At 63.8% G+C, this 121,896-nt stretch overlaps 3 protein-coding genes across 11 annotated transcripts; 1 reads left to right on the forward strand and 2 right to left on the reverse strand.

The window, feature by feature from the left end:
* Positions 1-46,151: 46,151 nt before the first annotated feature.
* Positions 46,152-113,315, forward strand: CACNA1H (calcium voltage-gated channel subunit alpha1 H). 8 transcript variants are annotated; one of them, XM_019012670.4, is made up of 35 exons: positions 46,152-46,441; positions 46,691-47,006; positions 86,896-87,008; positions 87,425-87,558; positions 87,919-88,016; positions 90,608-90,767; positions 91,795-92,110; positions 92,254-92,346; positions 93,201-93,990; positions 95,565-96,007; positions 96,536-96,687; positions 97,572-97,757; positions 98,472-98,589; positions 98,746-98,901; positions 99,241-99,331; positions 99,480-99,688; positions 100,500-100,880; positions 101,503-101,603; positions 101,838-101,961; positions 102,051-102,119; positions 102,255-102,439; positions 102,643-102,769; positions 102,956-103,081; positions 103,191-103,280; positions 103,421-103,613; positions 103,986-104,003; positions 105,255-105,406; positions 106,448-106,557; positions 106,718-106,851; positions 106,999-107,069; positions 108,409-108,487; positions 109,401-109,522; positions 109,691-110,135; positions 110,514-110,641; positions 111,525-113,315. In XM_019012670.4, exons 2-35 carry the CDS (start codon positions 46,709-46,711, stop codon positions 112,536-112,538), a joined length of 7,026 nt encoding a protein of 2,341 aa, XP_018868215.4. In that variant the 5' UTR covers positions 46,152-46,441; positions 46,691-46,708; the 3' UTR covers positions 112,539-113,315. The 8 variants fall into 8 exon arrangements, with proteins under 8 accessions (XP_018868215.4, XP_055220849.2, XP_055220846.2 ...); XM_019012669.4 differs by having other exon boundaries at positions 46,153-46,441; positions 110,481-110,641; XM_055364874.2 differs by lacking the exon at positions 103,986-104,003 and having other exon boundaries at positions 103,421-103,646; positions 106,999-107,073; positions 108,467-108,487; positions 110,481-110,641.
* Positions 113,316-113,330: 15 nt separating this feature from the next.
* On the reverse strand, positions 113,331-116,725 carry TPSG1 (tryptase gamma 1). Its single transcript, XM_055366629.2, has 5 exons — positions 116,680-116,725; positions 114,872-115,043; positions 114,190-114,455; positions 113,739-113,884; positions 113,331-113,639 (listed from the first exon to the last, which is right to left on the reverse strand). The coding sequence occupies exons 1-5, from the start codon at positions 116,723-116,725 to the stop codon at positions 113,331-113,333; spliced, it is 939 nt and encodes a 312-aa protein (XP_055222604.2).
* A 3,088-nt stretch (positions 116,726-119,813) lies between these two features.
* On the reverse strand, positions 119,814-121,655 carry LOC101143084 (tryptase beta-2). 2 transcript variants are annotated; one of them, XM_055364877.1, is made up of 6 exons: positions 121,633-121,649; positions 121,362-121,422; positions 121,037-121,208; positions 120,662-120,927; positions 120,371-120,534; positions 119,814-120,285 (listed from the first exon to the last, which is right to left on the reverse strand). In XM_055364877.1, the coding sequence occupies exons 2-6, from the start codon at positions 121,420-121,422 to the stop codon at positions 120,121-120,123; spliced, it is 828 nt and encodes a 275-aa protein (XP_055220852.1). In that variant the 5' UTR covers positions 121,633-121,649; the 3' UTR covers positions 119,814-120,120. The 2 variants fall into 2 exon arrangements, with proteins under 2 accessions (XP_055220852.1, XP_030858709.2); XM_031002849.2 differs by having other exon boundaries at positions 121,362-121,655.
* Positions 121,656-121,896: the final 241 nt, after the last annotated feature.

Genomic DNA, 121,896 nt, shown 5'->3' on the forward strand with positions numbered 1-121,896 from the left:
GGGAGGGCAGGGCCGAGGCCACCCGGGCAGTCGCCAGCCCAGGAGGCGGGACAGTTGTGTGACTAGCATCCCTGTGACAGGGACGGTTGGGGCTGGGCTGGCGGACGAGCTGGAGGCCACAGAAGACACCTTGGACATGGGGTGGCCCCTGGGAGGGCCCTGAACCCCATCCTGATTTGCGGGGCAGTGACCCTGGCCCAGCCTGGGGCCTCAGGCTCCTCCCTGGAAATGGTGTGGCTGCCCTGGGCCTTCCCACACAGGGCTGGTGCAGTGGTCACCCTGGAATGGCTGTGACCCACACCGCATCGCCTCCCCCAGGACCCACGACAGGCAGCATGAATAGGGCGGGCCCGGTGAGAAGCCCCTCCTGCTGGGTCCAGCCTAGCCCACCTCAGTGGCCTGAGGCCCCTTCCTCAGAGTGGCCAGTGGGGAGGTGGGCGCCCATCACTTCTGTGCAGCCTCACCCCTCCAGCCACCGCCAAGCACACCCAAAGCAGCCTAGATGAGCCAAGGTCACCGGGACGCCATGAGGGAAGGGAGAGCAGAGACTCAGACCATCTGGCTTCCTCCGACCCCCGGCCACACCCCCTCGCTCGCTCCCGCCTGGAATGACAGCTCGAGGAGCCCTCCTGGCCTCAGAGCAGATGCCCTTGCCGGCTCAACAGGTGGCCTGGTCCTGCGCTTTCTCCCGGGGCCAACGGAACATTTTAATGACGGGGATTTGAGGCACCTCAGGTAGCCCTGAGGCTTCCCCCGGGGGTGAGTAGGGGCCGGTCACAGCGGAGCAAGAGGACTGGGTGCACAGGGTGGCAGTGCCCTGGGCGGGAGGGCTAGGGGGAAGATGAGGGAGCCCAGCACATGGACAAGAGGCTGAGAGGGCAGGCTCTGGGAGGAGCCTCCGGAGGACTTCTTGGAGGAAGAGTCGGCCAGGCTGAGCCTCCATGAACACGCCCCCCCCGAGGCTGTGGGAGGGGGTGAGGGACCGTAGAGGCGGCGTCTCCCTGGCGGCCCCAGACAGCTGAAACTCACCTTCCCTTGGGAAGTGTGGGGCCCCACAGAGACAGGGACACAGGGGCATGGACGAGGAGGTGAGGATGTGACTGCGGTCAGGCGGGCAGGCAGTGAGGCTGCAGCTCGAAGTCCTGGCCTGCTGCCGAGGTGGGCACCGAGCCCAGTTCTCTGCGCTTGGCAAACTGGGTGGAGGGCGGGGCGGCCGACAGAGGCTGAGGGCTCACTCCTGCTCAGCTCTCATCCTGTCCTCCCAGGCAGTGGGCAGAGCTGGGGACCCACGACCACGGACGCTTTTCCGTCTACCCTTGGCCTAGGGAGGCAAGGCTCTGACACTGCATGTGTGACTCAGTTTACCTGCCTGAAGGCCGGGGGCTGGGGGGCGGTGCAGGCAGCTGTGTGCCTCTCCAGGACTCAGGGCCCCTCTGCTGGCCTTCAACAGCAGTTGGCATCCTGGCCCAGCACCCAAGACGCCCCCACCCACCATGGCCTGGAGCTGCTAAGTGGAGTCTCTGAGGTCCATGGTATGGGCGGGGTCCAGACCCCAGCCTCTGAGGCTGCATGCAGGGCCCAGAGCTGTCACAGACTGTGCCCTGAGCTGTCCGCTGCAGAATGGAGACCAGGACAGTTCCTCCCTCCTGGGTGTTTGCGGGTGAAGCAGGAAGGTGTGCAGTTTCCTCCAGGGAACGTCCTGGGCGTGCTTGGTGGAGGGAAAGGAGGCTGGGCACGCAGGGCCGGGTAGGGTGACGGTCCCACAGCCTCCCCATCCGAGGTTCCCCCGGGCCATGCTGGCTCCCTACCTGGGGAAGTCCCAGGCTGCGGGGACCAGCCCGACGCCGTCCCATTCACCTTCACCACCCACCCGGAACCGGCCTTCCAGATACGGCCGAGTTAAACCACGTTCAGAGGGAGCCATAAAACTCCAGGGTGAGATGAGATCACACGCTGATCCTGACTGCAGATCCCGACTGCAGCAGGAAGATAAATGTCCGAATGTTGAAGGGATTGGAGGAATCGTTGGAAGCAAGATGGATGGTCTCATAGATATGGAAGTGACTTCACGAAGAAACTTCTGCCTGGTGGAACAGAGTGGAACAGAGAGGAAAGGGCAGGGGAACAGGGGCAGGGGGCTGAGGCCCAGGCAGGTTCGGCTGCAGCCCACGCCCACCCGCCAGCGCGCAGGGAAGCTCGACTTTCCTACCTCAGCTGTGCCAGCTGCCTGTGGTGCCTGGGCCTTCCATCCACAAGTCAGTGACAGTGAGGGCATGGCCTGGGAGTGAAGGTAGACACAGAACAGTGCCCGACAGGCGGCAGGTGCCTGAGAAGCATTTGTTATCATCATCACTATCATCACTGTTATTTTGTTTTTTGGTTTTGTTTTTTTCTGAGATGGAGTCTTGTGCTGTCGCCCAGGCTGGAGTGTAGTGGTGTGATCTCAGCTCACTTCAATCTCCGCCTCCTGGGTTCAAACAATTCTCCTGCCTCGGCCTCCTGAGTAGCTGGGACTATAGGCACCCACCATCATGCCCGGCTAATTTTTGTATTTTTAGTAGAGACAGGGTTTCACCGTGTTGGCCAGGCTAGTCTCGATCTCCGGATCTCATGATCCACCCGTTCAGCCTCCCAGAATGCTGGGATTCCAGGTGTGAGCCCCCGCTCACGGCCACCACTGTTTTTATTGTGGTGTAAATCATGTAACAGAAACTTCACCGTTTTAACTGCTGTAAAGCGTGCAGTGTGGTGGCGTCTGGCACATTCGTAGCACTGTGCAGCCATCGCTGCCATCTGGTTCCAGAATCTTTCGTTGTCATCCCCAAAAGGAAGCCCTCAGCCCATGCGTGGTTACTCCCATCTCCCCAGATGCTGGGAACCGCAATGCACTGTTCTGAGCACAGTGTGGAAACGGAGTCTCAAGCATGTGGTCCTCTGTGTCCCGCTCCGCCCTGATGTGGTGACTTGAGGCGGGTCCCCTCTCCTGGCTGAGTTGTGTTTGCACTGTGGAGACTGTGAGCTGTGCTCTGGTAATCATGTCTGTGCACGTTTTTGTCTGAACACCCGTTTTCAACCCATTTGGGTATATCATCATTATTTTTTTGAGACAGGGTCTCACTCTGTGGCCCAGGCTGGAGCACACTGGTGCAATGGCGGCTCACTGCAGCCTCAAACTCATAGTCTCAGGAGAGTCTTCCATCTCAGCCTCCCAAGTAGCTGGAACTACAGGTGCCTGCCACCGCGCTCAGCTAATTTTTATATATTTTGCAGAGACAGGGTTGCCCAGGCTGGTCTCAGACTTCTGAGCTCAAGAGATCCACCCACCTTGGCCTCCCAAAGTTCTGGGATTACACTCGTGAGCCACTACACTGGGCCAATTATTTTTAAAATCCTGCTAAAACCCACCTGAAAAGCCTCAAAGACCGTGACTTTCAAAACACGGAAATGGACCCCTGGCAACGTGAGGGGCAAGCTCCGCCTTCCTGGTGTCTTTTTTTTTTTTTTTTTTGAGACGGAGTCTTGCTCTGTCACCCAGTCTGGAGTGCAGTGACATGATCTCAGCTCACTTCAGCCTCCACCTCCCAGGTTCAAGCAATTCTCTGTTTCAGTCTCCTGAGTAGCTGAGATTACAGGCACCCACCACCACACCTGGCTAATTCTTTTGTATTTTTAGTAGAGACGGGGTTTCACCATCTTGGCCAGGTTGATCTTGGACTCCTGACCTCATGATCCACCCACCTTGGCCTCACAAAGTGCTGGGATGACAGGCGTGAGCCACCGTGCCCGGCCGGTCCTGCTTTCCAGAAAAAAACTGTAGTGCGCGCTCCAGAGACGTAACCTGTTCCCACACCTGAGTGGGCAACTCTAGCCTTTGAACACAGCCCCGGGAAATGACTGCAAACGAGGGGGAAGCTTTTTAAATACAAGGAAAAAGGCATTTGTACCAAGCTACATCGCAGTGAAATTATCATTGGAAAACAGTGGAAAGAGGCCGGGTGTCCCTCAACGGGTCAGGCGCAGTCCCAGGGAGGTCTAGACCCCAAGAGCAGAGAGGCCTACGGGAGACACGGCTTGTGCCAGGAGGTGGGGTACGCGGCCACCAGGCACTCTAATTACACAGCGATGGGCTGAAGGCTGTGCATCCCGCAGGGAGTGAGCCCTCTGACTCTGGAGGAGTTCAAGCAGCTGCTTGTCAGGATGCAGTGACAGGAGGGACACTGTTGCAGCCGATGCCCGAGACAGCCAGAGGCTGCCGGCATCCAGCAGCAGAGAGGCCGGGCCTGGAGTGGACCCCCAGAAGCTGGCCAGAGGCCTGGCAGTCGGGAAAGGCTCGGTCGTCCTGGGGAGGGAGCAGCACCAGTGGAGGCCCCGCCTGGGTCTTCATCAGAGACACCCCAAGCTGGTGGGGGATTCCTGGGACAGTGTCACCCCCGGCAGGCCCCAGGTGCCCACCACCCACCCGGCCACAGTGGGAGCAGCTCGGGTCAGGGAGGCCGGGCTGAATGCAAACCACTGCTGAGGAGACAAACGCGGCGCCACGAGCAGGTCAGGAGAGAACTCCCTCCCACGGGCCGTCCGGGGACCCCGGCGTCAGCCAGCAGGCCCTGAGCCACAGACGAGGCTGTCCCGGGTGTGAAAGAGGGTCTGTGCCTCCGGGTGGAGGCCGGCCCCATGCTGTGGACTGAGCTGCATCCCTCAAATGCATCTGTTGCAGCCCTAACGCCAGTGTGAGGGGACGTGGAGCTGGGGCCTCAGGGGTGATGAGGTCAGGAGGGAGGAGACGCAAACAGAATTGGCCGGACCTTGATCTTAGACCTGCAGCCTCTAGAACCTGCAGAGAACGCTGGAGCTGCCCAGGGTGTGATTCTTGTTACATCTCCCCGAGCTGGCTGAGACATACGGCTCCACTCCACCGGCCTGTGCCTAGAGACCCCGGGGTACAGGAGGAGGATGCCGCAGAGGTGCGTGTTGATGAATGGGTCGCACCAGGGCGGAGCCTCCTAGAAGGGCAGGGACGCACCATCCTTGGGGAGTGGCCTGGAGAGGCCTCCGGAAGGAGGTCCAGGGTGGCTGAGCCTCAGCCATCACCCCGTGCTGTCCAGCCCTGCAAGCACATGCTGTGCCTTGGACCTGCCTTCTGATGGGGCCTGGGGCGCCCGTGGGGTCCCAGTCCCTGTGCGAGCATCTCACTTTCCCTTCCATGGTGCTGCTGGTGGCTGGGAGACCATATGTCCCAGCCATAGTGGCAGATGCTCTCCAGGCCGGCTAGGGGACACCGGCCCTCATGGCAGGTGAGGGGGCAGTGCACTGTTTTGGGGGCTCTGAAGCCCGGCCTGGCCGACTTGAAGTGTCCAGGGCCCACCACCTCCCTCCTGGTTGAGGAGTTTCTGGGAGAATGGTCAAATCCCCAATGTATCAACTCAGCTTTATCTCCAAAACCTACCACTTCCCAGAGAACAAAATTAAAGAAGATTTCGCAGAGATTTGTCATCTGCCGGAGCAGGACCAGGGACAGGCTGATGTGGTGGAGGTGGTGGACACGCTCTCAGCCCCACTCCATCCCGGAGGCTCAGAGCCCACAGCAAGGACAACTCCTAGGTGAGCGGGTGCCAGGCAAGCAGCCCACACGCCGGGAGTCCCCAGGCTCTGAGATGTGCCCCTTCCCTCAGCACACAGATGAGGAAGCTGAAGCTCCAGGAGGCCAGGTCATTTCCTCCCTGAGCCCCAGCAGCCAGCGGGTCTGCAATGTGGCCTCAAACCCAGACACCCCCGTGGGGGCTCACAGCTGTCCGAGGGCTGGCCACTCTCCCAGGAGCTGTGGCCGCGTCGTCCGGGGACTCAGCCCCAGGACAAGGTGGAGGCAGCCCAGGGGGTCAACGCTCACAAACCCCCACCCCCCCCGAGAAGATCCAGTGCCCGAGGCTGGAATAACCTCAGCCCCACCCACTACCCTCACCCCACTCACCAGCCTCACCCCCACTCACCACCCTCACCCCACTCACCACTCACCCACACTCACCACCCTTACCCCACTCCATCAGCCTCACCCCCACTCACCACCCTCACCCCCACTCACCAGCCTCACCCCCACTCACCACCCTCACCCCACTCACCACCCTCACCCCACTCACCAGTCTCACCCCCACTCACCACCCTCACCCCACTCACCAGTCTCACCCCCACTCACCACCCTCACCCCACTCACCACCCTCACCCCACTCACCACCCTCACCCCACTCACCACCCTCACCCCCACTCCACCACCCTACCCTCACCCCCACTCACCACCCTCACCCCACTCACCACCCTCACCCCACTCACCAGCCTCACCCCCACTCACCACCCTCACCCCACTCACCAGCCTCACCCCCACTCACCACCCTCACCCACTCACCACCCTCACCCCACTCACCACCCTCACCCCACTCACCACCCTCACCCCACTCACCACCCTCACCCCCACTCCACCACCCTCACCCCACTTACCACCCTCACCCCCACTCACCACCCTCACCCCCACTCACCAGCCTCACCCCCACTCACCAGCCTCACCCCCACTCACCAGCCTCACCCCATTCACCACCCTCACCCCCACTCACCACCCTCACCCCACTCACCACCCTCACCCCACTCACCACCCTCACCCCACTCACCACCCTCACCCCCACTCCACCACCCTACCCTCACCCCCACTCACCACCCTCACCCCACTCACCACCCTCACCCCCACTCCACCACCCTACCCTCACCCCCACTCACCACCCTCACCCCCACTCACCACCCTCACCCCACTCACCAGCCTCACCCCCACTCACCAGCCTCACCCCCACTCACCACCCTCACCCCACTCACCACCCTCACCCCCACTCACCAGCCTCACCCCCACTCACCACCCTCACTCCCACTCACCACCCTCACCCCCACTCACCACCCTCACCCCCACTCACCAGCCTCATCCCCACTCACCAGCCTCACCCCTACTCACCAGCCTCACCCCCACTCCACCAGCCTCAGCCCCACTCATCAGCCTCACCCCACTCACCACCCTCACCCCACTCACCAGCCTCATCACCACTCACCAGCCTCACCCCTACTCACCAGCCTCACCCCCACTCCACCAGCCTCAGCCCCACTCATCAGCCTCACCCCCACTCAACCAGCCCTCCGGACACGGGGCTCCCAGCACCCCTTCCCCTGGGGGGCGGAAGCCCAAAGTGAGCATCAGTGGCCAGTAGCCCCTGGCCGGCAAGGGGAGCCCTGTCCCGCAGGCCAGGCGAAGGCAGGATCCTGTCCCCGGAGGGGAGCACTGACCTCCCTGATGAGCCTCCTCCAAGTTCAGTCCTGCATCCTCCGCCCGCCTGGATTCCTGTGATACTGATTTATGTACGTTACTCACATTTTCACACACAGCTCCCCCAAACTCTCCCTGCGGAAGACGCATCCTCGGTGAATCGTGGGGACCCCACCCTGCCGCCCTGCTGGGCCTGTTTTCTCTGCCCAGGCCTGAGCCACTGGGGGCAGGGGTGGGGGCTGCTTCCTGGGGTCTGCCCACACCCCGGCTTTACCAGATGTGGATGGCCCCCAGGGGATCCTGGGTGGGCCGTGGCGGCCCGTGGGTCTGTGTCCACCTCTGGTCCACCTCCGCTCCACACCCGGGGCCTCAGGCCAGCCACCCACGACGCATGGGATGTGATTTCTGGTGGGAACAGAGACAGGCAGGTCCCAGCACCGCTGTCCTGCCCACCCCACACCCTGTCATCGGGCAGAGCCAATGGCGCAGCCTCCAGGATCCCAGGATGGGGTGCCCATCGCCCTGTCTCTCTTGCTGGCAGAGCCGAGGGCGCAATCGGGGAGAAGCAGGGATGCCACCCCCTGTGGAGCCCCACAGAGGCCCTGGGTACAGGGTGGGCTTCTGTCGGCCTCCGTCTCCGTCTCACTTGCTCCAAGCAGCATGACCTCAGGGGGCCTCAGGTGCACCCTGAAGGCCAGAGTCCTGGGGTCTGCTGAGGGGGCACCAGGCCCTGGAGTGCTGGAGGGTGAGGCTGGGCGGCCTCCTTCCCCGGCCCCTCCTGGCTGGCCTCTGGGTGTGGCCACATTCCCTGATCTCTGTTCTCTGGCACTCCCTGGTGTGTGGGTGGCCGGGGCACCTGTGGGCTCTGTCGGTGAAGGCATCAGGGAGGGGCCGCCTTGGAGCTCTAGTGCATCTGGGGTTAAGAGGCTCTAGTCTGGCTTCTGAAGATGCTCCGGGCAAGCGGAGCCCATCAGCTGCTGCCATGAGATAAGGCCTGGGGAGTGGTTTGCAGAGCAGGTGCCGAGGACCAAGAGAGTGCGTGTTCTCCCCACCCAACCGTCACACCCCCACCCGCCCTGCACCCCCCAGTCCTGCCCCCTGGGAGGCCACTGGTCAAGGGCGCAGAGCTGCCCTGGAGCCCGTACCTGGGTGAGCCCTGCCCCCTGCACACGGTGTGTGACTGCTAACAGATGCTGCCCTCTGTGCCTGGACCTCAAGCTTGGAGCCCCATGCCACATCTCAGACTGTGGGCAGCGCCGAGCCTCTGTGGCTTCTGTCCTGCTGCCAGCCTCTCGTTCTAGGGCCGCCTGAGGCTTGCTCAGCAGAACCATGGAGGAGACCCACACTCCCCCACAGGCTGGTGGTGGGGTCGGGGCCCCTGGGGGACCTGGGATGAGGAGTCCTTCTCTTGGGGTGTTGGGGGGCCTGACACCCACCAGAGCTGGGCTATACCAAGGCATATGGCTGGGCAAGAGGGTGAGAGGCCAAGGCCAGAGGACGGTTTGAGCCCAGGACTTTGAGACCTGCCTGGGCAACTTAGGGAGACCCCATCTCTACAGAAAATTTCTAAAATTAAAAACTTTAGCCTGACGTGGTGGTGCACGCCCAGGGTCCCAGCTACTCCGGAGGCTGAGGCGGGAGGATGGCTTGAGCCCGGGAGGCCAAGGCTGCAGTGAGCCGAGATTGCGCCACTGCACTCCAGCCTGGGCCACAGAGCGAGATTCTGTCTCAAAAAAAAAAAAAAAAAAAAAAAAAATGGAAGAACTGTCGTCCATGTGCAGTGTGACCAGGCAGGGGGTCCCTACGCCCCAAACACACCCCCACACGGGGTCCCCTCAATCACCTTCCGGTGGCTTCCCAAGCCCCAGGGAGCCCCCCACACCATGTCCTACTCCCTACAGCAGTGACTGCCAACTGGGGTGACTCTGCCCCCACAAGGGACATGTGGGGGTGTCTGCAGAGGATCTCAGCTGTCATGACGCGGGGGCGGGGGAAGAGGCACTCCTGGTACCTGATGGGTAGAAGTCAGGGATGCGGCTTAGCTGCCTGCCGCAGGGCCCAGGACAGCCCCACCACGGGGGTGAGCAGCCGGAATCCCGGCAGTGCCCAGGTGGGGAGGCCGCTCTGGGGACAGCCCCCTTTCCTGCTGGAGGTTGTGAGGAAACCGTGGGAAAGGGGCGTGTGCTCCCTGGAACTGGAGCACTCCCTGGGCTCAGCAGGCCCGAGGGCACCTCCAGTGCATCGGAGGGACGCCAGGTCTGCGGGCGGCAGGCGGATAGCCTGGCCAGGCCCTCACGTGCCCACCGCCAGCACCAGCCTGGAAATGGACCTGGAGGGGCCGGGCTCCACCCAGCACTTAGACCAAAGAGCCCTGAAAATAGACGCAGAGAAAATCAGCCGCGGCTCCCAGGACCCAGAGGTCCTCCTGGGAGCAGGACGTGGCCTGGAGCCACTTAGCTGATGGAATGGGGCTTTCAGAGCTGTGCTGTGGTCTCCACCTCTCCACCGAGGAAGCAAACAGTCTGGGGTGAGGGGGGTAGCAAGGTCACCGTGCCTGGCCCCTTCCCCGCCCCCCTCTGCTCCCCCGGCCTCCCCCGTTCGCTCCCCCCGCCTACCCTCCCCAACTCAGGGTCCTCAACCCCCAGGACGCCCCCCCACAACCTCCAGCCCATGATCTGTGGTCCAGGGGGCCCTCCCCACCCTCACCTTCCTTTCCACAGGGGCGGCCTTGCCCTGGAGCCCTCACACCCTCCCCTCTCCCCTGCCTGGGTGCTGGATCACCCCTCACCCTGCCCCCACAGGCCCAGGACGGCTGAGGCCCTGCCCCCACCCCTGCCGAGGTGGGTCCCCCCAGCCTCCCACAGCTCCATGTGGTCACCATCGACCCCACAGACGAAATTGAAGCTGGAGTACGGGGAAGGGCCCCCCCAGCTGCGGAGCCTCCACCTGCAGGAGCTGCCAGGAGGGAGGGGCGGGGACGAGAGCCCAGGCCGAGCCCCCGCCTTCCCCCGAGGCCCTGTCTGACCCTGCAGACAGAGTCAGTGTCCAATTCCTGCTTCCCTGGACAGATGCTTCTGGAAGGTTCCCTCAAGGAGGACAGCTGCCCCCTGTGCCTGGTGTCCCTGACTCTGAGCCGGGACCGGGAGGGAGCCCCTCCCCTCCCTGAATGCTGGGGATGTCCCTGTCACGGGGTCTGCTGGAGGCTGTGGACTTCCCGAGGCCTCGTCTTCACCAGCCTGAGCCAGGGAGTTGGTCGGACGGGAGAGGGACAGAGGGGAAAGCAGGGAGGGATGCCAGGGAGGAGCCTCCCAGTGTGGCTTCTGGGGACCCGGGCGGACCCCCACTCCCCACCGCAGGACAGGGAGGCGGTGCCACCTGGCCCTGGACCACCGAGGCCAAGGTCTCACAGGAAGCTCAGCCTCCAGCCCCTGCAGATCCGCACGGCAGCCGCAGACATCCTGAGGACGACGCGTCCTGGGGTCCCAGCTGCACGAGGCTCAGGACGGAGCTGGGGGTGTCGGCGACAATATTTCCCTCGCTCGTACATTCTTTGGTAATAAAAACACAAGCGGAACACAGTCTGATGACTCCTTTTGGGAATCAGGTCAGATTGTTCCCAAGGCCAAGAGCAAGGGAGGAAGGGAGCCCGGGGCCGCTCAGACGACCTGGCAGGAGGAGCCCCGGACATGGCTGGACACCGCGGCCACACAGGGAAGCAGGGGCTGGGTGGGGTCTTCCAGCTGGGAGAGGGGCCAGGTGCAAAGGCACGGAAGGGTGTCCCCGAGACCCCGGGGGCTGGGGCTACAGGGTCAGGAGGGCCTCCGGCCAGGGCTGTAGACCCGGCTGCGCCCACCTTCAGCCACCCCCACCGCCTGCACCCCCCCAGGCTCCCCCACCTGTGCCCAGACCTCCAGAGCTGGCCAGGCCACGTGCCTGGCTCCACAGGCCCATGTGGGTCCATTGGGAAGGGGCCAGGAGGGGTCAGACGGGCTCCTGCCCACCTGTGGGGGTTCAGGTGGTGCCCCCACCTCCTGGGGTCCCAGGGGAGGCCTGGGAAGGCGTGGCTGGCTGGGGGGCCTGGAGCCTAACCGGAGGAGGAGGAGGAAAGATGAAGGCTCCACTCCTATCCCAGCCTGGCCTTGTTTCCCATCCGTAAGAGTCAGCTATCTCCAGCTGCTGTGCCGGCCCCTGTGTCAGATCCTCTGACGTGGGCTCAGGTGTGAACGCAGCCCCTGTGCGTGGATGCCTCTCCCGGCACGAGTCCTGGTGAGCCTCCACCTCCCCCAGGCTGGGTGGGGAAAAGGACCGAGAAGGCTTCCAGACACTGGGGCCCGGAGCAGAGCCTCCAGGGAGGCACAGGGAGCCCCAGTCTTGGGTCCTGAGCCCTCTGGAGGCCAAAAGGGCAGTGAGCAGGCGAGAGGGGCGCTCTCAGCCCTGGCCCCAGGGTCCCCAGGCCCCTCTGCCCAGCCTGGCACCTTCGCCAGCCCTGCCTGCTGAGCGTGGAGCAGCCTCCGCGGAAGGTGAGCTCTGCCCGGGTCCTGGAGGTGCGGCCTCTGCTCCATCGCGGCCTGGGGCCCAGGAGGCCAGGAAGGAGAGCGAGTGGGCGCTGGCAGACAGTGGGCAGGGCCAGGGCCTGCGGACAGGCTCCAGCACCAGCCCTGTGAGCAGCTGCCCAGCCTCTTGGCCTGTGAGCCCCGAGCAGGTGTGAAGACGGAGTTGAGGTGGGGACCCCCACCCGTCACAGACAGCAACGACAGTGATTGCAGCCAATTCTCTGAAACCGCTGGGCCCTCGAGAGTGTCTCTGGGTGCTGCTGACCCGATGCCTGGCTGGCGTTGGCCCTCAAGGGGGTCTCTGGGTGCCGCTGACCAGGTGCCTGGCTGGCGTTGGCCCTCTCGGGCCCTCGAGAGGTGCAGGGAGGGTTCTTGGAATTGGGGCCCTCTTTCCTGGGGGAGAGATGCAGGCGTGGCCTCCCCAGTAGCCACCGGGGGAAGGTGAGGTCTCCCCATGGCCCTGCGGGCCCAGCAAGGCCAGAGTCGGGCCCCTCCCTCGAGGCCCCGGCGCGGCTCTGTGTGGATGTTAGTGAGGGATCGCCCCTTGCCCGCAGCCCACACAATGAGCCTGAGATGATGCGGCCGATACGGCCAGCAGGGTGGGAGCAGGCCCCTCCCACGGCGGTAACGCACTTCACCTTATTATAAATCTTGGTTTCCTTCACAAAAGAGGAAAGGGCACTCTGGGACCCCGCCTTGGCAAGGGACAGGCGTCTTGGTCTAGCAGACAGCACTTACTCCGGGTGGACAGGAAATTCTTTCCCAGTAGGGCCACGGCTGGGCTCTGAGCCTACCCCCAGGGACCAGCCACACACCCCCAATCCCCACTCAGAATCCTGTCTCCCTCCTCCCATCTCTCTGGCATCTTCAGGCCCACCCAGGACCCCCCGCCCAATGCATTCCACGGCTGCCCCAGCTCCCCGATGCCCCCCTGCTGCCCCCAGCTCCATCTTGTGCACCGAGCAGCCCCCCAAGGCACAGCTGAGCTTGCTCCTGACCAAGCGGAGGGTCCTCCAAGGCTCGGGGCGAGTGGCTGAGGGTCCCCCGCTGCAGCAGGCCTGGGGCCCTCCTCCAGGGCACGTCTTGATCACGGCCAGAGTCCCAGAAGTGCCACCACTCAGCCCTGGCGTGGGCATGAGGCACGTCAGGTCTGGAGGAGCTGCCTGCACACCCTGGCCTGGAGAGGCCCGGCCACCTGAGGCCACCAGACCCCGGACAAAGGCCCTGACGCCACCCACTTCCCCAAGGGCCGGCAGGAGTCATAGGAAGGCAGCAGGGGCTGCAGGCCCATCTCATCGGAAGCGGGTGGGTTCCCTTGAGATAACAGCATTTGCATTTATTTCACATTTGCCATAAGCTGCCAGCCACCTGCTCTAAGGATTTCCCGGATAATCATTGCTCAGGGCAACAGATTAGCTTCCTGGGGCTGTCCTGACCGCATGCCACAAACCTGGCGGCCAGAACAACAAACTGTCCTCCCAGGCGCTGGAGGCCGAGTCCGATCTGGGCATCGGCAGGGTGCGGCTTCCTCCAGAGGCTCCAGGGAGGATCCTTCCGGCCTCTGCCGGCCCCGGGGCCCCCAGTTCCCAGGCTTGTGGCTGTTTCGGGTGCTGGGGCCCGGAGGGGCTCAGGTGTGGCGTGTCCGGCCGGGGGCTGCGGCCGGTGCGGTGCAAGGCTGTCGTGGGAGACCGGGTCGGGTGGAGCTGGGGCCACAAGATTTGATTTCCGTGCTGTGGGAGACGCACAGGTGGGGCCGGGTGCCCCGGGGGCCTGACTCTGTTTGCCCGGTTAATAGACCTGAGGACGCAGGGGTCCCCACCCACCGCAGGCCCTGGCCAGAGAGGGACACAAATGGCCACGGTGTACTCTGGGAATGTGGCCTGTTTCTATGACGACGAGGCCCTCCTGATCTCAGCGGAGAAATGCTCGCCAGGCTGGGGGTGGGGGCCGAGCCGGACCCCCACTGCCAAGCAAGGGTCGGGGCTCCCACAGGGCCGCATCCCTCCCGCCGGTGTCCGGGGCTGCCTGGGGTTCCTCGAGCTGGGGGGCCTGCCATGCAGCCCCGTCTCCCGCGGGTCCCCTCGCCCCGACATCCTCTCAACATGTCCCGCAGGCGCGGGGTCCTCTCAGGGGAAACCGGCTCCCCCGGCTCCCGGGTCTCAGTTCCGACATCACCTGCACCTCAGCCTCCCGGCTTGTGGGCTGGAATTCTCCATCTTGTCCTAAATGTTTCCCCTGAAACTCCCTCCCATGCACAACAGGGAGGCCTAGAAGCTATGGCCCTTTCCCTGGAGCCCCGAGCCCGGCCGGGGAAGGTGTCGACTCAGTGGCAGAGTGGAGGTGAGGGCGTGTTTCAGGGGCAACACCCCTCCACGCACCCGTAGCGGCCAAGCCCACCTCCGGGGGTTCCCGGGTCCCAGAGTGGACACGAGTGCCCAGGGGGCTGGGCGCAAGCCAGGGAGCGTCTGTCGGCCCCTCCCCAACCCGGGGACCAAGCATGCCTTTCCGAGGGCCAGATTCACACATCCCCCGGCCCGGGGGGTGACTTCTCCGTGCCCCGGGGTTCTTAACAAAGCGCCCGGTGTCCTGCCTGAACTCTGGTCTGCGGGGTCGGTGATAAATTGATATTTTTAAACTCTTTAATGGTGTGCGAGTGACATAATGGGGCTCACCATCCCATAATTGTCCCGGATCAATAGGGAGCATTCAGCTTCAGCCAGGCTGCCCCTCGGGGCCCCCGCCTATCGCCAGCTCCGTCTGGATACCCCGGACGGCACCGGAGACTCAGAGGCCAGGAAAATCATTTCTGGGAGGACACAGTTGCTGGAGTCGAGAGAGGCCCAGGGAGGGTTTGGCTGGGCCTGGGTCCCCGAGGGGCTGGGGGCTGAGGGCCATAGCCCCGGGCAGGATGCATGTCCTCGTCTGGCAGCCGGGGTCACCCCAAGGTCCAGGCTGAGGCAGGTTCCCGTGCAGCCCCGGGGGTCCCGCCCAGAGGCCCTGGCGAGAAAGCACTCTGTGTGTGAGGGGCACAGGGATGCTGGGGCCTGGGTGGCCAGCCAGCCCCTCGCCGAGCCCTCTCGGGTTCCTGGGCCTGTCCCCAGCTCTCCTGGTGATGTCAAAGGCCTGAGTCATGCATGAGAGGCAGCCTGGAGCGAGAGGGGACTCCGTCCGCAGCCTCTGCTTCAGCCAAACATTGAAACAATCGCTCCTGAGGGTGACGTGTGAACACGCTCAGGCAGACAAGACATTGTTTGGGCCCCGATTATCTTCAAGAGAGAGAAACGGTACTCTGTGGGGCTGCTCTGACTGGACGGACATGAGAAGAGGTCCTGATGCCGGGCCGATGTACCCCACGCGCAGGCGTGAGGCGAGGACGTCCCAAAGCCAGGGGCCACTGTGTGCTCCTCCCTGCCCGCCTAGAGACACAGGTGCATCTTGTGACCTGTCCACCAGCCAAGCCAGGGGCCTCCGTGTGCTCCTCCCTGCCCGCCTAGAGACACAGGTGCGTCTTGTGACCTGCCCACTGGCCAGCTGTTTCCCACAGTTCCAGGGTGGGCAGGGCCGTGTCTCAGCTCAGAAGGAAAAGTCCCAAATTCTCTGCCCCAAGGGGCAAAAGTCCTGGGCCCAGCTCTGCGGTACGGTGTGAGGGAGGGCAGGGGGCAGGGGGCAGGGACCCCAGAGACCAGGGGAGTTTCTGCAGGGGGTTCCCCGGGAGGATTCCCAGAGAGGCACCAGGGTGGGTGCTGGGCGACGGGGAAGGCCGCCTCCGTGACGTGGACATTGGGGAATGGAGGGAGAGCGTGTGGGGGGAAGTCCCAGCCCTCTTCTTCGGGGTCTGAGATGGGGGAGGACTCGTCTCCACACGCCGCTGGACCCCCCCTGCTTGCCCTCTCCATACCTGGACAGGCCCAGTCCCTGGGAGCTTGCAGCCTCCTTCAGGAATCAACTCCTGATCCCTTCACTCAAGGACCATCTATGGCTCCCCACTGCCCATAAGAAAAATGTGCCCTCCCCTTAGCTGGCACCCAAGCCCTTCGATGACCTGCAACAGCTCTGTCCCTGCTGAGGCCTCAGGGCTGCTGTCGCCCCGTCCCGCCTGATCAGTCTCCCCCCAGGCCTGAACAAGCATATCAGCCCTGGTCCTACCTCCGTACCCACCCAGAGCCCCTACCCAGCCTCCCCTGGCGCCCTCCCACACTCCTCAGCAGCGCAGCCCTGTCCTCTGAAGGCCCCTGGAGAGGCTGAGGTCCTGGGGTCTCCCCCATCAGTAGAGGGGGCCAGGCCAAGCAGGCTGGGAGGGGCCTGGGGATAGGGGCTCAGCTCCCGCTGCCACAGGGCTGGGGGGCTGAGCCTGCGGGAGCCCCGTCCCTGGTTGCAGGTCAGCCAGTTGGGATGGGGGCCCAGGTCCCAGGCTGTGGGGCTGGCTCAGGGCCCTCCCTCTGCAGTCACCCCGCCCCCCAGTTCTGAGCAGCCCCTGGCACCTGGGGCCGACCTACAGGTGTGTTTTGTACATAGAATCTGACCCACAGGTTGTTTGTTGGATAAGGGGAAAATCCCGGAATCCAGGAGGCCCTCGCGCCTTCACCTCCGGCCTCCCGTGTGCAGTTGAGGGTCTCCTCTGCCTGCAGGTCCAGCGGCTGCAACTGGGCAGCCCCTCCTCCTGGGAGTGGTGGGGACTGGCATTTGTGGTCTTCGGAAGCCCCTGGACCCTCTGCAGGAGCCTTGGCTTTGGGCTTCTGGGGTTCCCGGGTGCCCGGATTCCTGGCTGCCCTGTGCCTCCAGGACCCCAGGAGGGAGAGATGGCCTGACCCAGGCCTGGCCCCAGTGGGGAACCCAGCAGTGCCAGAGGGCGGGGGCAGGAGGTGCCCTGTGGGGCTGTCCTTTGAGCTGTGCCAGGCCTCTGGGCACTGCACACCTGGGAAAGCCCCTCTGTTGCCCCCAGGACAGACCCTTGTACAAAGCTGGGACTTCCCTCCAGGGACCCCTCCCTACCCAGCCAAGGGAGCCTCCTCCGACTGCCTGCGCTGCCCCTGGGACCCCAGCGTCCAAGGTGGGTCAGGCTGGACTGTGGGGCTGGGGGAGGCCGGGCAGCTCTTCTGATCGGCTCCTGGGCCAGCGCTGAGTTCAAGTTTAAGTTGCTGGAGCAGGCACTGCAGGCCTGGGGAAGGGGCTCGGCTCTGTTCTGTGGGTGAACCCTGGGCCCAAAGCTGTGAAGTTTAGATTTAACAGCAGGAGGTGAGGGTGGTGGCAGGAGGAGCCCTGGCCATCTGGCGGATGGAAGGACAGGAGGCCACGGGGGCTCCAGGCACAGCTGTCCCTGCGTCGGCGGGTGGAGGGGCAAGGTGCAGAGGTCCCCATCCCTGGACGTAGAAACCAGGGCCAAGGGGTCACCATGCACCGACACCGTTCAAGCCCACCCCACCCCATAATCCTCTCCGCCCCCCAGAATTTCCTGCCTCTCCCTGAAGCTCCCAGGCCAAGGGGAGAGAAGGGGGAGGCTGGGTCCAGTGTGGCCTGGGCCGGGCCCCCATTGGGCTGGACAGGAGAACACAGTAGAGGGGTCTTGGTGCCAGTGCCCCTCCGCCCTGCTGGCCACCCCAGCTGGTACCTGAGCAGGGGACCCCCCCAGGCCCAGGAGGCCCTGGTTGGCACAAGGATTCGGAAGCACAGGCAGCGGCCCAGGTGGGCAACCAAAGCCCAGGCCACCTGGGGACCCGGGGGCTTCCCCTCGGGGCGGGCAGGTCGGGGCACGGGCCACTGGGCCACAGCTGTTTAGAGCGGGTTGGGCCCCCCGTTGCCAGAGAAGACTGAGGCTCAGCATTGCCTGCAGGGTGGGGGGCTGGGGTCCCTTGAGGTGGTCCCATGGAAGGATGGGGCCACAGCCAGAAGCCCCCACCCACATGGAGGTCTCTCCTCCACCCAGGCCCTGACCCTTCTGGGGGGTCTGCAGGACTGACGTGCAGGGAGCACCCCACTCCTAGCCTGAATTGGCAGGAGGTCTGAGTTCAGGAGAAAATAGACCACGGAAGGTGCCGGAAGACCCTGCCCCCCACCCAGCAGGGTCCTGAGTGGGCCCAGCTGGGCACTCCAGCTCCCCTGGCCAGGTGTGGGGCTCGGCCCTCAGGGAGTGCACCACGCGGGACCCCTGGCCAGCAGGATTGACATCCTGGGGCTCCCATGCCTGGCTGGAGGCCCCCACTGCCCTCACCACAGGAAGCCCTGGGACAGTGTCCCAGGACAGTGGGGACCTCCTGGGTGGGGCCGCCTCTGACACCCTGATGTTCCTCTCTGGGAGCCCGTGGGGCCCCCATCCTCTGGCCTGCAAGGCCTCTGGGCTGTGGTCACCCCGGACTGTCGGAGCACCGCCAGGCCACCCAGGATGACCACTGCACTTTTGGGGAAGCTGAGGCCTATGGAGATGGGGCTAAACCCTGGTAACCCCCCAACCCTGCTCTGCACAGCGGCCCATGGAGACCTGGCCTTGCCCGAAGTGGCCCAGGAGGGGCTGCACCCAGCACGGCCTCTCCTCACTGTGGCCCAGGCAGAGGGGACAGGCAGCTCCTGCTGTCCTTTTGGGTCCAGCAGGAAGGTCCCCCGCCACCCCCTGAGCCTGGAGTTCCACCATCGAAGCTGCTTGGCCTCTCAGCTCTAAGCCACAGCAGCCGCTGGGAGAACTGTCAGCCCCTCCCGGGAGCAGGACTGGGAGTGGGAGCCTGGAGCTCCCAGGCCACCCCTTCCTCCAGGGCCGGCAGGCCACGCCTCCCTCTCCCAGCCATCCAGTGTTAACACCGCCGCGCCTTAGCAAGCGGCAAGACATAAATATTGGAACCTGGGTTCCTCCGCCCTACGGAGATAGTGATGCCGGATGCGCGAGGCAGTTGCCTGGCAACCCTGCTGCCAGCACCCACGCAGGCCCAGCCCTGCCTCCACTCAGCACCTCCTGCTCGGGGCTCCAGCTGGCCAGGCTGTGAGGGGACTGGGTGCAGACCCCCTCTGGAGATGGGCCAGGCCGACTCCCTGTCCCCTGGGGTGGGCTTCGGCCCATAGGCCCCAGTGGTGGAGCAGAAGGGGGCCCTGGCCGAATCCCCCTGGATGGGTGGGGTGTCTGCCAGCCGACTGTCCTATCCACAGCGGCCCATTGCCCTGGGGCGCCTGCCCCCAAAAGACAAAGAGAAAGCCAGAGAGTCCCCACCAAGAGCACCCTGGCCCCACTCCAGCCTGAGTGACCTCTGGAGCTCCGGCCTCTTTGCCATCCTCGGATGAGGCACTGAGGCACAGAGGCTGGGCCAGCCCGTGGCCAGGTGGCGGGTTGGCCCCATCAGGGGCAGGACCGGCTGATTTGAGAAGTGGAAACCCAGTTTTAGACCGGAGGGTGATGTTGCCCGTCCCTGTGTGATGTGTGATCCGAGGCAGACCTGGGCTGGGGGAGGCTCCCAGTGAGAGATCAGTGACGTTGCAGCAGAGGCTGAGGGGCCCTCGGGCTCCAGCTCCCCGGTGCTGGAACTGACTCCATGGTCACCTGCTGAAGGAGGCCCAGGTGCTGAGAGCCACCTACAATCATATGGCCCGGCCAGAGCTGGAACTGAGAGGCCCCTGCCCCTCTCCCCACCGCCTGCTGTCCTGAGGGGGCTCTGGGGACCGAGGAGCCCTCTCCCCACCCAGGACTCACCCACCTGGAGTCCCTTTGCTGTTTCATCTCTGCAGAGGCCTCTGCAGCCCCACAGCCCCACTTGCTCACCCTCCCAGAGGGGCTCAGGGCCCTCCCCCCCGCCCTCCTCCACCCTCCCCCACCACCCTCCCCCCTCCCCTTCAGGGCCCCGGGCCCCTCCGCAGCCAGTCTGGATGGTGGAGACACTGTGGGGACAGAGTAGGCAGAAAGCCCTGCAGGAGAGAGCTGGGGACGTAAATCTGGTGACAGACCCCAGGGACCGGTTCAGGGCAGGGAAGGAGGCGGCCAGGCATTGGGGGTGGGGCCGTCCTGAGCCAGGTAGGGGAGGCCCTGGGGAAGGTGCCCGAAGGTCCCCGAGGAGGGGGAATGGGCTGCACGGGGAGGGGATGGCGAGGGCAAAGGCACAGGGCAGCCTGAGCTCCCTGTGCAGGGTGTGGCCTGAGGCCAGTGCAGACAGGGCCACCCCATCTTCAGGAGGAGGGGGACATGAAGGGTCCAGGGCTGCTCCAGCTTTCTTGGGACAGGCCCCCAGCAAGCTCAGCAGGCTCGGGGAAGGGCCGTTCCTCAGCTCTGCTTCCCACAGATAAAGCTGGACAGAGACCCCGCGCCACCCAGCTCCAGGGACAGAGCCCAGCTCCAGGCCCAACCGAAGCTCCAGGGCCCGGCAGAAGCCCCACCACACCAGGGCCTCCCCTCCCTTAACTTCCACAGCCCTGGGCGCTCTCCTGTAGCCCCCACTGCAGTCCGAGGCCCTCTGCTGTCGTCCCACCTCCAGCCCCCACTGCAGTCCAAGGCCCCCTGCTGTCGTCCCACCTGGACGGGGCACAGAGTCCAGCGTTTCCCTCCTCCTCCCAAAGCGAGCGAAGTGGCCTTCTCAGCCCCGAGAGCCCTGTGTCCCCTGATCGAGGAGGCGCCCGGCCCTGTCCTCCTGAGACCCTGTGGCCCTGTCTGTAGGGTGGGGGGTGAGGGCCTGTGCTGGGCCCAGGCAGTGGTTGGTTCTCAGATCCTGAGCCTCTGTGCCCTCTACTGAGGTGGGGACACACCACCCTCCCGTGTGGATGGAGCTGGGGCGGGGTCTGACGTCCACTGCATCCAGGCTTAGCCCCGGAATCTCAGGTGTCCACTGCCACCCTGAGCAGAGGCAGCTGGGGGCTGTGGGGATCACCCTGATGGACCCTCGTTCCCTACTGCAGGGGCCAGCTGCCCTCCCAGGACCCCCTCGTTTTGCCCAGGAGGTTGGCAGGGGCAGTGGCTCAGCCCAGGGTCGGGAGACAGCCTGCAGAGCCCCTCGATGCCCAGGACTCTTCCTGAGGCCAGCCTGGGACAGATGCCCCTGAGGGACCCTGCACAGCAGGCATGACCCTCCAGAAGCCCCTCCCTCCAGCCTGGAGAAGGCACAGGTGGATGTGGGGGTCCGGGCAGTTCTGCAATTAGGGTGGTGTGTCTCCATATGGGTCTTGCTGATTAGGAGGAAGCCACATCTTCCAGTCTCGGGTGGGCAGCAGCACCAGGCCCTCCCTGGTGACAAAAGGACCCATGATAGGCTTTGCAGATTTGACACTTGCCTGGGGACCCCTCCATCTTATTTGAGAAAGTGCTGTGGGCTTTGCCGGGAACCCCCCCGCTGTCCTGCACCTCTTTGGCGGAACATCTGAGCATCCAGCATGAGAACCTCACCAGGACCCTTGGAGTTGCCGCTTACTAGAGCAGCACAGTTCTCCCAGTCCAGGAAGGCTTCCTGGAAGAGGAGGCGCTGAGCTGAGCAGGGTGGGGAGTGACAGCTGGGGGTCCTGGGGCTGGAGGGGGTGTTCATTCCTGGGCTACACCGCACACTCTGAGCACCTACTGAATGCGGGAACGGCTGGGCAGGGTGCAGGGAATGCTCCGGAATGGCCCCATTCAGGTGGGGGGAGGGACCAGACAAGACAATAGAGGAGGTGTTGATAAGGACTTGGGAGAGCGCAGGCAGGAAGACAATGGGATGAGAGGGGCCCCAGGCGGCCCCCGTGTCCCCAGGACACCCCCATCCCCACTGCTATCCATGGGAGCCATCAGTGTCGCCGGGCTCTGGGTCCTGGGGGGCCCCTGCCGAGGTGCGTGGCTCTCCGTCCACGTGTTCTAGCCTCACCTGTGGTGACCAGGCCCCACGTCCCAGCCTCGCCGTAGCCTGGGCATCAGTTTCTTGCTGGTCCTGACTGTGAGGATGGGGGGTGGGGACACGGCTCTGGAAACACCCTCCAAGTAGGCCGCTGTGTCCCTCCCTGGTCTCCCATAGGGCCCCTCCTGAGAGCCTGGGGTCCTTGGGCAGACCCCAGGGACCCAGGCTGACCCCTAGAACCGGCCCTTTCCAAGGTCCTCCAGGGCCTCTGGGTCTGAGCCTGCATTTCTTCACCCATAACACAGGCAGTGGGGGCCACGCCCTGACTTCTGGGGTCCTCCACGCAGCAGCAGCAGATGAGATGCCCTGGCCTGGCTCATCGGGGGACGGGCACAGTGGATGTGGGAGGACGGGACAGTTACCCGGCCCAGGGATCCTGCACAGACGCCTCCCGGCCCAAGTGGATGTGTGTTGGAAACGGAGGTGATATTTGCCTTTCAAGGCAGCAGCCCCGGAAGCCGAATGTTTTACTTTGGGATCAGGCTGCCCAGGACGCACCATGCCAAGTCCACCTCCAGCCTGTTTGCGGGGCGGGGGTGAGGACTGAACCCCACAGTCCTGATGCCTTGGTGTGCCTGCCCCGAGGAGGCCGGGCAGGACTGGGGACATGTCGCTCATTAGCAGGGTAGTGCCCGGAGCCTTCCCCAAACCTCCTGTGCCCGCATGGTGAGCCCCTGGGCACTGAGGGCCCTAGCCAGTGACCACTGGGGTGGGGTCTAAATATCCCAGCTCCCTCCTGAACAGACACGTGGGGAGGCCCGTGCCCACCGCTCTGGGGCCTCCTCTGTGGCCCTCGCACCCAGCCTGGCCGCCCTCCACCCGGGGCCTGCCCCTGCTGTGGGGTTTTCCTGGGAAGGCTGTACTGAGTCAGGATCTGCTTCCGGGAGGATCTGTTTCCGGGAGGATCTGCTTCCAGGAGGATCTGCTTCCGGGAGGATCTGCTTCCAGGAGGATCTGCTTCCGGGAGGATCTGCTTCCGGGAGGATCTGCTTCCGGGAGACCGGCGGATACACCCAGGGACTCTCAGCCTTCCTGCACTTCAGACTCCGCTCCCTCTGCTTGCCCCAGCTCCGTGCGGGCTGCCGCCCCTGCTGGTAAGTGCACGGCGACTGTTTGCAGCCCCCCACCCCAGGCTCCAGCTGGGTCCACAAGGCGGGTAGCGTGCTTTACCCTCAGGTGAACCCCGGGGGCCTCGTGCCTCGCTGCTGGGGCGTCTGCGCCATCGTGCGGGCTGAAGACGGTGTGCGTGGAGGGCTCCCAGCTGGTGTGTGTCTCCTTGCTGGGTTCTGCCTCGCCCACCATGCCCCGGGGCCCCTGCGGCCGCTGCGGAGAGGGCAGACCCCAGCAGCTAGCCCAGGGCCCGGCACCCGTGAGCGCACATTACGTGCCGGTGGACTGGGAGCCTCACTCCAATGCACCTGGGGTCCCTGTCTCATCCTGCCCCCGCCTTCCTCCAGGCTGCACGCCCTGCCCAACTCTGCTTGCACCCCTGGGAAAGGGCTGGCCCCGCCCCCAACTCCCCGCGAGCTCGCCTCTGCCTCAGGGGACAGCTTTGCCCATTCCCTGCGGCACTGGATGGTGTTTCCCGGGGGCCAGAGGCACAGCTCATTTATATGAACAAATGGATGGAGGGCCCTCAGGGACCCCTGCCCCTGTCCTCCAGGCCCCTAGCCGCCCGAGGTGCCTCAGGGCCTGCAGTGGCCACAGCCGTCCCTCCTGGGCTGTGCACCCTCCCAAGGGACAACCCATGTGGAGGCTGGGGACACCTTCACTTTGTGAGAGCTGGGGCCAGACCAGGCTCCTCAGAGACCCCCAGAGGCTGCCCAGGAGGCTGGGGGAGAAAGACCAAGGGTGTGGTCTGGGGTCCATCTGGCGAGGGCCGGGGAAGGCTATGGCTGAGGGGCCAGAAGGTCCCCGGGGCAAGCACTGCCTCAGGCCCCTGCATCCCTCTCCTCTGAGGTCTGAGTGATGGGTGGCCCCACTCCCAGGTCACACTGCAATGACCTTTGACCCCCAGTTTATCCATCACCCCGATAATGCTGCCCCCCCAGGCCACCAGCACCAAGGAGGCTTTCCTGGGCCCACCTGTGGATGTGTCCCCCAGCCCCACACCGGGCAGGCCCTGGGGAAGACAGCAGATGGGGACGGCAGAGGGGGCCCGGTGCACGTCAGCTCCTTCCCAAAGTGCCTGGCCCCTCTCTTGCTGTCTGCACCTAAATCATCCTCCAAGCTGGGTGAGGCTCCCCTGGGTAGGCCGGGGGGCAGATGCAGTGGGGGGGGGGGTGCAGTGGAGGGGGGCCAGGAGTTCAGTGGGGGTGGGGGGGCCAGGGGTGCAGTGTGGGTGGGGGAAGCCAGGGGCCAGATGCAGTGGGGGGGGCCGGGGGTGCAGTGGGGGTGGGGAAAGCCAGGGGCCAGATGCAGCGGGGGTGGGGTGGGCAGGGCACAGTGGGGGTGGGAGTCCCGGGGGCCAGATGTAGTGTGGGGGTGGGGGTGGACCGGGGGCGCAATGTGGGTGGGGGTCAGGGGATGAGCTGCCCTTGTGCCCGCCCCTGGTCCACCACACCCAGCAACACCCCCTTCCTGGCATGGGGCTGTTCCTGGCTCCAGAGACTTCAGTATCAATCCCAAGACCGAGACTGCTGTCCGGGCCGCCTGCCCGCTGCCTTGTGGGAACCTGGGGCCAGGTCCCTGTCATGTTCCCAGAGCCCGGCTCCAAGGAAGCTCTGAGGCCTGGGCAGCCTGGACAAATGTGCCCCTCGGGTCTTCCCCAGGCCTGGGCCTGTCTGAGCTAGGGGCTGCAGAGAAGCCTTCCTGGGGGTGAGGTACCCATGGGGCAGCCCACCCGGCCTGCAGCCCCCAGACCAGGCTGCAGCATGGAGATCCCCAGACTCCCACCCACGACCCCGAGCCCATTCCTGGCTTCTGCTGACTGGCCGCCAGCCCGTCCCTGGCCTCTCCTGCCCTTGCGCTGGCCGGTCCCTGGCCTCTCCTGCCTGTGCGCCTGCCCTTGGCGTGCTTCCCCTTGGGCAGGAGCGACACGCCACCTTCCAGTGCAGAAATCCAGGTGTCTCCGGGCGCTGGGTCCCCACCTTCCTTCCAGGCCTAGGGACGGTGTCCCACACAAAAGAAGACACATGTCCCACGTGAGGGTCCGAGTGCTAGGACCCCCCTGTGCACACCTGCACAGGCTTCGGGGCCTCCCTTGGCCCTGCTGGGGCCCATGAGCAGGGCTGTGGCTGCCGGTCGGGAAAGTTCTGTGCTCAGCCCGTGACTGGAAGCTCGGGCGACGTGTTGGGTTCCTGGGGCTCCGGTGACACAGTGCCGCCCCCGGGGGGTGTCAAACAGCAGAAGCATCCTCTCTCCCAGTGCTGGAGGCCAGAAGTCCAGCGTCGGGTGTGGGCAGGGCCGCATGCCCTCCGGAGGCCGCAGGGGAGGTTCCTTCCTGCCTCTTCCAGCCCCGGAGGGCTCCTGGCGTCCTGGGCTCTGATCTCTGCTCTGACTTCTGAGGACGCCAGTGTCGGAGCGAAGGCCCACGTGGACGGTCCCACCTGGAGGTCCTTGACTAGGCCGCGTCTGCAAAGATCCTTTTCCCAAGAATGTCGCCTCCACAGGCTCCAGCTGCAGGCTGTGCTCACATTCTGTGGGGTCCACCGCCCACCCCTCCGAAGGTGACAGATCAGGACTGCTTTGCAAGAGAAGGCACAGCCCACAGAGAGAACAGCCCACGGCCCGCATGCTGCTGCTGTGCCCCTCCCCAGGCTCCCCCACACCACCAGGACAAAACCCCCCAGCACTGGGATCACCTCGTGTCCCCTCCTGCTCCCCGTGGGGCAGAACCGCGGGGTCTGGGGCCAGCTGCTTAATTCCAGAGCAGCTCCCTCCTCTGATCAAACAGGGGTGTGAGATCAAACAATTCATTAGGAACCCGTCCTGGGGGAGCGTCTGCTGCTGGGAACTGACTCAGCCAGCGAGGGGCGGAGGCCAGGCTGGGGCCGGGAGACGCAGAGGGGACTCGGTGGGGATTTGGTGGGGGGCGTTGGGGCTTAGTGGGGCCGCGTGGGAGCCACTTGGTCTGCATGTGGGGGCTAGGAGGGGGCGCTTGGGGGCACGTGGGATGCCATGTGGGGGCTGCATGTGATCCGCCTGGGATCTGCGTGGGGTCCCCATGGGGTCTGTGGGCCCACGTGCTCAGCCACGCCTGCAGGACCACAGCACCCACTGCCCCCTGTGCACGGCCACACGAGGTTAACACCTTCTAGCACATTCTGAGGCTCACCTCCTGTTGGCCCACAGCCGGGACAGACGCTGTGTCCACCACTAGCTCTACCCTCCCAGTGGGACGAGCGTCTGCCCAGGAAGGCCCTCAGGGAACCCCGCCTGGTGGGTCCAACTGAGCCCCTGAAGCCCCAAGGGCAACGGCCGCCCCTCCAGGCTTGGCTCGGAGCAGGCCCAGGCAGGCTGGGCCAGGGGTGCTGCCGGGAGACGGACCAGCGCGGAGGCCTCGGCGGCCTGGACAGGGACTCGGGCTGGCCTCTGGGCGCTGGGGGAGCTGACCGTTCCACTCTTGCTTACAAAACACAAGAAGGTCCGAGTAACAGGCTTGACACTGCCCGGGTCCCCTCTGCATCCCCCTTCCCAGGCCTGCGTCCACCCCCAGGTGAAGGGAGTGAGGGCCAGTCCAGTCCAGCAGAGAGGAGACCCCGTCCTGCACCTCCCAGGCCACAGGCCCCCACCTCTGCTGTCCCTGCGGCCCTGGACGGCGGCTGTGCTGCCAGGACACCAAACCAGAGGCGTGGTCCCCTGGGAGGCTTGCGGCTTCCCCCAGCCCTGCGGGCCTGCTAGAGCGAAACCGCGTTGTCCAAACGCACCTTACCTGCTGGGTGTTCCCTGGGGGTGGGACGGGAAGACCCTCAACCGCAGGGCCTCGCTCCTTCCCAGGCTCTGCCCAGCTTCCCTCTGTCTGTCCTCCGGCAGGAAGGCCTCCAGAGATAACCAAGGCGTGGACACGCCAGGCACCCAGGTCTCAGACACGGTTCCCGTGTCTCACAGCCGTGGCCACCCTCTGCACAGGAACAATGACTACACCCCTGTCACAGGTGAGGAGACCAAGGCTCAGGAGGTAAGGACACCTGCCCAGGTCACACAGCCAGGAAGGCCATCGTGCCTCAGACCCAGATCAGCTCTGAGCGGCCCAGAGAGGCCAGGGCCAGGGGTGCCTGGTCCCCGCGACGGTGGGGCTGCCGGAGCGTCCGTGAGGCTCGGGATCCCGCTGTCTTGAGGTTTCTTCCTCCCTGCCCTGTTTCTCCTCCGGCCCTGGTCACGCCCTGAGGGCCAGCCCAGGGCCTCCAGACACAGGAGGCCTCAGGAAGCGCTGGGTCCACCTGGAAGGCAGCCACGGGCCGGGCCTGCGTGTGGGTTCTGTCTCCCGTTCCTGGGGCCGGCAAGACATCACGAGGCCTGCTCACCTCTTACTTCCTCCAGGCTGATACTCTGCAGAGCCGACTCACCCCAGCCCTGGGGGCTCTGTGCCAGAAGCCACCCCACAGGGAGACCCAGAGCAAACACCCCAGGGGCCCCATGGTCACGAGGGCCCGCCTGCCAGGCAGTTGGAGTGGGGATGCAGGACACCAGGACTGCAGGGCCCCTGAGGGGTTCCTGACACCACACAGCCCACCATGGCAGAGCCGGCCAGGCCACGCTGGGAGGGACTTGGCTGAGAGCACGGGGCATCCTAGGCCCGGGACGGGTGCTGCCTCCCCTCAGTGCATGGGCAGAAGCCCTGCTGGGCGGGGTCTTCAGGGATCATGGAGGGCAGGGGGACCAGGCACCTGCCCCACCCTACCCCACCCCGCTCTGCGTCCCTCTAGGAGTCCGCTCAGGAACACCTTTGGGGAAGGTGGGTGGGGCGGTGGCTGCCATCTGGAAATTCTGGGAGAGCCCCCACAACCCTCTCCGGGGGCCAAAGATGCACCATTCCCAGGTGTGTGAGGGAGGATGAGAAGGGGCTGGTGGCTCATCTTCTTGGGAGAGCACAGTGAGGGATGGTGTCTCTGAGGAGCTGACTAAGGTCTGGACCCTCCCCAGAAGGAAGCCCCAGCCTCTCCTGCCATCTCGGCTCCAAATTCAGGGGCCACACCCTCCCAATCCATCCGTGGACTCTGACCGAGAACTTTGGGTGAGCCAGCCCCGCTGCCACCTGCACACAGAGACAGAGAATGAAGTCCTCCCCTCAAGCCCGCCCCTCTGAAGGGAGGCTGGGGAGCACCTGCTGTATGCCTGGTAGGCAGGGCCCGGGTGCCCCACACTGGCATCCCTCCTCCCAATTTCAGGGCCCGTCCCCGCCGCCTCCCTGGCCGCCGTGCTCCATCAACTCCTTCTGTTTAAATATTTAATCCAGTTAAATATTAAACCTCTTCCAAGTCCCAATTACACCGATCGATTCTCCACCACAGATGTTGGGGCCAAGCTGGCACTCTGCCTCCCCGCCTGACGTCGGGGCAGCCTGGGGGATTGGGGTGGGGGGGTGCCTGGAGGCGGGGGCTCCTGGCGTGGACCCATCGCAGCTCCGCCCCCCATCCTTTACCTGTGAGACCCCCGCCCGGCACGGCTGCCCCGCACACAGACGGCTGGGCAGGGCAGGTGAGCCGGGGTCCCAGCCCTAGGTCCCCTCTAGGTCCCAAGGACTCCATTGACTAGAAACACGACAGAACCGTTCTCCGCAGCTCACTCCACGGTCTGCCCTGCACCCGGGGCCTGGGATCACCCGAATTATTCGCAGGGTTCCTGTTTTCGTAGTCAGGGCCGGAGCTGGATGAAACCTTCCCTGCGGTGAGGCTGGGCCACAGAGGGGGGCCCTGAGAGCCAAGACCTATTTCTGTTCAAAATTGGTTTTTTTCTCTTCTTTTTCTTTTTTCCTTTTTTTTTTTTTTTTGAGCCAGGGTCTCACTGTGTCATCCAGGCTGGAGTGCAGTGGCGTAATCACAGCTCACTGAAGCCTCCACCTCCTGGGTTCAATTAATCCTCCCACCTCAGCCACCCAAGGAGCTGGGCCCACAGGTGCAGGCCACCATGCCTGGCTAATATTATTATTATTATTGAGATGGGATCTTGCTTTTTTGCCCAGGCTGGTCTCGAACTCCTGGCTTCAAACACTCCTCCTGCCTCCACCTGCTGAGGTGCTGGGATGACAGGTGTCAGCCCCTGCGTCTGGCCTCTAAGATCTTTTAAATATATTGAAAAGTATGGAAAACAACAGTACTAACCGTGCACCCCCTCCAAGGTCTAGGCCCCCATGGTGGGGCTTCAGGGGTGTTTAAATTCCCAGGAGCAGAAACCCTGGACTTCACCTGCCTTTCGCCGGCTGCCCTTCTCACCCTTCACGTGAGGGAGCCCCCAACGGGTGCATAAATGTGCGCATTTGTAGACGTGCAGCAGCTTATTGTTAAGTTGTACTGAGGTAAGGCATGTGTAGCACATGATTTACAAACAGTCATAAAATATGGGATAGGGCTCTGTCATAAATCCCACATGGCTGATGGGTTCTGACGGGCGCCTTGGCTGGCTTCGGCCCGACTCTTACGTTGCAGCCAGCCTGAGACTCCACAGAGCGAGGCTGTTCCCCACCTGCCGATTCTTGCCCCGATAAGTGTGTCATCCATAAATCTGATCTGTGATCCACTGTTCAACTCTTTCTCACCCTGGTACAAGTGCTATTTGTGAAACGGAAGCTTCTTTCAGCTTCAACACTAATTGTAAGTGTATATGATTTAATTTTTAGTTGTAGCTGTTTAACAAGCAGCTCACTCATTTCTTAGGTATTTAACCACTGGCTCTTATGAACTGGTACATGTCGGCCCCACACATGGCTGAGTCACCTGTGCAGACACCTGCTGGCCTGGCTCTCCCACGTCCGTGCACTGCGACCCTTCTGCTGGGGGTGTGGGGATGCCTGCCCAGCGTTAGTTCTGCCTCCTCCTCTCCTTGTCTGTTCCCCTGGTGTTTTCATGACTTTGGCTTGGCGGTAAGCCTTGAAATCTGCCCTTGTTATTCTTTCTTGAAATTGAAATTGGTGGCTGGGTGCGGTGGCTCACGCCTGTCATCCCAGCACTCTGGGAGGCCGAGGCGGGCGGATCACAAGGTCAGGAGATGAGACCATCCTGGCTAACATGGTGAAACCCCGTCTCTACTAAAAAAAAATACAAAAAAAAATTAGCCAGGCGTGGTGGCTCACGCCCGTCATCCCAGCACTCCGGGAAGGCCCAGGCGGGCGGATCACGAGGTCAGGAGATTGAGACCATCCTGGCTAACACGGTGAAACCCTGTCTCTACTAAAAAAAATACAAAAAAAAATAGCTGGGCGCGGTGGCAGGCGCCTGCAGTCCCAGCTACTCGGGAGGCTGAGGGAGGAGAATGGCATGAACCCGGGAGGCGGAGCTTGCAGCGGGCCGAGATCGCGCCACTGCACTCCAGCCTGGGCGACACAGCGAGACTCCGTTTCAAAAAAACAAGTGTGATGTATGGGCCAGGCACGGTGGCTCACGCCTATAATCCCAGCACTTTGGGAGGCTGAGGCGGGCAGGATCACCTGAGGTCAGGAGTTCAAGGCCAGCCTAATCAACATGGTGAAGCCCCATCTCTACTAAAAATACAAAATATTAGCTGGGCATGGTGGCGGGTGCCTGTAATCCCAGCTACTTGGGAGGCTGAGGCAGGAGCATTGCTTGAACCCGGGAGGCGGAGGTTGCAGTGAGCCAAGATGGTGCCATTGCACTCCAGCCTGGGGGACAAGAGCAAAACTCCTTCTCAAAATAAAATTAAATAAATAAAGTGTGATGCATGTACATGCCTGTGAAACCACCACGCCACCAAGAGTGAAAACGTCCATTGCACTGAAAGCTGGAGCCCCTCGCTCCCCACCCCACCCCCAGGAAGCGGCCCCCCTGCTCTCCATCACGGTGGGTGAATCCGAGGCCCCAGGATGGCATGTGAGCGGGATCAGCCGCGTGCGCTGTTTTCCTCAGGCTTCTCCCACCCAGCACAATGGCCTTGACATTCACCGCACTTCCGCGTCCGCAGCTCACTCGTCCCTGGTGCGGTTGAGTCATCTCTCATGGTCTGAACGTCCGCGGTGGTTTAGCTGTTCTCCTGTCGGTGGGCCATTTCCAGCTCGGGGCTACTGTAAGTCAAGCTGCCACGAGCACTGACGTAGGGAACAGCGTGTGACACATGCTTCCATTTCTCCAGGGTCAACACCTACCCGTAGAGAGATGGGATCATGCACCTGATACACATTTTTTTTTTTTTAGACAGAGTTTTGCTCTGTCACCCAGGCTGGAGTGCAGTGGCGCGATCTCGGCTCTCTGCAACCTCCGCCTCCTGGGTTCAAGCAATTCACCCGCCTCAGCCTCCCCAGCAGCTGGGATTACAGGCACGCGTCCCCACACCTGATTTATTTTTGTATTTTTAGTAGAGACGGGGTTTCACCGTGTTAGCCAGGCTGGTCTCGAATTCCTGACCTCAGGTGATCCACTCGCCTCGGCCTACCAAAGTGCTGGGATTACAGGCGTGAGCCACCGCGTCTGGCCAGTGGGAGCATATTTAACACTTTAAGGAATCCCAGCACTTTGGGAGGCCAAGGCAGGTGGATCACGAGGTCAGGGGTTCGAGAATAACCTGACCAACATGGTGAAAACCCATCTCTACTAAAAATACAAAAATTAGTCAGGTGTGGTGGCGGGCGCCTATAGTCCCAGCTACTGGGGAGGCTGAGGCCGGAGAATCGTTTGAACCTGGGAGGCGGAGGTTGCAGTGAGCCGAGATCGCACCACTGCACTCCAGCCTGGGCAACAGAGCAAGACTCCATCTCAAAAACAAAAACACAGCTGGGCGCGGTGGCTCACGCCTGTAATCCCAGCACTTTGGGAGGCCGAGGCAGGCAGATCATGAGGTCAGGAGATCGAGACCATCCTGGCTAACACGGTGAAACCCCATCTCTACTAAAAATACAAAAAAATTAGCTGGGCGTGGCGGCAGGCACCTGTAGTCCCACCTACTCGGAAGGCTGAGGCAGGAGAATGGCATGAACCTGGGAGGCGGAGCTTGCAGTGAGCCGACATCGCGCCACTGCACTCCAGCCTGGGCGACAGAGCAAGACTCCATCTCAAAAACAAAAACAAAAACAAAAAAACCACTTTAAGGAACTGCCGAACTGCTTTCCAAAGTGGTTGCACCATTTCACATTCCCAGCAGCCATGCCAAGAGCTCTGCTTCCCACGTCCTCACCAACGTGTGGTGCTACCGTCCCACCTTTGAGCCCCTCCGACAGGCAGGAAGGGTCGTTGAGTTGTGGTTTCCCTGCGTTCTCCCCTCGTGACCTGTGACGTGCAGTTTTGCTCCTGTGCTTATTTGCCATCTGTAAATCTTAGGTGGCATATTTATTTCAGTCTTCTGACCATTTTCAAATTGTGTTGTTGTCTTTTTAATATTAATTTTAAAGGGCCAGGTGCAGTGGCTCACGCCTGGAATCCCAGCACTTTGGGAGGCAGAGGCAAGAGGATCACTTGAGTCCAGGAGGTGGAGGCTGCTGGGAGCAGAGGTTGAACCGCTGCACTCCAGCCTGGGCAACAGTGGGAGACCTTGTCTCAAATAAAAATTTTTTTTTAATTTCAGCAGTTTTTGGTACATTCTGAGTACAAGCGCTTTGCCATGGATCTGCACTGTGAATATTAACTCCCAATACGTGGCTTGCGTTTTGATTTTTTTTTTTTTTTTGAGAGGAGTCTCGCTTTGTCACCCAGGCTGGAGTGCAGTGGCGTGATCTCGGCTCACTGCACCCTCCGCCTCCCGGGTTCAAGCGATTCTTCTGCCTCAGCCTCCCGAGTAGCTGGGATTACAGGTGTGCACCACCACACCCAGCTAATTTTCGTATTTCTAGTAGAGACGGAGTTTCGCCATGTTGGCCAGGCTGGTCTTGAACTCCTGACCTTAAATGAATCTTCCCACCTCAGCCTCCCGAAGTGCTGGGATTCCAGGCCTGACCCACCGCGCCTGGCTTGATTTTGTGGGGTTTTTTTGTTTGTTTGTTGTTGTTGTTTTGAGAGAGTCTCGTGTTTTTTTGTTTGTTTGTTGTTGTTGTTGTTGTTTTGAGAGAGTCTCGTGTTTTTTTGTTTGTTTGAGAGAGTCTCATTCTATCACCCAGGCTGGAGTGCAGTGGCATGATGGCAGCTCACCACAACCTCCACCTCCCAGGTTCAAGCGATTCTCATGACTGAGCCTCACGAATAGCTGGGATTACAGCGTCGGCCACCACGTCCGGCTAATTTTTGTATTTTTAGTAGAGACGGGGTTTCGCCATGTTGGCCAGGCTGGTCTCGAACTCCTGACCTCAGGTGATCCACCTGCGTTGGCCTCCCAAAGTGCTGGGATTACAGGTGTGAGCCACCGCGCTCAGCCTGTGTTTTAAGAAATACTTGTCTACACCAAGATCACACGGATATTCCCCTCTAATTTCCTACGGAAGCTTTGCTGGTTTTCCTCTGGTGGGCAGTTGAAGAGCGTGTGTGTGGCGTGAGGCAGGGGTGGCAGCTCATTCTGGGTTATTCCGGTTTCCCCAGCAGTGATTGCCGAGAAGCCTCCTCCTTCAGTGTCTGTAAGGCAGCTTTTCTTGCTCTCTGCTTTCAAGATTTTCTCTTTATTTTTAGATTTCAGAGGTTTGACTGAGTTGAGCCTGGGAGTGGTTTTCTCCATATCGATCCCGGTTTGGGGTGGTTGAGCCTTTTGAATCCATAAATGCTGACTTTCCCGCACATTTGGGAAATCCAGGGCCTTGCTCTGAATTGCTTTTTCTGTCCTATTCTTGCTCCTCAGACTCTGAGGTTCCACCCACATGTGCATTAAACCACTTGAACCTCACAAATGTCTCTGAAACCCTATTCCCCTCCGGCCACTCTCCCACTCCAGGGCTGTCTACTGTCCCTCATGGCCTGACCACTGAGACTCAAATCCATTGCTCAAGGCTCTCGCGCACGCCAGAGTGCGAGGCCGAGACCCCCAGGGACGGCTGCCCTCAGACAGCCCGGCGCCTCCTTCTCCTGGCGGCACTCAGGCCTCCCACCTGCACGCCGCCCACGCCAGCTCCTACCTTCGCCAAATGCTGTTCACTCGCAGCCCCCACCTCAAGAGCCGCCCCCCGACCCCTGGGCATCCGGCCTGAACGTCCGGGGTCTCCCCATCCCAGGCTCACCTAGCCTGGCTCTTGTCTCTGGTTACTGACATCTCACTGGGTCTGAGAGCAGGGGCTGCTTCTCACTTCTCGAGCCTGACACTCAGGTCCCGGCCAGCATGTCCTGGGCTCGCGTGGGATGCTGGACCTCCCGGGAAGGTGCATCCTCCTTCCTGGCATCCCCAGAGTGGGTGACTCCAGAGTCCTCTTTACAATCCAGCCTCAGCCCACCCAGATACGGCGGGCTCTGATGGCCAGTGGGGGTGAGGACAGCCAGGACCCTTGGACCTGTGGGCAGGGGCTGGACCGGGCTCTCCACCGCCTTGGCCCCTGTGCCGCCCTGGCCCCTCCTGCGGCCTGTTGGGCCGATCAAGGGGGCCAACAGACCCTGCCCCACTGGCCCAAGCCTGCAGATGCTCAGGGACCCTCCCAGGTGTCACCCAGTACACCTGCCCAAGAACAAGAGGTGCCGCTGTTGATCTGCAAGCCGCTCCACGTCCCCGAGCAGCCCGATGGAGGGGGGCCCTTTCTGCTGTCCTTATCTCAGTAATAAAGCCACAGAAGAGGCTATAAATCCAGGAAAATTAAAGCTTCAGCATCTCCCGGGCAGAAATCTGTGTCGCCTGCAGCTGCTCTCTGACCAGGGGAGGGGCAGGAGCTGGAGGAAGGTCAAGGGAGGCAGGGTGGGCGGAGGGGGGGCTCCTGGAGAGGCCATCCTGTCATCGTCCCCAGGGCCTCCACACTGACCCCTGGGACTGGCCAGGGGTCCACCCCCACCCATCATCCACAAGGCCTGTCCAGCAAGCATTGCCTGTTCCCCAAGTGCCCAGCCTGTGCCTGGGATGGGGGCTCAGGACCCAAATGGAGGGCCAAGGGGTTGAACCTCCAGCACAGGCCCAAGGCTCAGCCCTGGGCTGGGCCCCCGGCTGCACCCAGCACAGGCCCAGGTGTGCAGGTGCCCCCATACCCTCCTGAGACCCTGGCAGTGGGCAGGCTCATCCCAGAGGAAGCTCCACTTCAAGGTCTTCCTTCAAGTGAGCCCTGTACTCACCGTGGCCACTGCAGCTGGACCCTTGGCAGAGCCCACCCGTCCCTGCTGCCCCTGAGTCCTCACGCTCTGAAAGCATCCCCTGCAGGCCTGAACCCCCTGGTTCCACCAGCCCATCCCTCTGAGCTAAGGCTGTGCCTCCCTGGGGCTGGGCGGGGCTGTACGGGGCTGGGGGCAGCCTGCGGGCTGCTGAGATCTGCAGCCTTACTTTCCAACCCCAGCCCTGCGCCACGGCACTCACACTCCCAGATGACCCCGAAAGCACCTGCAGCCCCGTCCCATCCTCTTCCTCCGAACCCCTGCTCTCTGCTGTCGGTGGCAGGAGAGGGCCTGAGAAATTCATTCACGCTGCAACAGCGACGGCTGCTGCAGCGTGGTACACGGCCCCTCCTAGAAGGATGTGGCTTTTGAAAGGAAGAACCTAAGCCTGGGCAACGTATTGAGACCCGTCTCTACAAAAATGGAGAAAATTACCGGGTGTGGCGGGCGCCTGTGGTCCTCAGGAGCTACTCAGGAGGCTGAGGTGGGAGGATCACTTGAGCCCAGGAGATCGAGGCTGCAGTGAACCGTGACTGCACCACTGGACTCCAGCCTGGGTGACAGAACAAGAGCCAGACTTTAAAAAAAGAAAAAGAAGGCCGGGTGCGGTGGCTTACACCTGTAATCCCAGCACTTTGGGAGGCCAAGGTGGGCGGATCGCGAGGTCAGGAGATCGAGATCATCCTGGCTAACACAGTGAAACCCCATCTCTACTAAAAATACAAAAAATTAGCTGGGTGTGGTGGCAGGTGCCTGTCGTCCCAGCTACTCGGGAGGCTGAGGCAGGAGAATGGCGTGAACCCGAGAGGTGGAGCTTGCAGTGAGCTGAGATCATGCCACTGCACTCCAGCCTTGGCAACACAGCAAGACTCCGTCTTAGAAAAAAAAAAAAGAAAGAAAAAGAAAAGAAAGAAGAAGAGCCCAGGTCGGCCACACTTAATACTTAACCTAAAGGAATGACGTATTAATGGTGGGGTGAGGGGAGTCTTCCCAATGCCAGCACAGCATGGCAGGAATCCCACCCTCCAGGCAAGAACGGAACACCCGCCAGCCCTCCAGGGGCCACAAGCTGGTGGCTCCACGGTGGTCTGGGTGTGATTGATTTAGCAAGGACCATCCTGTGTGTTCCGCAGGCAGCTCTGCAGCCCACGAAGATAGAGACCAGATATACAAGGGGTCCCTGCACCCCAGGCGGCGGCCGGCTCACTGAGCGAGGGGTCCTTCCAGCTCCACGACAGATGCTCGCTCCCCTCACTGTCACTGCTGCTGCTAGAACACTTAGATCCGTAAAAAGTTGCTGTTTTCTTTTACCTTCACCTCTGACAACAATTAGAAACTGATTTAGGGCCAGATACAGCAGCTGGCACCTGTAATCCCAGCACTTTGGGAGGCTTAGGTGGGTGGATCACCTGAGGTTAGGAGTTTGAGACCAGCCTGGCCAACATGGTGAAACCCCATCTCTACTAAAAATACAAAAAAAAAAAAAAAAAAAAAGTTATCTGGATGTGGTGGCAGTGCTTGTAATCCCAGCTGCTGGGGAGGCTGAGGCAGGAGAATCGCTGTGAACCTGGGAGGTGGAGGTTGTAGTGAGCCAAGATCGTGCCACTGCACTCCAGCCTGGGTGACAGAGCAAGACTTCATCTCAAAAAAACAAAAACAAAAGCAAAAAACAAGAAATAAAAAAATGAAGCTGATTTACTAGCGCTAGAGGGAAGGAACAACAGCCTCTGTCCTCCCCTTGCTGTCTGATGCCCAAAGGGAATGAGGGGGGAAATTATCAGGGCGCTTGATGCAGCCACGCGGCATGGAGGGGTGAACGCGCTCGTCATCCTAGCTGGAGCAAGGGCTTTGCAGCTGTGCACGTGCGCCAAAGCTCATCGAACTGCACGCTTTACACACGGGCGGCTTGTTGTGTCTCACAACATGGCACTGTTTCAAAGAATGCACGAGAATGGACAGACTCCGTGCAGTGCATCTGCAGGGTGGACTAGTCCTCAGCCCCGAAGAGGAAGTGCTGACCTACACTCCCAGGATGCACCTTGAAGCGCCACGTCCAGAGAAAGAGGCCGGCCTTGCACACATCACAGCCAGGCAGGGAGACAGGAGGCCAGCCTTGCACACATCGCAGCCAGGCGGGGAGATGGGAGGCCAGCCTTGCACACATCGTAGCCAGGCGGGCAGACAGCCAGGCAGGGAGACGGGCGGCCCCCATTTCCCTGGGGTAGAGCAAGGCTGGTTTTGGAGGCCTGCAGGCATCCTCCAGGGCCTGGATGAGAGGAACCACCAGAGTCACTTGGGCTCAGACGCCCCCACCCGGGATGGCCTGGACCTCATCCCACATGGGTGACGGGGGCCAAGGCCGTCAGAGTGTGGCCCAGGCCCCAGCCGGGCCTGGGGTACAGGAAGGGTGACTCACCCAGCGGAGATCCCTGTGCCCTGGAGTCCACTGAGTGAAGCCACTCGGCTGGACCGCCTTGCACCTGCCATCGGTCCGCACACCCCATCCTGCGCCAGCCTCCAGGGCACAATGGCTTCCAGGAGGCGCCAGGGAGGGGAGAGAAAAGACTCGCAACAATGGCCCCGGCCGGTCTGTTCTGCCCTGTCCCGCCCCAGCCTGCCACGAGACCCTGCCGAGTCCCCTCCGAGGCTGCCACTGGCACCCCAAGTGGCCAAGGCCCCCGGAGACCTTTAAGGGCTGGGAACCCCAAGGCTCCCGAGGCTGGGGCTGCAGAGTCTCGGCCCCACGGCCAGTACCAGGGCCCCCACTTCTGGGCCGGAATGGAAGGAACAGGCCTTCTCTTCAAGGCTCCCAGAGTGACCTGTCGTCACCCTCACGCCTGAGGTGCTGCTGTGGCCAGCTCTGGCCCAGGTGGCCTCGTTGTCCCTGTGTGTCCTAGCTGTGGGAAGCGGGAACAGAGAGAAGGTGTCTGTCCTGCCAGCTTCCTGCTGTCCGGTGCCGCCTCCCGGGGAACGAAGGTGCTGATCCGGGGTGCCGGCCATGTGGGGGTGCACAGGCTTGGGCAGGCAGCTGGGCAGGGACGGCCAGAGTGGTGTCTGGCGCTCAGGGCCAGACTACAGCTCTGGTGGGCTGATTGCCTGGTCTCAAGGCAGCACCCTGTTGTCAGCCCTCCCTCCCCGAATGCGGTCAGCTGCCTGCGACATGGCCCGCCCGGCAAGCCCAGGAAGCCGGTATGAAGTGGAATCAGCAGAGCGTTAAACAAGGCACAAATGATTTGCAATAAATTATATAAATGCTGTCGGAGCTGTCGGGTCGCGGCCTCCAGAGCCCGTGAGGTCTCCTCGGGCGGCCCGGGGGCACAGGCGTCCGGCACCCCCATGGCCATCCCCGGGGCAGCTACGCGGCCTTTGTGGATGCCAACCTTTGTCACAGCCAGGAGGGGGCCTCCCTCGGGAGGGGCTGTTCAAATACTGGCAGTTGACGACTTAACTCAGTTAACCGTAAAGATGAAAAACCTCCCGGGTGAGTACAAAAGGAGCAGGAGTCAGAGTGCCTGGCTGCACAGCTGGGGCCCAGCCTCTCTCTGCAGCCACCGCGTGCGGGGCCGGCCCCTCCACTGGCCACCTGGGGATCGTAGCTGGCTCCTGTCCAGTTCTCCCAGGTGACGCAAGCTGCGGTGTGGGGGCCACCCCCCGTGCCCGACCCCGGCCCCTCCGCACAGGCCCCCACTCCGGGTCTGGCTCAGCTGGTTCCGCAGATGTCCCTGGGTGGACTGGCACCTTCTCTGAGGGGCCCCCGGGTGAAATTCCCCCAAAAACACACACTCTAGGCCCACGCGTGGTCATCTGTGGTTCCAAGGGCCTCGTCTGGCTGGGCCGAGAGCTGGGGCACCCGGCACCTGAGGGTTGGAGGGGTGACGGACCCGGGGCTGCCTGCAGACCCACGTTTCAGGGGCTCCTCTTGTGTGGATCTCGTTGGAGCTCCCGGGGCCGGGCCTGGGCTGGGGGAGGGCGAGGTGGGGGGTGTTGAGGGTGGCCTGGTGGACACACCTGGGATCTGGGGGACCTGCTGCATTACCTCTTGAGGACTCCCTAAGACAGGACCCCATGACTCTGCACCAGCTCAGCCCTTCCTGCAAGCAGAGGGGCTCTGCAGAGCTGGGGGCTGGTGAGGGAACCAGGCAGGGGAGAGGGGCACCCATGTCTGCTTTGCGCCTTCCATGGCCCCTTGAAGTCTGTCTGGAAGCACCCGGCCTGGGCTCACCCCATCCCGTCACTTTCCCTCCCAGGTCAAGCCCTCCTCCTTCCCACTCCACAGTGATCCGGGGGATTCAGCAGCTCAGGCAGAGTTGGGTGCTGCCAGGCACATGCCCTGTGCCCACCCCCACACACCCCAGACTCAGCTCCCTGCCCCTCATGCCCTCGGAGGAGGCTTCCCTGACACATTTGGGTCCAGGAGACTGAACCAGACGTGTCCACCCCGGCCTCAAGGCCTTGGCCCAGGCCAGAGGCAGCCCCACCCTTAGGGCCTCCGAGATCCTGCAGACCCCAAGGGACAGGCTGAAGGCTCTGCTCCCCCAGCCCAGCTCCATCCTGGGTTCTGTCTCCTCCCACGAGGCCACACCCTGTGGCTCCGCCCCCACAGGGAGCTGTTAAAAATGGCCTCCCTCTTTCTGAGCCTTTGTCACGTGCGTGCGGGCTCCCATCCTTCATGACTGCTTTCACAGCCTGAGGCGGAGCTCACACACGGACGGACGGCTCACCCACTTATGGGTGAGTTTTCAGTGCACCCAGCGGTGCAGCCGTCTCTGCAGGTCTCGCTCTGTCGCCCAGGCTGGAGTGTGGTGGCACAATCTCCTCTCACTGCAGCCTCGACCCCTCAGAGTCAAGTGATCCTCCCACCTCAGCCTCTCGAGTAGCTGAGATCACAGGCACCACCACCACACCTGGCTAATTTTATTTCTTTTTTTTTTTTTTTTTTTTTTGTAGAGACGGGGTTGGGTCTCAGTATGTTGCCCAGGCTGGTCTCAAATTCTTGGGCTCAAATGATCTTCCTGCCTGGCCCCCATAAAAGCTCGGGTTGCAGCTTTTATGGTGGTGTCAACTGTCACCGCCCTAAAATAAACCCCTTTCTGTGTTAGTCTGTTTCGTGTTGTTGTAAAGGAATGCTTGGGACTGGGTGATTTCTAAAGAAAAGAGGTTGATTTGGCTCACGGTCCTACAGGCTGTATAGGAAGTACAGCGCAGGTATCTGCTTCTGGGGAGGCCTCAGGAAGCTTCCAATCATGGCAGAAGGGAAGGAGAACCCAAAAGTCACATGGATGGAGAGGGTGCCAGGGAGAGGAGGAGGTGCCAGCTCCTGTGTGAACTACTGGAGCAAGAAGGCACTCATCATCACTGGACAGCAGCAAGCCACTCCTGAGGAATCCGCCCCTGGTGCAGACACCTCCCACCAGGCCCACTTCCAACCCTGGAAGTCACGTTTCAACATGAGATTTGGAGGAGGGGCCACACATCCAAACCAAACAAACCCTCTACCGGCTAGCCGTCTCCCCTCCCCCACCCACCCCCAGCCCTTGGCAGCCACCCATCTTTGTTCTATGGATTTACCTGTGCTGAAAATCTCATCTAACGATCCTATGATGTTTGTCATTTTGTGTCTGGCTTATTTCACTTGGTATGATGTCTTCAATGTTCATCCACGTGTGTCAGAATGTCATTTTTTTTTGAGACAGAATTTTGCTCTGTTGCCCAGGCTGGAGTGCAACGGCGTGATCTCTGCTCACTGCAAGCCCCACCTCCCGGGTTCAAGCGATTCTCCTGCCTCAACCTTCTGAGTAGCTGGGACTACAGGCGCCCGCCACCATGCCCGGCTAATTTTTGTATTTTTAGTAGAAACAGAGTTCCTCCATGTTGATCATGTTGATCAGGCCGGTCTCAAACTCCCAACCTCCTGATCTGCCTGCCTCAGCCTCCCAAAGTGCTGGGATTACAAGTGTGAGCCACCGCGCCCGGCTGTGTCATTCCTTTTCATGGCTGAATAATATTCCACCATATGGAGAGGCCGCATTTTATCTGCTTATCTGTGGGATACTTGGGATGTCTACACCCTTGGCTTTTGTGAACGATGCTGCTGTGGACACCCGAGTCCACAGTTCTGTGTGGACACACATTTTCATTCTTCTTGGGCACACCCGGAAGAGAAATTGCCGGGTTGCATGGTAATTCCATATTTAATCATTTGAGGAACCGCCTGTTCATGATCACTTTTTATTTGATGAAGCATTGATTTTCCAGAGGAGGAAATTTAAGGCTCAGAGAGGGTAAGACACATGTCCAAGGCCACACAGCCAGGAAGTGGTGGAGCTGGCATTTGAACCCAGGCCGTGCGTCTGCAGAGCCAGAGAAAGGCCCGGAGCTTCCCTCCCCAGGTCCCCAGGCGGCCTGCGGGCCCCTCCGCAGCCCAGTGATCCTTCAAGCACTCCCAAGCCCAGCCTCCGCCTGCGGCCCCTCCACAGCCTGTCCAGGGCAGGGAAGGGCCACCTCACAGGCCACGGCCTCTTCCGCGCAGTGCCTGGGGGCCGGTCTTGGGAACAGTGGCGTGGTGCCCCTGCCCCTCCCGTCTTCCACACAGACAACTGCGAAGGTGAGAAGGGTGAGCGGCGTCTACACGGCGCTGTCCACCCAGCAGCAATAAAATCGGAGGTTTCCGCACACGGCACCGTCACAGGCTATCACCGTTTAACACGGGAACTCTTAAAATCATTACTGCTGAGTCTAAACCGTCCTGAGCTCACGGCTGAGCCCAGGAAAGGGCTTGGGGTGAGCGCCAGCCGGCAGCCACCAGGCTCCCCATCCCACAGTGTGGGGTCATGCTTCCCGCCCAGCACGGTCTCGAGGGTGGTGGATCCCAAAATTCCTTGGGATGCCAGTGCAGTCCCTTCAGCCACCCAGTCAGCAGGTATTTATTAGCACCTACTGGATGCTGGGCAGGAGCAAAGGACGCTCACCTGCTCCCCACTCCAGGGTCTCGTGTCTCTGACTCCATGGCAGGACAAAGGTGAGAGCCCGCCATGCTTCGGGGCGACCTACCGGGCTCCGTCCTGCCCTAGAGTCTGCGGCTCAATGGGGCCCCACCGAGGCTGCTCCCAGGGAAGAAGCATTCTGGCCAGGCAGGGCCCGGGCCTGTGTCAGTGAGAGGCCCTGTTGCCTGCCCTGGAGGCCGATCCCTGCAGGGACCAGTCTAGGCAGGGACGCCCCTCTTGTCTGCATATTCCCGGGGCCTGGCTTCCTGGCCGCGTGGGCAGCGTCCTTGGTGGCGGTGACCTGGGTCCCCGGCTCACAGGCCACAGGTAGCTGCAGAACCCAGAGCTGGCTGGGAGAAGGGGTCTCACTGGACACCAGGCAGTGACCGCCACGGCTGGCTGTCCAGGTTTTGCCAGGAGAGGACTCTGTCCACCAGCCCTTGGTCCAGTTTCTGGCAGACCAGCACGGGCCCCACTGCTGCAGGGAGCTGAGGACAAGCCAGGGCGTGCCTGTCCCATCGCTGCCATGCCGGGCCCCACTGCCGATGTCCTCCTTCCCCTGGGCAGCGTGGGGGATGCTGAGATCCGTGGGAGACCCCGAGAAGCCCACCCCACCTTCTTGGGTTCTGCCAGATGATGGCTGAGCTAGGAGGTCACTTGTACTCTCTCCCCCCAGCTCTTTGTCAAAGAAAAGCATTGCCCTTAAAAACAACCCCGGCCAAAAAAAGAAAAAAGGAAACAGCGAAAACCAGAAGCAAATTTTCCAGAGACCTGGAGGATTAGAAACAATACATCTGAACGTTCTGGAGTTGAATTAAACCATCTCAATGCCGGTTTCCAACCGTCCTGGGCTTCTCTCTGACGCTCAGCGAAGGGCGCGCATCACGGCGTCACCGCTCTCAGGACGATTTCCCGACTCCTCTCACTGGACCGTCTGCCGTTTATGTCCTTTCTCGGTGGAGGCCCTCACATCGCGTTGAGGTGGTCCCCGCTCCGGCTGCGTGAACGCGGCCTCAGCTGCCTCATCTTCCGGCAGATCGATGTTCAGAGCAGGGAGCATCCATGTTCCAGGCGTGCGGGCACCTGTCCCGCCGGACGTGGAGCGTGCAAGGCAGTGGGCAGCAGCCCAGGGGACACGGAGCCCCCAAGGACAAGGAGGGCACGCCATCCGATGGGCTGGAGTGAACGGAAGGCAGTGGGAGACGGCCTCCCTCCCAGACCTTGAGCTGGAAAATGCCCGCCCAGGTGCTGGAGAGGCTCCAACTGGTCTGCAAATTGTCCGTGGGATGCCTGGCGACTGCACGCTTTCTCAGATTACAGACGCTTTCTTTAAAAAATCATGTCTGTGGGCCGGGCACGGTGACTTACGCCTGTAATCCCCATACTTTCGGAGTCTGAGGCAGGCGGATCACGAGTTGAGGTCAGGAGTTCAAGACCAGCCTGGCCAACATGGCAAAACCCCGTCTCTTCTAAAAATACGAAAATTAGCTGGGCATGGTAATTACATGCCTGTAATCCCAGCTACATGGGAGGCTGAGGCAGGAGAATCGCGTGAACTGACACCAGGAGGCGGAGCTTGCAGTGAGCTGAGATCACGCCACTGCACTCCAGCCTGGGATACAGAGCGAAACTATGTCTCAAAAAAAAAAAAAAAAAAAAAAAAAGTCTGTTATAGAAGTCCGTGGTCCTTTTCCCTTCTGCCAACGTCTGGAGGACAGAGAGTGGCCGGGAGGGCAACAGCTGCTGTGTTTAGAATTCCAAGATGCTTCCCAGGCGCCCTCTGGGTCTTCCCGCTCCCCGGCTCCCTCCGGCCTGCCACAGGGCCTTTGCATGGGCTGCCGTTGCTGCTGGAAAGAACCTCTGCTCCTCTTCCGGCTGCCGGCTTGTCCTCACAGAGGCCCAGCCCTCGTCTATCTGGGCGCCCTCTGGCACTTAGTTTGGAAACTGTTTTCTCCTCCCCATAAGACGGAAGCTGCAGGCATGAGAACCGGGTCTGTCTGGTCACAGCCGAGGCACCTCCACCCTCCAACCGGGCCCCGCGCACTGTCCACCCTCAACTACCATTTGTCCAGCAAGTCAACGACAGCCCCCAGCTAGAATCTGGAGCTTCAGTCTGTGGCTTTGCCTTAGCTTTAATTAATTAATTAATTAATTAACATTATTTTTTTGAGACAGAGTCTTACTCTGTCGCCCAGGCTGGAGTGCAGTGGCGTGATCTCGGCTCACTGCAACCTCTGCCTCCTGGGTTCAAGTGATTCTACTCCCTCAGCATCCTGAGTAGCGGGGATTACAGGCATATGTCACCACGCCTGGCTAATTTTTGTATTTTAGTAGAGATGGGGTTTCACCATGTTGGTCAGGCTGGTCTCGAACTCCTGACCTCAAGTGATCCACACACCTCGGCCTCCCAAAGTGCTGGGATTACAGGCGTGAGCCACTGCACCTGGCCCACCCTAACTTTTAACGAGCAGGGTGTTGATAAAAAGATCAGAGGTTCTGAGTGCCCTCTGGACCGGACTCCGATTCAGCGTTTGTGTCTCCCCACCTGCTCCAGCCTCCCTCCACGGATGTGTACAAAGCACTGGGCTCTCCTAGGTCCTGCTCCTCTGTGGCTGGAACCTTAATTGGACCTTTGAAAGCCTAATTCACCAGCTGTGGCCCTCCATCGCAGAGTAGTTGCATTAAAATAGACTAAATGTTTTCCTTTTCTTGAAAGTTCGCATATACAGGAGGTGGTGCTGCTGAGAGGACCTGTACCCCAGCCGGGCCCCCACACTCCCGCCTTCCAGTTCCTCGGCCCACCCCAGGTGCTGTGTGTCCTTCCGGGCCCCAGCTGGGCAGGGCCTCTTCTTCACCCTGCACGATGTGGCCCACCCAGGGGAGGTCCTGCTTCTCTGCTGCTCACCCGCAGGTGGGAAGCCACAGCCGCCCCACAGCCTCTCCGGGTCTTGGGGTTTCAGGGTGGGCCCTGGAGCAGGGCCTCTTTGTCTGGAGGGAGAAGGGGTCTCTCCCACTACCAGGGGCCCCTTGTTGGCGGGCGTGCTGAGGTGCACACCTGGGAGCTCAAGCTCCCTGGTGCACAAAGCAGTGGTCCCAGAAGCAAAACCACCCTTCCAGCCTGGAGGGGTGCCCTGGGGGGAGTCGGGAGCCTGGGCACCTGCCCCCACCTGCTGGCACCTCGAGGCGCGGCCAGCCCTCCCTGGGACAAGGGCCTGGCCATCCCCAATGTCTGAAGGGTCCACCCCTTCCCGACCAAACCACTTGCTCTGAGGGTCCAGGGGAAGGCCCTTCTGCTGGCCTGGCTGAAGGAGCAGCTGCTGGCAGGGGGAAGGGGCCTGCACTTCTCCTCCGGGGCCCCTCGGTGAGTCTCGGTGAGGCAGCGGGGTTGGAGGGTGCGGGAGCACCAGGCTGCCGTCCCAAGGGTCCCCCACATCCCCACGCGGGAGGGGACCGGAGACGGGGACAAGTTCGCGGAAACTGCCCGTGCGCGTCGGGGAGAGATGCGAGTGCAGGAGCGCCCAGAATCCCACCCACGGACTCCCAGCCGCAAAGCACACCCCCGCCCGCCCCCGCGCCCCATCACACACGCGCGCGGGCACACCCGGGACACACACGCGGCGGGGAAGGGGCACGCAGCCTCTCGCCTTCCACGCCCGCCCGGTCTCCGCCCCTCCGCCGACCCGGGCCCGCGTCGTAGTGGGGGTGGGGGCGGCGGCGGCGCGCGCGGCAGCGCGGAGGGGGAGGGGGAGCCGGAGCGGGAGGGGGAGGGGCGCGGCATCGGCGGCTCGGCCGCCCCCGCAGTTGGGGGCGGGGAAGGACGTAGGTGCTCCCCCTCCCACCCCGCCGGAGCCTCCCGGGAGCGCCCCCTGGTGCACCCCACGCCCGGCATTGTGGGGGAGCACGAAAAGCGGGGCGCCCAGTGCGGGGGCGTGGAGGCGGCGCGGGCGGGGTCCAACTTCCCGGACCCAGGCGGGGGGCGGGGCGCCGGGAGGCGACAGGGAGGGGTCGCTCGAGCGCGCGCGTCTCGGGCCGGGGGCGGATCCTCCCCGTCACCCCCCGCCCGCCCCGCCCCCGGCCCCGCCCCAGCCCCGCTGGCCCCGCCCCGGTCGCGCCGGCCCCGCCCCGCCCCGCCCCCCGCCGCTCAGCCCGAAGTTTCCTGCGCCGCGCGCGGACGGGCTCGAGGCTCGCTCGCCGCCTCACCGGTCCCCGGCCCGCGCCCCGCGCCCCCAGCCCCGGCCTCACCCGTCCGCCCAGCGGCCTCCACGCCGCGCCGAGGCCGCCGCCGTCGCCTCCGCCGGGCGAGCCGGAGCCGGAGTCGAGCCGCGGCCGGCAGCCGGGCGGGCTGGGGACGCGGGGCCGGGGGCGGAGGCGGAGGCGCTGGGGGCCGGGGCCGGGGCCGGGGCCGGGCGCCAAGCGGGGTCCGCGGTGACCGCGCCGCCCGGGCGATGCCCGCGGGGACGCCGCCGGCCAGCAGAGCGAGGTGAGACGCGGCGAGGACGCGCGCCCGGGACCCTCTTCAACTTGCGCGGAGCGGGCCGGGGAGCCCCTCGGGGTGGGGGTGGGGCCGCCGGAGGGAGGGAGGGGGCGGGCGGGGGCGGGGGGCGCGTTTGTCTCTAATAAGAAAAGACAAAGACATCCCGGCGGCCGCGGCTGTTCCCGCAGCTCCGCGCCGCGGGAGGCAGGGCGGGGGCGTCGCCACCGGCCCCGGGTCACCCCCTGTCCTCTGCAGGTGCTGCCGGCCGCCACCATGACCGAGGGCCCACGGGCCGCCGACGAGGTCCGGGTGCCCCTGGGCGCGCCGCCCCCTGGCCCTGCGGCGTTGGTGGGGGCGTCCCCGGAGAGCCCCGGGGCGCCGGGACGCGAGGCGGAGCGGGGGTCCGAGCTCGGCGTGTCACCTTCCGAGAGCCCGGCGGCCGAGCGCGGCGCGGAGCTGGGTGCCGACGAGGAGCAGCGCGTCCCATACCCGGCCTTGGCGGCCACGGTCTTCTTTTGCCTCGGTCAGACCACGCGGCCGCGCAGCTGGTGCCTCCGGCTGGTCTGCAACCCATATCCTTCCCGGCCGGCGCGGGGCGGGGGGCGTGGGGAGGGTGGGGGGCCGGGGCGCGGGACCCCCTCGGCGTGCGCCCCCGCGCGCCCCTGTTGGTGGGACCTGGCGTGGGCCGGGCGCGCGGGGGTGCAGGGCAGGGGCTCGAGGACCGCGCTTTTCCTTCTGAGAGTAGCGGGCTTGGGGGGCCACCGGGCGCCTCCGGACTCCCTTCCCCAGGGCCGGCTCCGGACGGAGAAGGTGGAAGCGAAGCGGCGAGGCCCCCGCGGGCTTGGAGGGGAGAGGAGTCGGGGAGGGAGGGAAGGTCCTAACTCCTCGCGCCCCCAAGGGTGTTGGCCAGGACAGGAATTTCCCCCTTGCCCACCCCTCACTGTCTGAAGGTCCTGCCCGAGACAGGCCCCTCGCGGGGGTGGGGGAGGCCAGAGGAGCTGGAGTCAGGGGCGCAAAGTTTTCAGCCGGCGCCTGGTGGTTCCGAGTGCGTGGGGAGACCCGTGGGGCCTGTGAGCGCTGCCAGGGCCTTTTCCATGGAGAGAGGCGGTGACGTTGGTTGTGAACTCGCTTTTTCTGGCTGAACTTGGTGGCGGGGCTGATTTAAGTCATGCGCAGCTTAAGGGTAGGGGGCAGGGAGGAAATTGGCACTGCCCAGGGGGCGTCTCATCTCCCCAGCCCCTTCCCTGGCTGGAGAGGAAGAGGCAGCCTCTTCTACTCTTGGCGAGAGCGGCACAGATTGCAGAGAAGGTTCCAGAACAGAGTTGGGTCAGGGCCAGGGGCATTTCTGGGATGTACTCGGAGGTCCAGGGGGCCCCCCAGCAGGTGGCCTTGGGGGCGGGTCTCCGCGTGCCCTGAGAAGGGCCTTGCCTGGTGCCTGTGTCAGGGCCGGGTCTCCCCACCGGCCCCTCGGAGCCGGCAGCTGGGGTGGCCAGGCCGTGGCTGCTGCTCCGGGCCTGGGGACGGGTGGAGAGACCCTGCCCGTAGACGTCCCCTGTCGGAGGTGGGGAGACAGGCTGGCAGCAGGAGCGGCCTGTGTACACTTCCCTACCTTGTGTGTTTAATTGTACAAATATTAAACACAAAAGAGGAATCTGTACCAAAAAAGTCATAAAGCCCATGTTTCTCCTTTCCCAAATCCAAACATGGAGTGAGTCAGACTCATCTCTGCTTGTAGAGGAAGAGGAGGCTGCTGTGGTCCCGGGGGCAGCCGGCCCGAGCCAGAGGGCTGCCTAGGAGCCCCACACCCGCTGCCCGGGCGGCCTTGGCGTCTGTAGCCTGAGGGTGGTGTCTGCGGGTAGGTGGGTGTCCCCGGGAGCCGAGGTGCAGGCCCGGCCTTGAAGAGCCGTTGTAGGTTTGTCTCCTCTCTAGAACCGAGGCGGGAGGTGGTCATGCCCCTTCGTTCTGGTAGGAGGTGACTGGGTGTGGGGTTAGTCCAGCGGTGCCAGCAGGCCATGGGGAAGGGGCTGGAAGGGACTGCATGGGTTGGAATGGGAGGCTGGCCCCGAGCCAAGGCCTGCGTTCCTTGTTTCCAAACGTGTGCAGAGCGGAGAAGGGAAAGAGTTGAGCAGGGCCTGGACTCTCTCCTCACAGCCCCGGGCCTGGCTGCCCCATCCCCAAGCAGGGCGTGGACTCTCTTCACGGCTCCGGGCCTGGCTGTCCTGTCCCCTCTCGGCTGAGAGAGTTTTGGAGCCTGGCCCGGGTGTTCTGGGCTGGCTGTGTGTCTCAGGGCTTCTAAGGAGGTTGTTTGCGTTGCTGTGTGCAGGGAAGGTGTTGGCTGGGTGGCCTCATGCAGGTGGGATGAGCCCTCCAGGGGGAGAGGAGGGCTGGGGCCAGCAGCATCACGTGACCCAGGCGCTGTCCCCCGGTGTCCTGAGGAGCTGTCCTTTTGGGCTTTGTGACCTGACAGGAGTATGCTCTGGTAGCCCGAGAGGGACTTGAGTGCTGTCCTGGTCTCGGGGGCTGGATGGTGCTCTCAGCCTGGGAAGAACAGAGCATGCCCCATCCCTGGTGTCCCCAGGGCTCTCTAGGCTGGGAGAGAGTGAGTGGTTGGCCTCCTGCCCTTCGATGGCATCCCTTGCTTGGAGCACTGGCTCTGCCTGCAGCATGGCAGGACCCCCCACCCTCCTCACCGCCAGCGCCTCTGGCACGCTTTGGCTCTCCCAGCTCCAAACCCAGTGATGTGGGGTGTCCCCAGTGCCCTACACTCCAGGAGACATGGGAAGCAGAGCTTAGACCCCAAGCTTGGTTCATTCTTGGCCCCATGGAAATGCCCGTCGGTCAGGTGGAGTGGGCTTGTGGAGGCCCCGGCTGCATGGGGGTGGGTGTGACCACCAGCAGATGCCTGGCCTGTAGCGAGGGTGTGTGTCCTGGCGTCAGAGAGAACCTAAAATAAGCTGGCAGGCCTGGACAGGTGGGGGGATTGGCTGAGCCGGGGAAGCCCGTGTGGGCCATGGCTGAGGCTTTCCAGAGCGCTTCAGATTCCTGGGAGTTGGGAGGGGGAGGCTTTGCAGGAGGCGGCGGGGGCGGTGGGCGACTGGTGTGGCTGGGGTGTGTCCTGTAGCAAGAGGGTGCTTCCTGGGCCTCAGCCTCCCCTCCCTCCGCAGGGCCCCGCATCCCTCCTGAAGAGGGTGAACTCTGAGAGGGAGGGATAATCGGATTTGCTCAGGGAACCCACACTCAGTAAAGTGACTCCATGCTCCCGGGGATTGGCAGAGCCCCAGCTGCTGTCTGCCGGGCCCAGCCTGAGCCGGGGTTCAGTCAGCACAGGAACCTGGGGGAGGGCCCGCGTTTATCCCTGAACCACTCCTGAACCCCGGGGTAGACGCTCAGCACCAGGGAGCACATGCGTGCTGGCTCCGTCTCCAGGGTGACTCCATCCCAGGCAAAGGAGCCTCCAAGGACGCCCTTATCCTTATTGATTGGCTTCTTAAAAATATAATTGTCTTAGAACTTTTGGGGCGAGCGCTGCTTCTCCTCCACAGGTTTATTTATAGAGGAAGGTGGGTGGGATCTGTGTGTTGTCGCCCGGCTGGGTTATGTGCTGCCCGGACTCCCGGGGTTCCTGACTCCGCGTTCGCCTGCGACACAGCTGCCGCCGTCCCGGCACACGGGCGGGGCGGGGCCCCTGGGAATGCTTGGAGGCCAGGAAGGGGGACCCTGCTTCGGTCCCTGCGAGAGAGAGGGGGGCAGGCTGTGGGTGTGTAGGGACCAGAAGGTGACCAAGGGGTGCTTGGGGGCTGGGGGTTGGCAGGACCCCCTGGGAGGCGTCTCCCGGGGCCCAGGCTCCAAACACCCCGTGTCACGGAGCTCTGAGATGGGGAAGGATATATCAAGGTCATCGGGATGCTGAAGGACAGAGCTGGGTGAGCCCATCCTGGCTCTGAGGGCCACGTGCTTGGCAGAGCGCTGCCTGGGTGGGGACGAGCTGCGGGAGCCTGAGACAGCCCTTCATGGCATCTCTGAACACCCGGCGCTGGGGCTGTCACGCTGCTCCGCGGGCATCCCCCGGGAGTGTGAGAGGGCACCCGTCCGGAAAGGGCCAGTCCCGCCTGCGCCCGCCTCCCCGGGCTCCACGTGCCCCGCAGGCCCCTCGTGGGCAGGACAGGGCTGGTCGTCCCCTACTGACCTTGCATCGTGGGACCCTCTTGAACGCTTTGTCTTAGCAGCGTCCGGACATCCGAACTGGTCTCAGGGGGCTGCCTCAGTGGTGGGAAGTCACAGGCCCAGGAGGGCCCAAAGCTGTCCCTTGACCCCTGGGCCTGAACTCCAAGCTGGGGGTCACTCGGGAGGGTGGGGCTTGGCAGAGGCTCCGTTGCAGACTGGACGTCCCTTCTGCCTGGGTGGACCAGGGTGTGAACTCGGCCGTTGCGCCCGACCCACGGCCTGGCTTCTCTCAGCCGGGCTAGGGCGCGTGTCTCCCGGAGACCCTGGGCTGCCCGTGCCTTGGCCGTGGCGCCCTTGCCCGTGTTCTGACAGGAAGGAGAGTTGCAGGGATGGGTCCGTTAGTCTCTGAAGCCACCGACTGGCATTGCAGTGTTCCTGGGACAGGTGTGGGTTCCCACTGAGCCCTACGGCCTACCCACGAGAGGGCTGGATGTGTCCCTGCCCCTGCCTCCTGGGCCAGTATAGGGTGGGAGAGGCTGCCTCCCCACCCCCACAGCTGATCCTGCAAGGAAGCAGAGACACAGATGGGGCTGAGACGGGAGCGTTGCAGGGCTCAGGGGGAGGGGCCTTCCCACTCACCAAGAGCTGGGGGAGCCATGGGGGCAGCTCATCCTTCCTGGGGCGATGGGAAGAGGCCCCCGGGGGTGATGGCAGGGTAGGGGGTCCGCCGAGCGCCTGGGGGCAGCTCATCCTTCCCGGGGTGATGGGAAGAGAGGCCCCCGGGGATGACGGCAGGGTAGGGGTCTGCCGAGCGCCTGTCGTAGTCATTTCCTCCCCTTCATGGAAGCGTCAGGGCCACACGCCCCGTGGGACGTCATCTTGTTCCCGCCAGGAAGTGGACGTGACGCCAGCAGGCTGAGCTCACCCTCCGGGTCGGGGCTACCCCGATGGACTCGGGACTCAGGCCCCGCTGGGGAGGAGGGAGGAGATGGAGCCCAGAGCAGGCCGGGCCCTGGCAGGGACTGTGCGCCTCCCAGACCCGCTTCTGCGGCTGGGGCTGGCGGGCGTGTGACCTTGGTGCTCTTGGGAACGCGTTTGCCGAGGGAGCTCTAGTTCCACAACCGCTCCTGCCCTGCCGCACCCCCGGCCCCGCAGGGCCCCCGCTCAGCCCGCACCCCCGGCCCCGCAGGGCCCCCCCGCTCAGCCTGCACTGCTGGGACCGGGCAGGGGTCTCGGGTTTCACTGTCCGTCTGTCGCCCGGATCCTTCATCGCTGGAATCGTCCTTGGCACTGACTGACCTCAGGGCCCCTGTTCGCCTGCCTGAGGCACTTCAGTGTGGAGGGAGTCCCTGAGCGCGGCCTTCAGCTCCTGGTGGGGGGACTTGGGGAGCCGTGCAGAGTGGGGAGAGCCTCTGAACGCCTTGGCAGACGTCTTCATGGCCAGTTCCCCGCAGAGTGCCCGGGTGTCCATATCCCGGGTTAGAACCAGGCTGGCCTGAGCCCTGTGACCGAGGCACGGTTGGGGCCCCTCGGACGGTGGGGTGGGCTGGACAGGGGCAGATGCCATGAGCCCGGTGGGCACAGGAGCCTGTGCGGGAGGAGGCGTTCGGACTGAGACCTGGATGGGGTGTGCCGAGGGAAGAACGTCCAGGCAGGGGGACAGTGCAGGCCCTGAGGTGGGGGGATGTCTGTATAGCAGATGAGAGGGAGGGTGAGGGGCAGGGTGGGCCGTGGGGAGGAGGTCTGGGCGTGTGGCGGTGGCACACCGGCGTGATGACCCAGTTCCCGAGCCTGCCCTCGGAGCTTGAGGGCTATGAGGAGGCAGGGTGCAGGTGGGGACAGCAGGTGGTGGGCTGGCCTGGGGGCCCAGGGCTCAGCTTGCCTGCAACTGGCGTCACAACTGCTCCTTAGGGAGGGGAGGCCTGGGGGGCCGGGCTTAGCAGGAAGTGGATGAGAGAGACGGGGCTGGAAGGGCAGGTGAGGGCCGCACAGGGACAGAGGCTGGGAGTGGGGAGCACTGGTGTCCCACACACTCAGGCCCAGAGGGCATGGCTGCTGCCAGCCCCTGAAGGAAGCTCTTGGACTCGTGGGCAACACGCTCCAAGCACCCGATCTTCATTCTTGCTGGGGCCAGCTGCGGGCACCCTCCCTGGCCTGGTGGAACGCTCAGGGGTGGTTCTGCATACTCCCCTCACCTCCCCCAAGGGCTGAGAGCCGAGGGCGATGCGGCCCCACCAGGCCCGGCTCCTGGAGCTGCAGAAGAGACGTCCCGTTCCGGGGTCAGGACAGGAGGAATGCGGGGGAGGGGCCAGCCTGTCAAACACTCCGGGGATGGATCCACAGCAGCTCTGCTGGCTGAGTCCAAGCCACGGTCGTACAGTCAAGGTCAGGCGAGGAACGCGTTACCTTTGTTTATGCAGATGTCGGCCAGGCCGTCCGTCCAGCCGCCTGTGCCGAGCCCACTGTGGGAAGGGCGGGGACTGTCCCTGCCTGTCCTCGTCAGTGGGCATTCCCCTCCCTGGCACGGAAGAGGAGTCTCTCCTCTCCTCAGTGGTTCATGTTGGCGTAACTTGGAACAACTCTAAGTCGCGCAGGCCCAGGTTGAATTTCCAGGGTGGAGATTAAAGAGCGGCCACTCACCCTGGGCAGATACAAGGGGTGAAGTCAGCCGGTCGCACCCTGAGCGGTGATGTACGGCCGCCTCGGTCAGAGATGGTGGGGGCGGGGCTCGGGGAAGGAGCTCTGCTGGCTCTCAGCCCCTGCCCGGCTCAGGAGAGCTGGCAGCAGGTCTGGGCACCGTCCCCAGAGCACTGTGCCCGCCGAGGATGACAGATGGGGACCGAGTAGCAGCTTGCCGTGGTGCAGGGGGTGTGCCGCCACGTGGCCGCTGGTGTCCCTGGCTTCCACGCACACTCCTTGCGGGGCGGAGGTGGGCCCGGGCTGACGGGAGAAGCGGGCCGTTGGCGGGGCCGTGAGAGCCCCCGGGTCTGATGAGCCGGACGGTTGATGAATGTGCTCCACGAGGCCTCCTTTGTCCTCTTGCTGCCGCCGGGTCGTTTGCCGGTAGCGGGAGCTGTGGGCAGAGAGAACCTTGGGTGGGTGTGGCCGCCGCCTGCGTTCGGAGGCCCCATGCAGCGTCAACCCGGGACGCCAGAGCGCCCCATCCTCGGGTGCGCGGCTGGCGAGGACCGAGGCGTCAGCCCAGTGCAGCTCCCCCAAGTCTCGGTGCAGCCCTGGGCTCTTTGCCCAAGTTGAGAGCAGGGCTGGCAGGGAGAGGACCCGGAGGCCCCCACGCTGCCTCGGGGTGAAGAGGCCCCTCTGACTCCCAAGGGGTGTAGACCTGACACAGTTGCACCCCCAGCCCTGCTTTGATATCTGCAGAACTGGCTCCTGCAGAAAAGGCCTTGGGTGAGACCTCAGCCTCTGCTGGCCCTGCTGGACTCGTCTGACCCTGGGCTGCTGGTGGTGTGGGTGCTTCTGCCGTTGGCGACTGATGGGAGCGAAGCTGTTCCTTTGTGGATGGACCGTTAGGTGACACGGGATGTTGGCATTAATGAACGCTGTCACTGAGCCGGTGGTAGAGGTGGGGGCAAGCCCTCGCCTCTGTTGACCGCCAGGCCGCCCTGTGTTCTCACCCCTTCTCCCCTCCCCAGCTATCTGCACCTGGGCAGAGCCCCCTGGCCAGAGGTGGTTGTCTCTGGGCCCCTCACTGGCCTGAGGACTGAGGTGGGGATACCTTGAGGCCTTTTTTTGGGCATGGTGGTCTTTAGTAGCCCCAGATGTTAAAGACTCAGCCTCAACTGGGTGGAGTCTCCTGGGATTCTGGGGTCTCCCTGGCCACAGGAGGGGGGCTAGCGACCCCTGCCAGCCTGGGCAGTGCCTCCATGTGGGCCTCAGTTTCCCTGTCACACCACTTTGGTCTGTCATCTTGGTCACTGATGGAGTGAGGCTCCCAGCAGGCGGGTGAGAGAAGGGGCCAGATACGGTCCCGGGAGATAGGCTGTCAGCCCCGTCCAGTCGGTGGGTGGCCAGTGCGGCGGCTGATGGGGGACAGACCGCTGGCCAGGCCCCACGCCAGCCCTGTCCCCATCTGTGAGCAGCACCCGGACCTCCCGGGTCCCCTTGCCGCAGCCTGCCTGTGGGGTGGGTCCGTGGGGTGGGCCTGGTCGGATGCGTTAATGGAGCTGCAGGCAAGGCTCGGGGCAGATCTTTCTAGAAGGCAGCAGAGCCATCACGGTGGGTCAGGCTGTGTCCCGTGAAGTCTGAAGTGGACTAGCAGAGGTGGGCACCGAGGTCCCTGCTCCGGACCCTGTCGGGGTCGTGTCACCTCCTGGGCATTGGTTTTCTCATCTGTGAGATGGGCCTGCTGCCCTCCTGGCCTCTGGGTGTGTGGCGGGGACTCCTCATCCCCACTCAGTCCCAAGGGTGATGCAGGACACGGGATCCTGTCAGCCCCATGACCCCTCGCCCTGGGTCTCTGGCCTCCAGAGCCCCAAGAGGCCATTGCTGTCTGAGGCCCCTACCTGTGGCACTCTGTTACAGCTGCCTCCGGCCAGGGTGCCCCCACCTGCCCTCACAGCTGCGAGCAGGGGTGCAGGTGCCGGGGGGAGGCCCCCAGCACCTGCTTGGCCCTTTCCCCACCTCACCTATGGGCCCCCCCGGAGAGAGAAAAATGGCCCATGAGCAGGAGGTGCTTGACGCAGTAACGGGAGTCAGCCCCTTTCAGGATGAATCGCGATTGGTCGCCCACTGTGTCAGGCTCCTCCGATGAGGAGCAGCCCCCAGAGAGAGAGGACGCTTAGCCGTGAAATGGGTCATTCGGAGCCTCGGTTGGCACGGGGGCTGGTGCTGCGGTTGTGTCTCTGTGCCCTGGTTAGAAGCTGCCCCGCACGGCCAGCTCCTGCGGACACCTGGAGTTGGGGGGTCCATCCTAGGAGGAGCCGAGTGTCTTGGGACCCTGTGAAGGGGACTGGGGGCCGCACTTGGCTCTGGTCAGCAGGGAACAAGATGGATGAGACCCGGGCCCCACTGATGCTGGGAGGGCAGTGTCCAAGCTGGGGGACCATCCGCCAGGGCTGTGGCGTGAAGGTCGAGGGGGTATGAGCAGGGGGTGGGGTAGTCCCAGGTGGCTGGAAACAGCTGTGGTCAGGTGGGCGAGCAGTGGTCAGTGGCCCCAGGTCCCTGGAGCGCCTCTTCTCATGGCCACTCCATGGGTGCCTGGCCCTGCAGCCACGCGGAGCTATCCTTGGCTCCAGCCTCAAAGGCTGTGGGGGCACAGTGGCCGGTGCTCTGCCTGCCTGGACCTTGGGCTCGTCTGACTCTGTGTTTGCTGTGTGTCCCTCACTCGTCACCCAGCCTCTCTGTTCTGGGCAGATGAGGCAGCCTGCAGAAAGGCATAGGTGTGGGCCAGTCTGCCCTGGGGAGCCGATCCTGGGTCCGGAGAGGTGACAGCCACCTCCACCATCTCGGCCATGGACCTTGAGGCTTGAGACTGTGCCCTGGTGCCCGTCTGCAGGGCAGTGGGGGTGGCCTCGGCCCAGCAGGGCCAGGTGGGCGTCGGGCGTTGAGTGGGGCCCAGTTCGAGCAGGGCCCGGGAGGCCGGTGCCAGGGTACGGTGTGGAGCTACGAGTCTCCCCACGGTACCTCGTGCTCCCGGAAGGGGGTGCTGGTCTGGCCTGGGAGTGTCCAGTGAGCTGCCGGCCTGTGCCCAGCCCCCTCTGAAGCCCCAGCCACACACAGCCCAGCCTGCTTCAGAAGGGAAACCCGTGTCCAGCTGGCCAGAGAGCGGCCACGGCCTGCTGGGAAGGTGTGGAGGGGTGAGGGTCTCTCTCAGGGCCACACAGTCCCTGCCCTGGTCTTTGCGGGCAGCCGCCAGCCCTGGCTGTGGTCTGATGAGTCAGCCTGCATTAGCGCCTCATTAAAATGGACGGGAACTTGTCCCGGGCTGCTGGGGGAAGCTGGCCGCTGTGTCTGAGGATGGCTTAGGGTACTGCCTTGGCTGGTAGCTGGGACCACGCTCGCCCAAGCCCGCTGGGCCACGGGCTCTCGTGCCAGTGCTGACCTCACACTTGGGTGCCGGGGTGAGAGGCCCCGGGATGCCACCTCCTCTCCCTGGGAAGCCTGGTCGTTGTGATGAGAAGCTGGGCTGTGTGGCGGCCACCTCGAAGGCCAGGTCTGGGGACCCTCCCGCCTGTGACTCAGCGGCTCAGCTTCTTGGTTAGTGAAGAGGGGAGAGGCCGTGTCTGGCTCAGCCGCCCCTGCCCCAGCCCCAGCCGAGGAGCAGCCAATGGGTGCGGCCTGTTGGTGCTGCTGGGGTGTGAGGCTGCATGGCCACCAGCCAGGTACGGAGGCCGGCACAGGTGTGGGGGCACTTTTGCCTCTCCCAGAAGCCACAGAAGCAAGGGCCCTGGGCCTGAGTCCCTGACACAGAAAACCCAGGATGCCCGTTCAGTTACGTTTGGATTTCAGTTAAGTAAGAATGTCTTAGGGTGAGGGGTGTCCATGCATGTTTGAGACGGACGGCAGTGTCCTCAGTTGCAAGGGTGCAGTCCAAGGCCCCAGGGATGCCCGAAGCCTCAGATCTGATGAACCCTGTCCTGTACGTACTGTTTTTTCTTTTCTTTCTTGAGACAAGGTCTCACCGTGTCGCCCAGGCTGAGTGCAGTGGTGCAGTCACCCCTCACTGCCACCTCGATCTCCTGTGTTCAGGTGACCCTCCTGCCTCAGTCTCCCCAGGTGCCAGGATTACAGGTGTGAGCCACCACGCCGGGCCTCATACTCTGTTCTCTCAGCCTGATAACTGAGATGGCTGCTAAGTGGCCATCAGGTGGGCAGTGGCCTGCAGCGTGGGCACAGGGGCGATCTGGACCCCGGGCGGTGCCGAGCGTGGCTACACCAGGCTCACTGCTGCACAGAATGGGGCACAGTTAAAACCTGGGAGTGAGGCCTTTCCGTCGGAGACCCTTCGGATCTCCCTTCTGTGAGATCTTGGCCCTCAAGCCCCGCAGAGGGGCCTCCTGGGGTTCTGTCGGTGGAGCTGGGGTCTGGCGCTGCTGCCCTCACTGGCGGGGCTCCGGATATGCTGCTTCGGGTGGAGGGTGGCTGTCCACAGCCCTGGGGTCTGGAGGAGGTGTGGGTGAGCCCGTGGCCCCGTTTGGGTTTTTGGGGGTGGGTCGAGTCGCCCCTTTTGCTGGTCCCTGGCTTGGCAGATGTGTGTTTTCTCCTTGGGTGCAGCAGGTGGGGCCCCTCGGTCCAGCATGGGCTGACCTCAGGGTGATTTGGCTCTGTGGGGTTCTGGGGCATGAAGGACACCTGTGCAGGGGTGGGAACAGTGGCGCTCACCTGACCAGGGCAAGGAGGGGGCTGATGGGGCGGGAGGAGCAGAGAAGGTGCTGGCATGTCTGGGCCCGGGAGTGGGTGGGGGTGTGGCAGGCACCAGCTGACCACCGTGGTGCGATTGCTGGGGAGACGGGGGAAGAGCAGAGAGCACACGAGGCACAGGCCCCATTGGAGGAACATTCTAGAAGCCAGATGTAGCGTCACAGGAATGGCTTCAGCGGGCCTGGGGGCAAAGGCTCAGAAGCGGCAGACCCAGACCCCAGTTGGTGTGTTTGAAAGCTGAGCCTGCTGGTCCTCCCGGGCCACGCTCTTTCGTGATGGCGCAGAGTTTTTATTTTCTAACCTTCCGTGGAAATCTGGGTCACTCACATAAGGAGGATGAGGCCGATGGTCGCAGGGAGCCGCGTGGGCCGAGGCCCCGTCCTGCGCACTCACAGCCGGGGAGCTCCAGGTGGAGAGAGAGGCGCCCGGGCCCCCGCCCCCCCCACCTGGCCTCCAGTGCATCTGGGCATGGGGGTTCAGCCGGCACAAGCCGGCCCAGAGCTGAGGCGCCCTCCCTTTTCCCCGCCAGGCGCAGCTGCGTCCCCCCGAGGCCGTTGCCAGGTGGCTGCACGTTGGGGACTCCCCTCCTGAGGATGTAGAGGGGCTGCCTCCCTGCCCCCACCCCGGCTCACAGTGCGGGTGGCTCCCGGCTCTCCTGAGTTGTGCTGGCCACCTCACGTTCCCCACCAGATGAACCCATCCGCCCATGGTTTCCTTTCTGCCCAGGAGGTTTGGGGCTGGGAGCTGGTTCCTCTGCTCCCCTTGGGAGAGGGGTGGGTCCTGTGGCCCCTGCTTGGGTGGTGTGTGGGGCCCGGCCCGGCCGTGTGGGGCAAGAGTGGCGGGCACACCGGCCTGTGTGTCTTTTAATTGTGGTGCTTCTTTCTGGGCTGAGGTCCCTTCTCGGTCCTCCTCGTGCTGTTGGCACCGTAGGGGGACACATTCCCATTTGTGACTTGGAATTGGGTGACTCTGAGAGCTGACGCGGAGATTTCTTGTTTGTGTTTTCTCACTCAGACTCAGAGGATGGTGAGGCCTGGGGAAGGGGCAGGCAGGCCTGAGAGGACAGTGGGTGTTGGGGTGAGGGTGCCTCTTGCCCCTGGGGTCAGGCAGAGTGTCCACGAGGAAATCCTTTGCATCCGGAGTGGGGTCTTCACTGGCTGCTCCATTCGTCTGCGTGGGGAGCGGGAGACAGGAGCTCCCTGTGGCTCAGAGCCTGCTCAGCTCCATGGCTCCAGGCCAAGTAACGGTGCCCTGAATCCTGGCCCCTGCCTTCCTCTCAGCCCTGCAGAGGAGGCCGCCGAGCCTAGAAGGCCCTCTGGCCAGCCCGGCACCAACTCATTCCTGTTGTTGGTCTTTTCCCAGTTTTATTGAGAGGTAATTTATCCACCACCTAACTCTCCAATGAAGGGTCCAATTCGGTCGTTCTTCCTGTATCCTCGGGGTGGTGCAGCCCCAGCAGCGATGGGTTCCAGAATGCTTTCCTCGCCCCGAGAGGAAACCCTGCAGTCAGCTGTCTCGGCGTCTCCCGCTGGCCTTTTCCGTCTCCGAGGTTGGCCTGTTCTGGACGTTTCCTGTATATGGGATCCCACGTGGTGTGGACTCCTGCACCGGCTTCTCTCGAGCTTTGTGCGGGCCGGTCGTTCATCCTCCCCGCAGAGCCCTGACCCTTCCACGGTTAGATGCGCCCTCATGTAGACGGGCCGCGGTGTTTATCTCTTCACCGCTGGTGGATGTCTGGGCCGTTTCACCCTTTGCTGCTGTTCATGGCGCTGCCGGGCGGTCCCTGCTCCAGGTTCAGGGGAAACCCTGGCTTCGTGTCTCTTGGACGTAAATCTGGGAGCGAAATTGCTGGGTCAGGCGGGAACAGTGTTGAGTCCTCGGAGGAATGGCCAGGCTGTTTTCCAAAGCGGTGCCCACCTGTTGACCCACCTCTCACCCCCAGCTTTTGGGTCCCTGAGTGGTGGTTCTGCAGCAGTGAGTGCTGACAACGACACCCAGCCGGAGTCCAGGGCTGTGGGCAGCAGACACGGCCCTTCCTTTCCTCGCCGACCCTTTGGGGCGTCTCCCATTGGGAAATGGCAGCCCCTGACCTGCCCCGTGGGGATGAAACGGGGTCTTTGCGGGGGGCCTGTGGGGTATGGGCCTCCTGTCAACAGCCCGTCCCGGTGGGTGGGGCTTGCCGGCCGCCCACGAATGTCAGGAACCTTGGATTCCTGAAACACAGGGGTGCGGGGGCGATATCGGCGCGGAGCGGGCGGGGTGGCGCCCGGGCCGCGGGTGGGAGAATCTGGCGTGTGTGTTTGCACGGCATCCATCCCTCCATCCGTCCTCTGGAGAATTTCAACACCCACACTTGGAAAAAAAAAATTATTAATGAGCTTGGTGCGGTTGCCATGGGAACCTGTTGCTAATGAATCTCTGGGGTTTCCTGTTACCTTTGCTGAGCCGAGGAAGGCTGGAGCCACGCTCCTCACCGCGGCGGTGCCACTAATGGGGTTGCCGTGGCAACGCCTGTCACTAATCCCCAGCTGCTCCTGGTTGACCGGCCCGGCCTGTGTTACATAAAGCCGTTTGGCCCATGCAAGCCGGCTCCTGGCTAGAGACCCCGAGACCCCTCCTTTGCTTCCTGAAAGGAGCCCGCCCCTCCTTCAGGGACACACCTAGACACGGGAAACGGGACACCTGGAGCTGTGGTGCTGGTGTGTGCTTAGAAAGTGCACCTGCGAGGTTGGGGCGTGGCCTGGCCGTCCGTCCGCGGGCCCGAGCTGCCCATGGCAGCAGGTGCTCGGTAAGCACTGGCCCCACCAGTGCGTGGAGCACGTGGGGCCTCGGGAGCCAGGCCTGTTCCCCGGGGCTGCCTGGAGGCGGCCGCTTGTCCCCAAGGCCTGGTGACCGCACCTCTGTCTGCCCTAGGCCTTCGAGTTGGGGGACATTTTGTAAGGAGCCGCTGTGCCTAGGCCAGAGATGTTTTCGGAGGGGGTGCCTATACCTCGAGAGGTGGACCAGAATTCCCCTGGGGCACGGTGGCGGGAGACCAGGGCGGCCTCTGGTGCCCCCGCCCCCTCCAGTCGGGGCGGTTGATGTGGGACCCCCCCCCAGGTGACAGTCTCTGCCCAGCTCACCCCGATGAGCTCACCATGTCCAGTCTGTTTGGACGCTGGCCATCCAGCAACCCACATCTCCTCCCTCCTAGGGCCTGAGGTCTGCAGTTCCCGAAGCAGGAAGGTCTGAAGCTGGTAGAGTCCATGCAGTCCGACCACCCACCCCGGGGCGTGGTTCTAGGATGGGGCCAACGATGTGGGGAGGCTCCTGGGCGGGCGTGGAGGCTGCTGGACTTGTGATTGTGGCTCCCGCATGGGCCGCTCTGGGGGACCCTCCAGCTGCCCTGCCGGGTGCCCAGGTCACCCCAGAGCTGGGGAGATGTACCCTGCAGGCAGGGAGGGCTCTCTGGAGGTGGTGGCAGGTGAGGTCGGGGTGGGGAGGTTGATGATCCAGTGTGTCTGGTGGTCCTCAGTGTCCCCCGAGCCCCTCATGCATCGTGCTCGGCCGAGTTGGCCCTTTGTCAGGAGCCTGCTGGGCCCCACTCATTGCCCTCCAGACCCTTCCAGAGTCCCAGGGCACCATGCCCCACTCTGGGTGCCTTGTCCTAGGGGGATCGTGGCGCCCCCCAGCCTTGCCCTCCAGGCCTCTCCTGGAGCCTGAGGCCCGAGGAGGGGTGAGGCTGTCTGCATCGGGTACTCCCTCCTCCTCAGCCCGCTCCCCACTTTAGGGGCCGCAGGGGGTGCCCCACTCTGAAGTACCCTGGCCTGTGAGCCTCTAGGAGGTGGGCTGGGGCCGCCCCCTGCCCGCCTGGCGTGAGTCTGCCCACAGTGGAGTGTTAGGGTGATGCCAGGGGGTTCTCTGCCAGGGTTACGAGTGCGTGGGCTCGGGTGCTCCGTAAGCACGCAGCCTTGGCAACAGGAGATGGAGGGAGGAAAGGTTCTGGACTGTTCCAGATACCAGAACGCTGGGTGTGCATCCCAGAGCCTGCCTGGCAGCAGCCGGTCTTCCTGCGGCGGGGTGGGGGTGGGGGTGGGGCTTGCTGGGGGTCTTAGCCTGGAACGTGGACGTGGACGGGCTTCCTTTGCCGCTGTGTTCACTGTGGGCGGCACCGTCGCTGGTGGCCGAGTCTTCTGCCCCAAACAGCACTTGGTGAAGGGCTGGCATCAGATGATGCATGGGCTGGCAGAGCCCCCGACCTGCCCTCCCATCCTCTGACACAGGCGTTGTGGACTGGGCTGGTGGGTTGGGCCCCGAGAGCGTGGCAGGGGCATTCGCCTTGGTCCTCGCCAGCATGCCCGCGGCCCCCGCGACGTTCCCCAAGAAGCAGCGGCAGGGCTTGGCGGGCGCAGCGCGTGTCTCGGGTTCCCCGTGGGCAGCAGCCCCACGCTCCAGCCTCTCCTACCGAGAGACACTTCAGAGCTGTGTGGGCCGTGCTTTCGCCTCCACCCATCAGCCGGCTCCCGGGGTCCCGGTGCTTCCCTCGGAGATCAGGGAGGCCCCAGCCCACTTGTCTGGGTCGGCCACAGGCCGCTGGGGGCAGGTGACACCACTGTGGCTGTGGGAGCTTCAGGCCAGCCGGCTGGTGCTCATTCCCAGGAACGTTTGTCCGTCTGCCTCCCAGGCCTGGTCCCTGGCCCCTGGCCCCAGGGTGAGCAGGGCTCATCTAGAGCCCAGGACCGGCTTCCCCGTGAGGCTGGACATGGGCGTGTGCGACCGCCCAGCACTGCAGTCACGTTGGGAAGCTCAGGGGTTTGGAGCTGGGTGGCTGGGGTGTTTTTCTGAGCGTTTGAAATATGGCCTGCCCACGGGTCGGGATCAAGGATGTTTTAATTCCTAATTTAGACTGTTTATGTGCAGGGCTCAAGTCCCGGTGGGAAGAGACAGTGTGGGCTGAGTCCCCCTCCCCCGCTCGCCTCTCTAGGGCGGCCTCCCGGCTTACAGCGAGCTCCCAGCCGCTGGGGGGTGTGGGGTCTGCCTGCGGGTGTGCCGGGGGAGGGGCCTGACCTCTGCACCCTGACCCCAGCCCACCTGGGTGTGTCCCAACTGCAGGGTTACCGAGTCTCAGCCCACCCTGTTCCCACCCAGTGCAGAGCCTTCTTTGTGAGGGGCGGGCCCCTCCCCACGCCTTCGGGCCTTTCCCTGGGATGGGGAGCTGAGGTCGCACCATGGCTATGGGGCAGCAGGGCTCCCTGGGACAGAGCCAGCGGGACAGGGCCTGAGGAATCCGGGGTAACACTGGGCAGAAGCAGCTGTCAGCGTGGTTTCCCGTAAAAGAGACTGGGAGAGAGACAGAGGCAGGGGAGGGGAGGGGAGGGAGTGGACGGGAGGGGATGGACTGTGAACAGCGAAAGACGCACCCCCACACCGGCCTGCGGACCCCCACAAGCCCAGTGGCCGTCAGCCTTCGGATTTTGGGGTTTTCCAACTTTAATCAGGGAACGTCTGTCTCCCCTGCGTGAGTGATCTGTGGAGCCTGGTCGGCATCCTGATTGTCGTGCCGACCGAGTTTGTGGGGCCCTCCTCGTGCCCCCACGATCTGGACAGGGATTTCGGGGTGAGGGAAGCTGGGCTGGGTTGGGCCCACCCACCGCCGTGTGCAGGAGGACGAGGCCAGGAGACCAGGGCATGATGGGGCAGCTCCCCACTGCGCCGCTTCTTTCCTGTGGGCTGTGCAGGTTTTCTTTTTGTTTTGGGTGCTGGCCCCGGTCCTGTGGGTCAGGGTTCAAGGCGCCAACCCCGCATTGTCTCCTTGGCTCAGTGGTTCCCGTGTGGAGGCTTGGGGTGCCTGGTCTGGGGGCCTTCTGCTCCCCAGGGGGACAGGTGCAGCCAGGTGTCAGGACAGGGCAGACCCTCCCTCTAGCTCTCCCCCCACCCACTGCACCCACAGCCCGTCCCTCCCTCTTCCTGCACACCCTTGGCTCCCTGTCCCACTCCACGGCCAGGCCTTTGTCCCTGCTGGGCCCCTCCCCTCCCCTAGTGCCTTCCCACCCTCACCCCTGGGGTGCTCTCTGGGGAGTCCTAGAAGTCCCTGCCCTGCCCAGCTGTCTGCTCACCCCTGCGCCGCCCAGGATCACCTTCTCGTGGGGAGGTCTCTCGGGCAGCCTGCTCTGTGGGGCCCTCCTGGGCGGGCTGGGCGTCTGGGGGGATCATGGGGCTTTGGGGCTGTCAGCAGCCCAGGGGGGTAGGAGCACGAGGCCCAGATGGGCCAGTGGCCCTGGGGGCAGGCTTTCCTTAGAAAGTCACTGGGGTCCCGGGCAGAGAGCCCCCGCAGCCCACTTTTTGGCCCTGGGCTCTGACCACAGAGTCTGCAGAGCCTGGAGCCCGGAGGAGGCCCGCGGGAAGCTTCTGGAAACAAAGTTCGAATGGAGATGGGGGTCAGGGTGGGTTTTATTTTCCAGGCATTAAACTCCCTTGGCTGCCGCAGAAAACCAGAGGCGCCTCAGGCGGCTTTTGTCCCTCGGAGCTGTGGGGTTCCCTCATTTCCAGTTTGCCAAGGCCGCCTGGGGGCTGCCTCCATCCTTCCCGCCTCCTGGGCTGTGCCTCGGCCCACAGGGACCACCACCCTCCCTCCCTCCCGGAGTCCCTGGAGCTCTGGGCAGCCTCCCACCGTCCACAACTTTGCCACCCTCTCAGGCTGGGCAGACACTACCCCCAACTCGGCTCCGTCTCCGAGCGCCCGCTGGGTCTGAGGCATCTGTTCTGGGCTCTTCTCGCCCACAGACAAGAGGGTCAGGGCAGAGCCCAAGGCCAGGGAGCAGTGTCCATGGGTGTGGGCGTCTTCACAGGCTAGGCGGGCGCCGGGACGGACGCTGGGGTCCAGGCGCGGCATGGGGTTCGCGTGGGCCCCCCTGCCAGGTGCTGTGGAGTCCGAGTGGGTCGGCTCAAGGTCCTGGGGTCCCCAGCAGCCTTCACTGAACTGTGAAGCCAGCCTGCAGGTGCTCGGACGTCACCGGGAAGATGCTGGGGTGGACGGGGCCCCGGGCCGCAGGGGGTGGGCCGCACACGGTGGGCGTCGGGGGTGAGAGTGGCTGCGTGCCTCAATCCGGCTGGCCCAGGGCGAGTCTGCCTTTCCTGCCTGGCCCCGCCCCTGGAGCTTGGCAGGGAGTTGGGGCTGGGGCTCCCCCCACAGTGCATCACCTCTGCCTTGCCTGTTGAGTAGAAAGGAGCTCGGGGAGCCAGGCCGTGCCATCCCCAATGTTCCAGGCTCTACCTGGGCCCCCCTCACCCTGTCCCTAGGCTGCCTCCAGGCGTCCTCCCCTCTTAGATGGTGGCAGCGCGGCTGCCCTCACCCTGCCCTGGGCCTGGCCCTGGCCCGCCTCCGTCTGGGGTGGCCGTGGGGTCCCCAGCAGGACACGTATGTACCTGTGTGTTGTCCCGAGCATCACCCGCTCTGTGGAGGGAACCCCGAGGCTTGGGAGCAGTGGGTAGTCTGCACTCCACGCCGCTGGATCCTAGCAGGAGCTCCCGGCTTCTGTAATTAAACGATTTATTATTAAAGCAGCCACTTTCCCATAACCGGCTTCCTGTAGCCACAGGGGCAGAGCCACCTGCATGGGTGTGGGGCAGGGAGGTGCATGGGGTGAGCTGGGGCACCCTTCTCCCCGGGGCACCCGGGGCGGAGTGGGCTGCTGCCGCCTGGGTGCCCCCAAGGGCTCCTGTCCAGGCCCAGGGCTGTGGCCTGGGAGGACTCACGGCTTTGCTCCTCCGAGGCGGGGCAGGGGCTGTGATCAGGGCCAGGACGGCCCCGTGGGGACTCTCGCAGTCACTGGCCCTAAGCCTTGTTGGTCCTTGGCAGCTGGCCCCAGGGACACCAGGGCCCTGCAGGTGGGTGCTGCCTGGGAGGGAGGGGAGGGGTGGGGCCAGAGTCCCAGGGCCGCAGGCCTGCCCTGGGTGTGGCGTGGAGAGCCCTCTGTGTGGCCATGGGCCTGGGGAGCTGGGAAGCCCAAGTGTCCTTGTGGATATTGGGGTGTCGAGGTGTGGGGCAAGTTGGAGGTCCTAGCGTGTTTAAGCGGCTGACGGGCGCTAGGTGGAGGTGTCCAAAAGGCCGAGGCTGGAAGGGGGCAGCAGATGGGGTGCTGGTGGCCAGGCAGGGAGGAAAGGGGTGCGGAGCTTTGCAGGGGTTTGAGTGGGTGGCATCGGGAGGCCCAGGAGGCAAAAGGTGGCCAGAGCCCTGGGGTAGGGGGACGCCCTTCCGGAGTGTGGGATGAGGCGTGCTCCCCCACAACCTCCAGAACAGCGGCTGTGCCTCCAGGCCTCGGGCCCCTTCACGCTGGTGCGGACGGACGAAGCCCAGAGCCTCTGCCCCTGGGTTCTGTCTCTCACTATTTACTTTTTTAGTGTTTAACATGAAAATTTTTAAAAAATTGTTAAGTAACTTACTTAACCACAATAATAAGCCCTTTGTGTGTTAACATAACACGTCCTTTTATGGAAAAGGTTATATTTCTCAAAACGTTAAAAACTCAGTGAGAAGAGGGGCTGTGTTGTGCAGTTTTGCAAGACCCTTTGCCTGGCCTGGTGGAAGCATCTGGGAACGCCCGTCGGAGGGGTGAGGGAAGGAGGGTGAGGCTCCCCGGCCGCCGTGCTGAGAACCACTGGTCTAAACCAGCAGGCTCACCCCGGGAGAATTCCCCCACTCCTGAAAGGCATTGGGTGTTGACCTGTGCACACAGTGGGACCTCACGTCACGTGGGGCTGTGGGCGTTGACCTGCATGCACAGTAGGGCCTCACATCATGCGGGCCTGTGGAAGCTGACCTGTGCATACAGTGGGCCTCCTGATACGGGGAGCTGTCACCTAGCTGGCCTCACAGTCCATGCAGCCCTGAGATCCACCGCAGAGCCGTGGCCCCTCAGATGAGGGGACTGAAGCAGAGAGTCTCCAAGGAAGGGCAGAGGTCCTGGCGGCCTCAGTTTGCTCCTCCCTCTCATGGCACCCGGCTGAAGTCTCCCATGGGGCTCCTGGGTTCAAGGCCACCCCAAGGCCACGGGCCAGCTGCCTTTCTCTCATTTCTCCTGGAGTGCACCCTTGGTGGGAGCTAGACCCCAGAGCCCAGGACATGGAGGTAACTAACGTTTCACAGCAGCCAAGCATGAATTTAGCCCATTGCTGCCAGGATGGGGGGCTCCATCTCGGGGTGTTGGCATGAGGCTTTCAGCAGCTGCGGTCAGCACAGCCCACCTGGCCCAGCGTGGACTCTGCAGGGCGGAAGCTGGGGTGTGGCCATGGGGAGGGAGGGAGGGAAGGATGGGGTCACTGTAGCTCTCGAAGGGAAGCCACTGCCATGCTCAGGGCTGTCTGGGCCCCTCCCCAAGCAGGGGCAGAGGTACCTTCCAGAACGCAGCAGAACAGCATGTGTCCAGCCCCCAGCTGGGAGGAGAGGCGCCCAATGTTAGTTTAAAAAAAATGACTCAGACAGTTCACAGAGCCTTCCTTTTCCTGCTGGCTTCCAAGAATTCCGATCTTACTTAATGGATGGAGTCGTTGGTGGATCGATTCAGACATGGACGAGAGCCAGGATGGCCGAGTTGGCGTGGCCCTGGCCTCGAGGCTCCCCGGGGCCCAGGTCTGCAGCCAGCTGGCGGTGGGCAGGCAGGGGGCCAGCGGGAGGCCCTCACCCGCACCTTCACCCCCAACCCCCACCTCCACCCCCACCAGCCGGGCCTGGCCATGGCTCCGTGGTGGATCTCAGGGCTGCAGGGACTGTGAGGCCAGCTAGGTGGTGGCTCCGTGTATCAGGAGTCCTACTCTACGCACAGGTCAACTTCCACGGGCCCGCGTGACGTGAGGCCCCACTGCGCGCGTAGGCCAACGCCCACTGCCCCACGTAATGAGGCCCCCCTGTGCGCGCAGGCCAATGCCCGCAGCCCCACGTGACGTGAGGCCCTACTGTGCGCACAGGTTAATGTCCACAGCCCCTATGTGGTGTGAGGCCCTACTGTGTGTGTAGGTGTGCCTACCAAGGGAAGCCCTCCTGCATGTGGGGTCCTCTGCTGGGTTCTGGGGAGCCCCGGGAGGGCCACTCACCTTCCCCACAGGTCCCTTTGGTAGTTGTGTATTATGCAGGCTGGTTGTGGGGCAGGGCTTTGAGGGAGTTGACAGGAGACAGGGTCTGGGGCCCTCAGGACTCCCCACTGCTGTGTCCTCGCTCCTGCTGGGCCCTGGCCTGGGCTGGATGCACCCCTGCCCCTCCACCCTGTAGCCTCCAGCTCCTGAGCACCACCCACTCTAGGTCCCCGTGTGCTCGCCGTGTCCCGAGCTTGTCCTTCACTGTTGCTGTGCCCACTCCTGACAGCTGGCCCCGTCCATTTACTCTCGTGCCCGAGAATCTGAAGCGGTCCCTGAGACACACTAGTTACTCCGCAGATGCTGGAGGAAGGAGGAGGAGACCAGATCTCCTTCCTAGAGGAAGATCCTGGGAGTGGGTTTTGAGGGCTGCGTAGGAGTGTTCCCAGGCTGGGCAGGTAGGTGGGCAGTGGGCATTGCAGGCCGCGGGCGAGTTGGGCTGGGCTTGGGTTGGTGCGTTGAGGGGCGTGTGCCAGTGGCCCCCGCCTGTCTCGGGCAGACCCTCGGCTGCCATTCCTCCTGCCCGGACCCCCAGTGCAGGCTCTGCAACAGCCTGGAGTTTGACCCCAGTTCCTCCGTCTGGACCTGGCCTGGGGGCTGCCATGCTCCCAGGACATCCCGGTGGCTGCTGGGTCCCAACCCCATTCGTGGAGGCGCCTCCCACTCCCATCGCCCAGTCACAGGACACACCGTGTCTAGCGGGCTCTGCTCTTTACGCCTCATCGCAGATTGGCTTGCATAATGGCTCAGCTGGGTTCTAGACTTTGGGAATTTCAACCTAACCCATTAAACATAAATGCTGTGCGGTTAGAGATGTTTGTGCTGGAGCTGCCCTGACTGTCGGTTCTGAGCTTGGAGCTCTAATTAGTGCCCGACGGGGCATCTCACCCACCACGGGAGGGCAGGGGCGAGGCACAGCAGCAATGTCTCGGAGCTCCCCTGCCCATCCTTGGGTCCAGCTGTGAGGACAGCCAGGCATGGGTCTGGGAGGGCTGTCCCCGCAGAGTGGGGTCGGCCACTCCTACTCTCGGCAGCACCAGGGTCTCTGCATAGACCCCAGCTGCCGTCTCTTTCTGCAGGTGGGCATGGCAATGACCTGTGGCTCGGGCTGAGGACGCCTGGGGCCAGTACTTCCCCCCATGTTCAGAAGTGACGGGCCTGGGCTGCTGTGGGGATTCCGAGAATGGAATCTGGGTCTCAGGTGACCCCCCAGCCAAGGGGTTCCGGGTTTGTCTGCACAGGCCCCGGGACCAGCCACTGTAGCAGTGAGCAGGGGGCTGATGGGGGTCCGGGGGCCAGCTGGGCACCAAGTCTCTGTGACCCACAGGGGATGCTCATGAAGCTCAGTTTATCAGCCCAGAAAATCATGGTGCTGGGAGGGGAGCGGGGCCGCCCCGCCGGGGAGCTGCCTCTGTCCTACCTCCCCTCGGCCCTTCCCCCGCGTCTCTTCACCCCAGGGGACGGGGAGGGGGCCCTAAGGATGATGTGGCCTTCTCAGGGCTGAGTGTTTGCTGCAGCTGCTGTGAGGATGTTCCGCGGACAGGGTGGCCTGGGTTTGGCTTACGTGGGGGCAGAGTCCCCAGGCTGGGAGGAGGTGCTGGAAAAGGCCTGGGCAGCCTCACTCCCTCCCCCTAGGAGCTTCCCCCAGGCCCTCCGCACCTTCTCTGAACCCTCCACTGAACCCCAAAGGTCACTGACTTCACAGGCTGCCACCTTCAGGTGTCTGTCCTGGGCGGCCCTGTTGGTCATTCCACTGACGTTTACGAAGGACATCTCGGACTCTCGGAGCCTTGGATTTGTAAGTGACACAGGCTGGATGGAGTTTGACTCCACCAGGCGCTGCTGTCCCCCAGGCCTCTCCCAGGGCCGATCCCCTCCAGGGCCGGGTCCCTTGCTGCCCGGGCCTCAGCCCCGGCTCTGACATTTACACACTGCAGCCGCCGGCACCCTCGGAGACTCAGCCTGAAGTTCAGGGCCGAGGGCCCTCCTCATGGTACGGTGCGGGGACGGCGTCTGACCGAGGCCCACCCTGCCGTCGCCCCGGAGTCCCCCAAGCTGGCACAGCTAGCGGCTCACAGTCACACGTCTGTCATAGGTTTCAGGGCTGAATTCTGACCGGGGCAGAGAGTGGAACGAGCTCCAAGTGGGAAATGGGGTGTTGGGGTGGAAGGGAAGGGGTCCCCCAGGACAGGCTTGGGAGGGGGCGTCCTAGTGTGCTTGGGCTGTGACAGAAATTCTGAGGACGTGGTGGCCGGGGACAGAGGGAGTGTGTTTCTCGGTTCTGGAGGCCGGACGTCCCGGGGAAGGGCTGGGCAGGATTGGGCTCCATGGGGGCCGCTTCTGGGTGCAGACGCCTGCTTTTGCCTGTGTCCTCACCTGGTGGGAGGTGGAGGGGTCTCTTGGGGTCCTTGTTACAAGGGCATTAACCCCATTCCCAAGGGCTCCGCCGCTCCTGACCTCACCTCATCCCAATCACCTACCAGAGGCCCCACTGGGTCTCAGCGTCTGAACTCCGTGGGGACACAAACTCTCTGTCCCCAGCAGGTGCCCAGGCTGCGGGCACCGCCCTTTCTCCCTGGGACCCCCGGGGTCTCTCCCGCCCCCTCTCCCTGGGGCCTCCCCCACTCCCTCTCCCGGGGGACCCCATGGTCTCTCCCCCACCCCAGAACCCCCCCATGGACTCTCCCGCCCCCTCTCCCTGGGGACCCCATGGTCCCTCCCCCACCCCGGAAACTGCCCCCCCATGGACTCTCCCTCCCCCTCTCCATGGGGCACCTCATGGTCCCTCCCGGCTCTGCCTGGGATCCCCCAACGGGCTCTCCTGCCCCGGCTCCTTGGATCCCTCCATGGTCCCTCCCGCCCCCTCTTTCTGGGCCCTCCCCCGTGGCCTCCCCAGCCGCCTCATTTCCGGGCTGCTTCTGGTGCCCCCATATTCATATCTCAGAGTCCTAACCCACCCCCGCAGGTGCCTCAGAATGTGACTGTATTTGGAGATAAGGGCCCTTTCAAAGGGGGTTAGGACCAGGTGAGGCCACAGGAGGACACAGATGCAGAGGGGTGACAGCGGCGTCTACAGGCCAAGGACAGCAGCCGCAGGAGGAGCTGGCCCTGCCCACAGCGTGATCTCAGACTCCAGCCTCCAGGCTGTGGGAGAGTGAGCGTCTGTTGCTTCAGCCGCCGCCATCCAGCAGACCAGCGTCCAGCCCCTAAGGGGCCACACTGTCCCTCGGGTCCCTTCCTGCCCCCTGGCCGGAACTGGCTCAGCCCCGGCCAGGAGCTCCTGGGCAGGATGGGCCCAGATGCCCCTGCCCCTGTCTCCTCCAAGCTCCAGAAGTCGGGGTTGGGGTGAAGAGATGTGGCGGAGTGGCCGGGGCAGGCAGGTGTGGCTGCCAGGGCAGAGGGAGGACCGCACGGTGGCATCTCCCCAGCAGGGTGGCCCCGCACCCCTGCCAGCCCCGGAGGACCGGATGGTGGCATGTCCCCAGCAGGCTGGCCCTGTGCACCTCCCAGCCCCACCATTTTCCCCTGGGGATAAACTGAGGCTCTGTGATCTCTGTCAGGTCACAGAGACCCTGTTGGGTGGTGAATGGGTGACCCGTGGTCACCAGGGTGTGGCGGGTATAGGTTCAGCCCTCCCTGCACACTGTTCCTCAGACCTGCCTGGGAAGCAAAACCACAGCAGAGCCACCCCTGGCTGGGCCTGGCCGTCGTCTCCCCAGAAGTGAGAGCTGTGCTTTTATCTGACGCGCCTCCCGGGACTGGTGGAAGGGGTGTGTGGCGGCCCTGTGGGTGGGGTTTGGCCTCAGGGGCTCCTGGGTAGGGTGAGTTGTGGGTCCCTGACCTCAGTCACCAGGCTGTGGTGGACGGAAGCCCTGGCTGGCCAGGCATCGGGGATTGGGGGCCCCCCCCATGGACTCTCCCGCCCCCGCGAGGTGGGGGAGTTGGGAGAGCCGACCGAGCCGCTGCTGAGTGGCTGTTCTGTCGTCCTCATTTATTTATTGATGTGTGTGTGTGTCGTTGTTGTTGCTGGTGTGATCTCGGTTCACCCCAACCTCCGCCTCCCGGGTTCAAGCGATTCTCCTGCCTCAGCCTCCTGAATAGCTGGGATTACAGGCGCCCGCCACCATGCCTGGCTAATTTTTGTATTGTTAGTAGAGACGAGATTTTATCATGTTGGCCAGGCTGGTCTTGAGCTCCTGACCTCAAGTGATCCACCCGCCTCGGCCTCCCAAAGTGTTGGGATGACAGGTGTGAGCCACCGCGCCCGGCCTCTTTTTTTTTTTTTCGAGATGGAGTCTTGCTCTGTCGCCCAGGTTGGAGTGCAGTGGCGTGATCTCGGCTCACTGCAACCTCTGCCTCGTGTGTTCAAGCGATTCTCCTGCCTCAGCCTCCCACATAGCTGGGATTACAGGCATGTGCCACCACGCCCAGCTAATTTTTTTGTATTTTTAGTAGAGGCGGGGTTTCACCATCTTGGCCAGGCTGGTGTTGAACTCCTGACCTCATGATCCACCTGCCTCGGCCTCCCAAAGTGCTGGGATAACAGGCGTGAGCCACCGTGCCCGGCCCGGCCTTGTTTTTTAATATACATCTGGTTGCCAGGTGATACTGAGGGGGCAGGGCTCTGCAGGCATAGGGCCGAGGGGTGTCGTGTGGACGGATGGCCAGCCTGTTGGGTGCCCTGGTTGGGTCCCTGTCCCTGCATACCGGGTCAGCCGGCTCCTGGGTGCACAGGCAGGTGGTGTGCGTCCGCATTGCAGAACACGGGGCGTTGCAGGCCGGAGCTGGGTTTTCACACAGCTTGAGGCCAGGCGTCGCCCACAGAGCATATGTGAGGCGAGAGGGACTTGGGCTGCTGTGGGCTGGGGAGGACGGTCCCATAGCTGGGGGCAGAGCAGGGCAGGCTGGGTGAGGAGGGGGCACCCCAGGTGTCTGAATCCCAGGTCTGTGGAGGCCCGAGGTCTGCAGGGAAATCCCCAGTGGTGGGACTGGAGGTGCCCTGGAGCGTGGAGGGTGGGCCTGTGTCCTGGCGTCCCTGGCGTCCCCATACCCCCTCCAAGGCACAGCCACAGTCTCTGGGTCTTGAGCAGGGGCTGCAGTCACAGCCAGGGCGTGGGGGGGCCAGGGAGGAGGGGCTGCTCTCCATAGCGTGTCGGGTGGGGAGTGGCCCACCTGACCTTGGCTTTCCTGGGGCAGGGGTCCCCTCAGCCACCGCGTGGAGTAGGACGCAGGTAGGGAGGGGCCTGGGCAGGGCGGGACAGGGAGGGATGAGGTGCAGACTGGGGAGAGAGTGCAGGGTGCACAGCGGGGGCCGGGATGCCGCCGAATAGGGGCCTGTGGCTCCCACAGGGAGGCCCCTTAGGTGAAAAGGACCAGAGTGAGGTCAGCCCTGGTCCACAGCCACCCCGCCCTGGACTCCCCGGGCCAGCACCTGACCTGGCCGCCAGTGTGCTGAGGACAGACCTGCTGGGCTGCGTTGGCAGGGGCTCACCCCGTCTTCCCGCAGGAAAGCGCCTTGGCGGGACTGCTTCCGCCAGCTTCCCGGCCAGACCCAAGGGTGGAGCTCCAGGCCACGTTCCCATGGAGGGAGCGCCTGGTCCCCTGGGGTGGTCTCTAATTTGGGCCACGGCAGCTGTGCAGTGGCGCTCAGGCAGTTATTTCTGGCCTGGAGAATTCCAGCCCGGAGCAGGCCCCACAGGCCCGTCCCAGGGGCAGGCAGTCGTCTTCCCCAAGGTCCCCTCCTGGCTGGGTTTCTGCTGCCCACGCCTTTCCCTTCCAAGCCTGGGGGAAGCACTCTCATACGGGGACCAAGATAGGCAAGGGTGAGGCCAGAGGAGAGGAGCTCTCACCCGGCATGGCCGGCCCCTCCACCTCCCACTCCGCTCCCAGGACAAAGCCAGCCTGACCAGGTGGCCCTGACCGGGGCCAGCTGCCGAGCCCCCGGCAACGGTGGGAGCTGAGCCAGCGCTTTGACGCCCGCGTCGGCCAGGAGAGTCTGGGGGTCTGCTCCAGTTCGGGCAGAACATCCTGGGTGGTCGTGCCCCCGAGGTACTTGCCGGCATGGCTGCACGCTGCCACCAAGTGGCTGGCAGGGCCTCAAGCTTCTCGGCCTGCACAGCCTAGCTTCCCGCAGGCACGGAGACGAGGGCTGGGATCAGACACTTTTCCACTCAATTATGCCTTGAAAAGTTCCCAAATCAAGCTCTTTATTAGAGATAAATAGGTATATTAGGTCTCTTCCTAATTAGCATGGCTTTTAAAATTGTGCGCAGTTAGAGGGAGCTGTCCGCGTGTGCTCCAGCTCCGTGGTGGTGCTGCGAGCCAACCTCTCCTTTCATCCCTGGAGGTGGGGGGACCCGCCCTCATCTCAGGCCTGAAGAGGGCTGTGTGTGAGTTCTCCACTCGTGTGTGGGGTGAGCCCGGCCCGTGCACACAGGCAGCTACACACACATCACACACCCACACCCGTACACGCGCCTCAGGTCCCCACACTGCCCTTACACACATGCGCCCCTCGCACACGCATGCTCTCTCGCACACGCATGCACACAGGCTCACTCTGCTGCCTGTCCCTGGCTGCTGTGTGCTTCCGGCCCTCCCTGTCCCCCCACACAGATGGGCACAACGCTCCCCAGGGTGAGAAGTGGCCGCCCAGGTGAGCCTGGTGATTCCCCGGGCTGTGGCAGGGGCAGGGGCAGGGTCCATGCCTGAGACAGCGCAGGCGATGTGATTGTTTTGGCCCCTCCGGTGGGTGGCGGGTGGGAGGCTCTGCGGGGTGGAGGAGGCGGGCCTCAGCCCACCTGGGTGCAGCCTGGCGGACATAGAGGCGGAGGCCAGGGGCGCTCTCTGGGGGGCCGGAGTCTCCCGAGGCCATTGCTCAGGGAGGAGCTCTGTTGAGACAGAATGTTCCGGCAGCCTGGAGTGAGCCGTCCACTCATGGAGCGGTGACTTCAATCCCCCAGGTGGTGGCCTGTGGTGGGCGTGGGCTCCCCGCACCCCTGCGTTGGGGGCGGTGCTCTCCCACGGGCAGCCCAGCCCCCGCGCCCTCCTGTGACCCGCGGCGCCGGCTGGAGACAAACACTCCATGTTTGGCCGCTGCCCGGGATCCCCACCCCCAACTGCCCGTGTGAGTCACGCAAGTCCAGGCTGCTGGCTCCGGCCACGTTCCCCTGGCCAGGCCCCTGGGGAGAGGGGCTCCCACATCGGGGGCCTGGCTGGGGTGAAAGCTCTGGGCAGGCTGCACATTGAGACTCAGAGCAGACTGGGGGTTGGCTGGGAGAGGCCAGGGTTGAGGACCAGGACAGAGGCCAGGAGAGCTCGCAGCCCCCCGACGAGGCTGTCAGTCACTGTGGCGGGGACCCCCGCCCTGGCCCTCCTCTGACGTCGCCCAGACCCTCTGTTCCCTGCCTGGGATGGGGTGCAGGTGACCTCTTTGGAGGTGAGTCCTGAGTCCTGGGCCCAACCTGAGAGCTCCCCAGGTCAGGAGTCGGCCACGGGGTCCATGGGCACTGCAGGTTCTCAGGAGGGCAAGCCCACCTGTCCTATCTCTGGACAACTGGGTCTCCAGGGCTGGTACAGGTACCTGTGAAGGAGGTCTGGGCCCCACCCTCTGTGACCCCTGACACCCCCAGCAGCAGGGACTGGGATGGGACACGGTGGGGCCCCAGGTGGCCGTTTGCAGGAAGTTCTGTGTCAGGCGTGGAGCCCTGGAACCCGGTACCCTCCACCCCCGTGCGGCTGTGGGAATCCTGGGGCTGCCCTCGGGAGCCGGCCTCTGGGACCCCTGACAGGTTCTATTGCGTCTGATGGTGCCGCGTTCCCCCAGTTTTCCCCCAGCACAGAGGGGTCCTCAGCACCTCACCCCTTCCTGAGTTAAAACCCTGCGGTGGCTTCTCCCGAGGGAGGAGACGGGCGTGGGGGCCGCCCTCAGCGTGGAGCCGGGAATCCCTCCTGGCCCCTCCCCCCAGCCCTGACCGGGCTTCCTCCTCCCTTGTCTCCATGGCAACGGCCTCCGGGGAAGGAAGAGAAACCTCCTTCAGTCAGCGCATCCCCGGCATCCCTGATCCTGGATCATGTGGCTGCCTCGCCCTCCCCCTTCCCACCCAGTTCCCTCCCGCTAAGAGGCCCCGCTGGAGAACAGGACACGTGCCTGTCGTGGCATTGGGGTCGGGGTTCCGGGGGAGGCGCCGCACTCAGGGCAGCCTCTGGAGCTCCCCGGGCACCGTCCCGTCCTGCAGGTTTGGTGTACTTTCTGTCATCTACCCTGTGAGGCTGGGGGGGCGGCCCTGGGGGCAGCGTGCAAGAGCACATGCGTATACACGGGTATGCACGTGACCTGGCGTGTTGCTCCCCCAGTGGGGTCTGTCCTGTCCCACCTGCTGGGAGACTCCAAAGTCTGCAAACATCTGGCTCCGGAATTTCGCCACTGCAGAGGGAGACTGAATCAATTCCCTCCGGGATCGGTTAATTAACGACAGGTGCCCTGGAGCCGTGTCCGTGCCGCCTGGGGAAGGTGCGTCTGCCTGGGCGGCTGTGGCTGCCCCGGTGCTCCACTGGATGTCAGGGACAGAAGAGTCAAGGCCAGCTGGGCTGTGCCTGGCCCCTCAGGCCTAGGTGGAGCTGGTAGGGGAGATGGGACATCAGCCCATTGCACAGGGCGTAGGCGGGACTGCGCTAGACTCCAGGGCGTCACTCCTGCCCACAGGGGGGCTTCCGTTGCTTCAGGAATGGTCAGGCCCAGCCTGCCACATGCATGGGGCCCCTCCCCGAGCCCCGAGACCAGGGAGCAGACCCTGGCCAAAGCTTCCCCTGCAGCAAGCACTGAGTCCTTGACAGCTTTGGGCCTTACTGCCCGAGGCAGAGGCCGGACTGTGGAGGCCGGCAAGTGTGGGACCGAGACTCAGGGGTGAATGGGGCCAGCAGCCCCAGAGGACTCCAGGCGGCTTGGCCTGGGTACCTGCGCACAGCAGCTGTCCTGTCTTTGAGGGATATCTGTGGGGAGGGCTCATCACCTGCCGGCCTGGGCTGCTCGTTTCCCGGCCCTCACCCTCATCCTCTGTGAGCCTGGGAGGAGGCACGGATGCCGCATCAGCCTCCAGGCATCCCTGCCCTCTCGTAGGCATCCAGGCCCCCTGGTGGAAGGCAGGTCTCAAGGGGCTGGAGGGTGCCAGGAGTTGTCACGTGGCCGGGTGGGTCTGGGGCATGTGAGGGCCTTCTGCTCGGCGAGGGTGGAGGCCACATGGCAGGAGGAGGAGACACCCCCACCGACCTACCCCTGCCCATGTGCCAGGTCTCAATTCCCGGTCCAGAGGGCACCTTGAGTGGCGACTGCAGACAGGTGCGGGGCTCCAGCGAAGGGAAGCTGCCGTTTAAAGGCAAAGCTGGAAACCCAGGCTGTGGTGATGAGTGAAGTGAGGTTCACCTACCATGGGATTAGCCATTTTTTTTTTTACTTATTTATGTGACGACCAGCGGATTTTAAAGCACATGGGTTAGCGACCTTCATGTTGTTGAACCATCATCTCTGCCTAGTTCTGGAATGTTTCTCTCGCTCCAGAAGGAAACTGCATCCCCATCAGCCCTCGCTGCCCAGCCCTGGCGGTCTCTACCCCACTTTGTCTCTGGGTTTGCCTGTGCGGGACTTTCCGTGTGACATGTGGTCCTTCTGTGCCCAGCTCCTCCCGGCATCATGTGCCCGGGTTCACCCGCGTTGTGGCGTGTGGAGCTTTCTTCCTTTTCATAGCTGAGTAATATTCCAGCGTGTGACCAGACCCCGTTCCGTTTGTTCACGGGTTTGTTGGTGAATACCAGGGCTGTTTCCATCACAGGCCATCAGGGTCAGTGCCGCTGTGGACAGGCGTGGGCTCATCTGTCGTGAGTGCCCGTTTCCTTTGTCCCTGGTTTAGGCAGGATTGGCGTTCATAGCCTCACCCACCGGTTATCCGGAGCTTAGACGTGCCCGGGTGGCAGCTGGACTTCTGGACGATGTCTGTGGGTCCTGCCAGCAGCAGCCAGACTCCCACATGGATACTGCCATCTGCAGAGGCCCCCCTGCCGAGTCTGCCTTTCTGGGGAACTCTGGAGATGCTCAGAAAGCCTAGTGGGGCATGGGGGTCCACGGCGGGTGAATAGACGGTCGGCATGCGTAGGGCCGGAGGCGGGGTACATGGGGGGCGAGCGAGTAGACAGTCGGCGTGCGTAGGGGCCGGAGGCGGGGTGTGTACGGGGTGGGTGAGTAGACGGTCGGCATGCGTAGGGGCCGGAGGCGGGGTGCGTGGGGGGCGGGTGAGTAGACGGTCGGCGTGCATAGGGGCTGGAGGCGGGGTGTGTACGGGGCCAGGGTGTACCATGCTGGTCCTCCCAGGGCTGCTCGGGGAGAGCCTGTCTTCTTAGTGGTGTTTTGAATAAAAATGGGTGGCTCCCTCGAGGTGTCCCAGTGGGGCTGTTCAGAAGCTGGGCCCAGGGAGCCCGGAAGGCAGGGGTCCAGCCTGCTGTGACCGCACAGGCCCAGATTCCTGGACGTTTCGCTTTCGTAATTGCACATGCAGGGCCTGGATTCGCCGTGCAGAAAGCCGGACGATGCCGCGGCGGGGGGTGAACGTCAAAGGGTCACTGTGGACTCTGCCCACGTCCTGAGTGCCCTCGTCTTGTCCCTCCCCACGGTGTTCTTATCCTCTGGCGATTCCCTGGGAACGTCTCTGTACCTCTGCGCACATGTGCCCACACACATGCCCCTCGAGATGGCCTGCACTGTGGCTTCTGTCGTGAATGTGGTCACGTGACCTCCGTGACTCGCTCCTCCTGCCCCGTGTGCCCTGGACCTGGCTCGGTCCCGATGCCTGTGGCACCACCGCCCTCTTACGGGTGGCCACGTAATGCTTCCTGGCCGGTGAATGTGCCACGGCAGTGGAGATATTCTGCCTTTCTAGCTCTTCTGTATACAAGCAGTGTGCCCTGGTTCTCAGGGCCGTGACCACCACCATGACCGGCAGACTTCAGGGCGGTCCGTCCCACCCCCGTGGCCTCGAGGGTCCTTTGGGGCTGCCGCGGTTCTGAGTGGGGGTGGACACGGACACAGGGCTGGTTCCCGGGGATCTCCTGTACCACCCACTGACTCCCAGGGTCTGCGGCTGGCCCGGCCCCTCCTGGGTCTCTTGATGTGGGACCGAAGCTGTTGCTTCCTCTGCGGCAGAGGCGACGGAGTCCCTCAGAGCCCGCGACCGTCCCCTCCGCGGTGCGGGCTGATAGCACCTGTGGGAATGGGCTTCCCCCGTGAATACACATAGGTCGTCTTCTTGAGCAAATTGGAAAATTAAGGTTGAGTGTTCCTGAGAACGAGGGGCCGGGAGGGGAGGAGGTGGCCAGCGCTGCGTAGGGCCGTGGGCAGAGCGGGCAGGGAGGGAGCGGCCTCAGCCTTGGCACCCTCTACCCAGGGCAGGGAGGGGTCTGCCCAGCCAGGGGTGGGTACAGAGAGGGGAGCACGTGGCTAAGAGTCCTGGCTGCCTGTGACCTCAGCTGCAGTCTGTGCCCTGCAAGGCATGGGGTCCTGAGTGGGGGGCTGTGGCCCACCTTGCTCTGGGATTCTCCTTCCTGCTGTGGGTGCCTTCCCTGCCCACACCCCTGCCCCTGGCTCAGGCCGCTTGTGCCCAGCTGTTGCAGATTTGGCCTAATGGGGCTCAGCTGGCTGAGCAGATTGCTCTGGGGGACAGCGGGTGGGGCAGGAACGGCCCAGCCTCCCGATCCTCCCAGCTGCAGAGCTCTGCGACCCTGGCACTGATGTCAGGATGCAGCCGAGCAGGGAGCCCTGCTGGGATCCCTGGACGCCACAGCCCTGCTTGGGGGCCACTCTGACCATAGAGGAGGAGCCAGGCAGCAGCCGCACCTGGAGATGTCCATCCCTTCGCTGGGCTAGCGCTGCTACAGTCCCCTCCCTGGTGGTCTGAGGAGCTGAGGCTGGCCTGTGGCTTTGATGCCTTAACCATCTCTTGAGGAGGGGCACACGGCCCCGCCTCCGTCGCTCTGTAGAAACATCTGTCCTGACCTTCCTTCCGCAAACGTGGAGGCCTTGGTGTGGTGAGAACGTGTCCTCCAGGGCCAGCAGGAGCCAGGCCGAGCTGTGTCAGTCTGGAGAGTAGATGGAGGGGCTTGTTTTGCAGGAAGGTCTGCATAAAACCTGTCAGCGCCAGAAAGATGAAATAGCCCTTTTGTACAGATGGGGAAGCTGAGGCTTAGAAAGGGGGAGGCACAGGTGGAGGTAGAATTGGGGTCAGGCTCTTGCCCCACGGCCCTGGCCTGGGGATTAGTCACGGGGCAGGGTCGGGGAGGCCCTGGCCCTAGGATACCTGAGCCAGCAGGTCTGGGCGGTCCTGGGAGCTGATGTTACCTGGGATGTTAGCTTATGTTTCGGGTTGGGGTTGTCCAGGACCACCCTTTGGGCCACGCTGGTCCCACAGCACACGGGCTTCTGAGGACCCCCTGTCCCTACCCAGGACCCTGGAGACCGCTGGCTCTGGGGAGAGGGGTCCCACAGCACCTCAGGGCTCAGTCGGCACTGTTCGGGGGTCTGGCAGCCCCGACACTGGCTGAGCCGCCCTGAGACTGGCTCCTGGCCTCAAGAATCCCAGGTCTCCAGCATCTCGGCGCAGAAATAGCAGCTGCCAGGGTTCCCGCCACTCCCAGACACTCCCCCTCACCCAGCAGCGGGAATGCAGGCCTTGCTGCCCCCCACACAACAGGCAGTGGCTCTGGGTCTGCCCACACCCACGCCCAGGGGCCAGGAGAAAATGGCACCTTCAGAGCTATGCGCTTTCAAGCTGGGAAGAGCAGTTTGGGAGTCTTTTTCCTCCTCGACTACCCCCAGATGAGAAAACGGGGGTCAGTGGAGCAGCTCCAGTGAAGCTCTGTGTTTCTGGCCAGGAGGCCGCTTCCTTGCGCCCTCATGGATGTGTCCCCCACACCTAACCCCAGCTCTCCCAGCTCTGGTACATCCAGGACAGGCCCAGGTGAGGCTGCTGCTTCAGCACCATGGACAGCATCCGCTGCAGCACTGCCCGCCCTGCGTCCACACCTCCTGGCCCGCCGGGGGCTGGCATCTGCGGTGCACTGGAGCTGGGCCCCTTGGAGGGTCCTCCCAGGTCCTGAGAGCTGAGGGGCTTCTGTGGACCTTGGTGTGGGCCACCGTGGCCACAGGCGGTGCCCATGTGGGAAGGGGAGCACTTACTGCCACAGAAAGGAGGCTGGGGGGCTGCCTTTGTTCCAGGGTCCCGAGGGAAGCAGCGGTCTGCAACAGGAAGCCTGTGGGGGTGAGAAAAGCTGTTCTTCTCCCAGAGACTGAGGAGGTGGTGTCCCTGAAGCGTCCTGGGCGGGACTGGTTTTCTTCATGGGTGCCAGCTGGGGAGGCCCGGCCCCTGGCAGGGCTGCAGGAGTAGGAAGGGGGCTTAGCACCTGCCCAGCCCCTCAGAAGTGCACAGGCTTGGAGAACTGAGGAAGGGGAGGTGGCCAGGCTGTGCTGGACCTGGCAGGTGCCCTGAAGGGTGTCCATTTTTTTGTTTTTTTGATATGGGGTCTTGCTCCGTCACCCAGCCTGGAGTGCAGTGGCACGATCATGGCTCACTGTAGCTTCCACCTCCTGGGGTCAAGCGATCCTCCCACTTCAGACTCCCCGAGTAGCTGCCACCACACCCCAAAATTTAATTTTTTTGTTAAATATTTGTTAAATAGTTTGTAGCAGTGGGGTCTCACTGTGTTGCCCAGGCTGGTCTGAGACTCCTGGGTTCCAAATGATCCTCCTGCCTCAGCCTCCCAAAGTGCTGGGATTATGGGTGTGAACCACCGGGCCCAGCCTGAGAGCACTGATATAGAGTGCGGGGCTGAGGGACAGGATGAGTACTGTCCTTGAGGAGTATTTCAACAGACAGGGCCCCACCACCGAGGGGGTCTTCAGCCCTGTTCCCCTGTTCAAGCCTCTCTGTGGGGGGGTTTCATCGTTACGAGCCCCTGGCCTGCATTCTGGGGCACGTGAGCCCAGTCCAGCGGGGGCTGCCTGGGGAACGTGTCATCCAGGCCAGACTCCAGGGGCTGGAGAAGGACCCTGTGGTCCCCACAACCTTGGTCTGTCAGAAAAGAGGAGAATCACTGAGGTCCTGGGGCTTGGTCCAGGGAGATGAAGGAGGGAGGGTGAGTGGGTGCGTTGCTGCTGGCTGGGCCTCAGGGTCTGGTGGAGGCTCCCTGCCTGAGGGAGACCCGGTAGCCAAGACCACCTCACTGCGCCACTGCCCGGCCCTTCCCTGGCTGGGTTCCCTGACCGTTCTGCCGCCCTGCAGCCACCAGGCCCCCTCCCAGGGCTGTTCCCGGCTACGTTGGCGTGCCTTCTCCGACCCGCAGTGGAAATTGATTCTAATTTGTAGAAGTTGATTTGAAACCTAAAGGAATTTTTAATTAAAACCCAGAAAATCCATCTGTATGATTAAGCCTCCAGAAGACACCAGGCTCCGTGCGACACAGCCGGCAGACACTGCCTGTCCTCGGCTGCCCACAGAAGTGTGACACATGAGGGCCAGCCTGCTCAGCCCAGAGCTGCCCGAGCCCCTGCTGGCCTGTGCGGGATGTGGGACCTCGGCTGGCTGCTCCGCTCTCTAGGCAGAGCCTCAGGGGGGGCACTGGGACCTGGTACATCTGGCAGTACCTCTCCAGGGCAGGGAGGGCTGGTGGCTGGGGTATGACCCGGTTGGGAGGCGCGCAACACGCCTGCCTGTCACGTTCTCTGTCGTGAGAGGCCTCCTTGGGGCCCCCCAGACCCTGCTACACCACTGTCCCCTCCAGAGCTGCCCCACAGGCACAGGGGTGGGGTCCTTGCCATTGGAGGAGCTCTCTGGGATTGTGGGGCTGATTTTGGGTGGGTGCTGGGGGAAGGGGAGGCAGAGGATGTACGATGGGTAGGGGCCCTGCAGACCCAAGAGCTGGGACCCGTCAGGCTGGCCTGGCTGTGCGGCCTCAGGCACACTCGGGGTCTCTCTGACCCAGCAGGCTGGCCTGGTTGTGTGACCTCAGGCACACTCGGGGTTTCGGTGACCCAGCAGGCTGGCCTGGCTATGTGACCTCAGGCACACTCGGGGTCTCTGACCCAGCAGGCTGGCCTGGCTCTGTGGCCTCAGGCACACTCGGGGTCTCTGACCCAGCAGGCTGGCCTGGCTGTGTGGCCTCAGGCACACTCGGGGTCTCTCTGACCCAGCAGGCTGGCCTGGCTGTGTGGCCTCAGGCACACTCGGGGTCTCTCTGACCCAGCAGGCTGGCCTGGCTGTGTGGCCTCAGGCACACTCGGGGTCTCTCTGACCCAGCAGGCTGGCCTGGCTGTGTGGCCTCAGGTACACTCGGGGTCTCTCTGACCCAGCAGGCTGGCCTGGCTGTGTGGCCTCAGGCACACTCGGGGTCTCTGACCCAGCAGGCTGGCCTGGCTGTGTGACCTCAGGCATACTCCGGGTCTCTGACCCAGCAGGCTGGCCTGGCTGTGTGACCTCAGGCACACTCGGGGTCTCTGCGAGCCGGCACCTGTGCACACGGCAGGTCCGGGAGATTTGGGGTTCCATTGTCGCCAGGCTTAGCTTGGGAGGTCGTCTGCAGCTGGCGTGCCTGCAGGCCCAACCTTGCCCCTCTATGGTCTTCAGCTGTGTGTGTGATTTTGGGGGAGGGGGATGCACCTGGATGGGAGGGACTCACTAGAGCCACACCCCTGCTTGGAAAAGACAGCACCCCATCCCCCACTAAACCAGACGGTCCGAGAGGTCGGGGAGGGGCACCCAGGCCCCCTCCTGGCTTCTCTCGCTGCCAGTCACAAAGGCTTGGGGTGGGTCTCAGTGGCATGGCAGAGGGGGCAAAGGTGTCCAGGTAGGACCCTGGCCTGGGGACCCCTAGCCAGCTGTCTTTGAGGAGTTGCCAGGCACTGGGTCCCACCCACCCCTGCCAGCCCCTCTGTGCCGTGGGCAGCTTTCATGGTGACTGGCACTGACGGGCCCTGGGCTCTGACACCATCCACTCCACTCTGCTGGCTGGACAGTCCTAGAGATGGCTGGTCAGGGGTGCCGGCCCCTTCCCTTCTGTCCCCATTGGGCCCTCCGCCTCAGGGTCTGGGCCGGGTCCAGAAGTCAGCGTTCCCCTCAGTGCCAGGAAGGCCATGCCATAGCTGTAGCTCAAAGTCATGAGCTGGCTAGGGTGGCAGGAACTGCCAGGGTCAGGCAAGTGGCTGGGGGCCAGCCGGGGTACAGGGAGGGTGTGAAGGGCCTTGTGTCCAGGTAGTCCCCTAGCCTAGGGCACCCTCCGCTCCAGCCTGGACATTTCTGGGGGGTCTCCGGGGTGATCTCAGAGCAAACATGGGGCAGGCCTGGGAGAAATCGGGCAACGGCTGGAGACATCTGGAGGCGGGTCTCAGCCCTGAGTCCTGGAGTCCAGGGGTGGCTGGAAACTGCCTGCTTTGGTAGTGGAATGTGTGTGTGCTGGTTGGGAGCCGGCCCAACTTGAAGGAGAGTGTGGAGAGAGGAGACAGAAAGGCGGTCCCAGGCACCCACAGGACAAGCAGTCCCACAACCCCCATTGGGTAGATGGGTAAACTGAGGCCTGGGTTGTCCTGTCCCGGAGAGTGTGGAGAGAGGAGACAGAAAGGCGGTCCCAGGCACCCACAGGACAAGCAGTCCCACAACCCCCATTGGGTAGATGGGTAAACTGAGGCCTGGGTTGTCCTGTCCCGGAGAGTGTGGAGAGAGGAGACAGAAAGGCGGTCCCAGGCACCCACAGGACAAGCAGTCCCACCACCCCCCATTGGGTAGATGGGTAAACTGAGGCCTGGGATGCCCTGTGCCCAGGGAGAGGCAGTGCCACCTACAAGACCCTTGGCTCAGCCAGGCTGGGGTAGAGTGCGGTGGGGGCTCGGGTCAGGGAGGACCGTTCCCCACACCTGCCTGCTGTGTCCTGTTCGGGCCGGGTGTCTTTGAGCTCTTCCCAGCCAGCCTGTTCCGTTTACCCAAGAAAACCCCTCCCCCCGGGAAATGATGGCCCTCAGAGATGCACAAAGGCAGTCCCCAGCCACCCCCGCAGAAAGGTGCTATTTGCGGCAGTTAGGGGACAAAGGTGCCCGAGGCTGGGGGCAGAGCCGCCATCCACCATCGCTCCCTTGCACCAGTGCTGGGTCAGGAGGCTGGGAGAGGCCAAGGGGCCTGGCACGGCTTCCACAGCGGGGCCTCAGCTCCCGCCCCCACCACCTTGAGCAAGTCACGCAAACCCCACCCCCACCTCGTCCAGCAAGGACCGTGCTCTGAGGCTTGCTGTGAAGGCGCTCACACACTCCGGCCGCTGGGGTCGCAGTGGGTGCGTCATCGGTAGGCGGCAGTGCGTGCTGTGGCCTCGCCCACCTATGGGACAGCGCGTGGCTGTGCCAGCATGCCAGCAGCCTTGGCGGGAGGCTGATTTTGGCTTCTTGCAGCAGTGTTACAGCAGAGGTGCCTGTTACCGCTGAACCCATTAAGCGTAATTACTGCACTCTTGGTGGGAATACGTAATTACATTGGTGGCCTGGAGCCGTGGCACTGGCATCAAATGCTGACCTGCTAGGAGGCTGGGCCCTGGCTTGGTGGGAGGGAGGGTTCCAGGATGAGCTGCTGGGGTCCCTGGGGGAGGGGCTCCAGGCTGGAGTGACAGGTGGGGGCAGGGAAGGCCCTCATCACCAAGCCTCTTCCTCTCCTACCGTGGCAGCTGCCCTTCCTGTCATCCCTGAGAGTTTGAGACACTCAGCCCCTGACCCCAGTGCTGCACGCAGCACCCAGGACCTCCGCTGTAGTGAGCGTGGCCCGTGTTGGGCAGGGGGCGCTGCTGCCACCATCATCCGGGTCCCAAGCAGGCCTGCCAGGGGTGAGGGGGAGCCATGGGCGCTGAGGCCTGTGGTCTGTGCCAGGTGGGTGCTAGGAAGGGCGGCCCCCGAGAGTCAAGCACAGGCCCAAGTCCAGAGCCAGGGGTGGGGGCGGCCACCGGGCTGCCCCTGAACCAGCTGTGAGAGGGTGCCCAGCTCTGTCTCCTCCTCGGTTCCCACGTGTTGGGGATGGCAGCGACTGGCAGAGCTGGTGCCTGACTTCCCAAGGCTGTTCGCTGACAAGTTGGTGCTTTCCAAATGCCGACTTCTGTCTACCTTAAGGAAGGTCCCTCCTGGGTCCACAGTCAGCTGACGGATTGCCCCTCCCTCCTTCCTTTGGTTCCCTGGTCAGGGTGGGGCCGCGCAGCCCTGGGACAGGGGCCCTGGAAAGTCTGCCCCGAGTTGTGCCGCCATCCAGGCCTGGAGGGTGGGACGGGGAGTCCTGTCCGGTGGGTTGCATGGCGGTGCCCCGACATTCCCCCTGCCCTGGGGCCCTCCCAGTTGCGCAGGGCGCCCTGCCTACAGCCCCCCAGCGCGGGAGCCCTATGCAACCTGGGCCCCATGTGGGCAGCTAGGCCCTGGGAGTCTGAGTGGCCCTCACTGGGGCCTCACTCCCGGTGCGGCCAGCCCACCGAGGGCTCCTGCACCCCGCTTTCCTGATGAGCCAACGCCGGGGGCCAGGGGGCCGGGCCTGGGACCCTCACGGAGCAGAGCCCGGCCAGGCGCAGGCCCCAGGCGCCACCTGGTGGCTGCTTTCAGGAGGGGCGGCCGTCGGTCCCGAGTCCGTCACCCCATCCTGGACGCCCCCACGCGCGCACACCCATGGCGGGGCACCAGCTGACCGGGTGGGCATTTGGAGGGCCCCGTGGGGGCGGGTCCCGGGCCGCGCCGGTGTGCTCCTTAACCCGCGGCGACACATGGTTCGAGCACGTGAGCATGCTGGTAATCATGCTCAACTGCGTGACCCTGGGCATGTTCCGGCCCTGTGAGGACGTTGAGTGCGGCTCCGAGCGCTGCAACATCCTGGAGGTGAGGGGCGTGGGTCGGGGTGGGGAAGGGGCGTGGGTCGGGGTGGGGAAGGGGCGTGGGTCGGGGTGGGGAAGGGGCGTGGGTCGGGGTGGGGAAGGGGCGTGGGTCGGTACGAGGTTTATGGTTCAAGGCAGAGTGGGGCGGAGGCAGGGCAAGGTTCAAGGTGGGGCGTGGAGTGGGGCAGGGTCGGGGCTCAGGGCGAGGTTCAAGGCGGGGCCGAGGTGGGGCTGGGGGCGGGGCAGGGCAAGAGGCGAGGTTCAAGGCGAGGCAGGGCTCAGCGCCTGGGGCTCAGGGCGGGGCAGGGGCGAGGCGAGGGGTGTGGCAAGACTGGGGGCCGGGCTCTTGCGGGGCTGGGGTTGGGGGTTGCAGGCTGAGCTGAGCCGTTCCACGGGCCCTCCTGATGCCTCCTCCCGCAGGCCTTTGACGCCTTCATTTTCGCCTTTTTCGCGGTGGAGATGGTCATCAAGATGGTGGCCTTGGGGCTGTTCGGGCAGAAGTGTTACCTGGGTGACACATGGAACAGGCTGGATTTCTTCATCGTCGTGGCGGGGTAGGCCCCGCCTCGGAGAGGCCACAGCGCTGGCGAAAGGGCCCCGCCCACCCCACAGGGATCCCTGTGTCCCACCTGTAAAGAAAAATGGGAGGTGTGTTCTAGAGGGATCCAGGTAGAGCCAGGGACCCTGTCTGGGACTCCGGAGACCCTCCCTCCTGGGCACAGGTGAGGGAGGTGGCCTCCTGGTGTGACCAAGGGTTGTGCTCCTGCTACCTTGGGGCCCTTCCTGGCCAGTACAAGGTCCTCCGGGTGCCGGGCTGGCCGGTTCTATGCCTGCCCACCTTACTTTGCACCCCAGCCCCACCCTGGACCACCTGGGCCCCTTGTTGAGCTGCTCCCCCTCGGCCCCGCCCCCAGCATGATGGAGTACTCGTTGGACGGACACAACGTGAGCCTCTCGGCTATCAGGACCGTGCGGGTGCTGCGGCCCCTCCGTGCCATCAACCGCGTGCCTAGTAAGTGACCGGCCCCGACTGGGCTTGAGATCAACAGGCCTGCGTGTCCGCCAGCCCTGCAGAGCTCTCGAAACGGCCCCCAGGAGCACAGGACTGGGAAATGAAGGTTACCAGGCACTCCGGCCCCAGCCCAGACCCCAGCACTGGGGTGGCCCCTGCCGTTATCCGTGGGCCTCGCATGTCGGGAGAATCAAGCTTGGGGTGTGGTGGGCAGTCAGCATTCACAGGGTCCGTGGCTCCCACACGGCCAAGTGACAGGGGCCACTCCGAACCTCCGGTTCCTTCTCTGCATGGCATCTGGGGCAAGGCTGGGGGCCGAGCCGATCCCTGGTGGCTTTGCTGTCTGCGCATCCTGGTGTGGCTCATGGTGGAGACACTCTTGTGGGTGTGGCTCAGCTCACCTGGGGGCTCTCTGCAGCCCCGCCTTCACACCCACACAAGCGAGGGGAGAGCCTGACACCTGTCCTGAGGACACCTCGCTCTCCCCACCCGCCACTGCTTCTGGCCCCTACTCTCCTGCCAGGATCCCCACCTAAGGGAAGAGGGGAAGTTGGCTGGCCAGGGCTGGGCCTCCGTGTCCCCTGCTGAGCAGCTGATTTTCTAGAAGGAAGGCTGGAAATCCTTCAGGATTTGGCCAGCAGGTGTGAGGAGGGGGCCTGGTGGAGAGGAGCTGCTGTGTGTCTGCTGTGCGCTGGGTGTGAGGGGAGGTGGAGGAAGAGCTTCCGGGAAGTCATATGCCTGCTTGTTTGGGAAACATCCTGTCAAATCCGGGCCACCCACCTGCATCAGGGGATGGGGTGGGATCGTTCTTTAAGCACTCAGGGCTCCATTCAACTGCTCCGGCTCCTGGGGGTCGGCGCGGCCCCCACGAGGCCGTACCAGGCGCGAGTGCATACTGCGTGTAGATGTGGCCCCGTGTGTGCACGTGCGGGTATAACACAACCTTTCTGGCTGCCTGACCTGGGTCCTGGTGGCCTTGGCACTCAGGGCTTGACCTGCAGCAACTCCCCAAAGTCACAGACCCCCAAGGCTAGGCACTCCTTCCCATGGGGCCTCTGGCTTCCCAAAGGGCAGGTGGGTCATCCTTGTGCCGCTGGTCCCTGAGCCTGCCTTCCACCTGCCTGCCTTGGCTCTACTGTGCGGCTCAGATAGGGCTTGAATACTGTGTGACTCTGAGCAACTAGCTGAGCCTGAACCTCAGTTTCTCCTGGAATAGTGCAGTACAGGAGTACCCATGACCCCAAGGGTGGCTGAGCGTGTGGTGAGGGGACGCATGTGTGGCTCTTGGCCCTTTGCCCGGCACCCACTGTACGCTCAGTCTGCACGCCGGCCTGGTCCCACCTGTTGAAGCGTGAAGCAACCCAGCACACACAGCCCCTTCCTTCCACGGATGTTTACTTTTCAGGTTAAATTCCCAGAGTGGCCCTAATTGTCACCAGCAGCCTGGCCTCCTGGGGACCTGCTCCTGTCTCTAGGAGAGAACTAGGGAACTCTTCCAGACTGGATAACACGCTTCTCATAATGAGGACACGCTCAGGGCTGCATCCCGTTCTGTTGGCTTGGGGTCCACTCTGACCTCTGGATCATCTGTGATCTTTGAGGCGGTTGCGGTCTGGCCAGGGCAGTGCTCACTGATTGTCTGCTCCCGTCGGCTCTTTTGACACTTCAGTGCTCCTCCTGGCTCTGACTCACCCTTGTGACCTGAGGGGCCCGTTTTGCCATTGATACCCCTGGGTGCTGGGTGAGAACTCAGCGTCCTCAGGTTCCTGGCCCAGGGCTTTACCTGCTGCCTTAGCCTGGCCCTTGATTAAATTTGAGGGAAAGGACGTCTTGGGGGAGCAGGCCCAGGATGGAGCGAGGGGCGCGTGGGGCTTGGCTGACCCACTTGCTGGATTAATCTGGAGTTCACGTAGCCCATAGCACCCAGGACCGATGGCTTCAGTGCTACCTCCTGAAAAGCCGCTGCCGGTCCTCCCCACCGCCTCCAGCAGCCTCTCTCTGAGACGGGGCTCTGTTCTGGCAGGATTCTCACTGGGAATCAGACAAAGTTTTCAGGATCCCAGACCTGCTGCAGAGACCCCCAGGAGGCAGCCCACCACCTGAGGTTCTGGGGCTCCCGAGGCTCCTGCTGCCTTGGTGGCAACTTCAGGGTGTCGCCAGACAAGCCTCGAGGGCCACTGGGCTCCGCCTGATCATCCCGAGCCCCAGATGCCACGTAGTCAGACCTGCCACAGCCAGTCCCCTGCCTCGGCCAGTCCCCTGCCTCCACTCCTGCTCCTCCACACCCCAGCCCTCCAAAAGCAGCAGACCTGCTGCCCTGGGATGGTTGGAGGTGGAGACCTGGCGCCCCGCTGGATGCACGTCAGACCCCAGGGTGTCAGTGTCCCTGGAGGCCGGCGGTGGTAGGAGGGGAGTCCCGATCACACTAGGGGTGCGGGAAAATCACCAGGGGGTGGCCCGAGTCAGTGTGCAGTGGGCGTGGACACCCACTGTGAACAGTGGACGGGGCTCGGGGGTCCTGGGAGGGGCTGCAGCCCCGAGGACACTCCTGCAGGGCTTAACAGTGCCAATCCTGGCCCTGCTGCCCACAGGCATGCGGATCCTGGTCACTCTGCTGCTGGATACGCTGCCCATGCTCGGGAATGTCCTTCTGCTGTGCTTCTTCGTCTTCTTCATTTTCGGCATCGTTGGCGTCCAGCTCTGGGCTGGCCTCCTGCGGAACCGCTGCTTCCTGGACAGTGCCTTTGTCAGGTGCCCAGGCCCCACCCCCGTGAGGCCCCTGCCCAGATGGCCCCGCCCACCATGCAGATAACGCACTATGTGGCTCCACCGCCCCACGTGGCTCTGCCCACTGTGCAGTCACCCGCCCCGCCACTGCTGTCCCCGTCATGGCTCCGTCCACCATGCTGTCTCCCGCCCCCACCCCCCATCATGGCTCCGCCCACCGTGCAGTCGCTGCACATATGCCCCACCCCCAGTGCCACCTTTTCTCAGCCCCCAAGTTAGTCCCATGATAGGGTTAGTCCCAACACTTCATCCCCTCCCCACACCCCAGAGTCCGTCACACCTTACCCCAGGGTCTCCCCTCGGCCCTTGCTCTGCAGTCTCTCCTCAGCCCTCACCCCGGGGTCCCCTCAGCCCTCACCCCGGGTTCTCCCCTCAATTCTCACCCCCGAGTCTCCCCTCAGCCTTCACCCCAGGGTCTCCTCAGCCCACACCCCAGGGTTCCCTCCGCCCTCGCCCTGGGGTTCCCTCCCCTCAGCCCTCACCCCAGGATCCTCTCAGCCCTCACCCCGGGGCTGCCTCCTTTCCCTCACCCCAGGGCTGCCTCCTTGCCCTCACCCCAGGGTTCCCTCCCCTCGTCCCTTGCCCCTTGCCCCTCATCGGCTTCCAGGAGGAGCTGAGGTCTGAGCCTGGGTTTCTAGCTCTTGGGTCTCTCTCCCTGTTTGTCTGTGCTGTTCTTTGTTGATTTCTCTGTCCATCCCTGTTCTTTGTGTCTTTGTCTCTCTGTGGACTTGGGCTGAGGAGAGTGTGGTTTCTGCAGCACCACTGTGTTCTTGACCCTGGTCCTGGCTGTGTCACCTGATCCGGGTCTTGACCCCCAGTCCTATCATGCCCTCTGACCCTAACCGTGCGTCCCTAACCATGATTAGTCCACTGGCCCTGACCCTGATCACGTCCCTGACCCTGATCACGTCCCTGATCACGATCATGCCCCCGACTCTGACCGTTCCTGACCCTGATTGTACCTCTTGGCCCTGGCTGTGCCCATCCCCAGGAACAACAACCTGACCTTCCTGCGGCCGTACTACCAGACGGAGGAGGGCGAGGAGAACCCGTTCATCTGCTCCTCGCGCCGAGACAACGGCATGCAGAAGTGCTCGCACATCCCCGGCCGCCGCGAGCTGCGCGTGCCCTGCACCCTGGGCTGGGAGGCCTACACGCAGCCGCAGGCCGAGGGGGTGGGCGCTGCACGCAACGCCTGCATCAACTGGAACCAGTACTACAACGTGTGCCGCTCGGGTGACTCCAACCCTCACAACGGTGCCATCAACTTCGACAACATCGGCTACGCCTGGATTGCCATCTTCCAGGTGGGCGGCAAGATGGTGGGACGGGGACCCTGGGGCACGGCAGGGGAGCGGGTGCAGGACTCGCCCCCCCAGCCCAGACCCCAGGGGCACGGGGAGGAGGAGGAGGGGTCGTGCGGGCCCAAGTCAAGCCACTGCCCCCCCAGGTGATCACGCTGGAAGGCTGGGTGGACATCATGTACTACGTCATGGACGCCCACTCGTTCTACAACTTCATCTATTTCATCCTGCTCATCATCGTGAGTGTGGGCGGCAGTGTTCGCCATGATGGGCCCTGGTGTTAGCTGGCTGGGGGTGGGGTAGGGTGCCTGGGTGGTCATAGGGGCTCCTGTCTGGCTTCCAGCTGAAGGGAGCACACAGGGGAGGGAGGCAGAGCTTGCGGGGGTGGGGAGGTGCGGCTGGGGACCCCAAGAGGCCATGGCATCACCTAGACGGGGTCCAGGCCTGTGGGTGCTGGCTCAGGGCTGAAGAGCCAGGAACACCTCTGGGGAGTGCATAGCCTCCCAGCACCACTTTCCACGGGTGTGTGTGGCCCCAGGTGTGCTCCTTAGCTGGTCCTCTCATAGGCCCCAGTGGGTCCCGGCAGAGTTGGGTTAATCAGGCCGCAGACGTCTATGGGGTCCTGGGTGTACCTAGAGCCACCCTGCAAGGGCCCAGCAGGTAACAGAAGCAGACAGACGTCCCCAGCTTGTTCTGAGAGAGCACGCGAAGAGAACGATTAGAGACTTGCTGCACGCTGGCCCGTGCTCAGGAGGAAACACCCCTGGGGTGCTGGGAGGGGAGAGTGGCCACCGTTGAGAGGGTCACCTCAAGGCCAGATCTGCAGGCAAAGGAGGGGTCGAGCCACATGGAGAAGCAGGAAAGAGGGTTCCAAGTCTTTTATCCAGATAGGCACAAAGCAGCTACTGTATGCCGTCTATTCCAGACGTGGGGGTTCAGCATTGAACACCGCAGCAGCCTGCCCATAGCAGGGCACCCCGCCCACTGTGCCTATGACGCGGCCCCCACTCAAACAGGCAGCTCACGGTAGGGCTCAGTGGCGAATCAGAGACTCGCTCACTCACTGCCACTTACCCGCCCGCCCCCATCACAGGTGGGCTCCTTCTTCATGATCAACTTGTGCCTGGTGGTGATTGCCACGCAGTTCTCGGAGACGAAGCAGCGGGAGAGTCAGCTGATGCGGGAGCAGCGGGCACGCCACCTGTCCAACGACAGCACGCTGGCCAGCTTCTCCGAGCCTGGCAGCTGCTACGAAGAGCTGCTGAAGTATGTGGGCCACATATTCCGCAAGGTCAAGCGGCGCAGCTTGCGCCTCTACGCCCGCTGGCAGAGCCGCTGGCGCAAGAAGGTGGACCCCAGTGCTGTGCAAGGCCAGGGTCCCGGGCACCGCCAGCGCCGGGCGGGCAGGCACACAGCCTCGGTGCACCACCTGGTCTACCACCACCATCACCACCACCACCACCACTACCATTTCAGCCACAGCAGCCCCCGCAGGCCCGGCCCCGAGCCAGGCGCCTGCGACACCAGGCTGGTCCGAGCTGGCGCGCCCCCCTCACCACCTTCCCCAGGCCGCGGACCCCCCGACGCAGAGTCTGTGCACAGCATCTACCATGCCGACTGCCACATAGAGGGGCCGCAGGAGAGGGCCCGGGTGGCACATGCTGCAGCCACTGCCGCTGCCAGCCTCAAGCTGGCCACAGGGCTGGGCACCATGAACTACCCCACGATCCTGCCCTCAGGGGTGGGCAGCGGCAAAGGCAGCACCAGCCCCGGACCCAAGGGGAAGTGGGCCGGTGGACCGCCACGCACCGGGGGGCACAGCCTGTTGAGCTTGAACAGCCCTGATCCCTACGAGAACATCCAGCATGTGGTCGGGGAGCATGGTGAGGACCCAGCCCCACCCCACGGAGGAGGCGGTGGGACCTAGGCAGGGCGGGCAGGGTCTCCGGTGTGTCATTCCCACACCCATTGTGGGCACTCTGATGAGCCCGGCTTTGACTTGTGGAACAGACCAGCTATGCCTCTGGAGCCCATAAGAAGGGGAAAGAGGCAGGTCCCGCCCCTGACAGTGCCAAAGCAAGCCCCCGGTGGCCCACAGCTCACGGCAGGAGTGGTAGCTGCGGAGGTGGGATTTTGAATCTGACAAGGCTTGTCAGACCCTCCTGGGCCAGCATCCCGTTGCCCCTGCCTGGCCCCGAGAGGGACCATATGCTTGTGTCCACAGCCTGGACGCTTCCCTGGAGGATGTGCAGCGTCCTTCGTGGCCGTTGAGGCTGGCCCCCCTTCTAGGTGGGGACGCTGAGTGGGGCAGTGTGGGGGAGGCACCGTCGCAGAGTCACCGAGAGTCAGGAAGAGAGGCTGGCGTGGGGTTCTCCTATGCGGGGCCTGGGCCTCCGTCCACCAGGTGAATGGGAGACTCCAGGGCCCCCAGATGGTAGGGTTCCACACAGGCCTGGGGGCCCTTCCTGGTTCTGTACACAGATGTAGAGACGCAGGCAGGGGTGTGTCCCCCGTGGTGGGGAGAGGTGCGAGCGAGGGTGCCGGGATGCTGTGTGCCCTCATGCGCTGGTACCCAGGGCGTGCAGACAAGAGTGTCGGGCGCATGCTCCTAGCCCTTGAATTGTGGGAGTCCAGCAGCTGTGTGTTATAAGAGGCACACGGGCTCCAAAGACAGCGTGAAAACATCACAGGATGGCTCGTTGGTCATTTTCATGTCAGTTTCATGTTGGAGTGACCATGGTTTGCTCGCATCGAGTCAAACAGAATCCCGTAGATAACTTCGCCTGTGTGCTGTGGCTGCTGGGAAGTGGCTGCTGTTATATTTCTGTGGATGGCACAGCCCAAGGCAGGCAAATGTCTCTGCACCTAAGTGTGTCCCTGCCGCAGTACGTGAGCAGGAATGCGGCTGTGGGGGTTGGGGGTGTGTGCCCAGGTGTGTGTGCGAATGTGCCCAGGTGTGTGCCCAAATGTATGGTTTTTCTGATGTCTGTGGCTGCTGTACCCACGAACTAGTGGGTTTAGAACAGTGGAAAATCACTCAGCTCTGGAGGCCAGTGGTCCAAAATCCAGGCCTTGCAGGGTTGCTTCCTCTGGAGGCTCTAGGGGAGAACTCTCCTCGCCTCTCCTAAGTTCTGGCGGTTTTGCCAGTCCCCGGCTTGTCGACACGTCCCTGCGGTCTCTGTCTGTCTTCATATGGGTCTTTGGTTTCTTCTTATTGGCACAGTCGTGGCTTAGGGCCCTCCCTACTCCAGGATAGCTTCATTCCTCATTGTAACCCATGACACCTGCAAAGATCCTACTTTCTGTGAAGTCCACTCGCAGGTTCTGGAGGTTGCACTCTGGATGGATCTTTCTGGGGGGGACACATTCACCCCACCGCTCCTGTGTGTGTGGGTTCCCAGGCCCCTATGGCAGCACCACTGAGTGGGCCTGCCCCTGTCTGTGCCCTCTCCCGCAGGACTGGGCCAGGCCCCTGGCCATCTGTCGGGCCTCAGCGTGCCCTGCCCCCTGCCCAGCCCCCCAGCAGGCACACTGACCTGTGAGCTGAAGAGCTGCCCGTACTGCACCCGTGCCCTGGAGGACCCGGAGGGTGAGCTCAGCGGCTCGGAAAGTGGAGACTCAGATGGCCGTGGCGTCTATGAATTCACGCAGGACGTCCGGCACGGTGACCGCCGGGACCCCACGCAACCACACCCTGCGACGGACACACCAGACCCAGGGAGCCCCCGGCGGCGGGCACAGCAGAGGGCAGCCCCGGGCGAGCCAGGATGGATGGGCCGCCTCTGGGTTACCTTCAGCGGCAAGCTACGCCGCATCGTGGACAGCAAGTACTTCAGCCGTGGGATCATGATGGCCATCCTCGTCAACACGCTGAGCATGGGCGTGGAGTACCATGAGCAGGTGCGGGCTGGCCTGGCCACGGGGTGGGCTCCCTGTCACGCTTGCAGGGCCTGGGGAGTCTCAGGAGGCTTCCAGCAGCCCCGATGCCTGACCTGATGGTAGGACGGTCAGGCAGGGCCCTAGAAAGCCGGGGATGGTGAGGATAGGAGAGCAGGTGTGCGGAGCCTCCACTGGAGGGGATCTCCTTGGATTCCTGGTCTCCTCTCTAGACAGCAGCTGATTAGGCTCCTTTTGAGATGCTGCTGCAGCCCTCGTGACCCTTTGGGTCTTGATGCAGCCAAACGTGCTCCCAGATCAGTGCCGGGGAGGGGTGGGAGCCGCGGGTGGGGCCCCAGATCAGTGCCGGGGAGGGGTGGGAGCCGCGGATGGGGCCCCAGATCAGTGCCGGGGAGGGGTGGGAGCCGCGGGTGGGGCCCCAGATCAGTGCCGAGGAGGGGTGGGAGCCGCGGGTGGGGCCCCAGATCAGTGCTGAGGAGAGGTGGGAGCCGCGGGTGGGGCCCCCTGAACTGTCCCCACCTCTGCCTGCAGCCCGAGGAGCTGACTAATGCTCTGGAGATCAGCAACATCGTGTTCACCAGCATGTTCGCCCTGGAGATGCTGCTGAAGTTGCTGGCCTGCGGCCCTCTGGGCTACATCCGGAACCCGTACAACATCTTCGACGGCATCATTGTGGTCATCAGGTGGGTCCCCACCCTCTCCCCAGGCCAGAGGGGCCCGGGAAGCTCCACTCTCTGGCAAAAATCCCACGTGCAGAGCAAAACCCTGAGCACGGGAGGAAGTGCAACGACAGCTCTTTATGACAGGCCATGGGAAGCAGGTGCTTGGTGACCCCAGTGGCCCAAGGGACCGTCCTGGGCAGAGTCCCCTCCCCAGACGCTATGCACTGCAGGCACTACAGGGTGCGTACCTGTTAGGTCAGCTGCGTCTCGGATGTTTCTAGAAACTAGCGGAGCTGTTCCCTGCAGGAACAAAGCAGGTGTGCGGTGGCCTCAGGGCCGAGCTGTTCCCTGCAGGAACAAAGCAGGTGTGGGGTGGCCTCAGGGCCCAGCGAGAAAGACCAGCTTAAAAGGCTGAATCTTGCTTGCTGCTGGGGGAGCATCTGCTGCAAGAGAATTAAACCAGAAAGGATTGGGAAAATTTGAGGGGAAACGCCCCCGGTCTTCCCCTAGGAGGACGCTTATCCCTCAAGAGTAGAGAGGGGTGCGGGGTCTCACATCCCAGGGCAGGGAGGGAGTGAGCAGAACGGACAAGCCAGGTCTGGCTGTGGAAGGCCCAGGACAGGAGAGCGCCCTCGGCGAAGGAGCTTCCCTGACCTGGCCAGAGCCAGGCTTCTTTCCCAGGGGGCGCTGGGGGCCGGGTAGCCACCGGGGCCATCAGCAGGTAAGCGGCTTTTGAGGTGCTTCCACAGCTGTTTATGTGCTTTGATGCAGCCAGACCCTCTCCCATCTGTGGGATGCAGCACAGGCCGCTGTGGCTCCCTGGCTGGTGATCCTGCTTCCAGTGGGACGAGGGCCTGGGGTCAGGGATCGTGGCCCTGCTGACCCTCGCCCCCACCTGTCCGCAGCGTCTGGGAGATCGTGGGGCAGGCGGACGGTGGCTTGTCTGTGCTGCGCACCTTCCGGCTGCTGCGTGTGCTGAAGCTGGTGCGCTTTCTGCCAGCCCTGCGGCGCCAACTCGTGGTGCTGGTGAAGACCATGGACAATGTGGCTACCTTCTGCACACTGCTCATGCTCTTCATTTTCATCTTCAGGTGGGCGCAACCCCCGCCCGGCCCGCCCAGTGTCTCACCCCAGGGCAGCTGGGAGGCAAAGGCCCAGGGCACCCCCCCAAGGAGAAGGAGCCTTCCCACCACCAGCCCCAGAGCATCTGCAGACACTCGGCCTCTGCTGCCTTCATTTGAGAAGCACTGATTGGGCACCTACTGTGTGCCGCGCGCTAGACATGCAGGGAGTCAGATGGCAGGCGTCAGAGATGGGCCGCCATGTGGACAAGCTGGGGACTTACTCAAATAAGAGCAGAATACCAGGGGTGGGGGCGGGCACCAGGCTCCAACTGGGGTGTTCTGAGCGCCTGCTGGGTGCCAGTCTAGCCTGGAGCTCAGGGTCAGGGTCGGCTGGAGGCTAGGCAGCCAGGCAGTCTGGGCTCTCACAGTCCAGAGAGGCTGAATGAGGCAGGTGTCCCAGGTTCCAGTTGCCACCCGAATCCAGAGTGGCCTCCCTGTGTCTGTCCCGCCTCTGGTCTTGGTTCTCTCGCCTGTAGAATGGACACTACTGAGTTGTGGGGCAGGAAGTCCCTTTTAAGCCAGAGAGCTCGGGCGCCCAGGGAGGGTAGGAGGCCAGGAGAGCCAAGACGGGCAGAGCCGGTCCTGCCCCTCCCTCCTCCCACCCCCCTCCTGCTCCCCCACCTTCTTCCGCTCAGCACACCCCTGCCTACATCCTCAACACGCCCCTGCCCCCACCCTCAGCATCCTGGGCATGCACCTCTTCGGCTGCAAGTTCAGCCTGAAGACAGACACCGGAGACACCGTGCCTGACAGGAAGAACTTCGACTCCCTGCTGTGGGCCATCGTCACCGTGTTCCAGGTAGTGCCCGGGGTCCCCGCAGCAGTGTTGGGTGCTGAGTATGGTCCCCAGAGAGGTGGAGGTGCTGTCCTGCGCATCCATAGCTGCCTCCGCCCCAAGGACTTGCCGGCATTTCGGGGCTGGGGTGACCACCCCAGGCCCCCTGCTGTCCCCCAGATCCTGACCCAGGAGGACTGGAACGTGGTCCTGTACAACGGCATGGCCTCCACCTCCTCCTGGGCCGCCCTCTACTTCGTGGCCCTCATGACCTTCGGCAACTACGTGCTCTTCAACCTGCTGGTGGCCATCCTCGTGGAGGGCTTCCAGGCAGAGGTGAGGGGGCAGGGAGAGGGGCTGCCAGGAGGAGGGCGATGAGAAGAGAGCGGGGCTTCAGGTCCATGGGAGGGGTGTGGGGGGCCTGCCGAGAGGTGAGGGATAGAGAAGGGAAGCTGGCTGCCATGAGGAGAGGGGAGACCAGGAGCCCAGCGGAGTGGGCAGGGGTCGGTCTGGAGAGACAGATTCCTCACCTACCTGTCTACCCTGGCAGTGACATCATCCTCTGGGCCCTTCTGTCTACACCCCACCTCCCAGGCCAGCCCAGCCTTCTGTCCGGCATGAAGGGTCCCCACTCACAGGGCCCCTCATGCCTGCCTTGTGCTTTGTTGGGTTTAGGGCGACGCCAACAGATCCGACACGGACGAGGACAAGACGTCGGTCCACTTCGAGGAGGACTTCCACAAGCTCAGAGAACTCCAGACCACGGGTGCGTGTGGTCGGTGGGTGGTCCGGGTTCTGGCGGGTGGAGTACGCCGGGCTGGCCGGGCAGGGCCCCTATAAGGCGATCCCTAGGTTGGGGGATTCCTGGTCCTGGGAGCCTGGCAGCTCTAGGGGCCCATTCCTCCGTCCCGCAGAACTGAAGATGTGTTCCCTGGCCGTGACCCCCAACGGGCACCTGGAGGGACGAGGCAGCCTGTCCCCTCCCCTCATCATGTGCACAGCTGCCACGCCCATGCCTACCCCCAAGAGCTCGCCATTCCTGGATGCAGTCCCCAGCCTCCCAGACTCTAGGCGTGGCAGCAGCAGCTCCGGGGACCCGCCACTGGGAGACCAGAAGCCTCCGGTAGGGACCATCTCCTGCCCCAGCTCTCAGGCCCCTTCAGGTTTTCCCTGCGTGGCTCCTTATGGCCTTCCCCAAAGATGAGTGAGGGTCCCACCCCCCACACCCTTGAAGTCCCAGCCCTGTGCAGAGACTGAGAAAGAGTGTTCTGGTTTCCGGAAACGGAAGCTGTGGCTGCTGATCTGCGAGGCCGGTGTAAAGGGGCAGACGCGGAAGCTCCGTGCGCCCAACAGTCTAGCAGCGTGCGCAGCGCACAGCACAGAAAGACCGAAGCAAGCAGGGGCAGAAACGTGCCCGGCAAACAGACGGCAGGCCAGGCGGGGGTTCCGCTGCCACCAGAAGCAGCCCGATTCCCTTTACGGCCAGGGCATCTCTCTGGGTCCAGGGGGACTGGTGGGGAGCAGTTTTGAAACGAACTCCAGGCAGTACCACCCACAACAGACACGGAGCACGGGAGTGAGCCAGACGCGCTAGCAGGGGAGGAAGCCGGGCAGCTGTGAGGCAGAGCCGCAGGCCCAGTGTGCTCCTGGGGGCACGGGGGCCACCCACACTTTGTCTGGTCCTGGGCTGGTTCTGGCCCCTGACCCAGCAGAGCCCAGGGCATCACCCCCGCGAGGCGGACACCCTGACCCTCATGAGCTACGCCTGCGGCTGGCTCGGTGTCCCCCTAAAATCACAGCCTCCACTGTGCCTCCCTGGCACGGCTACGCGTTAAATGATCCACGTGTGGCTTGCACACAGTGGGTGCTCCGTAATGCCAGCGGTTGGTGCTAATAGTGATGCCACCAGGTCACTGACTCCCGCCACCCCCCAGGCCAGCCTCCGAAGTTCTCCCTGTGCCCCCTGGGGCCCCAATGGCGCCTGGAGCAGCCGGCGCTCCAGCTGGAGCAGCCTGGGCCGTGCCCCCAGCCTCAAGCGCCGCAGCCAGTGTGGGGAACGCGAGTCCCTGCTGTCTGGCGAGGGCAAGGGCAGCACCGACGACGAAGCTGAGGACGGCAGGGCCACGCCCGGGCCCCGTGCCACCCCACTGCGGCGGGCCGAGTCCCTGGACCCACGGCCCCTGCGGCCGGCCACCCTCCCGCCTACCAAGTGCCGCGATCGCAACGGGCAGATGGTGGCCCTGCCCAGCGACTTCTTCCTGCGCATCGACAGCCACCGTGAGGACGCGGCCGAGCTTGACGACGACTCGGAGGATGTGAGTGCGTGGCCCCGCGCCCACCGCCGAGTCACCTTCGTCTGTCTGGGGCAGGTTCCCTCACGTGGGATTTGAGATGGAATTCAGGGCGTGTTGTTGACTTAGGGGATTCAGAAGGGGAGAGGAGCAGGCCAGGCCAGGGAGGAATCCAGCAGCGTTCAGGGATTCAGCCACAGATGATCCCAGAGTCCCCCCTCTGTCGTCTAGGGGCTGTGAGCTAAATGCTCCACGTATGGCTTGCATGCGGGGGCTGGGCTCTGCACCATGGGTCAGCCACTGGCCGAGAGCTGCTGCCGAGGCAGGGCCAGGCATCCGCTAGGCTCTCAGGCTCCCGTGGGTCAAGGACCACTCCCAGAGTCAGGGACCCAAGAGCACCCACTCACCTGGCCCTGTGGACTCCAGCACGGGTCACTCTGCCGTCACCAGGGTAGGGAAGGGGGAGGCTCCACGGTATGGGCCCCAGAGGCCAGAAAGCCAGAGCCCAAAGGCCAGCGGGTGAGGAGTGAGGATGGAGAAGGCTGAGAAGGTGCTGGGAGGGGTGGCTGAGCTGAGCACAGAGGGCCCTGATGGGGGGCCGGGCAGGCAGGCGCAGGCTCTGAGAAGCCGCCTCCTCATCCCCCAGAGCTGCTGCCTCCGCCTGCATAAAGTGCTGGAGCCCTACAAGCCCCAGTGGTGCCGGAGCCGCGAGGCCTGGGCCCTCTACCTCTTCTCCCCACAGAACGGGTGAGGCGGCCGGGTCAGGAGGCTGCATGGCTAGTTCCACCCCACGGGACCCCCGCCCCCAGGTCCCCCCTGGGTGGGGCTAGCACATGGTGGATATTTCCGAGTGGGCACCCCTTCTCACACCGCAGGGACCGGGGCTGAAGTGGAGGCCTGGCTAGGGCTGTCCTGCAACCCCCATCCGCTCTGCCATCCATGCCGCCCCGCCCCACCTCTCACCCGCCCCCGCCCACCCAGGTTCCGCGTCTCCTGCCAGAAGGTCATCACACACAAGATGTTTGATCACGTGGTCCTCGTCTTCATCTTCCTCAACTGCGTCACCATCGCCCTGGAGAGGCCTGACATTGACCCCGGCAGCACCGTGAGTCAGCCAACCCCATCGTCCCGGGCCACCACGACCCCCAGGGAGGGGTGGAATGGACACAGCCCCCCACCGTCCTCTCCCGGCAGGAGCGGGTCTTCCTCAGCGTCTCCAATTACATCTTCACGGCCATCTTCGTGGCGGAGATGATGGTGAAGGTACCGCGGGGCCCGGGGACTGCCCTTGTTCCCAGGTCCCCGTTCTGCCCTCATCCCCACCCCCACCCAGCAGCGCGCCAGCTCCCCAGACCCCCCACGCCTGAGCCTGAGCTCAGTGCCATTGGCCCTCCGCAGGTGGTGGCCCTGGGGCTGCTGTCCGGGGAGCACGCCTACCTGCAGAGCAGCTGGAACCTGCTGGATGGGCTGCTGGTGCTGGTGTCCCTGGTGGACATTGTCGTGGCCATGGCCTCGGCTGGTGGCGCCAAGATCCTGGGCGTTCTGCGCGTGCTGCGTCTGCTGCGGACCCTGCGGCCTCTGAGGTGGGGGGGGCAGGGGCACCCGTGGGCTCCCGGGGCAACCTGGAAGCACAGTCCCCTGATGCCACTGCCCATTACTCCTCCTGTGGTCCTGGGCTGTTCGCAGGCCGCCCACTCGGCCCCACCTTGGGACCTCTGCTGAGCTCTGCCAGCGCCTGGCAGCTGCTGCCATAGATGACCGCAGTGTATCCTTCACTCCCCTCCAGGGTCATCAGCCGGGCCCCGGGCCTCAAGCTGGTGGTGGAGACACTGATATCGTCGCTCAGGCCCATTGGGAACATCGTCCTCATCTGTTGCGCCTTCTTCATCATTTTTGGCATCTTGGGTGTGCAGGTGTGTGGCCCCCACGTGCCCGGGGGTCTGCCCCGTCACAGACAGGGTCTGCCTTCCCAGCGTGGCTCCCAGCAGCGCCGCTGCGGGACGGGGAGGGACAGCTCGGGCCTCACTCGCGCCCCAGGAAGTCTGGTGTGGGGTGGGGCACAGGCCAGGCCCTCCGCGGTGACCGTCACACCCCGTCAGCTCTTCAAAGGGAAGTTCTACTATTGCGAGGGCTCCGACACCAGGAACATCTCCACCAAGGCACAGTGCCGGGCCGCCCACTACCGCTGGGTGCGACGCAAGTACAACTTCGACAACCTGGGCCAGGTGGGCTGGGCGGCCAGGTGGGAGTCGGGGGTCTCCAGGACACCCTGGAGCGAGAGGGCCAGCGACCCCAGCTCCAACCCTCGCCAGTGACCCTGGCTCTGGCCCTCAGGCCCTGATGTCGCTGTTCGTGCTGTCATCCAAGGATGGATGGGTGAACATCATGTACGACGGGCTGGACGCCGTGGGTGTCGACCAGCAGGTGCGCACAGGCGGGTCGAGCTGGGTCACCTCAGGGTCTCCCGCGAGCGGCTGCCTTGGCCTCTGGGGACTCGGGGGGCCATCCTGGGTAGGGCCCCTGGAGGGGCAGGTGGGCGGGGACCCACCGCCTCTGTGCCACAGCCTGTGCAGAACCACAACCCCTGGATGCTGCTGTACTTCATCTCCTTCCTGCTCATCGTCAGCTTCTTCGTGCTCAACATGTTCGTGGGCGTCGTGGTCGAGAACTTCCACAAGTGCCGGCAGCACCAGGAGGCGGAGGAGGCGCGGCGGCGAGAGGAGAAGCGGCTGCGGCGCCTAGAGAGGAGGCGCAGGAGTAAGGCGCTCCCGGTGGCGGTGGCGGTGGCGGGTCGGTACCTGTGTGCCCACCGGGCCCTCCAGCCCCTCCACTCCCGCCCCGGCCTCCCCGAATGGCTCTGCACGCCACCCGCCTTGCCTGGGCCTGCATGGGGGCCGGGCCTTGGAGGGGCTGGCCCGAGAGGGCCGTCGGGGAGCCCGCCATGGCAGGAGAGGAGGAGACACCCCCAACCCCATCCCCAACGCCCAAGGGGCAGGTTCCCCACCGAGTCCTCGCTCCACGAGGATCCAGCACAGCCCCCGAGACACGGGGGCTGAGGGAGAGCAGGGAGGGCTCCAGGCCCGAGTGCGCCACGCCCTCGGCCCTCAGACCATCTCCTTGTCTTTCCAGGCACTTTGCCCAGCCCAGGTACCGGCCCTGTCCCGCATGCTTCAGGCCCCGCTTCTGCGGCCGCTGCTCGGGGAAGGGCGGGCATCCCAGGCCTGCTGGGGTCCTCCGCAGGGTGGGCACAGGCAGCCGGAGGTGCTGGGCGTGTGGCGTGAGGAGGGGCTGCGCTCGCCCGCCAGTGTCCGGGCTGCTGTGTGCGTGCACGCGTGCGGCTCTGCCCGGCTCACAGTCTGCCTGCATCTCCGCCGTGCGCCGGGACACCCAGAGCAACAAGGGGCCGCCCACACCCCTGCAGGCTTGTGGCTGTCCTGTGTCCTTGCTGGTCCAGCCTGACTGGCCGCGGGCCCCCTCCGGCTGCCCGGGCTGCGCTGAGTGCTTCAGTGACTGCATGCCGGCCGCAGAGCATGAGGGTCGGGTGGGGGGTGGATCCTGCTCTTCCAGGCCCTGGGCCAGCAGTCCCCACCCGTGTGTGGTTCTGTGGCCGAGGCAGGTCCTGGGGTGTGGTGGCAGCTCACGCCTTCACCCGCGGGAGCTTCTCCTTGTACGTAGAGGGGCCCTGGGGGCCGAGCATTCAGTGCACACCTGCCTGGGGGACACATGCAGATGGCGGGCACCGACTTCAGATGGTCTGGAGTCCGGCAGACCCTAGACCACAGCCCATGGCCCCTTGGAGGATGGGGAGGGGAGGTACTTGGGCTGGTGGCCAGAGGAGGGCAGGTTACACTCTCGTCTCTGCTCCAGTGAGGCCTTGTGGGCCCAGACCGAGAGATGGAGTGGGGCTGCCCTGCCCAGCCCTTCATTAGTGTCTCAGCCTGAGGCCAGGCAAGGAGTAGGACACAGAGGCCCAGCCACGTGCTGTGCCAACTTGGGAGCTCCAGGAGGGCGGGCCCTGCCAGGCACCCAGTTGGGATGTTGGGGAGCCATCTCAGCTTCGTACCCACTCCTGGGGGCTGCCTGGGACGCGGCCGCGTTGCTGAGGAGGAGGTTAGTCAGTGGCCTGCCCCAAAGGTCTGCTCCAGCCCAGGCCTCCTGGCCTAGCCAACTCCCCAGGGAGCTGCATCTCACCTAGAACAGGGTCCTTTTCCTGAGAGTCCCCCTTCTCCAGTCTTATGTGAGCCCTGCCATGAGGCATGGCCAGCCCCGTCTTCACATGAGCCGTGGGCCCCCAGCTTCTACCCTACACGTGGCCACCTAGGAGGAGGATGGGGTCTGCAGGAGCCAGGAGCGCCGGGCGGCCCTCCTGCCCGGCGCTCACGGCCGCCCTCCCCGCAGAGGCCCAGCGGCGGCCCTACTATGCGGACTACTCACCCACCCGCCGCTCCATTCATTCGCTGTGCACCAGCCACTATCTGGACATCTTCATCACCTTCATCATCTGCGTCAACGTCATCACCATGTCCATGGAGCACTATAACCAACCCAAGGTGGGTGCAAGGGGGCCGCAAGGGGGCCCAGGGGCTGGGGCACCCCCAGTGGGGCAGCCAACACAGTGGGCGCAACCCTGGACTGGCACTCCGCTGAGCCCTCGCTGGGGTTTGCGTGGGGATGTGGGGTTTTGTGTGAACACAGGTCTTTTAACGTTGATTGAAACCCCCCTCCCCCTGTCCTTGGGGCCCCTCCCCAGCCTGGCCGTGAGTGTCCCACCCAAGGAGGGGCTGGCGGGAGGTGAGTGTCCCACCCAAGGAGGGGCTGGCAGGACGTGAGCATCCGACCCATGGGGAGGGGTGGGAGACAGGCAGGCCTGAGGTGGAGTTTTCCTTTATTCGGGTCCCCCTGCATCCTCTCCTTTCCTCAGTGGAAGGACTTCGTCCTCCCAGCCTTCTAGAAGAAGGAGGTAGCCTCTGGGTAGCAGTAAGCTTTTGAGGCTGAACAGACTCGGCTCTATGGAAAGCGTTTTGTGTGGAGTCGAGGATGGCCGTGGCCAGAGGCCAGGAGCCTGGGCTGGGAGGGGCAGGATCTTCCCTCTCCGGAGGTTCATCGTCAGAGGGTGAGGGGCTCCCAGGTCCATCTGGGCAGTACCTCCCAGCCCAGCCCAGGCTGCATACCGTCGGTGCTCAGAGTTGGGCCCTGTGAGCCCATGTCCCCATGTCCCCGAGGTGCTCAAGTCAGTAGAAGACAGGGTGGGAGGTCAGGACACTGCCATCGGGGTGCACAGATGGCTGCAGGGTGTGAAATGGGCTGGGGGCTCAGGGTGGCTTCCCGGAGACAGTGGCATTCAGCTGGTCTTGTGGATGCTGGGAGGGTACCTTTCACTCATTCACCTGATCAGACACTTACGGAGCACTTCCTGTATGCTGGGCTGGAGGAGGGCCGAAGAGGCTCCCGGTGCCCAGGGAGGAGCTACTGAGCTGACCTAGGAGCCCCCAGGGCCGGCCAGCAGGGGCACTCGGGCGTGCAGAGTGGGAGCCAGGGGGAAGAGCGGTGGCCCCAGCCCCACCTCAGCCCGCCCGACCCTCCACCCCCAGTCGCTGGACGAGGCCCTCAAGTACTGCAACTACGTGTTCACCATCGTGTTTGTCTTCGAGGCTGCACTGAAGCTGGTAGCATTTGGGTTCCGTCGGTTCTTCAAGGACAGGTGTGTGTGGTGGGGCCCTCTTGGGTTCTGGGGGCCCCTCAGGGCTCTAGGGGCTGGGGGCAGGTGAGGCCGCAGGCTTTTCCACGGGGGTCTGCAGAAGCAATGCTGCTGAGCTGAGGCAGGGACCCCAGACGCGTGCGCTGAGCCTCCGGCCACACAGGTGGAACCAGCTGGACCTGGCCATCGTGCTGCTGTCACTCATGGGCATCACGCTGGAGGAGATAGAGATGAACGCCGCACTGCCCATCAACCCCACCATCATCCGCATCATGCGCGTGCTCCGCATTGCCCGTGGTAGGTGCCCACGTGCCCGCCAGGTTCCCTCTGCGGGTGGAGGGTCGGGGCTCAGCCTTGGGTGGGAGTGAGGGGCGGGGCGGCCAGGGTCCCCGCGCAGCAGGGAGGGTCCGCCCAGCCCTGCTGACGCTCAGCTCCCGGCCCTAGTGCTGAAGCTGCTGAAGATGGCCACGGGCATGCGTGCCCTGCTGGACACTGTGGTGCAAGCTCTCCCCCAGGTAGGTGGAGCCCACGCCGTCCTCAGCGCAGGCCCCCGGAAGACGGGGTTGCAGGGAACGCCTCGCCATCCTCCTCTCCCCTTCACTCGTCTCTCTGGTCCCTCGGTTGTGCGGTGGCTGAAGCTGTGTCCCTGCTGTGTGCAGTGCATGGCTTGGCTGGGCTGGCAGAGGTGGATCCAGCCGCTGCCCTCTGGCCTCAATCCTCTGGGCAAGACTCATAACCGGGGCCACCTCCCCGGTGCACTTCCAGAGGCAGGGGCCATGGAGAGCCAGAGGGATGCAGGCAGAGGGCAGCAGGTGGCCAAGGTGGGTGTGTGTGGGCCCAGGAATACACCCAGGATGCAGGCGTTGGCTGCGGGCCCGGGGACCCCCCGGAGCCCACACGGGCCCAGCCTCCCTGCTTCCTGTGCCCCTGGCCCCTGCCCAGATCCTTTCTGTCCTCCAAAGCCAAGAGACCCAACGCGTTGTCCCGTCCGTAGCCTCTAGTCCACCTATCCAACCCCCGTGTGTCCGTCCATCCACCAGCCCAGCCATGTTCCCAGCCACCCCCCACCCCCACGGCTGCCTATGCACCCGGCACGTTCTCCTGTTCCCACCCATTTCCTGTCCCTGCGCCATCTGTCACTTGCCCCCGCCTGTCTTCTGCCTCCCACCTCAGCTGTCCCCACTCACCCTGTCCTCAGCGGCGTGCCTAGCTTCGTCCAAGTAACACTCCCGAGGGCCAGGTACCACTCCACCAGGTGCTCAGCTGTGCAGAGAAGGGGCGTGGCATAGGGCAGACCTGGCCAGCCTTGGAGGGTGCGCCGCCCAGCGGGGCAGTGTGTGCAAATGCTGGGGCTGGTGGGGTGGCTCACAAGAGAGCTGTGGCAGGGGAGGGGTGAGGCCCAGGCCCACCTGCCGGGACCCGTCAGTCAGCTGTGTGCTGGCCTGGGCCCCGCCATGGGATCTCTGAGGTAGCCGCTGAACAGGGCGGGCCAGAGCCCCCAGGAAGAGCATGCTAGGCCTTGGGGAACCTGCTGGGCAGAGTGTGGAGTGGGCTGTGGGCCAGAGTCTGATGCTCAGGGGCAGGGCGGAGGAAGAGAGAAGCCAGTGCGGGCCAGCACAGAGGGGTGGGCTCTGTCTACCTGGTGAGGTCATGATGCCCCAAGAGGGGCATGGGGCTGAGGAACAGGGGTCCCCGCCCAGCTCTGGGAGCTTGCTTCCACTTGGCTCGGGCCGGGAGCACCTGGGAGAGGGTGGGCAGGTGGGGTCTGGTGGCCGAGGCGCCGAGTGCCCTGCAGGGTGGGCTGAGGCCTCCCTGCCCGCCCGTCTGACCCAGCTCTGCTTCTCTCTTGTGTAGGTGGGGAACCTGGGCCTTCTTTTCATGCTCCTGTTTTTTATCTATGCTGCGCTGGGAGTGGAGCTGTTCGGGAGGCTGGGTGAGTGGCCCCTGCGCCCTCCTCCTGGCACACATGGGGTCCTGACAGGCGCCCCTGTGCCCATCCACTCACACGCAGGTACATGCTTGCAAATAGCGTGGGGCCTGATCAGGCAGAGGGCACACACCTCCTGGGCGTCTTCACCCGGCCCTGCTTCCGGAGCCTTTTCTGCATGAGGCCGAGTCTCGTGTCGACGCAGAGGCATGTGCCCAGGCTTGTGACACGTGTGCGGACGTGCACACAGCAACACAGACACAGGGATGCCTGCCACACGTGAGGGGAAGCAAGTACACCTAGAGACGTGCACACACAAACATCTGGAAACACACGCCATGCCCAACGTCACATGGTCCCAGGAGACAAATGTTGGCTGTGTCCCCTTACCTGGTGGCCGTAGCCTCCTGAGGCCCCCACCCAGGCATCAGCCTCGGCCCAGGCTGGGCGGGGCAGGTGGGGACCCTCCTTAGACGGCCCAGCCCTGCCCCTGCCGGGTTCCGCCGGGACAGCCCAGTCCCTGCAGGGCCCTCCCCCGGGCCCTGTCCTGACAGTGGGTGTGACATTGCCACAGTCCAGTGTCTGTCCACCAGGTAAGCTTGATTTTGGTCAGCCGGCGCCTACTTATTCCCCGCCACGCGCAGTCACAGACACAGACAATAATGATTCTTCCATGGCAGCCGCCAGGCCTGATGAGCCCCAGCCAAGGTGCGGCAGCAGGGGCCTCAGCCCAGGGGCTCCGACCTCACACCCAGGGTCAGCCTCTGCCAGGCAGGTCGAACCGCCAGGGCCTCGTCATCCACATCCTCCGGGCTGACCCTGCCTCTGGGCTCCCCAAGGGGCATGTGGAGGCTGGGTGCATGTCCCGCCTCCACCCGGAGCGGGCGCGGCTGACCGGGCGGGGTCTCCCTCCCCGCAGAGTGCAGCGAAGACAACCCCTGCGAGGGCCTGAGCAGGCACGCCACCTTCAGCAACTTCGGCATGGCCTTCCTCACGCTGTTCCGCGTGTCCACAGGGGACAACTGGAACGGGATTATGAAGGTACCCGCCGCGGCCGTGCCCCTGGCACCTGGCAGCCCCAGCAGTTTTTCAGGCTCTCCCAGGACCGGTCGGATCCGTCCTTGCAGGGCAGGGGGAAGGGGACGGCACTGCCAGGGCGGTGCCCGCGGGTGGGTGTGGACCCCGGCCCACAGCTGCCTCCCACCGCAGGACACGCTGCGTGAGTGCTCCCGTGAGGACAAGCACTGCCTGAGCTACCTGCCGGCCCTGTCGCCCGTCTACTTCGTGACCTTCGTGCTGGTGGCCCAGTTCGTGCTGGTGAACGTGGTGGTGGCTGTGCTTATGAAGCACCTGGAGGAGAGCAACAAGGAGGCACGGGAGGATGCGGAGCTGGACGCCGAGATCGAGCTGGAGATGGCGCAGGGCCCCGGGAGTGCACGCCGGGTGGACGTGGACAGGCCTCCCTCGCCCCAGGAGAGTCCGGGCACCAGGGACGCCCCAAACCTCCTGGTTGCACGCAAGGTGTCCGTGTCCAGGATGCTCTCGCTGCCCAACGACAGCTACATGTTCAGGCCCGTGGTGCCTGCCTCAGTGCCCCACCCCCGCCCGCTGCAGGAGGTGGAGATGGAGACCTATGGGGCCGGCACCCCCTTGGGTATGGCAGCCAGCAGGAAGATGTGGGCTGGGTGGGAAGCAGGACTGGGCAGTGGGAGGGAGGATGGCTGGACAGGGAGGAAGATGGGGGCAGGTGGGAGGGAGGATGGGTCAGGCCAGAGCAGGGCAGGAGGGAGGATGGGCTGGAAGGAGGATGGGGGCAGGCAGGAAGGAGGATGGAGGCCAGATTGAGGAGGCTGGGTGTGGGCAGGTGAGAGGGAGGACGGGTCGGGCTGGGGCTGGCCAGGAAGGAGGATGGTGGCAGGTTGGGGGAGGACGGGGGTGGGTGGCAGCTGGGCAGGAAGGCAGGGGCAGAGCTGCCAGCTTAGATTCTTCCCTGCCCCAGGCTCCGTTGCCTCTGTGCACTCTCCGCCCGCAGAGTCCTGTGCCTCCCTCCAGATCCCATTGGCTGTGTCGTCCCCAGCCAGGAGCGGCGAGCCCCTCCACGCCCTGTCCCCTCGGGGCACAGCCCGCTCCCCCAGCCTCAGCCGGCTGCTCTGCAGACAGGTAGGAGAAGCCGTTGCCTGCAGTGGAGGCTGGCGGGGATGGGGGGCTTGCAGGGATGCCTCGTCTCATCTGAAGGACCAGCAGGCGAGGACAAAGCAGGAGGAGGGTGGCACTGGGTCCTTGGGGCTCCGAAGTTTTCTGCCTGCTGCTTGGTGGATCTCGGAGCATTGGGCCCAGGTGCGTCTTCAGGCCTGTGAGCCTGTGGCTGCAGAGCTCCTGGCTACAGGGACCTGAGTCTTCTCCTTGGACCCATGGCTTCAGGCCCCACGGTGGGCAGACAGCGGTTTCTCAGCCGCCATGGCGGGCAGACAGCAGTTTCTCAGGCCCCGTGGTGGGCAGACAGCAGTTTCCCAGGGCCCACGGCGGGCAGATGGCAGTTTCTCGGGCCCCATGTGGGCATGGGTCCCATGGTGGGCAGACAGCGGCTTTTTCAGTCCTGGCTTGTGTTCAGATGTCCCAGCCTTGCCCACCTGCAGCCTCAGCTCCTCTTCCTGCCCTTCCCTACGTCTTGCTGCCCAGTACAAGACCCCTGTACCACACAGGAGCAGTTAGGAGAGCCCCATCCTGGGGGTGCCCAGCTGGGCTGCTGATGTCCAGGGGTGGGGAGGTGGCCTCAGCCTCAGCTCCGTGCCCCTGGGGGCCATGGCATCTCTGCCCACAGAGCAGCGGGTGCAGGCTTTCTCCGGGAGCCTCACAGGTCAGGAGTGAGACTAGGACGTCCACACCAGTGGCTTCCAGCCTCATCTCGAGGGTCAGGAGCCACCCAGGGGACCTGCCCAGTTTGGCCTCTCCAGTACCCAGATGGTGAGGGGTCTCCGAGCCCTGGCCACTGATAGGGCTCTCCCAGGGCCCCGCCCCTCACTTTGACTCTACGCCCCCACAGGAGGCTGTGCACACCGATTCCTTGGAAGGGAAGATTGACATCCCTAGGGACACCCTGGATCCTGCAGAGCCTGGCGAGAAAACCCCGGTGAGGCCGGTGACCCAGGGGGGCTCCCTGCAGTCCCCACCACGCTCCCCACGGCCCGCCAGCGTCCGCACTCGTAAGCATACCTTCGGACAGCGCTGCGTCTCCAGCCGGCCAGCGGCCCCGGGCAGAGAGGAGGCCGAGGCCTCAGACCCAGCCGACGAGGAGGTCAGCCACATCACCAGCTCCGCCTGCCCCTGGCAGCCCACAGCCGAGCCCCATGGCCCCGAAGCCTCTCCGGTGGCCGGCGGCGAGCGGGACCTGCGCGGGCTCTACAGCGTGGACGCTCAGGGCTTTCTGGACAAGCCGGGCCGGGCAGACGAGCAGTGGCGGCCCTCGGCGGAGCTAGGCAGCGGGGAGCCTGGGGAGGCGAAGGCCTGGGGCCCTGAGGCCGAGCCCGCTCTGGGTGCGCGCAGAAAGAAGAAGATGAGCCCCCCCTGCATCTCGGTGGAACCCCCTGCGGAGGACGAGGGCTCCGCGCGGCCCCCCGCGGCAGAGGGCGGCAGCACCACCCTGAGACGTAGGACCCCGTCCTGTGAGGCCACTCCTCACAGGGACTCCCTGGAGCCCACAGAGGGCTCAGGCGCCGGGGGGGACCCTGCAGCCAAGGGGGAGCGCTGGGGCCAGGCCTCCTGCCGGGCCGAGCACCTGACCGTCCCCAGCTTTGCCTTTGAGCCGCTGGACCTCGGGGTCCCCAGTGGAGACCCTTTCTTGGATGGTAGCCACAGTGTGACGCCAGAATCCAGAGCTTCCTCTTCAGGGGCCATAGTGCCCCTGGAACCCCCAGAATCAGAGCCTCCCATGCCCGTCGGTGACCCCCCAGAGAAGAGGCGGGGGCTGTACCTCACAGTCCCCCAGTGTCCTCTGGAGAAACCAGGGTCCCCCTCAGCCACCCCTGCCCCAGGGGGTGGTGCAGATGACCCCGTGTAGCTCGGGGCTTGGTGCCGCCCACGGCTTTGGCCCTGGGGTCTGGGGGCCCCGCTGGGGTGGAGGCCCAGGCAGAACCCTGCATGGACCCTGACTTGGGTCCCGTCGTGAGCAGAAAGGCCCGGGGAGGATGACGGCCCAGGCCCTGGTTCTCTGCCCAGCGAAGCAGGCGTAGCTGCCGGGCCCCGCGAGCCTCCGTCCGTTCTGGTTCGGGCTTCTCCGAGTTTTGCTACCAGCCGAGGCTGTGCGGGCGACTGGGTCAGCCTCCCGTCAGGAGAGAAGCCGCGTCTGTGGGGCGAAGACCGGGCACCCGCCAGAGGGGAAGGTACCAGGTGACGTCCTTTCAGGCCCTGCGTTGTTACAGGACACTCGCTGGGGGCCCTGTGCCCTTGCCGGCGGCAGGTTGCGGCCACCGCGGCCCAATGTCACCTTCACTCACAGTCTGAGATTTTGTCCGCATGTCACGCCCTCACCACCCTCCCCTTCCAGCCACCACCCTTTCCGTTCCGCTCGGGCCTTCCCAGAAGCGTCCCGTGACTCTGGGAGATGGTGACACCTCACTAAGGGGCCGACCCCATGGAGTAATGCGCCCGGCCCCGATGCGAATCAGGCCTCCCCTACATCTGGGGGCGTTGGCCGCGAGATTCCCATTGACACCTTTGTTTCATGTGCTTTTAAATTCAGGTTAAATGTTGCAATAATCTGATGCAGAAGACTCAGCTTCTCAAGGGAGAGGGAGGGGGCGGAGCGGAATAAATAGTAACTTATTTAAGAAATGCACTTGGATTCCTGCCGTCAGTCAGGGGCGGGGAAGGGAGTACCATCCCCAGATGGGTGCAGCAGGCACTTGGCCAGCAGGACACAGGAGACTAGCAGAAGGAAGAGACCGGGGAGGAAGAAGCCAGCCAGGAGGGGGAGCCTGGGGTACCCAGACTCTGAGCCCCCTGATGCTGTGATGTGGCGGCGGATCCAGTTCACGTAGGCAGGGACACGAGTGTAGACTCCCGGCCTGTTGGGGCGGCCGCAGCCCTCACCCCAGCTCACAATGCCAGCCTGCACCCAGGCACCATTCACCTGGCAGACCAGAGGCCCCCCGGAGTCATCCTGAGGACAGAGAAGGCGAGCATTGGGAACCGAGAAGATGGGGAGCCCCTCCCTGGGCTTCAGCTGCCCCCGTCCTCTGTCACGGCCTGGCGGGCTCACCTGGCAGGCATCCCCGGGGCCCCGGGCACACAGCATGTCGGGCTGAAGGATGCTGCCCCCGGGGCCGGGATAGTCCCGGCGGCAGGTCTCTATGTCCACCACGGAGACTTCCACCTCCTGCAGGCTGTATGGGGGTGGCAGAGGCTCTGGGGTGGGGGGAACAGGCTTCAGGGAAGGTTGGGGCACCAGGCCCTGCACTGGGGGGATGGGAGACCTTGCCAGACAAGTCCCATGCCACCGCGACCCTCGTCACGGCACGTGGGTTGTGATCTGACGTTTGGCTGCTGCTTTGGATCCACACAGGCTTTGAAAAGGGACAGCCGATAGGGGCGGCCTTGGCTGGGTGTGGAAGCCACCAGGAGCAGGCGGTAGCGTCAGCGTTCCTCAAGCCAGCTCTCTTCCTGCTGCCCTTGCCTTCCTCCATCCCAGCATCCCCACGGGGGCTCCTCACCTCCCTCCCGCGTATAGCCCCAGCCGGTCACCCAGCACCGGATCCCAGGGCAGAAGTCATCCGAGGCCTCTGGGAGGCAGACGGGCAGGATCCGGCTGGAGAGGGTCACGGGGACACTGAGCTCCACCAGGGCGATGTCTCCGCTGGTCCCCGGCGGTCCTGAGGGGCTGGAGTGCAGGATGACCTGCCTCACGGTGGAGAAGTGGGGAGACAGAGTGATCTCCAGTTCCCCCAGGTGCACCTGGTAGTCGGATGAGTTCAGGGACCTGGGAGGGAAGGTGGCTGGGTGAGAGGGGCCGGCTGCGGAGGCTGGAGGTCAGCGTCGGCCCCGCCCAGACCCCCCCCTTGCAGGCATTCGAAGCCCAGCTGTTCCCTCCTGGGCTTGGGATGCAGAAAGCCTGGGCAGTGGCCTCACCCTGCAGGGCCCTGCAAGGACCACGGCAGCACCTTGGGGTTCCTGCCAGCCCCTGGAAAAGCCAGCAGCATGCCCGACACCAGCAGGGGCTGGTGGCAGAACCTCACAAGAGGGTGGGCAACCAGCTCCTCCCTTTCCACTGGAAGAAAGCAGGCTCAGAGTTCCCAAGCCTCGGAGTGAGTCAAGACCAAGTGGAGGCCTCTGCGCTGGCACATGCCCCACTGGGGCCTGGACGTTGACACTGCCCCTGCCCACCCAGACACTCACCCGGAGAAGCAGTGGGCAGCTGTGAGCACCCACTGGGGGCTGAGCAGGGACCCGCCGCACACGTGCACCCTCCGCAGGCGGAGGCTGGCCTGCCATGGCCATGCGCCGGCCGGGGCAGCGTGACCCCCCACGATCCGGCCTCCTGCATCCGAAACCTGTGGCTGGCCACACCCTAAGTCGAAGGAGGAAGGGGTGCCTGGTGGGGATCCCAAGAAGCCCACTGCGCTTCCTCCAGGAAGCCTTCCCTGACCACACCTCTGCCTTCTTGGGGACTTTGCTCTTCAGCTCCCTCGTCTGCCTGACTCTCCCCAGAAGCATCGTGGGTGCAGCAGAAATGACGTCTCAGGAGCAGTGAGCGCACCTGGGGCGCAGGTCGCCGTTTCTAAGGGCCATGCTCCACAAACTAACCAGGGCTCCCGGAGGCGGTGGAAAGGCTGCAGAGGGACCCTAGGCGGCTAGAAAGGGGCTCAGAGAACGGTGGAGCCCCCAAGAAGGCCCGGGATGCTGGGGGTGGCTGCCTAGTGGGCCCCGGTTTTCCTTCAGGGGTGGTGGAGATATTCGAAGCTGGATAGAATTGGGAGGGTGGGGGGGCACACAGCACTGTCCAAGGTGCTCAGGGCCTCTGAATTGGACGCTTGATAATGTAACTTTATCTTCTGTAAACTTCACCTCAGTAAGTTAAGAAATTAAGAGGAAGTCAGCTGGAGACCCACTGGCCACACCTGGGGCCGCCTGAGCTGGATAATTGTGCTGGTGATGGAGTGTGGCCACTGGGCTGAATGGAAGGGAAGCTGGGATGTAGACAGACGTAGATATTTATAGATCGTCAGCGGGTCTGGGGTGGGGCACCGACTCTCCCACACGGCAAAGCCCCCAGCTGGTTCCAGGGCCACGGTGGGGACGCTGCGGGAAGGAAGTTCGAGGAGGGCCAGGTTGTTTGATGGCCTCAGAGCATCTCCCAAGGTACAGACTGACTGCAGTGGTGGTGGGGGAGACAGCCCTGCAGCAGACTCCGGCCAGCCCCACTCAACCGAGAGATGCGAGCAGAAACCACGGCGACAAACGATGACCTCCCTGGGCCCCCAGTGGGACCCCAGGGAAGGAGAGGGTCACCGAGGCCCTCCTGCCAGGCCTTGCCTGCACCCTCCCCCACATCCCACACCTGTCAGAGACGTACCTGGCTGCAAAGTCCTGAGGGACACACCTGTGGGAAAGACGGAGGGCCCAGGATGGAGGGGGCTGCCAAGGAAAGGGGTGTGCGGGCTCCAGAGGCCCCTGCCAGACACCTGCCAGGCCTCAGGGCGACACTGGGCCGGGGCCTGGTCCTGAGCAGAGGGGCCCGGCCTGGTGAGGCTGGCTCAGCTGCTGTCTCACTGGCTCAGGGCTGGGTGGGGCGAGCCACAGGCCATAAATGGCAGCTGGAGGCCGGGAGCTTGGCCTCAGGCCTGGGCCTCCTCCCCGCCTTCCAGGTCCTGCTCAGGGAAGAAATCACCAGTGTTCCAGGGCCTGGGACTCCTGGCACCCCCAACTCCCACCCACACCCTCAACTCCCACACCCCCAACTCCCACCCGCACTGCCAAATCCCACACCCCCAACTCCCACCCACACACCCCTCCTGTATCTCCCCAGCACAGACAGCTGGGCCTCCAGCCAGGGGTGCAGTCTCTTCAGAGGAGACACGGGGCCCCACAGGGTGGGGGCTCAGCATGTTTCTCCATCTCAGATCAGCCACCAGCTTCACCCCCATCAGGGGTCCAGGCCGGAAGCAGATGCCCCCCCATCCCCACACCCAGGCCGGGTCACCTACCGGGCACAGCCAGGAGCAGCAGGAGGCCACAGGCCCCAAGGGCCATGGTGTCTGCCCACTGTAGGGAGAAGAAGGAGGGCCAGCCTGACCCTTGGACCTGCTGGGCGTGGGGGGTAGGGGTGGCCACACACCTGCTGTCAGGCAGGGCGGGAGGACGGAGGAGGAGGCCGGAGCTCCACAGATCCACAGACGGCCCCACCTGTTCCTCCTGCACATCAGAGAAGGGTCGTCACCTCCATTTATCCCTGTGTGGACGCCACAGCCCTGGCACCAAGTGGCCGGCTCAGTCAAGGGCAAGCGGGGAAGGACAGAAGGCAAGCACTTCTCACCCGGTCTCTGCTCCGGGGCCAGGGCTGAGGGAGGGGTGAGTGTTCTTCTCACTGCCGCCCCCTCCAAAAATTCCTCCCTGGTTCCCTCGGGGCACACCACCCCCTGTCCTTCATCCTCTGGGAGCCCAGTCCTGGGGGTTCTTCAGGAGGGTCCCAACTCAAGGCCCACCAGCCCCGTGGAGACAGCTCAGGCCCTCGTGACAACCACCCTTTGAGAAGTCCCTGTCCCCACATCCGGCAGCAGGTCCTGTGCTCACGCGGCAGATCAGATGGGCACCGCTTCACGGCCCAGCCTGGGTTGGCCCTTCCTAACCGTCCTGGTTGCCCCAGCCTGATGACTCAGCTGATTAAGGGCCGTGGGCAGCGCCTGGGACTTTCCTGCCGCCCTCCCCAGATCCAAATCACAGGCCAGGCTGGAGGGTCCAGCTGAGACCCTCTAGGTCAGGGATCTCCTCTTTGATGTGGGGAAACTCAGCCACGGGTGGGAGGGAGTTGCCTGATCACCCACTAGGAGGTGGCCTCTTGGGCACAGACTTGGCCTCCTGCACGCCAGCACGTGAGGTAGCCAAGGCTGAGAACTGGGGGGTCAGTGTTTTTCCTGGTGATGAATAAGGACAACACCAGCATGCGGGGCCAGCAGTGCACTCACGACCGGGCACCCTTCTCCCTCACAGCAGCCGCACACCTGGAGGGGGCACCTTGGGAGGCAGGACAGTCCCACCCCACACAAGGGAGCGGGGTCTGAGCCACGAGTCCCCGGCCCAGGGTGCCCCTAACAGGGCGATGTCACCCAGTGAGGAGGGAGCCTGAGGGGCAGGGTCTTCATGGAACCAGGTCCTCTAGTCCTGACCTCTAGGGCTGTCCCCAGGTCCCCACAGGCGGGGACTTCAGGGCTCTCACCTGTCCCAACTCAATTCACCTGCAGCACTGGGGACCCCGTCTTTCTGCCTGTGCCCCAGTACGCCACTCCCCGCAGAGTGCTCCACACGACCCAGATTCCAGGCCTGCTGGGGAGGAAGAAGCTCCAGGCACCATCCCCTGAGCCCCAGCAGTCCTGTGACATGGCGCCGTTCCCCCCACCATTGGACAGGAGAGTCAACTGAGGAACGGGGAGGGGGGCCTGGCCCTGATGATTGCCTCCAGCTTGGTGGGGTCTCCTGTTGTCCAGGACTCTGGGAGACCTGGGATTGCTTCTGTCCGCGGTGGCCTGGCCACCTGGGCGCTGTCCTCTCGGTGGGAACCCTGTCGCCACCACTTGCCCTCCCCCTCACACCCCCTGTGACAGGGAACCAGGGCCTCCTGCCGGCAGCCACATGGGTGACCTTGGAGCAGGTACCCCCGTCCCAGTCAAAACGCAGGTGGCTGCAGCCCTGGCCAGCAGCCTGCCCGCCACGTCCTGAGAGACCCTTCCTGCTGAAGCTGACGCTCACATTTGCCAGTGTCACTGGGGTGAGCTTCACTGAGCTTCTCAGGGATCCTGGATCTAATTTGAGAAGCTCTGAGGCTGGAGCCTGCCCTCCCCGTCCACCCAGTGACTGGCCCCTGCTGTCTACCTTTCCTTACACCGGCAGCCCTGTCCTGAGAGGCCGTCTTGCTTCCCTTTGGGGTCTCATCCCTCCGACTCCCACCCCGCAAAACCTCCACTGGGCATGTGGAAGTGCTTCTAGGGGCTCAGTGTTCCCTGGGGGTCACCGCCGGCTGTCTCTGTGATCCCTAGAAGGCGGGATGGGCCAGAGGGAGGAAGGAGGGCCCGAGTTCCAGGTCCATCTTCATAAACAAGACGCTGGGCCTGTAGAACAGGAGCCGAGGGATGGGCCCTCCAGGGGCTGCAGAGGCAGAGGTCACGTGGGGCTGGAGAGGGCGCTGGGAGTCGAGTGCACCCCTTGTGAGGACAGAGGTCATTTGCAGAGATTCGGGAGACTAAATGCACATCTCTGCATCTGACAGTTGGAAGGAAAGAGTGAATGTTTCTTTAGAGAGTTTTTTCAACCAGAACAGCCCCGCATTTCATTCCTGAGTGTAATCATGTTCAAATATAGAATGCAAACAAGAGCCCGGGATAAAATGCAACACTCGCCGGACGCGGAGGGCTCACGTATTGATGTAGAGAAGGACCTCAAAATGAATTTGAAAATCTCAAACTCAGGCCGGGTGCGGTGGCTCACGCCTGTCATCCCAGCACCTTGGGAGGCCGAGGCGGGCGGATCACTTGAGGTCAGGAGTTCGCGACCAGACTGGCCAACATGGCGAAACCCCATCTCTACTAAAAATACAAAAATTAACCGGGCGTGGCGGCTCACTCCTGTGGCCCAGCTATATGGGAGACCAAGATGGGAGGATCACTTGAGCCCAGGAGTTAAGGCTGCAGTGAGCCCTGATCACACCACTGCACTTCAGCCTGGATGACACAGCGAGATCCCGTCTCAAAGCAAACAACTAGGCAAAGCACAAGCAGTGGATGGAGGGGCCGGGAGAAGAGCTCGTGGGAAGCGTGGGGTAGGGGCTCGTGACGGGCAGCCCTGGGGCTCCCAGTGACCATGCTCTGTCTTGACCCGGTTGCAGGGACCTGGCTGTCCTTTATAATCAACTAAATTGCCCGAGTGGCTCTGTGTGACCCAAATGTTGGATGCATCGTGTGGGGAGAAGCCAGCCCCGGGGACCAGGGCTGCCCAGGAGGCCCTGTCCCACAGTGACTGGCTGTGCCTTGAGGGCTAGGACCTCGCACTGTGGCAGGTGTCCTCAGCACACCTGGACCCCTTCTCCCCCAGTGACATCCACAACCAGAAACACAGCGATGCACACCAGTGATTTCCATGCACTTTAATGAGGTCCAGCGCTCAGGAGGATTAGTGCCCACCACCAGCTATCTGGGCAGGGGAGGGCCGGAGGGCCCGGTGCAGGCGTCGGGCTTAGGACAGGGAAGGGGGCTCAGGATGGGGAAGGGTCCTCAGGACGGGAGGGGGCTCAGAAGAGAGCAGGGGGCTTAGGAAGGGGCACTCAGGACAGGGCAGGGAAGGTGTGGGGGGCAGTCACCACCTGGGTAGGAAGCAGTGGTGGTTTGGACAGGAGGGGCTGGCCCTCCGGTGACCCAGGTGGCCAACCCAGGCTTGACTCAGGGCTTTTTGGGGACATAGTGGTGGATCCAGTCCAAGTAGTAGGTGACACGGGTGTAGATGCCAGGCCGGTTGGGCTGGGCACAGCCCTCGCCCCAGCTGACCACGCCCGCCTGCAGCCAGGTGCCATTCACCTTGCACACCAGGGGCCCTCCAGAGTCGCCCTGGGAAGGTCAGAGGTCAGCGCTCGCCGAACAGGCCTGGGAGTGGGGGTTGGGGTGCAGGGGGCGGGGGACACGCGGGGCCCACCTGGCAGGAGTCCCTCCGGGTGTTCCCGGCACACAGCATGTCGTCACGGACGATGCGGACGTTGTCTCCCGTGTAGGCGCCAAGGTGGTATTTTGCGTCACAAATGTGGTTTTCCATTATGGGGACCTTCACCTGCTTCAGGGGAAATGGCGGTGGGAGGCGCTCTGCAGGTGGGGAAGAGGGTACAGCCTCAGGAGGGGGCCGGGCAACCACCACCCGGAGCCCAGAGGGAGCCCAGGGGCTGGGCTGTGGCTAAGACCCTGGCCCCACCTCCACTGTCCCCAGACCCACCATCATTGTCCACATCGCCCCAGCCAGTGACCCAGCACGGCATCCCCGGGGGGAAGGTCTCCGAGGCAGGGGGCAGGGTGACCGTGTGGACGTGGCTGGAGACGTTCACGGGCTCCTCCAGCTCCAGCAGGGCGATGTCCGCTCCGATCTGGGCGGTGTAGAACTGTGGGTGCACGATGATCCTGCTGACCGGCAGCAGCTGGTCCTGGTAGTAGAGGTGCTGCTCCCGCAGTTGCACCCTGAGGGCGGCCAGATCCTTGACGTCCCTAGGCAGCAGAGGATCCCACTCAGGGCCCTGGGCAGCCCCCAGGAGCACCCGGGAGCCAGGGCTCACATCCAGCCCTTGCCCACCCCTCCAGGCCCCGGGAGACTCACGGTCCCACGCAGTGCGCAGCGGTCAGCACCCACTGGGGGTGGATGAGGGAGCCCCCGCAGAAGTGCATCCAGTATTGGCCACGGACTCTCAGGCTCACCTGCCAGGGCCACTTGCTCCTGGGGGCCTCCTGCCCCCCGACGATGCCCGCTCGCTGCAGGGCCTGGCCTGGGGCTGGGGCAAGAACCAGGTCAGGACCAGGAAGCAGCCCCACGCCTGGGCCCAGCCCTTCCCTGTGTGGGGGCAAGCCCGGCCTCCCCAGAACCCACCCAGGCCCTGGCCTGCGGAATGTGGTGAGGGGCAGGGTGGCCCCCGGCTGTGACTCACCAGGGGCCGCATAGGCCGGGCTCGCCAGGACGGGCAGCGCCAGCAGCAGCAGATTCAGCATCTGGGGAGCAAGGAGGAGCATCGTGGGCCTGGCCGGGCCTCACAGGGCAGGGCTGGGGGCTACAGATTGTGGGGTGAAGAATGGAGCTGGGACGGGGGGACCGGGGTGGGTCCAGGCCTGCAGGTCTGGGTCTTGGTGCTCTGAGTCTGAGGCTGGGCCACTCTGTTCCAGGTGACGCTGATGTCAGGGTCTCTGAGAGTGGGGACTTACCCTGGCCGCTACCTGTTCCTTCTACCCAGAGGGCTCTCTCCTCCCCATTTATCCTTCCAGATCAGGAGGGGGCAGAGGAGGGGCGCTGGGTCCTCCCATCCAGACTCGGAGGAAGTGGATGACTCAGACCCAGGGCCCCCGCGTAACACGTGCCCCCGCCACCCCGATGCCCTCTGTGTGTGGAGCTGCCAGGCAGGCCCCGCCGAGGGCTGAGCACTGGAGGCTCGCAGCTCCACCTGTCAGCTGGTGGATCCCAGCACCGGA

This window comes from Gorilla gorilla, chromosome 18 (genome assembly GCF_029281585.2).
Source record: "Gorilla gorilla gorilla isolate KB3781 chromosome 18, NHGRI_mGorGor1-v2.1_pri, whole genome shotgun sequence".
Lineage (NCBI taxonomy): Eukaryota > Metazoa > Chordata > Mammalia > Primates > Hominidae > Gorilla > Gorilla gorilla.

Coding starts and splice junctions, on each gene's coding strand:
- TPSG1 (XM_055366629.2), bottom strand. CDS start 116,725: ATGGCCCTTGGGGCCTGTGGCCTCCTGCTGCTCCTGGCTGTGCCCG. Junction 114,456..114,871: donor GCTGCCCACTGCTTCTCCGG/GTGAGTGTCTGG, acceptor CTTCCCTCCCAG/GTCCCTGAACTCATCCGACT. Junction 113,885..114,189: donor GGGCTATACGCGGGAGGGAG/GTGAGGAGCCCC, acceptor CCCCCACCCCAG/AGCCTCTGCCACCCCCATAC.
- CACNA1H (XM_055364871.2), top strand. CDS start 46,709: ATGACCGAGGGCCCACGGGCCGCCGACGAGGTCCGGGTGCCCCTGGGC. Junction 97,758..98,471: donor CTCTTCATTTTCATCTTCAG/GTGGGCGCAACC, acceptor CCCCACCCTCAG/CATCCTGGGCATGCACCTCT. Junction 98,902..99,240: donor TGGAGGGCTTCCAGGCAGAG/GTGAGGGGGCAG, acceptor TGTTGGGTTTAG/GGCGACGCCAACAGATCCGA.
- LOC101143084 (XM_031002849.2), bottom strand. CDS start 121,443: ATGCTCCTCCTTGCTCCCCAGATGCTGAATCTGCTGCTGCTGGCGCTG. Junction 121,209..121,361: donor CCCGGCCTATGCGGCCCCTG/GTGAGTCACAGC, acceptor TTCTTGCCCCAG/CCCCAGGCCAGGCCCTGCAG. Junction 120,286..120,370: donor CCCGGAGGGACTCCTGCCAG/GTGGGCCCCGCG, acceptor TGACCTTCCCAG/GGCGACTCTGGAGGGCCCCT.